The 122,819-nt window shown below is 42.2% G+C and overlaps 1 protein-coding gene across 1 annotated transcript; it reads left to right on the forward strand.

The window, feature by feature from the left end:
* Window positions 1-11,388: 11,388 nt before the first annotated feature.
* COL4A4 (collagen type IV alpha 4 chain) lies at window positions 11,389-119,677 on the forward strand. The gene is made up of 47 exons (XM_054722994.1): window positions 11,389-11,565; window positions 26,303-26,439; window positions 29,193-29,235; window positions 33,050-33,124; window positions 46,581-46,715; window positions 47,725-47,769; window positions 48,247-48,363; window positions 50,033-50,101; window positions 52,864-52,899; window positions 54,188-54,250; window positions 54,560-54,595; window positions 54,810-54,851; window positions 55,957-56,037; window positions 56,825-56,878; window positions 57,143-57,202; window positions 58,090-58,134; window positions 58,450-58,503; window positions 59,538-59,607; window positions 60,146-60,250; window positions 63,991-64,155; window positions 66,958-67,047; window positions 68,031-68,194; window positions 72,473-72,545; window positions 73,783-73,889; window positions 76,692-76,875; window positions 78,257-78,325; window positions 80,017-80,124; window positions 80,595-80,813; window positions 82,614-82,775; window positions 83,847-84,017; window positions 84,660-84,803; window positions 87,672-87,779; window positions 88,606-88,787; window positions 89,626-89,689; window positions 92,261-92,335; window positions 95,744-95,851; window positions 96,478-96,585; window positions 102,670-102,741; window positions 103,880-104,008; window positions 104,104-104,217; window positions 105,483-105,638; window positions 106,403-106,510; window positions 110,431-110,556; window positions 115,154-115,270; window positions 117,087-117,275; window positions 118,757-119,043; window positions 119,414-119,677. The coding sequence occupies exons 2-47, from the start codon at window positions 26,378-26,380 to the stop codon at window positions 119,675-119,677; spliced, it is 5,055 nt and encodes a 1,684-aa protein (XP_054578969.1). The 5' UTR covers window positions 11,389-11,565; window positions 26,303-26,377.
* Window positions 119,678-122,819: the final 3,142 nt, after the last annotated feature.

Below are 122,819 nucleotides of genomic sequence, written 5' to 3' on the forward strand. Positions count from 1 at the left end.
TTGTCTAGTGCTAGGCTGACTCCAGGTCTCTAACAAGGAAAATAACTGCTAAGCCCCTTGTATAAAAAATTTATACTGGTTTATCTAATTAATAAGACTCCTACTACTATAGGAGTCTTATAAAAAGATATGTGGGCAAGAATTCATCATAGCTTTGTTTATATAAAAAATTCAGGTGAAATAAACCTAAACATGGTATATCAACATGATAGAATAGGATGCATTTGATTCTAAAAGGTATTTAACTATGTGAGAAAGTAATAACCATATAATGTCAAAAAAGGAAGATACAAAATTCTATATGATCTCACTTTATACAAATATAACAAAATATTAACACTGCCTATTCTAGGTTTTTATATTAGTAGTACTATTTTTATCCTTATCTATAGATCTCAAATGTTCACAAATGGGCATATATTACTTTTATTGTTAGAAAAAAAAGTCAACATAGAAAAAATACCTTTGTTCTATTTGATAACTAGTTCTAGAGACTTCATCTTGAAACTTCCCAAGGAGCCAGCCTCTGTTTAAAGGATATTCCAAGGGTTTCCTTAGCCCAGTGCGTTGCACTTAAGGAGCTCAGTGAATGGGTATCAAGTGAATTTACACTTTCTACCCTATTGCCGCTGATTACATATTAATGGAATTTGAGGGAGGCTGTATGCCAAAGCTGGTTACATGGCTTCTCTTTTAAATACATGCCAAAGAGTCTATATTTTAAAGATAAAAAAAGAAATAATTTATTATCATTAAATGTTACCCAGGATTATCTCCATAATTAACAGGTATTTTCATTGAAGTGTTTGGAAAGTAACCATAAAAATGATGAAATCATTGGGTGAGTTGTAGCATCGTTATTCACATGGGATGGTGCAAAGTAAATAAGACCGTTCATTTTTTTAATGGGGACAGTGCTGAGGGAGGATGGCATTTCTGCTGATGTTTCTAAATAATGTTATTAGAAAATACCAGCAGCAAAGAATGCACTGAATAATATTTTTGAAAATAAAAAAACTCCTTAATACATTCCAGGAAGTTGATACTAGGTCACAAAAATAACAGGAGAATTAAATGCGTTTAAAAAACATATTTGGACTATTGCTTTTCTGACATTGAAACTCATTCCTGTCTCAATACAACTTGGCATTTGTAGAACACTTTCCTGTGTGCAAAATGTGTTCAAGTGCATTATTTCTGGAGATAGGAGGGGTAGGTTTTATCAACCACATCTTATGATAGAGGAAATGGAGAGTGTTGGAATTCAAGTGACCTGCCCCAAACTATCACACAGTGTCTTTCTCCCTGCACAGGATGAGGGGTCTTACTGCTGCCATGCGCTGCTTCTCTTGGATGGCAGGGTGCCTCAGATGCCCTTGCCTGCATGACTGCTCTCCTGGGGTGTGGTGTTACTGCTTGTTCAGGTCTTCTGAGGTCTGAATGCTCCGTCTATGAAAGGCCTGAGCAGGTCACAGTGAGTACAAAACTCTGACCAGTTTCGTGGACACAGCCCCAGACACATGCAGTGTTTGATTGATCAGTTCTTGGTCCTCTGCTCCAACTGCATCGATAGCAATTAGCACTGGTATCTATACAGGCATATAGTCTGGCTTCCAATTGGCAGGGACCTTATCTTATGAGATTTCAGATACAGCGCTGTTCTTAGTTTTATCACTTTTTGGAAGGGCTTGTGGAATCTGCAAAATAAGGAGAATCCAGCCCTGTTATTAAAAGCTGACCCGGGCTCCAGCTGGGGCAGAGGCTGGGAGAAGGTAAAAGTACCATCAGCAACTCTACATGCTGCTTTCTGCCCATTCCAACAAATTTAAGTACTTTAAAGATAAACTAGGTTTTAAAGTCACTGGAATCTTACTACTTTCTGACTCCATTACCCTTACACATTTGCTTCATCTAAACCCTGCATGTTTGCTGTTTTTACTGATCTTTGTTCTTCCTTCTCAGCTCCACTTAAGTTTTGCTTTCCCACACTTGCCTGGTCCCAGCATGTGTAATTTCATTGTTATTGTCTGTGCACTTATCTAAACCTCTCACTTGGTGGCATTCTCTGTGACAGCAGGAAGGAACATTGGTTTAATCTACCTTTGTCCCAGCATCTAGCTGAATGAATAAATAAAGCCTTCAATATTTCATCTGAAAAATAGTTTTCTTTTTAGGCTTATGCCAAAGGGTTCAAGAATCTATTAATTCTTTATTGAATTTTAGTTTTGGTATTTAATAAAATGTTGGCCCCATCCCATGAACATTCATTGAGGACCAGTAGTATTAGTGTGATGCCAAGAGCTGGACCCAGAAGGATGGGTAAGGCATGACACCCATCTTCAAGGAGATCAGTAGGAGAAACCCCTGGAAATAGGTTAAACTCTTTCTAGATTGCAGAAACAAAATAATACTTCAGTAAATAAAAGCATTTCATTGATGCTTTGATTATAAAAGGATAATAGTGTCAAGAATCATTCTTTCGCCCTAGCCAGCTTGGCTCAGTAGATAGAGCGTTGACCTGCAGACTGAAGGGTCGCAGGTTCGATTCCAGTCAAGGGCATATGCCAGGGTTGCAGGCTCAATCCCCAGTAGGGGGCGTGCAGGAGGCAGCCGATCAATGATTCTCTCTCATCATTGATATTTCTATCTCTCTCTCCCTCTCCTTTCCTCTCTGATATCAATAAAAATATATTAAAAAAAGAATCATTCTTTCTCGATAACCAAAGCATTTTAAAAATCAATCTTATCTCAAATATTGCTAAGTTAGTTTAATGATGAGTAAAGTGGCATCTGACACTCCCTTTAGATTATCTGGGAAGTTTTTGGTAGGAAAGAGCCCTACCAAAGAGCCCTAATAACCAGAACTCCCAATTCTAAACCCACTTCCTGTGCTAACTTGATAAATGCCCTTGGATCAGACTGTCATCTATAAATCAGAAATGTTATTACCTTGACATTGTACTCAGGAATGCATAAAATCAGACAGTTGATAAATCATCTACATATAAAATTATTTAAAATATGATTTTGTAAATGTTTTTCTTCAAGGTGCTCCATTGTAGCATTATTTCTCAATAATTACAAATAACCAAAACATTCAATAGAAGGGCATTAATAAGTTATGGTACCAACCTACAATGAAATGTACTCTGCAGACATTTAGAAATGATATCTGAAATAGTTAATGACTCAAAATATTACCAATTATTAGAAGAAAAAAAAAGTAGAATTTAAAAAGAAAAGTCTAGTCTGGCTGGTGTGGTTCAGTGGTTGAGCATGAACCCATGAATCAGTAGGTCACAGTTCCATTTCTGGTCAGGGCACATGCCCAGGTTGCAGGCACAATCCCCAGTGAGGGGCGTGCAGGAGGCAGCTGACAGATGATTCTCTCTCATAATTGATGTTTCTATCTTTCCCTCTCCTTTCCTCTCTCTGAAATCAATAAAAATATATAAATATATTTTTTAAAAAGTCTAGAAGGGGATACACTAAAATGTTACCAGTAAACATCTATAAGTATCATGATTATATACAGTTTTTATTTTTATATATCTTTTTGTACTTTTAAACATTTTCTAAACTTTGGACAGCACATAAAACTTGTTTAAAAGCCAGCATGTGAACTCTTCAGCTTTCCCAATATCACATATAAATAAACAACATAAAACTATCCTGTGACGTGGTGAAACTCAAAAATGAAAATTAGCCTTGTTGTCTTGGGTCTTTCCAGACATACTTTGTCCTTTGATTCTCAGGGAAAACACTAAAGCTTTCTCAACTTTCTATTTGCAGAACTTTTTCCTTGAGAAGTTCATGTAACAACAAAATATCCCGGTGGGGAAAAAAATCCAGTGACCTGACTGTTTTGTCTACATAATGACGAATCTCCCACGGTTTCTAAATACACTTGAACTCATTTTTAAACAGTGGAATCACTGCTCCAAGACCAATTTAGAGAGACAATCTAATGAACAAACATTGATCTTAAAGTTTAAAGATGGAAAATTCCTAACTTATCCCAAACTACTGTCAGAAAAGTAGAAGATTTTATATGGTTATGTTTTTTGGTTTTGGTCTTGTTTTTTAATCCTCACCTGAGGATATTTTTCCATTGATTTTTAGAGAGAGTGGAAGAGAGAGGGAAAGACAGAGAGAAACACATTGATTGGTTGCTTCCTGCATGATCCCTGACCAGGGCCCTGGCTGGGGAGGAGCCTGCAACCCAGGCATGTGTCCTTGACTGGAATTGAACCTAGGACCTTTCGGTCTGCAGGCCGATGCTCTATCCACTGAGCCAAACCGGCTAGGGCATATGGTTATGTTTTAAATAGTTCTGAGGATTCCACTTTTTAAAATCCATTAATTCATGCAATAATTAATACTAAAATGCTGAGAATATCAAATACTCTGTAAATATATGTGTGTGCATTTATAGGACACATAGCTTAGGTGTGTACACATAAATTGGACCATGAACTGGATTTTTTACCTTCCTTTGTGTGTACATGAATGATTATCAAATTAAGAGCACTGAATCAATGAACAGGGACAGACTGAGCAACTGCCATGTTGATCTAGACTGGTTCCTCTTCTTTCCTCTCTTTCTGACTTGCAAGACGTAGCCAAAGAGAAACCAACATGACTTGTCTCCTGTTTTGTCACTTGTCCTTTACGTAAGTTGGATTCCCAAGGAGAGAACAAATCTTTAAAAGTGGAGTCATGTCACAGTCCTGCGTGCCATCCCACTGAAGGACCCTCCAGACTGCTAATGGAGGCTGGCACTGTTCTCAGACAACAGTGTGCCCACAAACGCCTGTGGAGCTGGTTAAAGCACAGATTCCCACTGGGGAGGTTTGAGGTGGGCCCACGTGACATTCTGCCTTCCTAACCAGCATGGGTTCGGTGGGGGTGGGGTGGGGCTGGTGTTGCTGGTTCTTTGAGTGAGGAGCTCTTCACTTCCTTCCAGCAGGTCCTTAACTGGTTTCACCCTTCCCTGGCTTAGAGCCCCCACAGGCCCTGGCCTACATTGGCTGCAACAAGGGCTCTTCAGGCGCAGCATCAGCTTCCTGCCCTGGGCCTCACAGCCACATTCAGCAAATTCAGACCCTTCTAGTCTAAATGCGGTTGAGGAGACAATGACAGAGACACATCAACAGGAATGAAAGAAGAATGTTTTCACCACATCACTTGAGAAGTGGGCCCATTACCAAGTCACAGTGTGAATTCATTACTCATCCAGTACTAATGTCCTGTGAATAGCTCTTTATATATTAATTTGTTCAGTGCAAACATTAAGATTATACAATGTTCAGCCACAAGCAGTCTTGTGGACTGATATCACCTTATACAGTGAGCAATTTTCCATCCTCCATGAGCATAACCACCCAGACCCCACCCCCTCGGGCTACCCTGGTTTCCTGCTTTCCTTTCCTCACTCCACCTCTAGCAAAATACTCAGTATATGCATTCCCCTTGTGGTGAGGAATTTAACTCAACTTTTTCTCTTTCTTTTTACAAAAAAAAAACTTCTGTTAGTCTGGTTTTATTCTTTGACAACCCAGGAGCCATAAAATTGGAAGTGTCTGGCCTCTCTCCGCCATGGAGAGACCGTGGCCTGGCCACACTCTTCAATGCTTCCCAAGGCTGTCTCCATGTAAGGGCTAGGCCTGTGAACTGGTTCCTTAGAGAGCTGGTCCCAACCACCTCTAGCTATGGTAGAGTCTCTTCTGCGTCACCACATCCCATTCTGTCCTGGCAGGCACCACGATCTAGTTACACACTTGTTTGCTGGGCTGTTGTCTCCCTGCCCTACTCTGCTAGACTCCTAACCATGGCCAGGGATGCAAACTGTCTCGTTTTTCAGTGAATCCCCAACACCTGGCCACATGTCTAAGTCTCTGTTCCATGCTCTCCTTCCTTTTCATAGTAATAATCAAATAATTATAGCTAGAATATAAAAAACTGGCTACTTACTTTGTACCAGGCATTGTATTGAATACTTTATCTACAATACATAGAGTACCACCACTTTCAGATAGCAAAAACATGGCTCTTTCAGGAGGTAATTGGTTCAAGGTAACACTGAACCTGCTACCTGGTTGAACTCTAGCAATATATAGTTTATAGTTGAAGAAGAAAGGTGAGGTGTGCCATATTAGTTTTTAATATATCTCTCCTTATCTCCATTCATTTCTCCAAGTGTTTGCTGTTTTGGTAATGTTTCTTTACCGTATTTTCCGGCGTATAAGACGACTTTTTAACCCAGGAAAATCTTATATGCCCAGTTGTCTTATATGCCGGAAAATGCGGTATTAGTTTTATCTGGCAATACCTGTCCTTAAGTGGTATATACCGTATTTTCCGGCGTACAAGACAACTGGGCGTATAAGATTTTCCTGGGTTAGAAAAAGTTGTACAGATATTTAGGCACAACCCATATCGAATGGTTCTAGAGTTTTCTTTTATTATTAAAAATTAAAGTAGATTTACAAAATCTGAAAATTACAAACAACAGAAGAGAGAATTAAAAATTGAAAGATGGGTATGAATACGTTTCATAGAATGCAGCCTGAAGGGAAGCAGCACCAGAACAAAAGCTCAAAATGCAACAACTTGGTCTCAAGTACAACTGGTAATTGGTCTCATAGGGAGTCTGCATAACCCTCATACTTCATGACAGTTGTTCTGTGGAGAGAAGAATTTTATCCAACGGCTCCTGTCTCCCACTGGTCAAAGATTTGCCCCATAGGTGTCAATTCCCTACATTTCTAGAGCACAATAAGAAGCCATGAGATAGAATCTACAGAAGCCATCAGGCTGTGCCTGTGTCAAGTCTGTGGCCAAGGTGACAGCTGGGGAAGTAAGTCCCCACAGCCCAGGAGCAAAGTGAGGCCAAGAGGAGCTGAGCAGCATCTGAAAGGGTTCTGACATAAGAAGTTAGGAGAACTGGAGGAAAAGGTGAGAAGGTCCTGCATGCATCTTAACAACTCTAGGAGTAGAGTGGGAAAGGAGAATTATAAAAAAGAAATGTCTGACAATTTTCAAGATTTGATGAAAAGTATAGAATCTCAGATTAAATATCCACTGAGAAGGATATATTAAGAAACACATGTGCACATACATTATAATTTTAATAGCATGATCAAAAATCTTGATCTAATTGACTTACATAGAAATCTTCGAAGTCAGAATACTACCACAATTCAATAAGAAAAGATAACTAGAAAATCCCCATCTTTTGGGGTATTAAAAATAAATAAACATCTAAATAACACATAGGACAAAGAAATCAATTAGAAAAGATTTTAAAATTTAATGATATTAAAATAGTGCTTATTAAAATGTGTGTGGTGCAGTTAAAGCAGTATTTTCGAGGAAATTTTTTAGCCTTAAATGCATTTCAACTATTCAAAGTTGCTTTATTAAAGTCAAAATACAAAATTCAACTGTGTTTTGCTCTATCTTTAATAGTTAGACTATTAAGTTTTTCAAAATATGCCATTTACAGTAGCGATAAAATATTAAATACTTTGAAATTAAAGAAATAGAAAACCCTAAACCATTGTGAGAAAGTAAAGCCCTAAATGAACATACCCATATATGAAAACAGACTCTAATATGAATGAGTGCTTGCTACACATGTTCGCAGATGTAGTACTACAAAACAGCGAGGAAAAGAATGGACTGTTCAATAAGTAGTGTTGGGACAATTTGCTACCTCTATGGAAGAAGATGAAATTATGTTCTATAAGTAGAAAACAATTGCAGGATTAAAAGTTCTAAATGTAAAAGAGTTAAATTGTAAAACTATTTTAAAAAAATAAGAACATTTTTATAATCCCAGGGAAGGAAAGGATTTCTTCAAAAGATGCAAACCACAAAATACTAAGGAAAAAAATGGATAAGTTTGAGATTATAGTAGACAAAAATGTTATACATTAAGGTACCAATAATTAAATGAGAAGATAAATCAAAGACTGGAATAAAATATTTTCTGCACATTTAAATGGCAAAATTATATATATATCTTTTGACTCTAGAGTGGGTCCTGTGCATTGGTGGATTCAACCAACCTCTGCTGGAAAATAGTATTTTCCATGTGCAGTTGGGAATATATATATGGAAACTAACACACACACATAGATATAAATACAAAACCATGCACTGGGAATGATACACAATTGACTCTTTTAAGGGGGCATCCCCCCTCCCCCAGCACAATAAAGTATCTTGGTGTCTTGGTGTAACTTCTGACTCTACAGTTGGCCCTGTGCATTGGTGGATTCAACCAACCTCTGAAAACAGTATTTTCCATGTGCGGTTGGGAATGAGGAAATACTGTTGTTTTTTGATCCACGGTTGGTTGAATCTGCTGATAGGAAATCCAAGGATGTGAAACCCTGGAATAGGAAGGGCTGTTGCATTTATTAAAAAAAAGATTAGTGGACTCACAGTTCAAACCCATGGTCAGCTGTGTGCACACCTCATGGGGGTGGGAGATGGAGTAAAAACTGTGTGTGTGACCTTCTCTATTTATACATTGTTTTTCCTGAGAAAAACAGGTGAGAGCAAACAGGTAAAAGCTTATTCATGCTTGCTTACTCTTGAGGACAGATACAATAGTGTCTGTCACATCACTTCTTGTTAGTTTGAAATGTTTCCTAACTCAACTTATGTTTTTAAATTTAAAAATGAATTCTGTTGAGAGAGTATCCTCCCTAAATCCAGCTATTATTCACCTCCTGGTATTTGCTTTCCATGTTTCTGCCCAGTCTGGAATTTTAGGGCCAAAAGAGGAAAGATAAACTGTTATGTCAAATTTGACATGTAAAAAATAATATGGGCTCAATGGTTGAGCATTGACCCAGGAACCAAGAGGTCGCTGGTTTGATTCCTGGTCAGGGCACATGCCTGGGTTGCTGGCTCGATCCCCAGTGAGGGTGTGTACCGCAGGCAGCTGATTGATGACCTCTCTCACCAATGTTTCTATCTCTCTATCCTTCTCCCTTCCTCTCTTTCTAAAAAAAATCAATAAAAAAATAATAATCTGGGAATATGACAATATAATTGAAAATTAGTCTACTTAGAAGTTGTATAATCACAGAGCACACTTTTTCTGGCTGATCTTTATACACATGTAATTCCCCCTCTTTTTCTCCACCCCTCTCTAATATATATCTCCTCTTTTTTTTTTTTTTTTTTGGAGTTTAGAAGGATGTGCAAACCCTGCTCTGGACCTTTTCCCCAAGCCTTCCCATAGCATACATCTCCTCTAGGTTTTTTGCTTGTTGGATTTATTTATTCCTGGATTAAAGCTGGTAGACAATCTTCACTGACTTGGATGAGTTTCATCCATCATCCCCAGAAATACTGAGCTACCTGGGTTGCACATTCCTAGTCTATGCAAAATGCATTGGTTAGAACCAGCTCCATGAAGAGATTACATGGATTAGAAAACTTACAAAAAGGTGAAACACTAAATAGCCTACGTTTTGTAAATCAGTAGGAGAAAGGCCCAATAGTTTTGGCATATTCATATTGTGGAAAACTACGCAAGGGGGCAAAAAAGAAAAAAAGAGATAGATCTATCTTAAATACTGACATGGACAGATTTATAGGTTGCAAAAGGATATTAACATATATAACAAACATATAACGTATAATATATATATAAAATCAATCATATCATTTATGTTAAAAAACAAAAACACATTGTGGGTCCACATATGTACATGTAAATGCATAGGAAACACTGCAAAAGAAATATGAAGTGGTGAGTGGATACCTTGTTTAGACAGAGGAGGGGGAGATGTATGGAGGTTATCAAGGGCATGTTAGCTTCATCTGTAATGTCTTAATTTACATTTAATTTGCATGGAAAGTACTTGGATTACATGTGGCCAAAAAAAATCTTTTTATGGAACATAAATGCATGCGACTATTAATTTCCAATCATAAACTCGGTCGTGAAATTTGTAAAACATCTGCTCATGCTTGGAAATGAAACAACTGCATTATTACCCCAAATTATTTTTCCAAATTAAAATACTTAATGTAAAAATCACAGAAAGAATCTGCAAAGTTAAATTTCATTTTCACAACAAAATCAAGTAACTCAACTCTAGGAGTCATAAACAGACACTCAACTTATCTTTAATTGCAAAGAATAAGAAATATGGGTTGGATTTAAATGAATGGGGGATCTTTCCAATTCCTACTAGAAATGAAAGTGACAGATTGCTTCACTTATACTAACATGAGTTCTATCTCTAAGGTGCTGTTCACTCTTCAGTGATGGCATCGGCTTTTCCCCGATGATGCGGATTGAACACTGGAGCACAAGCTTTGACAAGGAGGAAACCGAGACCTAGAGAGGTCAGAGTTCAGCGTGAAGTGACATCTAAGGAGCGGCAGGGCCAGGACTCCGGCTCGGGTTTCCACTACCAGGCCTGTGTGCTCTCTGCCAGGACATGCTACCTGCTCTGATTCACCAACCTGTGAGGCATCCTGCGTCTCTGTATCCGGCGCTCTCGCGCATTCATCCCTGGCGATCATCTACCCACCTACCTCCCCACCTGCTCCCTGGGCATCTCCGCTTGCTCACGCCCCCACGCTGCCCGCCTAGGGACCTTCATGGAGCCCGCAGCCACCAGGAAGGGTCTCCAGGACAGCGCGCCGGCAGGTGGAGCGGGCGTGTCCCCAGGACGGAGGGTGGGAGTTGCAGTGCGCGGGATGGGGGTGGCGCCGCCCCGCACTCACCTTGCCCGCCGCGGGCGCGGCCGCCAGCAGCAGTAGCAGCACCTGCACCCGCACCAGCACTGGCGGCAGCAGGAGGGCGGGCGGCCCCCGCGCCGTCCAGGGGCTCATGGTGGGCACCCGCTCAGAGTCCCGGCGTGTCCGGGTCCCGCAGGCGATGCGGCCACCGCGTCCCTGGCGTGGCTCTCGGTAAGGGAGTCCGGCTGTGAAGCTGGTCTCGCCAGCCAGCCCGGGGCGTGTTTTGTAGGGCCCAGCAGCGCCGTCCGTCCCTCCCCACCCAGGCTTTTGACGGTGGCTCCAAGGGAGGGAAGCAGTGGCTCAGGTCCCGCCCTCGTCCCCCCTCCCCTCCAACTCACCGGGCTCTGTCCCTCCGACCTGGGCGTCGTGCCCAGGAGGCGAGGAAGGGCCGCGCGCCCGCGGGGCAGGTGGGCGAGGGTCCAAGGTAAGGGGCGAAGGGAGTGATGCTCCCAAAGTCTTGGAGCCGAGGCGGAGCGGGGCGGGGTGCGGGGCGGAGGTGGGGAATTTTTTTTGGGGGGGGGTGCGATGGGGAGGCGGCTGAGCAGAGTGAAGGGAGTGGCCAGCGGCCGTGCCCAGATTAAGTGGGAGGCGCGCAGGGTGTAGGCACCGGAGAGGGCCTGCCGGCTCCAGCTCCCGACGGCGCTCTCTCGCTGCTCGCTCTTCTCCAACCGCCTGCACCTGGAGAGGCCGCTGCGTCGAGTCGCGCGGGATTGGGGCGCGGCAGAGCCTGGAGGTGCGCGCCGCGCCGGCTGGAGATGAGGCGGCTCCCGGCGCTGTGGGCGGCCCCCTGAGGTAAGGCGCCCGGGACCCAGTCTGGGCAGTCACTGCCCTAAGGCACTGCCGGTGGGGGCCGTGGAGGAAATCTGGCATCTCTGGTGGGGCGTGCGGGGTGGGGGTTGGGGGGGGGGGGCAGCCGGGGCCTGGGGGTTACCAGAGGAGAACGTGTCTGGCTCCCTGGCTTGTCTGCCTGGGTTTGAACTGGGCGCTGTGTGTTTTGATTAATTTGGAGGCTCAAGTTACCACCAGCCTGGCAGTCTGGGCACTCCGAAATGCCAAGAGCAAAAGGCAGCTGAGGCGAAAGAGAATGCCCATCCTATTCTGTGCTGTGTTGAACTGGCTTTTCAGGCTAAACCTTATCTGCGGAAGTGCAGGGGAAACCTAGAGCCATCTCTTGTCCCCGGTGTCTCCCTCCCCGGGTGCCCTTGGTGAGGTGGCCTTGGATGCAAACGTGCAGTTATCTGGCTCGTCAGGGCACACTCTTCAAAGCAGGGCTGGTGCCCTTTCTTGTGCCACTGACTCTGGGGATGCATCCAGACCCTTCTCAGAATAATGCTTTTAAGTACAGAAAACACAATTAAATCAGAATCAGTTCTACTGGAACACAATGATCAGACTGTTAAAGCCATGATATAACAACAGACGAATATCATTAGTATTGCATTGAATGCCTAGACCTGATAACAGATTTATTAAAATGACTTTAATCTCAAAGTAGTGACGACTGCAAAACTGGAATGTGACATGAAAACACCAGTGGCTGCAAACTCTCCAGAGCTGTCAATACTATTGCAGTTTTGTTGCCCGTATTCATCGCCCAAGGAAATGCTGAGCTTCCAGGAAAGCCAGTGAAGCTGGAGGTGTCACTTTTACTTCCATCCAAGTTCACAGGCCACCTGAATTCTTCTCCAGGTTGGGAACCCCTGTGTGGGAGCAGTGTCGCTGACATCTGCAGCAGCTGGTCATCAAACACCATCTGTGAAATATATGGTTTGGTCCCTGAGAACCACTTGCTTCAATTAGAATTGGGTCTGATAGTGTATTAGACCTATGCAGGTGAACAAAACCCTGACAGTAGGTGGATGAAGGCACACCCCTTTTCCTTTTAGCTGTATAGTGAATATTGTAGTTTTCCCTCTGTTTTTTTAATTATTATTTTTATTTTTTTATGCCGGCAATTGTCAACTGTGGTTGTGCATTAGAATCTCCTAAGGAGCCTCTAAAACCCCTGGTTCCTAGTTCATCCCAAACCAATTACACCAGACTTTCCAGGGTAGGACTCGGGTATCAGTTTGTTTTGAAGCTTCCGGGAGATTCCCACCTACAACCAAGTTTGAGAGCCACTGTTTTACTTGCATGTTTCAGTTAAGTTAGCTGCATTGAATCAGGGTCTCTTCTTAGGAAAATAATAAATGGACTTTTATTATTACATCTTCATTAAGATTTATTGCATCATTAAAAATATAAGTAAAAGTTGTATTTATTAAGATTATATATTTCTGAAATATATATTAAACTCTTTATTAAGACTTCCGTGTGCCCAGGCCACATATATTGCAGGGTGGTATGTAGTAGCATCTTCCTATTGACAGGGAGGTTCTTATGGAACCTTCTCCTGCCATCCTGGGTAGACAGGACATCAGAGGCTCTGTTGAAATAACGGTGTCCAAGAATTCCAAGTGGCGTGTGATAATCTTGCATGGACTAACACTACTTTCTGGGGGGCAAAATAATCTCAAAGTTAGTGTTAAGTGCTCCTCCTTTTTGCTGAATTCCAGAAGATTTCTCAACTTGGACCTTAATTTCTTTTGCCTGAAACCAAGTCATTTTGATGAAAGACCAGACTTAGTTTTATCACCTTTGAAGTGGGAGGAGCAGTCAACTGCACCTCACTTCTGATGCCACAACAGAGCAGGAGAGAAACTTGTGATGTAAATATGGGAGAAGGGGGGAGACCAAATAGATTTACACTTGTTCGTATGGAAAATAATACAATAATAATACAAAATAAACTCTCTGGTTTATGTACTCACAACTGTAAACCTACTTTTCCCCCACCCTGTACGGTAAGGAGGAAGCATGGTTAAGAGCTTGGTCTCCTCAGTAGACTCTGAATTTTGAATCCTTTCCAAACTTAATAGTGTGACCTAACCTCTCTGGGCTGGGTCTTCTCTTCTGTACACTGGGCATAATCATGGCACCCACCTCAAGGAGTTACAGAAATCTAATGCAATGATCCAGTAGAAGCCCTTTGTCCAGGGTCTTCACAAAACAATCGATAGTAGAATTTGATCCTCCAGTTGCATAAAGGAAGATAAGGTGGATGAGAAATGGTGGCACAAGATAGAGATGTTCTCAGCTCAGTAGAAAAGGGTGAAGCACAACCCACTTGCTCCCTTGTGGTCAATGAACTATCCTTTGTATGTACAAAGGACACAGAAATCTCTACCTTTGACTTTGGTGCCAGATAAGGGTTTTGAACAAAGTGAAGTGGTCATTGTCTTTGACAAGCCCTATATTATTATTGTTGCCTCCTTGTCATAATCACAGTATCATGTCTCTTCTCTGCACAATGCTGAAATATGTAGTGTTGGCTTCCCTACACCTGAATGTAAGCCCCATTAGGGCAGGGACCTTTTGGGTGTTCAATTGCTGAATGAATGATTGAAGTTGGTTACTAGTACTATTTGCTGAATGAATGACATTGGATGACTTGACAGATTCACTGAGGATTCACACCCAGGTCTGTTTTCTTCCAAAGTTCATGATCTTTCTTTGGATAGGGATGTGCTTCTGCTTTTGACGAGTTGCACTTTGCCAGACTGCTTGTAGCTCCTTGTTTAACCTCTTTAAAAGGTTAAATTTAGTCTTAATTAATTTTAAAATTAATCTTGTTTTACTTAACCCTCCCCACTTAGTCATTCCTCTTCTTGTAAGAACTTTCTCTTTTCAACACCTCTAGAATAGTTGACCCCTAGGTTCTTTTAGAATCTCAGTCATTATCAACACATGTCAGTTCTTGCTATTACATCTCCAGATTCTTTTCTGAGCTCATGGCCCTGCCTTAGTGCCTGCACGTATCAACTGTGGATTGCAGTAGCCTCCCCTGCAAGTTCTCTCCTGTGAAATCCATCATCTATGTTATAGTCAGAGTTCCACTAAAACTGCACATTGTCTCAGGAAGGTTAGATTACTTTGGGGGCAGTTACGAACAATCACTAAGCATCAGTCTTATAGTAACAAGACATTTTTTTTCTCCATTTACGCAACATGCTCATCACAGGATCTAGAGGGATGGGAAAGGTGAGGAGCTCTGCTTACTATGGCCTCTCAGAAACCTCCTGGAAAGTCTCACTCAACGTGCTCTTCTCTGATCACCTCAGAAGGGGAAGAGAATGTGCCAAATCAAAAACTGCTCTAGAAGCTTTCATGTGGATGTGACACATACTATTTCCCTTCACATTTCATTGGCCAAAGTGGTTATGTGACCATGCTTCATTTTGCAAGTGGCAGGGAAATGAAATCTACCACATTCCTGGAAATATTTGGTGATCGTTAGTAATGCCCATCACATACATCATGTCACTTGCTTATTTTAAAGCTTTCAGAGCTCTTCTTTGCTTTTACAGCTATTTTTTACACTTTCTAGAATAGAGTGGTCCAAAATCAACTTCTAAAAGCTCTCCTGTTTCGCCCCATACTTCTTAGGTTCACTCTATACACTTTCTTACTTCATGCCTTTGTACTTGCTGTTCCCTCCACTTCAGGGACCTCCCCTGTAGTCTGTATGGTGTAATTAACCTGTGTTTTCAGATCTAAGTCAAAGATCAAAGGTCATGGTCCCTGGGAAGACCTTTGTTCAAACCTTTATTATATAGCACAGAAACTGTCACGTATTTTACTTTTCTGGGTTACAAGGCCTTTGAGGGAAGAAACAGATTATTTTTTAACATGACTGAGACATTTAAAATATAAATTTATTGAGTTATAATTTTGTGCAGAAACCAGCACCCATTTTAAAGTACTTAAATCAAGGAGTTTTGTAAGATGCATTGACTCTGTGAAGCCAATACCACAATCATGGTGCAGATCTTCCTATCACTCCCGAAAGTTGCTTCCTGCCCCTTTGCAGTCATCCCTCTGTCCATCCCATTCCCAGGCAACCACTGATTTGTTTTCATCTCTGTAGAGTAGTAGGAATTTTCTAGAATTTTATGTAAATGGAATCACATAGTATGTACTCTTTTGTGTCTAGCTTCTCTGACTCTGCAGAACAATATTTGTTCCTTTCTATTGCTGAGTAGTAGTCCATTGTATGGATATCACTTTTAAAAAAAATCCATTTACCTATTGTTGCACATTTGAATTGTTTCCAGTTTGGGGCTACTGCAAATCAAGCTGCTATGAATATTTTTGTTCAAGGCTTTGTGTGGACATGTGTTTTTATTTCTCTTGAATAAATACCTAGGAGTAAAATGGCTGATCATATGTGAGATGTATGTTTCATTATAAAAGAGACAGTTTTTCGAAGCAGTTGTATCATTTACATTCTCAATAGCAATGTATGAGAGTTCCGTTGCTCCATATATTTGTGGCGTGTTCTTTTGGTATTGTCAGTCTTTTAAATTTTAGCTATTCTAATACTGTACTTATGCAGTGCTATGTCAATGTGCTCTTCACTTCCCTGATAACTAATGATGTTGAGAATCTTTTCACATAATTATTAACCATTTATAGAACTTTTGTGAGGTGACTATTCAAATAAAAATGGTTGTTTCTATCCTACTGTTGAGTTAAAGTAACTATGTATTCTGGATACAAGACCCATGCCAGATTTATTTATTATGAATATTTTCTCCCATTCTGTGGTTTGTCATTTCCTTGTTGGTGTCTTTTGAAAAGCAAATGTGTTTATTTTGATGAAATCCATCTAATGTATAAACTTTTTATTTTATAAGGTTTGTGCTTTTCTTGTTTTCTGAGAAAATGTCATCTAAGCTAATGTGACAAATATTGCTCCTGTTTTCTTCTTTTATAATATTTTTTACATTCAGGTCAGTGATCCATTTTGAGTTAATTTGGTGTTGATGACAGGTTCCTTTTCTATATGGATATATAGTTTTTTGTGCATCATTTGTTGAAAAGATTTTCTGTCTCCATTACATTTCTTTGGCACCTTCATGCAAAATCACAAGTTTGGGTTTTTTTGTTCTATTCATACACACATTTCTTTCGTCAGTACCATTGTCTTGTTGGAAATGGTGCCTTTAAGATCCAGCTGTCCTAGAGGAGTTTCTAGGTACCAAATATATAGAACTTCACATGAGAACTCAAATTTTCTGAGATTCACAGGAAACAGAACGTCTTTGGATCATAGTGTATCATTGCATTTATAATGGACTAGAGGCCCGATGCACAAAATTCATGCAAGGGGCTCGGTCCCCGCTGTGGAGGCTGCCTCGGCCCCTGGCTGCAGCCGTAGCTTCGTCTGGAAGGACATCCTGAAGGTCGTCCAGTCTAATTAGCACAGTATGCTTTTATTATTATAGATTCTTAATGCTATTACTATATTGAAGGCTAACTCTATGCTTCCAGACATTACATCCTTGGAACTCACTCATGAATTTCCATGAATTTTGAAACTGTGTAGTGTAGTGGTTAAGAAAGAAACTTTGGAGACTGAATCCTGGAAATTTCACTTACTGACTATGTAACTTATTTGCAGGAAAAAAAAAGTAATTATATCACTCACCTCAGGGTTATTTGCAAGATTACAGATCTGTGTTAAGCCCTTAGCACAATGCTTAGCACATAAGTAGTCTTCTGAAAATGCTGCTCATCATAATTTCTTATGTTGGGATGATGATGATGATGACTAGGTTGATGGTGGGGAAGAAGAGGAGAGGGGGAGAAGCATCAGCAGTAGCAATGGCGATAGCAGAAAGAGCCAGCTTTCTGGTTCATTAAATCAAATACCAATCTTTTCCTAGTGTCCTCTCAGTCAGCTTAGGTTAATTCTGATTCTCATTAGAATTGTTCTTCTCATATCTTCTTCTGAACTAACTGATGATTCATACCTCTCACTAATTTCTCTCTCCTGGTGTGTTAAAACTGACTGTTATAGTTTAGTCTTCCTTTTTATTTCTCTTCCTATCTTTCCATACCAAGTCTGCCTAGGGTTTGCCCCAATTCCCAACTTTTTATTCCTTCTAAAACTTATTGGGAGGTCTTTTTTACTCTACAATGAATTAGGAAGGAGGAAATAAACATTTATTGAGCTGCCCCCACAGAGCAAGCACTATGCTAAGCAATAGAATTAGACTCATTCAATTCTCTCAGGTATTAGTTTTACATACTGCGAAATCAAGATCCCAGAGGAGTTACGAATTTGCTCCAGGTTGCACTGCTAAGTGATCAAGATCTTAACACAAATATTTTTAACTCTAGAGCTCTGCTTTCATCCCTAACCATGAGGGCACAAGGCACCAGGAGAGGAAGGCAGCCAGTCTCTCAGGAGGAGGGAAGAAGTCATCATCTAATTCTAAGGCAAACAAATGCTAACCTCACATTGTGTTTGTGGGATGGAGGATGGGCCTTGTCTGGTGGGATCCCAGGGTATTACTGCCAGAGCTCACCCCAAAGGCAGTTCCTGGAGGTCTGAAAGGTTCAGAGACTTCAGATAGAGTCATTCTAGCCCTGCCCAGGAAAATCACAGACCAAGAGAAACCTGAGGATTAGGTTTTTGGCAAGAGACCTGCAGCATTCTGAGTCAAAATGTCATTCTTGAGTTGGAAATGAAGGGCCCATCGGTTTTGAAAATTAGTTGTATGTTTTTAGAGCATTTATCATTTCGTGTCTTTCCCATGTGGTAACATTATTATGATGTCAAATTTTCTGTTGATATTGGGAGGAGACGGCAAAAGACAATATGATAAGAAAAGCCAATATTGGGAGAGTGGTGGATTAGTTAAGATATGGTCCAGTTGGCCCTACACTAGCAAACTCAACTCCAAGGTCAACTGAGAACTCTGCAGCACTCCTAAACAATTCAACTGAACCAAGGGGGTAGGAGAAGTGGGGGTGGGTTTGGCCACAATCCAGCAACATTCTAATCAAGTTGAAACTCAGAGTCATTCTCAAGAATTTACTTGAGTAGTTCTCAAGTTTATCCCTGTTGCTTCTTAGAGAATATGAAGCTCCAGTCACATTCCAGTGGTTCATGGACCACACAGATTCATGACCCACTTTAAAAACCTTGTGATGTTTGGTGAGATTGACTGTTTTTACTAAAAAGCTCAAACTAACCTGAAGTCTTTGAAAGACTGCAGATAGAGTCAACTGAAAGATATGGGATTTTAGAAAGAGCAAAACCAACAACCAGCTTGTATGTTGGGAGAAGGTTAGCTGATCTCTCTCTCTTTTTTTAAATCTTCACCTAGAATATGTTTTTATTGATTTTTAGAGAGAAAGTGATGGAGAGAGAGAGAGAAAGAGAGAGAGAGAGAGAGAGAGAGAGAGAGAGAGAGAGAGAGACATTGATCAGTTGCCTCCCATACATGCCCCGTCCAGGGATCAAACCCACAGCCTACGTACATGCCCTGACTAGGAATTGAACCCAGAACTGTTTTGGTGTATGGGACCACACTTCAGACAACTGAGCAACCCAGCCAGGGGCAGATGATTTCTTAACAAGGAATGTGTAAACCTTGAAAGATGTCGGCCTCTAAGGTAGATAGGGCATGCCATTCTTTATCAGGGAGCATTTTTTCTAGCCTTTGAGGCCCTTTGCTTATTTATTTATTTATTTATTTATTTATTTATTGCCAAATCTTAGCCTTTAGGAATTCTATTTTGGAAAGAAAAAGGTATATACAAGTAGGTGTTCAAACCATTAAAAAAATCTGGCCTTAGAGAGTCTTCAAATAGTTCAGTGTCAGAAGGTTAAAAGAAAAGAACATGTAGTCACTGAGTTAAGAGGAAGTTATTTCTCTGAAAGAACAAAAACATTATTATTAAAAAGAATGCAGACTTAATGTTACTTGGGAAAAGAGAAGACATTATACTTCTGGTACCTTTTTAGCAGAAGATTCTGCTGCTCAGTCTCCAGCTTATCTGGTCCTCCAATCTTGGCCATTGCCCACCCCAACTCCCCAGTCAATGAGAACCCCAGCAGAGTGTGATTTTTTTCAAGATTGGGTTGCAGAGAAAACACATTCCCCATGGTAGAGATTGTGATTTGGAATATCTCAGATCTTGTTCCCAGGCTTAGCATTTGGAAGATATTCTCAGTGGAGTTAGAATCCAAAAATTTTCATAAGAAAAGAAATGACCTGCTCTAGCTGGTTAGGCTCAGTGGATAGAGTGTCGCCCTGCGGACTGAAGGATCCCAGGTTCGATTCAGGTCAAGGGCACATGCCCTGGTTCCGGGTTCGATCCCCAGTGGGGTGGGGTTCGGGGCGGGCAGGAGGCAGCTGGTCAATGACTCTCTCTTATCATTGATGTTTCTATATCTCTCTCCCTCTCCCTTCCTCTCTGAAATCAATAAAAATATATTTTTTTAAAAAAGAAGAGAAATGACCTCAGGGAGCTGGAAGAAGAGAACAGTACTATTTACTGAATATACATGCTGGAAACCACTGATGTAAATACATACTGGGAAAGCGCCTGTGGACGTCACTTGGGCTGGTGAGCAAGGGGGATGTCAAAGACCCAGGGCACCTAAGTTCACTTTCCCTCTGTTGGGGGTTTCCAGATGAGCTCCCTGATGGGTCACGGCCTTTGGACCAGTTGCCCAGGTCAGTTTGCTCAAGTAACAGGCACTGACTCTAAGGCTGCACCAGGAATAGCTCTTGGGAATGAGCTAGTCTTCAGTCCTCTCATGAAACACTCTATCTTTTTGCATTTTCTTCTCTTGAAAAGAGCTGCTTATGATTACTCTGCATATCTGTGTGTGTGTTTTTTTTTTCCTTCTAAATTAAGGCTTGTACTTTGCCTTGACCTGGCCCCATTTTCTAATGTCCTACTCGACCTTAGGGCATTTCTGGATGCATCCTTCCTCCCTCATCCTCCTTTCTACTCTCAGTTTCCTAATTACAGCTTTCCAAGTGGACTGATCCAGATTATCTTTCGGCACCATCCTCCAGCCCAGAGCCAGAGTTCAGTGTCACTAAGCCAAACCTTAGGTTGGTCAGGTGGTTATCCCCAACATGTCAATGTGACTGGGGAAACAGCATCAGGTGATGAAAACCTGGTCACCCCCACCTAGCCGGGCTGACAGGGCTAGGATGAATCAGTCTATGGAGAACACCTCTGCCTTGGGAATAAAAGTGGGCAAAATAAATGATGTTCTTTGAAAGGCACACAACTTTTGCACAAGTTTCCTAGCTAGGCAGTTCTCCAAAGCTATCGTTTGCATATGTGTTCATGGCATAGCACTTTGGATTGTTTAGAGATTTTGGTGTGTGTGTGTGTTTGTAGTAGTGACAGACTCCACTGGAAACACAGTGTCAAGCGATAACAGCCACTTATTTGTGAGATGATAGGTTAGAGGGATGCTGTTCTGCGTGATGGGGTATTTTTTGTTTGATGGAATTGTTAACGTAAAAACATTCAAACCTGTAAAGAATTTTTGTGAGTTTATTTGAGCCAAACTGTCGACAATTGCTGGGAAGCAGAATCTCAACGTATTGGAATAATGCTCCAGAGAATGGTGGTTTTTCATCTTGTTTTATACATTTCAATCAAAGGAGGAGATGTAAATGGGTTACATGAAATCCATTGGTATTAGATTAGAGAGGCAGGAGAAAGCAAAGCAAGGAAACATCTGGGATTGGATAAAAAGTAAAATGATAGACAAATACTTCTTTTTACTTAGGTGGGTACAGGATAGTTAACAGTAACAATGAAGGAATTTATGGTCTCAGTCCTGGTTCGAGGCACTTGTGGTTGTGCCCTGAGGGGTTCGGAAAAAGGGAAGTTACAAGTTAACCCTGATATTTACTGATAGGCTTGTTATGGTAGATGCAAAAAGACAATAGGCTCAGTTAAGGTAAAGATTGACCTTTGACAGGGAAGATACGTGACTATCTACTATAAACTGCTTTTAGTTCAAGTTTTCATTTCAGACCATCCTTTGTGGGTACTTTAGGTCTTTGAGTTTGCAAAACTGTCATGCAGGCCTTCCCTTTTTTTCGTCTTCAGAATAAAAAAAAGCTTGGTTGAGACAAAAGTGTTTATGCTCTTAACACAGGCAGTTGCAACAAATAAAATCCTCATAGATTGCTGTGGATTAAGTGTGACAGCCTTTTGTGGACTGTAGAGTGTAGTGCACAATGCTGTTCACAGTGTCCAGCTGAGAGAGGATGGGGCTGTGCTTAGCTATTGCTGCAGCTTAGGACAGTCCTAAAGTCTGGCTTGATTTAGGCTAGACAGGCTGTGGGATAGTTATCTGAGGCTCACTCTAGGTGAACCAGGGAACAAGGAGATTTTGGCAGCTCATTCAGGGCAGAGATCTTCAAACTGAGCTACATGGACTTTTGGGGGACAAAAAGATTCTTAAGATTCATGCAGGCAGCTTGGACAATTAAATATAGGAATCAATTTCTAGATTCTCAACTGCTATATATATTCTTTCTTAGAATTGTTCTATCTGGCCCTAACCTTTTGGCTCAGTGGATAAAGTGTCAGCCTGCAGACTGAAGGGTCCCAGGTTCGATTCCAGTCAAGGGCATGTACCTTGGTTGTGGGCACATCCCCATTAGGGAGTGTGCGGAATGCAGCTGACCAATGTTTCTCTCTCATCGATGTTTCTAACTCTCTATCCCTCTCCCTTCCTCTCTGTGAAAATCAATAAAATATATTAAAAAAAAAAAAAAAAGAATTGTTCTGTCTGAAAATGGTCCAGGTTCTAAGTTCCTCTTTCACACTGGTCCTTCCTCTACTTTTTAAAAGAAAGACATATCCTTACCCCATTCCCCTGGCCCCATCCATCCCCAACGTTACCATCCTGCTTTGCCCCAGAGTATAAGGACTGTTTATGGGGCTAAGTGATGTGCAGTGTAAATGCCAGTGTTGAGAATGGAAAGCGTTCTACCTCCTGGGTTCCACGTCCTCCGGACCAGGTGGTTCCCAACTTTTGCAGTCATCACAATGGAAGGAAGGCTGAAACATCACTCAAAATAATTCTGGATGATAAAGTCTATATTGCTTTTGGTATACAATTTAATGACATTTGTATAACAAATGCTTTTTATTCACAACTTCTTACTTTTTGTGAATACATTTTATTAGAATTTACAGCTTTAAAAATTAAAACAGAAGTAGGATTGTTGTTGAACCTCTCTTATTCCAGTAAGAAGTATTATTAATTTAGGGCTAAGTGGAGATACAAAAAAGCCCCATTCATTCATTACCAACTACAATTCCAATAAAATTTCACTTTTAATTTAATAATTGTCTATCAAAATTTAAATTTATTTGATGAATGACATATTACTAATCATCATAATGATAAGCCAATCCAGGAGAAATACATTTTTTAAGACGTAGAGATTTGTGATCATAGGATATAAAAATATTCCACTTATATAATTTTTTGTTGCAGAGAAGTATGATAGGGTGATCAATATGATTTTCATGTATAAAATTATATTGCACTAGGGTGTATGTGGGGAAAGAGAATATAAATATGAATTCAAGAAGAAAATTAATATAGAATTTCTGTTGTTAAAGAACTTGTACACATATATTTTAAACTGATGGTGGTGAAAATTGATTGCCATGGCCTTATGATTCCTTGGCCACACCTGAAATAGTTCTGCAACAGTTTTATTTTATAGGTCATCATTTACAGTGTTCCAAATTATACTCTTTGGAACTATTTAAAAGAAGATGAAAGTTTTTAGATATGAACTTGAAAAACAAGAAGAGTTAGTGTGCATAGGTTTTTCAACATTCTTATGGGGAGTATGAGAACAGAAAAGTCTGAAGGCTGCCATGCCGGGGGACATGTGGGAGAAGGGCTATGTATTACAGTCAGTTCTGCTATTTATTAGCTCTGTTGCTTTGCACAGATTACTTGCATTTATCCAGTTTGTTTTTTCTGTACAATGGAAATAATACTTTTCTTACTAAACTTGATGAAAAGAAAGTGACTTGATGTGAACAACACTTGGCAAAGAATCCTACACATGGTCAGTAAATGCTTGTTTCTCTTCACTTCCCCCAAAGCTGTTATGGTTCTTCTCCATCTCCCTCTCCCTTCCTCCACTCCCTCACCTGTATTCAGAGTTAGCCTCATCTTACATTTCCTGTTTAATATATTGGTTTCACATTCTGAAGGTCCCAAAGTGTCTTCCGCAAGTTTATTCATCCAACAAATACATCCTGGAGCACTTACTGTATTCCGGGCATTATTATGGCACTGGGGATAAATTCGTGAATAAAAACAGATGAAATCCCTTTACCACACTGTTGAGAGTATCTATGGGTTATGCATATATGCATATAATTTCTTGGGTTAATCTCTTCCCATCCACCCTACCCCTCTCACCTCTGAGATCTGTAAGTCTGTGCCATGCATCCATGCCTCTGGACCTATTAGTGTGGTGAAGGCCTGGGATGGGGTGGGGCCTAGGTGGAGGGGGGAGAGGGGGAAATAGGGGACATCTGTAATAAAAAATGAACTTAAAAACAAAGATGAAATCCCTGTGGTCATAGACCATCTATGATAACTAAGTGCATGGTGATGAGAATGCATTGGGTACTCCCCATATAGCTATTCATGTCTGTTTGTTGTTATCAGTGTCCTTTCACATTGGGCAGTCCCACTAATGGGGAGACCAGTTAGGTTTTCTGCAGATTGTTTCATCTGTCCATCCATCCATCTGTCCAGCCATCCAGCAACTCAATTAAAATGTACAAAGAAACTCCTAGGTTTCTTTGACCATGATCCATGATAAGCCATTCTTACTCTGAAAGATGACTATAGCAATACTCTATTTTAATAAAATCCCTTTTTGTACCCCCTTTATCACAATTATACATAGAGAATAATTGCATCATGTATCTCTTTTGGGGTAAAAATGCAAATATCTCTGATTTTCTTTAATTTCTGCCTATACTTTCTACTTATTTAAAACTACAGGCCCAATGCACGAAATTTGTGCAAGGGGCTCAGCCCTCATAGCCCCAGTTTCATCTGGAAGATCATCTAGAAGGATGTCCAGTCTAATTAGCATATTATGCTTTTATTATTACAGATATCAAGTACATTTTAAATGATTCAAATCAATTCATGTATTCCTTCCAAAACAATAATTTGTTTTCTTGAGACTGGCTTCTAGAATGCAACTAAAAAAGCCTTTATTTAAAATGATGGATTTAGGGATGGGAAAAGATCTGGGCACTCAAAGAGATTCTGTTTCTATTGATTTTGAAACTGTATCATGGAATGTTGTTCTACCACTTACTTAGAAAACTTACTTAGAAAACTAGTCTCATAAATACAGCATTGAGTTAGCTTATCCAGATTTTACCCAGAAATTTAAAAATAGCTTGTAATATTCAACACTCCTAATTTTCTTCTCTCTACCCAATTCTGGTGTTCAGAGAAGCCAGTTTTTAAGATGAGACATTTCAATTCTTTGAGCCAAAATTATCTTATCAAAGTCTTAAGTTCTTTGAGTCAAAACAGTCTTTCTTATTTTATTGAGATAAAGTTTACAAAATAAAATTCATCTTTTTGACTTATTTAGAGTTTATAATTCAGTGTTTTTTAGTATATTCAGAATGTTGTGCAACCATCACCACTATCTAATTCCAGAACATTTCCATCGCCCCAAAGAAACTCTGTACCTCCCAGTTCTCCTCTTTGGCAACCTCTCGTAATTATTAATCGATTTTCTGTCTCTATGGATTTGCCTGTTTTGGATATTTCACCTACACGAAATCATAAAGTATGTGACTCCTTTCACTTAGCATAGTGTTTTCAAGGTTCATCCATGCTGTAGCATGTATCAGTCTTTCATTTTATTTTATGGCCAAAAGCAATGTATGGATATGGCACATTTTGCTTATCCAGTCATCAGTTGATGGACATTTGGCTTGCTTCTGCTTTTGGGCTATTATGAATAATTCTACTATTGAATAATTCTACTATGAATATTCATGTGCAAGTTTTTGTGTGAACATATATTGCCAATTCTCTTGGTTATATAGCTAGAAATGGAATAGCTGGGTCAGATGGTAACTCTTATGTTTAACTTTTTGAGGCACTATCAAAATGTTTCCAATTAGTTGTATCATTTTACATAAAAATATTTTACATATATTTGCTGTATATGTGCAAAATATGTATTTCTACACTAGAGGGTTCCTTTCCTACTTTCAAGCACTCAAGTGAATTTAAATTGGATTTTCAAGAAAAACAATTAAATAGAAGAAAATCCCACTTAGAGAAATGAAGCAATACTTTCTATGCAAGCATTTTATGTATATATGTGTATATAGATACATCTTTTTACTTCTCAAAAATATATTTGACATATAAGGAATTTGAGAATATTTTTATTTTTAAGAATAAAAATTGCTATTTATTCAGTTTAACTACCACTAAGAAAAGATTATATAAATTTTTTTGAAGTTTTGTTTCAAAAAATATTTTTATCACTAACTATGGACAAGGAAAGTAATTATTTCAACCTTATAATCCATACTGTGTTTTAAGGGATATGTTTATATTCACCATGTACAGACTTTAAACCTCACTTATGAACGGGAATCATCCGGAAGAGAAGACTAAGGACTCAGACTGGCTGTGCAGTAAGCCATGCACATGGAGTTAGGAAGGTGCTCTTTCAGGTGGTTCAAGCTCTTAGCCACAAAGCCCTGGTGAGTATCCTCGGTGTTTTTATTCAATAATAATGCTCACTCAATGTTGGTTTTTTTTTTTTTTTAATACTTTTATTTATTTCAGAGAGGAAGGGAGAGAGATAGAAACATCATGATGAGAGAGAATCATTGATCGGCTGCCTCCTGCACACCACCTACTGGGGATCGAGCCCGCAACCTGGGCATGTGCCCTTGACCAGAATTGAACCTGGGACCCTTCAGTCCACAGGCCAACACTCTATCCACTGAGCCAAACTGGCTAGGGCTCAATGTTGGTCTTATAGGTATGAATTATATGAATGCTTCATGTGTCAAAAAGGCAGTCATTCCAGAAATCTGTGGGTTATGCCTGCCATTTTGCATCTCATTTTTATTATTAAACACAAATCCTTTCTATTCTCCCTGAATTGCACCCACATACTCTTACTGAATGGGAAGGTGCACATTTAAAGGCTGCAGGTTCTGGCTCTTACACGCTGGGTTTGAAGAGCAAAAAGTTTCCTGTATGTCCAGAGCAGCAGAGTCCCTATAACTAACAGAGTTAGTTCAACGCATTTCACGAGTGTGGTAAGCAGGATACATAGCCCCAAAGAAGTGGACATCCTAATCCCATGACTATGTTTTGTTTCGTGGCGAGGGAGACTTACAGTTGCGCGTGGAATTAAGATTGCTAATCAGCTAACCTTTCCAGGGGGAGATTATCTTGGATTATCAGAGTGGCTCCAGTATAATCAAAAGGGCCCTTCGAACGAAGTAGGAGAAAGAGGCAGGAGAGTGAGAGTCCAAGAAGGGATGTGGTAGAAGAGGAGGCGGTCAGAGGGATACAGCAAGAGAGAGACTGGACCTGCCCCTGCTGGTATTGAAGATGGAAGTGAGCACAAGCCAAGGAATGCAGGCAGAATCCAGACAAGGCAGGGAAACCGAGCCTCCCCTGGCACCTCCAGAAGGAACACAGCCCTGCCAACGCCTTGATTTTTGCCAGTGAGACCCAGTGAGACCCATTTCGGATTCTGACCCCCAGACCATAAGATAATGAATGTGTGTTATGTAGTTAAGCCTCTGAGTTTGGGTAATGTGTTACAGCAGCAATAGGAAGCTAATATGATATTGTTACAAGTGACTAAAAAAGACATTGGGAGTTAAGGCAGAGGAACATTAAATAATGAAAAATATGAAAAGTTTTCAAGTAAAATGTGAAAAAACATATCCTGGCTACAGTTTTAAGGAGACTTTATATATATATGGAGGCCTGAACTGCTATAAGATGGAACCTGTCCTTATTTACAAATGTCCAACGTGGTACAGAGCCACTTAACAAACAATGATTGTAAATACTTTAACTTGATTGAAAACAGTTTATTACTTTGTTTAATGCCTCTTTCATTTTTTTATTCTCTTAATTCACTTAGTTGCTTCACTGAAATGCCCACCTGGTCTTTTTGGGGATTTTCATGAATTCAAATAGAAGGGTCGGGAGAAGGGGGACTTCAGTGTGGAATCAGTAAGTGTGGCTAGACCCACCCCTGTCTCCTGTGGTCCAGCCAGGGCCTCCTCCAGGGGCATGACTCTGTGGGTGTCTGTGGTATTTACCAGCATCTCAGCACAGGACAAAAGAGTAGAGGGTGGAGAAGGAAGGCTCACTTAGGACGCGAGGGTTCAGTGAGGAGATGACTACACAGAACAAAGGATAGGGTGGCAGAGAACTCATGGCCCAGGCTGGGGCCCTTCTCCCAGCCTTGGGGATGATGTGACTGGAAGCCCCAACTCCATCATAGCTGTTTTAAGGGTAAATATAGAAGCTCTTGAACACACTCAAGGTGACCAATAATTGTAAATGTTTAGTGGTCACCTTGGTCATTCCCAGCTGCTCTGACAAACACCATAGACTGCATGGCAACAGGAATTTATTTTTCACAGGTCTGCAGGCTGTAAGTCCAAGATCAGGGTGTCAGCAAGGTGGATTCTGGGGAGGGCTCTCTTCCATGTTGTGGACTGCTGCCTTCTTCTTGTATCTTCACTTGGTGGAAAGAGGGTGGGAGAGCTCTCTGCGTCAAGAGATTCCATCCTTTTGACCGAATTCCATCCCAAAGGCCACATCTCATAATACTATCATATTGGGGTTAGGATTTCAACATATGTATTTGAGGGACACAAATATTCAGTCCATACAGTGGTCCCTTTTGGTTCATCTCTCCTCTGTTAAAATTTGTTTATAATAATAAAGTTACTCCAGTTAGATTTCTGCCTCAATAATAAGACCCTGAACTACCTAACTCTTCCCTAACTAGTCCATATTATTTCCACTGCCTTCCAAACTATCTCCCTGTCCAGCTGGGTTTCCTTCCCTCCTACCTCCTTCTAGCTGGCTTTCCTTAATGCCATTCAGCATACACTGTCTTTGCACCATTCCTGAGCAAAGCCTCTCCTCTCTAGTTTTCATTCTGAGAGTCATTTTCCTTCACTCATCTAACCATCCAGGCTTCACCTTCAGTGTCTCCATGGTACCCAGCACAATGAGGACCTCACTAAGGGATGTGAGTACTTCTGGACTGATTATAAGGGAAAAGGTAATGAAGACCACTAGAGAGAGGATAATGTTTATCTTGTCACCTATGACAATCAGCTGGTGTCAACAGCTTATTAAATATAAGGAGAAGTTTTCTAGAATTAATTCATTTATTTATTTACTTATTTATTGTGGTTTGCATGAAAAGGGACAGTTTAAATTCATCTGCATTTTTGCTTTTTTTTAGGTCACTTATACTTATTATCTTTTCTATGCAACTTGTATATGGGGTAAGTACATGAATTAGCTCTGATGGCATGCTGAAAATTCACTTTATTGAATGCATTATTTTTGTTATATTTTTAATCAAGTAGCTCCCTGGGATTCAGTTTTCTCATCTGTAAAATGAAGTGTTGGACTAGATGAACTCTAAGGTTTCCTTTATCTTTTACAGTCAAGACTGCTTAGCAAACTGCCTCCAAATGATATTGGAGATATTTTTATTTTATAATATAATCCTTTCTTAAAAACATTTTTAGAGAGGGCCAGAAAGCAGCTGGGCCACTTCACAATTAAATTACTAAGAAGTATAAGATTAAATTTGAAATTTTAACTTTGGAGTAAGATAAGCCTAGAACATTCTGTAATAAGATCTAACAATCTCAGTTATTAAAAACCAACTTCAGATGTTTCTGGGAAATTCAATGGGCTGCCTGTAACTCAGGTCGATCTTAAAAGACAACTGGGCTGGATTAAATCACTCTAGTGAACACATTTCTATCTGTCCATCTCTCCAGCTTGGATCCACCCAATCCAATTTCTGTGATGCAAGTTATCAAAGCAAATCAAATAGAAAGCTTCTTTCTGTTCTCCTCTTCTTATCAGTCAGGAGTAGAAGGCATTTGTGTTCAGAAATGAGAAGTCTTGGTTCTTGGCTGTGACAATGATTGATCTCTTAACCTATCCAAGACTCAGTTTATCCTGATTGAAGTAAAGATGATAAGATTTATCCAGCTTAGTTCACATGCACTTGAGAGCATCACCTGAAATAATAACTGAAAACACACTGAAATATATGTGTGTGGATTTTTTCTATTTATCTTACTTGATATTCCTAAGTTTATTTTTGTATTATATTCTTTTTATTATTATTATGAAGGTTTAGAGAGTCCTAAATTTCACTTCCTTTGTTCCTTATGTTCCATATGAGTGAATTTGGTTCCTGAACCAAAGATCGTCCTGCCCTGGATTCTCCCACCAGCCTGTGTATGCAGAGATTCTAGAGTTCACACAGGGAGTGGCTATGCTATAGTTGGCTTGTAAAGGTGGAGATATAAATTGCTGCAGTATCAATGGGAGGCAATTTGACCTTCAGGATTTTAAGTGCATGTACCTGTTGAAACCGGAATTTATCTTTTTGGAATTTATCATACATACTTATATTGGCTTGTGAATAAAGATAAATGCACAACAATACTAGTTGCAGGATATTGTTCAGTAGCAAAAGAAGGGAGATAGTTAAATTTCCATCAGTAAAGACTGATTACACAAGTTAGAATACTTTGTCTGTAGCCAAATGTATTATTTTGGCATGATTTTGAAGACATCTGATTAAGTGAAAACAGCAAGGCCCAAGAAAATATACTACACCAAAATGTTTTGTGTGTATGCATGTGATAATCATGTGAATGTGCTTATAAATACCCAGACACCAATTTGAGGAGATCAATTACCTCTAGGTGAGAGAATGGGAGGCCACAATGGAAGAGAAAATGTCTTTTCCCACTATACTCTTTTGCACTATTTGTGTGTTTTTTTAAATCATGTGCATATGTTATTTATTTTTCAAATAAGAAAATAGAGGTACAAATATAGGGCAGATGACTAATCTATAAATTAATAACATTATTTTCTTAAACTTTCTATGCAACAAATATTTATTTAAAAATATCTGTCATAAAATGGATCATGACTTTTCCTTTTTTCTCTTTGAATAAGTTACATTGGTTTTAGAGAATGTCAGTATATTGCCAGTGAGTGCGGTATATATTTTGAATGTTGACTTGTCTAAGCTAGAGTCTTTATCTTCTTTTAATGGGTTCCTACGATCTGTTTTTTAAGATTTGTCCTCTATAAATGCCTCTTCCTTTTCAAATGTTGTTTATTTGGCTGTCTAATGTAGAAGAACTTTGTAGAGACTAAAATCACCTCTTGCTTTTTTCTTTTATTGGTCCAAGTCAAAGCTTTACATACAACTATTTCTGTTTCTTTATTAGAATCTGCTGAACTATTTTAAACTGATTCTTCTCTGAATATAATTTTGCTCCAAACATCTCAGTGATGCTTGGCCCAATGAAGTTAAAATAAAACAACAAACTTGCTTTTATTATCAAGCCATCGAATCAACTGCCCCTCCTTTTTCCCTGCTTGTTTTGATATTTCACTGAACACATAGTAATGAACCCAACCTCAAATGAACCTAAGTGTTCAGACTAGTTGTTTTAATGCTTTCATGCTGTCCTGACCTGGCCCTGGGCATTTATTAATTTAATTTTCTTTTTTACCTTACCAGGGTTTTAAACTCTATGTTTCTACATCATAAATAACAATGTTACTCAAAACTCAAGAGGCATCTATTTCTAAAACTTCAAATACATTTTTTAAACTTTAATTATCTAATTGCTTGGCTCTTGTCAAGGTTTAAATTCTTATATACTTTTAATGACCCATTAAGAGTTTTGTTTATAAGGATGTCTTTTCATTAATGCTTAATGTAAAAATATTTTCTTTTGGATTATTTCTGAGCACAATTTTCCTGAAAAAAAAAAAAAAAAAGAAATCTAAATTAAGTGATTGAAAAGGAAAAAAAAAACAAACATGCTAGCTAGACTCCTTTCCCTCCTATATACATATATTTATATATGTGCATATTCATATATATAAATATATATTCACATACATATCTATGTACTTACATCAGTACATCAGAACTATAAATATTGGTTTAACTGTTTTGTTTCCCCATTATACATTAATCTAAAGACTTAAGTTTACAGCCTTGAGTTTAAAACAATCTACCAGTTACAGAAATGTGTGGTTAATACACGCACGCTGCAGTGAGCACTGGGCCTGGCTGGATCATGCCTTCCTGGCATTTGTATTAATGCCCTCAGCTCCTGGCCCTGGAGCTGCTTTGGGCACCACTCTCCCAATCGCAGCCCAAGCCAGTGACAAAGCTCAGAGCTCATCTCCACTGCACCATCATTGAGGAATCTACCTATGGAAACAGCTCCTCTGGAAATACACTTTTTTTGTATTGAAGTGATGGATGACTCTGGATACAGATAATGAGGATTTGTGAGAGCAGGGGACTAATTTCCCCCAAATTAGTGCATATGTGTGTTTGGGGGGAGCATTAAAGTTAAGAAAATACATGAGTCTTTAAAGAGAGTGTTGAAGAAAAATCAGGTAAAGTGGGGGAAGGGCCCAAATTATTTAAGTTCAGGAGCTTTCTGGTTGAGAGACATCTTGGAGGAACCGTCTTGAAGCATCAGCAAATTGTAGGAAGAACAATTTGTTACCAGAGTGTTGACATAAGAGGGACTCCGTGAAGGAGACACGCCCTAGCTGATCTTGGAGGTAAAACAAGAGGGTCCAGAAAAAGAAAAGCAGTCAAACTTATACTTTGAATTAAACATCATTGTGCACTTACATTTTTCCTAACTACACAGTTTACACTCTAAGATCATTCACAACTTAGTAAATGAATCTTAAACTGGAGAGAGAAATGCCGAAGGTTCTGGTGAAAGCCAATTAGCTTCAAAAGAGCCTTTTAGAAGCCCTAGCTGACATACTGTATCCTGGCCCACATAGATTTTTACTCTTGCTCACAAAGTCATCAATCTTCTTTTTTATCAAGCCACAAGGTAAAGTCTCTGCCTTTTTATCTATCGCTATTAGTCTCTTATTTTCACAGACTCAAAGGTAAAGGTATACTCTGGACTCATGAGTTAGGCAAATCAAGCGTACTTGTTGTAATGTGTGTATCACGTACGTGGCTAAGGGATGGGTTGCATGTACTGAATCAGATGTTTCACCTTCCAGAGCGGAAAGAAGTTCACTCCTTGTGGAGGGAGAGATTGCTCTGTCTGCCAGTGCTTTCCTGAAAAGGGGTCTCGGGTAAGTGACGTAAACACCACAGGGACACTGGGGGAGGGGAAATAGGCAGGTACTAATTAAAGGGCATAAAGTTTCAGTTAAGCAAGTTGAGTAAGCTCTGGAGATCTGCTGTATAGCTTTCTGTCTATGGTCAACAGTAATGAATTGCTTCCTTAAGCATTTGTTGAGAGGGTTAACCTAGTGGTAAGTGTTCTTACCACAATAAATGTTTTTTAAAAATCAACGTGGACAGCATTCTGAATTTTGAACCATTGGGGATATTTAACATTAAGTAGTCCTGGATTCTTAGCACATTCTGGTATTCGGCAATGTTTGCATCTTTTATAATCAAAGTTCTGTACGTTCTGAGAAGCAATCCCAATGACATTAGACCATGCATCCAGCTTAGCAGACAGTCTGGGCAGCAGTGTTTCTCCCAGTGATTTGCCAGCTGCAGAAGGGGTCCCATTGTTAAAGGAGACATCCTGGGTGGCTCTCTTGATATTCATGTTGCATATCAGCATTTGAAAGGCTCTGAGAAGGGCTGCAGTTAGTTTTCTTTGTTTTTTTAAAGCTTGTTTAACTTTGTTTAAGGTAGTGTTTCCAGACATTGGACTGTAAGACTCTTTTTTGGATAACACCTGTTGAAATCCTGTGGACTAGTGATCTATAATAAAAGGAATAGCTGCATTTCTCACATATTGCTCCTGTGCCAAGCACTGACTTCTCACATCAACTTTCTTATAGTCTTGTACTGACCTTTCGGTGCAGAAGACCGAGGCACAGAGCCCTGCAGTGTCTTGCTCAAGTCCACCCAGAGTGTTGCTTTTGAATACTACACTAGACTCTCTGCTCTTGAATGCACAAGAACCCTCTTGGGTATAGTGGATCTATTGGACATTTATAAGACTCTCCCTTATATTGTGGCAGCAGCAGCTGGCAGCCCACTAACTCATTTGTGCTAGAGAATTAAATAAAAAATTATTTTGATTAAAAATGCTTCCACAATCTTACAGGGAAGAAGTGTGTTTCAGAAGCTTTGGACAGTGTTTGAGGCAGAGCAGTGATTCTGTTGAAACATGTCCGAGTCGATCCTATGGGGCTGTGCCTGAAGCTCTGAAAGCATGATTCGGTAAACATCAGTCAATAGGGACTGAAATATTACTGTCCTGAGAGAAGGGGCCGTATGTTTCTCCCACAGCATCTGTTTATCTTCACATGGTAGGTGTGCAATGTGTATGGGGTTCCTTTGTCCATCAGCTGCCTTATTGAGCTTGGGGCAAATCCCTTCTTTTAAGCTACTTAGTTTCCTCCTCAGTACTTCAAAGATTTCAGTGATCAGAATTTATCATGAGCTTTTTCAAGCCACTTTATGATACAATTTTTAATTTTTCATTACAATTGACATATAATCTGATAGCAGTTTCAGGTATACAGCATAGTGGTTAGACATTTATGAAGTGATCTCCCCAATAAGTCTAGGATGCACCTGGCACCATACATAGTTTTTACAATATTATTGGCTGTATTCCCTATGCTGTACCTTACATCTGCCTGACTATTTTTATAACTAGAGGCCCGGTGCATGAAATTCATGCACGGGGTGGTGTGTGTGTGTGTGTGTGTGTCTCAGCCCAGCCTGCACCCTCTCCAACCTGGGACATCCCTCTCACAATCCAGGACCGCTGGCTCCCAACCACTCGCTTGCCTGCCTGCCTGATTGCCCCTAACCGCTTCTGCCTGCCAGCCTGATCACCCCCTAACCACTCCCCTGCCAGGCTGATCGATGCCTAACTACTCTCCTGCCAGCCCGATTGCCCCTAACTGCCCTCTCCTGTCGGTCTGGTCACCCCTAAGTGCTCTCCCCTGCTAGCCTGGTTGCCCCTAACTGTCCTCCCCTGCTGGCCTGGTCACCCATAACTGCCCTCCCTTGCCAGCCTGGTTGCCCCTAACTGCCCTCCCCTGCTAGCCTGGTCACCCCAATTGTCCTCCCCTGCAGGCCTGGTCACCCCCAACTGCCCTCCCCTGCAGGCCTGGTCACCCCTAACTGTCCTCCTCTGCAGGCCTGGTCACCCCCAACTGGCCTGGTCACCCCCAACTGTCCTCCCCCGCTGGCCTGGTAACCCCTAACTGCCCTCCCTTGCCAGCCAGGTCGCCCCCAACTGCCCTCCCCTGCAGGCCTGGTCACCCCTAATTGCCCTCCCCTGCTGGCCTGGTCCCCCCAACTGCCCTCCCTGGCCTGGTTGCCCCCAACTGCCCTCCCCTGCAGGCCTGGTCCTCCCCAACTACCTTCCCCTGCCAGCCCGGTCACCCCTAACTGCCTTCCCTTGCCTGCCTGGTCGCCCCTAACTGCTCTCCCCTGCAGGCCTGGTCCCCCCTGCAACTGCCCTCCCCTGCAGGCCTGGGTCCCCTGCAACTGTCCTCCCCTGCAGGCCTGGTCTCCCCCAACTGCCCTCCTCTGCTGGTCCGGTCACCCCTAACTGCCCTCCCCTGAGGCCTGATCGCCCCCAACTGCCCTCCCTTGCAAGCCTGGTCCCTTCCAACTGCCCTTCCCTGCTGGCCTGGTCCCCCCCCCAACTGCCTTCCTCTGCCAGCCCGGTCACCCCTAACTGCCCTCCCCTGCTGGCCTGATCGCCCCTGTAATGTGCAGTATAGTGACTGTAGTTATTAACACTGTTCTCTGCATTTGAAAGTTGCTAAGGAAGTAGATCTTAAAGATTCTCATCACAAGAAAAAAATTGGTAGCTACATGTGGTGATAGCTATTAACTAGACTTATTGTGGTGATCATTTTGCAATATTTACAAATATCAAATCATTGTGTTGTATACCTGAAACCAATATCATATTATATGTCAATTATATCTCAAATTTTTAAAAGTAGGGGCACTAAAAACTAGCAATCTAAGAAATGCTTTAGCCTTTTCCATGTAAATATGCACATTATTCAGGATAAAAAGCCTGGCTTTTGTGAGGTTGTTAATAGAAACATATTAAGGTTGTATAAATGAAAAAGAAAAGAAATCAGTGCATCAAATTTGAAGATTTTTTGAGCTTGAGACCCTAGAAATATGGATTGATCAGCTCTGTCGCAGGAAGGGGATGGGGCACCACCCAACAGAGAGGACCAGTTGCTTGGATAAAGCCTGCTTGGTGTGGTCCTCCGATTTAAATGAGGCTGAGAGTTGTTTTATCAGGGACATTTGGCAACATTTAGAGACATTTTTTGGTTGACACAACTGGGTGGAAGAGGGTGCTACTGGTTCTAGTGGGTGGAAGCCAGGGATTCTGCTCAGCATCCTACCACACACAGGACAGTCCCCACACCAAAGACTTTCTGTCCCCAAATGCCAATAGTGCCAAGGCTGAGGGACCCTGCCCCAATCCTACAACAGCTTGTAAGGCCACTATAATATTATTTCTATCTGTCAATACAAGGAACAGAGTTTCCAAGAGTTTTAAATACTTGCTTGTATGGGGAAGAAGCAGGACACACACCTGGTGTCTGGTTCCACCCTAGCATTTGCCCCAGGATCAAGGAGATGATTATACAACGGTTCAAACATCAGTTCTAGTCATAACTTTGTGAGCTCAGGTGGACACTTCAAGCTGCCCAAGCCTTGGTTTTTTTTCATATTTACACGGTGGCTCCTTTCTTCTCAGTTTCTTTGGGCTCTTCAATAGTCACAAGTAATTGCATATGTCGAGGGTGTACTGTGGGTCCTATAACACAGTCATCAGCCCATGGTTAGGAGGGCTCCCGGCGCAGGCTGCGGTCGGCGTCCCTGATTCTGGGTGGTCAGGGATTCCTGTGTGCAGAACACTGGTCAACCTCTGACCTTCCTGAGACAGATGGTCCCATGAGAAGGCTGCAAGTTGCTGGGGAGTCTACCAGCTGGGAATCTGGGAGCGTGACTTGTGCATAACTGGAGGTGGTTTGGGAGGCGGACCTCCCAAGTCCTCAGCAGCCAGCCAACTAGCATACCATCTCTTGTGCCGCACCTACAGCTCAAGGTGGGCTATAAAAATAGAAATGTACCGAATTCTGGAGGTTTGAGCATCTGTTCGAGGCAGCACAGCCATTAGTAGCTTAGCCAGGCATTCCTAAGAAAGACTATGTACTCTTTATGGCTTACTGCCTGAGAGAGGAGTTTGTTCAAGCCCCAGATCAAAACTGCTGTCTGTGTCTAAAGCCATTGTGGGAAGCCAGGCTGCCCCTGCCCTGCAATGACTGAGGTTAGGGTTTTAACTGGGCACTGAAGCTTGAGTTTGACATGGAGCTAAGACATGTCCAAAGGCAGCTCCCCAGTGCCACCAGAATGAAGTTCAGTGTCACCAATGTATGGCTGGAGGCTGAGTCTGGCCTCAATAAGTGTTTCATCAGTAATCATTACTGCTTCCCCCTGATCCTCTCCAGTGTGTCAGTCAGTCAGGCCCCGTACCCTCCCTTGAACATTATCTGAACATTCCCACTTGTCTGCCCTTTCCACTTCCAGTTTGCGTCTATCTCTCCTGCCCTCCCCAAAGGAACTCAGTGGAGATGCCACCCCCACAAGCCTCCTGCCTGGTCCAGCCAGTGTGGATGCTCCTTGGGGGGGTTTGGGGGGACCTGTTTTCCTTCACTTCTCATACCCTGATTGTGGCTCTGTTTGAGTTTACGTGTGGATGTGTCTGACCCTCTTGATAAGCTTGAAAGCACATACCTCATAAAGGTGATTATGTGGACACATTGCATGTTTATGCTGCCTCCTGGCCATAGTGGACACTATACAAATCTAAGTTGCCTACTTTTGTTTTTCCCCTTTGAGAACAGGATGGGGGAGTAATTTTTTTGGTACTTCTTTGATATGATCATATTAGGTGGCACCTAGAAGGTAGTTAATATACATAAATCAGTAAATTAAAATTCAGACTCTAGCTTGGATAGGGTTCAGGGTCCCGAGCTGGTGGCCTGGCTGCAGCGTGGGTGTGAGGACACCTGCCATATCCAAGGGAAGGGGAACGGAATTAGCGGGGAGTATCTCCCCCAGTCTTCCCCGCCCCACAGCACCTACATCTGTTATTAAGTGAGTCATCACACATATTTCAAATACCCTTGTGAATTTCAGTAGGGCCAGTAATGAGCACTTGGTGCAGCAGCAACAAATATGACCACAAACGTGCTGCACTGGGACCTTTTAAGGGTTTGATAGCATCCCAGAAAGAACTGGAGTCTGAGGTGGTCTCTTCCAGGCTCGAGCCCTCACCTGGGAAATAAGGGTTTGTATCAGAGGGCTGGTCCTGTTCCCCGCAGCTCTAGCAGCCCATGGTGCTATGATAGGGGGCATGGCTTCTCATATGTAACAGCCGCTTAATTGACTTCCCCAAATATTTTGTGACGGTCATAGCATCTCCCCACACTCCATGGTAATCCCTCTTGAAGGATGTGATGAGGTGGCGTTGGGCAGAATTTTAAATTATTCATGATCAGTTTCAAGGGAGAAAATGTCCATGTTTTTTTTATGGTTATCTCCTTGCAGGGAAAATCACATGTTTTTATAGGCTAGGATGAAACCTTTTAGAAGTTCTGCTTTATGGCTAGCATGATAATAAAGACACCTTCTGTATTTTTTTTCCTAAAATAAAACATATCCACATTGTTTTCCACTCAAAAAGTACAGCAACCAATACAACTTTATAATTTAGTGGTTTTACGTACAAGGAGGTCAAATGGCTTAAAAGTCAAGACCTGTCTTAGTTATTTTTGGTATGAAAATGAAAATCACATATTAACAATTCAGCCTTTCCCTGGGGGATTTCATATCACTGAAAAACGTCCTCCAAGTATTTTTTCTGAATCCCACTCACTTATTCCTCACACTTCTAAGAGCCTGCATTTCATGATAAAAATGGAATTTACTTGGGAAGTTTTAATAATTGTTAACTTTTTAAAATTAAGTTATTTGCACACAAAGTTCTAGAACTGAGTCTATCACTCACACAGCTGGACTCTAGTTCAGCCTGTTAAACAGTTCAGAGCAGTTCTTTTTATGTCCTAAAGCTCATGTAGTCAATGATGTTACATTTTGATGCAAGCAAGTTCCAGTTACAACTGAGAAGTTGGCAGATTTGGGCTGCCACTTGGATATGAGAAAAATATATTTCTCCTTTCAAATACAGATTTGGTCTGTGACAGACCCAGTGCCATCGGGGGAAAGCAAGTGGGAGGGGACCATAGGGAGCTGGACAGTACATTTGTCATATAAAGGCATCAGAATTCAAAACAAAACAAAACAAAAAACAGTGCCTGCCCGACTAGAGTGGCTCAGTGGTTGAATGTCGACCCATGAACCAAGAGGTCACCACCAGTTCGATTCCTGGTCAGGGCACATGCCTGGGCTGTGGGCTCAATCTCCAGTAGGGAGCATGTAGGAGGCAGCCCATCAATGTTTCTCCCTCACTGATGTTTCTATCTCTCTATCCTTCTCCCTTTCCCTCTCTAAAATGAATAAAAACATATTTTTAAAAGAACAGTGCCTAACAATTAACAAGTGTCCCAGTAGAACTCAGCCTGTCAGCTGCCAGTTTATAACTTTGACTTAGCTTGTGAATATGTTTTCCCTGACAGGAGTTGTTTACATTGATTTTTGGAGAATGAAAAACTTGAAAAAGTGAAAAGAATAAATCTTTAGTTGTGGGATTTTTTTATTTTTATTTTTTGCAGGTGCCTGAGGAAGTATTTTTGAACTGGGCGTGAGGATCCGGGAGGCAGAGGGAGGTGGCATACCTATCATTTTATACTGTTTGGCTTCCTAATCACAGTGGAGCAGGAGCAGTAGTAGCTGGTACCTACCTGGAAGAATAACTGCAACTAACATGGCTCTCAGGGCACTGACGAATCCCTCTTTAACTCCAACATTTGTGTTAGAGAAACAGCTTATATTTGCCTTCCATGCTGTGGAATGCATCGTTTTCCAAACCTCCCTCAAGAATCCTAGTTGCAGTTTGGGTCTGAAGGTCGGTTTTGGACTGTCTGCCCCGTCGGTCACCTCATTAAGTGTGATTTGCAGTGAGCCTTTGGTCTCCTCACGTGGGGTTCAACTCCATAGCAACGACTGCGGAGCTCTGTGACCCAGCGTGAACCCGGGCCAGGCCAGTGCAGAGCTCAGCAAATGTGGGACTATGCTGAACTCGAGAGGATCAAGGTCATTACCAGAGTGGAGGCAGCCTTGTTGGTCAGAAATAGGGGCTACATACAGGTGTCTCCCAAAGCAGGGCATGTCCCATGTAGCAAAATGGGAAGCAGTGTTTGTAACTCCCTCTAGCGCAAGGGAAAATTCTGTGTAAATGGGTTAAAAAGCTGAATTCCAAAGTTTGTAGGAAAGAAAAATATATTTCTGCTTCCAAATACTATTTTCAATAAATTGGGACGAGATCCACAGGGAAAACAGCTATGTCTCCAAGGTGCTAATAGTTTCACTCCTCTGTCCTACAATCTTATCGGTAATTCATTCAGCAAACAGCCCCTGAGCCTTCTGCATGTACCAGGCATCTATGTGCTGGGAGGCCTTGATGATAATGAAGAAAGTGCCTGTGGCCTGGAGCTTGGAGCCCATCAGGAATAACCCTCCAGCTGTTATTTCTGGTGCCTGCTGAGTGCCAGGCACCATTCTAGGCAGACAAAGATCCTTGCTCTTTCCCTGCATGCACAGTTTGGTGCCCTAACTTGGTCTTGCATAGGAGCATGTGTGGGGTGGGATGGGGCAAGGGAACTATGGGTTAACACCTCTGCTTGGGTTGGGTGGAATCAGACGTCACTTAGCAACAGCCTGGAAGAAGCATGTCCTGTTAGTTTTTGTTCTTCTTAACAAATTGCCACATGTTTGATGGCTTAAAACAGTGGTCGGCAAACTGTGGCTCACGAGCCGCGGTTTGCCGCTCTGTTGACTAATGAGTTTGCCAACCACTGGCTTAAAACAATAGAAATTTATTTATTCACGAGATGTAGAGGGCAGAAGTCCAAAAGCAAGGGCACTGCCATACACCCTCCACAGGCAATAGAGGAGAATCATTTCCTTGCCTCTTCTAGTTTCTGGTGGCCGCCAGCGCTCCTTAGCTTGTGGCTGCATCACTCCAGTCTCTGCCTTCATCTTTCCACCACCTTCTCCTCTGTGTGTCTGTATCAAAATCCATCTGTATCCCTCTTATCAGGATTCATATGATGGCACTTAGGGCCCACCTGGATAACCCGAGGTAAACTCTTTATCTCAAGATCCTTAACTTTATCACATCTTTTGCATCTAAGGTAATAGCTACAGGTTCTGAGGATCAGCATGAGCACATATGTTTTTGTGGCCACCATTCAATCCACTACCAACTGTTGGAGCAGAGAGAATAGTCTCTATTCAGATCCTGGCATGGCAAAAAGACCGGCTGGCATGTTTGAGGGACCCAAGGTGGCCACCAAGGTTTGATCAGAGTAGGTGAGGTAGCAAGTGGCATGAGATACAGTTGGAAAAGTGGATCTAGGTTATCCTGGATGATGAGGGAGGCTGTGGAAGATTTTAGAAAGAGTAGAGGCAGGTTGAATTTATGTGGTAAGAAGATCATTCTGGCTACTGTTTGAAGAGTAAGTGGGTGCAGGGGCAACAGTGTTAAGAAAAACTTGTTAGGAGTCTGCTACAGGTGGGAGGTCATGGGGGCTTAAGGGGTGAGCATGGAGGTGGGGGGAAGTGGGTGGGCATCGGGAATATTTGGGGGGTAGAACTGATGGGAAGGAGTAAGTGACTCCGTGTGGGACAGTTAGAGGTGGGTGGCAGAGGCTCCTGGGAGGACTCTGATGAGGTGTGAGCAGCTGTGTGCACAGTCGTGTACGGCTGACTTGCACATTTCAGGGGATGTCATGAATCCTCAAGTCTAGATTTGGATTTATGGAGCTCCAGGTCAGTTGGGTAAGTGACCAGGACTCATAGAGAGGGTTTAAGTAATGTTATAGTGTCACCTAGTGGTTTAATGATTGAATTAACCATCAAGCATGAAAAAAGCAGGAGAGGTGTTGCTGAATGCTTTTTTGTTAATTTTAATTATAAAAGTCTGAATTGATTCAGCATTCCATGAGTGTATGTGTAGAATTTATACTGTGCAAGGCAGCAGCCAAGAGTCAGGTAATAACATACATGGGTCCCTGGCCTCAAGAAGCTTGCTATAAGACATTGATGAGTACTTAGTGTTTATTGTTTCAGGGTGGATAGGAGAGTTCATAGGAGAGTTCATAGGAGAGTGAGGTTATAATGACTGGAATGAAAAGGGAAGCAGGACCTTTGAAGTTGGAGAAAATGGGTTTGAATCTCTGTGCCCCCAGGTGATGGCCAGGTGGCCTCAAGTCACTTGATTCATCTCTCTGAGCCTCCGATTCCTCCTTTGGGAACAGCATTTGATTTCTAGGGATGAGCAGATTAGTGGCAGCCCAAACAACTAATTGAAGATTTTGGTTTTAAAAATGTACATATTCTCTTATCTGTTGGTCTCTTGTACCAAGTTGTGAAATAAAAATCATTTGATCATATCCCTGCTTGAGAGAAGCGCCTGACATAGCCCATTCATACGGGCCAGATCCTAAAGGAATGCTCTGGCCTAGGAGAGTTGGACAAAGGGATGGCCTTTGTCTGTTATTTGTACAGCTGGCCCCGAGCCTGATGCTGCTGCAGCCACAGCGGGGAGGCGCGGATGTGGTCTGAGATCCACGCCAGCTGGCCTTTGAGTAGAGAGAAGGATGGCCTGGTGACTTCACCTGGCATGCCAGTTTCCTCAGCTGTCAGCCAATTGTCATTTCTGGAAGCAGTGAATCTGCTCTCTGACTTCACTGTCTCTCACTGAAAAAAGTAGTAAACCACAGAGGCCATTCAGGGTCCACAGTAGCACCAATAAATAAATAAATAAATAAAATGAAAAATTTAAAAATAAAAAATTTTTAAAAAAGAAATAAAATAAAAAAAGTCAGGGCACCATGTGTGAGAGCCAGTCATTCCACTGGGCATGCTTTTTTTGGTGTTGGGTTGAATGCTATGTAGTAATTCATTGTAGATCCCATTATGGTTCATGGGTAGAGGATGCATGTTAGGAGCAGAATATTTATTTAAAATCTTTTTTTTACAAAGATAAAAAATTTCTGTGGTTATTTAATGATTCTTTTGTTGTGGAAATGCCTGTTTATCTTGAAGTTAATCCTATTATCTATAATAATAAAAGTGTAATATGCTAATTAGACAGGACAGCCAAACGACCTTCCAGATGACCAACCTTCTGGATGAAGCCGGGGCTGCAAGGGCCGAGCTCCTTGCACAAATTTCATGCATTGGGCCTCTAGTAGTTCAATAAATAAGTAAGCTCAAGTAACTGCTCATAGCCATCGTTGTTGTTTTTTAGTGTTTGCTACTTCATTTTTTAATCTTTAGTGTTGAAAGTATTACATACTTCTCCTTTTTTCCCCATTGACCCCTGGTAGCTCATCTGCTATTCCCCGCTGCAGGCCTTCACCACCCTATTGTCCATGGGATTTGCATATATGCATACAAGTTCTTTGGTTGATCTCTTCCTCCCACCCACCCTTCCCTGCCTTTTATATGACAGAATGAAATGGAATTACTCTCTCCATTGTGGGGGTAAATTATTTACTCAACTTGGGTGAATGAGCAGTGACTATTTCGAAGATTGGTATTGGGGAAATTTTCATGAGCAGCTTTCTGACAGATTTAATGCTGTTGTAGAAGGTTTAATGTATTTCTTTACCTTTTTATCCTATAGAAAAATGCCTGTTAATAGAAAACACAGTATTAAATATAAAACAACGAAGTCTTCCAAAGTCCGTTGAAATGTAGGCATGTAGTGTTTTACGGTAGTATTTCCATTTGCAAAGGAGGGGTTGTATTTGCTGTTTAATACGAGTGTAATATGATTGACACTAAGGCACAAGTAGGCCCCTGTTCTACTCAACAACAAAGGACATCAACTTCACTGCATTCAGGGTCCTTTGCTCAAGTGGGGCGGTGCTCTGCTCCTGGGGCGAAGCCATGCTCGCAGGTTCCCAGAGCTGCTCTCAGCCAAGCCCTGGGGATGGCAGATCAGCAACAGGAGGGAGCTGCTCCTTCCCAGTTACAGGGACTTCCCTTGGGGTGGGTGGGTAGGGTCTGACCGAATTATTTTATTTTTTAAATTTATCTTTATTGTTGAAAGTATTACAGATGTCTCTGTTGTTTTTTTCCCCATTGACCCCTCCTACCCCGCACCCACCCCTCCCAGGCCTTCACCACACTATTGTCTGTGTCTGTATTATTTTATTAAGCATGTATTGCTCTCTACCTTTCTCACCATCATGAGGATAAAGAGATGATCACAGGAACAGGTGAGAAGTGTTATTAAAGAGGCGTCTTGGACAGGCATCTGATTCTGAAGGAGATGGCGAGTTTTTCCCTGGGGCATTGAGAGATGACTTGGGGGGGAGGGTGAGAAGGAACACTTCTGGACAGGATACCACAGACTGTGAAGGAACAGAGCTTGTTCAGAAATGCAAGGAAGTTGGTGTAGCAAGCCAGGGGCAGGGAGGAGGAGGAGGTGGGGAGGAAGAACTTAATGCAGACAGCCATTCCTGATTTATTTCTCTGAGGACAGCTCTTTCTCAGGTCAGGACACATTGCTGTACTGAATGGAGGTCCATTATTCTTACACTGCATTAAACATTCCTCTCCTTTATTTTCTTTCCCCTCTGAAGTTCTGGTAGCTCACTGGATTTGGCCTTGTGTGTCTAAAATGAAACACACTGGAGAGATTTATAGTCAGTTAATTGTAAAAGATTAAATAGAGGGCCGGAGACCGTGGGATACCAGGATACAGGCTTTATTGGAGATCACCCTGCCAGGCCGTCTTCCAGAAGGGAAAAGGGACAGGCTGGGGGTGAGAGTGCCTTTTGAGGGGAGGAAGGAGGGGACGGGGCTTAGGGTACTCAGTCCACGCTGATTGGTGGTTTCATGTGAGGTACATGGTTAGGGGCCTAGGGATTTAGGAATTGGGGGCTTAGGGTACATGGCAGGTGCTGATTGGTGGTTCAATGTACAGTCCATATAAGGTGTTCAGGAATGTCCGGCTGCAGGTGGAGTTTACGTCATGCTCCGTCCATCAGTTGGAGGAAGGGAGGATCTATCAAATTGGCTGTCTCTTTCTCAGTTACTCTTGACTGTTCAAATGTGCATTTTGTTGTTCCTAAATAATACAGCATTCACAAAAGATAATGTAGGCATTTTTGTATAAATTACATGTAAGACGAAAAGATAATTTCTAAACTTAATGAAAAAGCAGTTTTTTTCCTGAGCCTTACATTTAGGAAAAATAGGAACTTTTAACTTATGTTAATTAAGTAACCAAGTAAGATTAATGAACACCGGTAGGATAAGGTCAGCTGAAGTCATTATTTATTCTTACTTTCAGGCTGTAGCTTAGAATTTTTGCACTATCTAGAGTAAATTGATTTGCCCTCAAAATGCCCCTGAATGGTTTGTGCCCATGTAATTGTATTTTATACTTTATTGTTATTTTTTAGCACATATTTATGCATTTAAACTTCCTTGAGAATTCTAAGCTTTTAGTAGTTTTATGGATAACTCAATAAATAGCAGCTGTTATATAATGATGAAGGGAGCCTGGGAGAGGGCAGGGAGCGGGTCCCGGGGCCAGGGGCGGGTGCTCCTGAGAGGCAGGCTTGCTTGCTCCAGGACAGAGAGCTGTGAGGCGTGCAGCGTCTGTAACGGGCAGTAACGGAGCATTCATTCGGTGGATCAGTCCACCTCACACAGTGCCGAGGGCAGCAGGGAGCAGGAGCTGCTCACCTCTGTGCCAGCAATGTTCCCACTGTGGGATCCGGGGAGAACTGAGCTCAGGAAACTTCTTCCCCTGGACTAAGAGGTGACCCCTTGGTTCATGGAAAGTCAGATTGGGGAAATACAACCTCACACGGAGAGCCTACTTCACACTTACAAGAAATTAAGTGAAAGCAGCTAAAAATAAATGTTTCCCCCTCAAAGGGCAGATGGATCATTAGCCATTTGAAGTAAAGAAAAGATCTGGCAGTTTTCTCCCTGCTCCTAACTTTTATCACTAACATAATGGTAATAAGACTTTTATTATTTTTAAGTTCCTGGCTTCACCAAACAGCTCAAGACTTATAAATGTCATCCACAAAATGAAAGTAATAAAAGAACTATTATCAATTTACAGATAAGTATATGTATCTAAGGTAATTCAGATTTATTGTACTGCTTAAATCCAGATTGAAAAAGACAATGTAACTGTTTCTTATTTTTGTGATGAGTTAATCATTTGTGTTTCTATATCAGAGTTTGTTCAACCTCTAATTCTTCAATCTTCTGTAAGCCCCAGTGGTCATATATTTGTATTAGAAGACACTACTTAAGAATCAGCCCACCTCCCTTTTTAATCTTCCTTCTTAGGGTCACCCGGGACCACCAGGGCCACAGGGTCCTATTGGACCACTGGGACCGCCAGGACCCATTGGGATTCCAGGAGAGAAAGGGATGAGAGGGGAGAGCGGCCCTCCTGGAGCAGCAGGGGATAAAGGAGATAAGGTAAGCCTCTTCCGAAGGGCCACCCACCACCAGCACTGCTATGCCAGACTTGTTATAATCACAAGTAGGACCTGCTTGCGCCTTATAATAAATTAAGTCTAGACTCCTCTTCCATAGCAGCCCTCCTTCCCCAACCCCTCCAGAGAAGCTTGCTTATCTGGATCTTTTCTCTGCACTTAAATGCATGACTGCACCCAGCAGGGAGTTGTACCGGTTCATGGCTTTAAAAAAACACCTAAGTGCTGTTATGTGTACCATGCTGGGCATTTTTTTTTTTAACTCAACCACTCAACCATGTGGCTTAAAGATCATTCCATATCAATTTATGTCGATTGAACTTATTCCTTTAGAAATACTGTTTAATATGCTGTAGAATGGATAAAGAAAACAATAGTTCTTCCTTGTTGAGAATGTAAGATCATGTCCTAATTTGTGTAGAGCAGGTGTGAGAAAGCAATCCTGTGAATTACCTGTGCTCACATTTAAGAGTTTGCTTCTCCAGGGACTGATAGATTCTGAGACGTTGAATTCCCAGCTTACAGGGCACTGAATGTTTTCTTTCAATCCATGTTGGCTTCCTTACAACATGTTGGTTTCCTTACAACAAAAAGTATGACCTGGCTGGTTTGGCTCAGTGGATAGAGTGTTGGTCTATGGGCTGAGGGGTCCCGGGTTTGATTCTGGTCGAGGGCACATGCCTGGGTTGCTGGCTCAGTCCCCAGTGGGGGATGTGCAGGAGGCAGCCAACCAATGATTATCTTTCATCATTGATGTTTCTATCTCTCTCTCCCTCTCCTTTCCTCTCTGAAATAAATAAAAATATATTTTAAAAAAGTATGAAAGGTTAATTCTTAAATGTTGGCATTTAAGTGTGTGTGAAAATAAGTAACCATGACTGCTAAGGGTTAAAAATAATGAGCATTAATTATTTATGTTTTTGAGGAAATTAACTTGTTAGTCTGATCACTTAGTAATTTTTATAACTTTGTTTTATCGCCTGGAATTTTAGGGTCCCACTGGTGTTCCTGGATTTCCAGGTTTGGATGGTATACCTGTAAGTATCCCTACATTTTCTCCACTTTTTCAAACACTCCTCGAAACCCTTACAATCACATGTTCAAAAAATATATATACACATGCCTACTCATAATGACAGTTTTTATTTACTGACGAGTCCTAACTTTTGGAAGTGTGTTTAAGACTCTCGTTTCTAATATGAAAGCCACATGAAAGAAGGAAGAGGTATTTTGGGGAGCTTTACTAGTCATTAAAGTCTTTCTAAGGATTTAAAGGTAGGTTCCTCCCAAATCTCCAGAATACTCCAAACTGAATGAATTTGAATTGGGGCATATTAAAATGTACTTATTGATTTTTAATATACCACAAAGCACTGTGGATGGGGACAGAAGTTTCACAAAATTAAGTGGCATGTGAGTCATCATTGCCATAATTTGGGTACTCATACTGCATAATCCTTGTCTTATAGTATTCTTGCAAAACAGTGCTTCACTTATCATTTTGTTTCCTGTAGGGGCACCCAGGGCCTCCTGGATTCAGAGGCAAACCTGGCATGAATGGCTGCAATGGCTCAAGAGGTGATCCAGGGTTTCCAGGAGAAAGAGGAGCTCCTGGCCCAGAAGGCCCCCCAGTAAGACCACTCACAGCTTATCCTAATGGGAGTCTTAAGTGAAAGGCCCCACAGTGGGAACAGGCTTGGTGTGCTCAAGAAACAGAGTTAATACAAGTGTGGGGGAGCATGGTGAACAGGTGGGGTGGCTGGAGGATGAGGACAGAGGCGGGCAGGACCTAGGACACCTGAGGTCTTGTAGACTATGGAAGGAGGCTGGGTTTTCTTTCCCATGCCATAAGAAAGCTCTGGGTGGTTTTAAGGGAGGAAGCCATATGACCCGATGGATGTGCCATTGAGATGCTCCTGGCTGCTGTCATAGGACAAAGCTTACGTTGTTTATCATTCAGGGTTCACTGCAGACCTGTGTGTGTGAACTAGCAGATGTGCAGGAACCCGTCACAACAGACTTTGAATGGAGTGATGTGATCAGTCAGTGATCATGATTCCCATGTCACTTAGGGGTGATCTGTGGACCCATGAGCTAGCAGTGAAGTTTGTGCTCCATGCAGTTACTCAGTTAATGCAGTGGTAACTGGATTTCGAACCATTTAGTTGGAGGACTGGTGCTCTTTTACTCAAACGTGGGACTGAAATCCATGCCTTTTGGAACTATGGGGGAAAAGGACTGCCTGTGCAGGCAATCTGATTGCTCAAGGGAACTGGTGAGGAGCTTACCATTAAACCAGGAGTCTCTCCCATCAGAAGCAAAGCCAGGCACTCTTCCAAGAGGGGTTAACTTTGACATCTGCATGTCTTTTGTAGGAGCTTGATATATGAAAAGGGTTAAAATTTTTATGTGGTAACCCAGTTGAGGTATATTAATATATGGGATATTAAGATATCAAGTGTGGAAACTTTTGGGGGAAAAAGAATACACTGAGGTATTTCATTCACTTTTTTTAAAATACCCTAAGTAAATGTGCAGCTACATACAAAAAACTTACAAAAGGAACATGCTGACTTTTAAAAGTTAATCTTATAAAGGGTGCATAGGCTCTATTTTAAATACAAATAGTGAAATAAATAAACTAAATTTTTAAACAACTGTTTCTATGGCATATTATTGACAACTGCAATGTTTTTTGTTTTTTTAAAAAATATATTTTATTGATTTTTTACAGAGAGGAAGAGAGAGCGATAGAGAGTTAGAAACATCGATGAGAGAGAAACATCGATCAGCTGCCTCTTGCACACCCCCTACTGGGGATGTGCCCGCAACCAAGGTATATGCCCTTGACCGGAATCGAACCTGGGACCCTTGAGTCCGCAGGCCAACGCTCTATCTACTGAGCCAAACCGGTTTCGGCGACAACTGCAATGTTTACTTATAAGAATAATACATGTGCATCATGTTGTACAATTTCCCTGCTGTATAATTAATAAATATATATTAATACATTAGTATATACTAGATATAAACTACACATATATACCATATATTTATAATATAAATATACTAGTAGATCCTCTATCTTTGGAGGTTTCTTAATAGATTTTAACTGAATATTGAATAACTATATATGAGAACCTTAAGGTGATAATGACAACGAAGAGAATAAAGAAATCTTCACTAGTGAAATATGCCTATAATGGTAATTTTATTGGTGAGTAATATTTCACATGGGAAATAAAATGCTAAAATAGTAATGTGCTTTTCTCCACTCTTAAGTGAATGTTTTATTTTCAGGGCTTTCCTGGGGAAAAAGGAGAAAAAGGAAATTCAGTGTTCATTTTAGGTGGCATTAAAGGTAGTCAGGTAAGCATTCTGATCATGGTGGCTTTAAAATAATTTTTCCCCAACATAGGTAAACCCATACAGGAAACATATGAACTGAGATTCCCTTTGAAATTTTCCTGAGCATGCTGGGTTTTTAAAAAAGTATGTTTATTAATTTTTAGAGAGAGAAGAAGGAAAAGAGATAGAGAGATAGAAATATTGATCAGAGAGAAACATCATTGATCGGCTGCCTCCTGCACGCCCCCTACTGGGGATCGAGCCCACAACCTGAGCATGTGCCCTGACCAGGAATCAAACCAGTGACCTTTTGGTTCATGGGCTGACGCTCAACAACTGAGCCACACTGGCCAGGTGGCACGCTGGTTTTTATCCTCACCCTGGCCCTCTGGATGGCACCATTCTTCTTGTGTGAAGCACTTGGCTTTAGCTGCTCCAGCTGTAACATTCCAACACACACCTCTCCACTATTTTTTGCAGAGTGGCAATGGAGACACCATTTCAGGGTTTCTCAACCTTGGCACTATTGACATTTGGGGCCAGATAGTCACTTGTGTGAGGGCTGGCCTATGGACTGTAGAATATGAAACAGTATCTCTGGCCTCTACCTGTTAGATGCCAGTAGCAACCTCCACCCACGCAATATCTCCAGACATTACCAAGGGTCCCCTTGGGAAGAAAAATTACTCCCAGTTGGGAAGCACTGTTTTATTTGTAGTTAAAATGCGATATGAATACTTGCACCCCAGTATACTAGAAGTTATCACTATTGAACTGGAAAATTATGGAAACCTTATAGTACTCTCCTTGGTAAATTAAATGCTTTTGTGTTTCTAGCAATGAATGGTATACAAATATTCAGAAATAAGCTCTTGAATGACCACTTCATCACGCTAAAACAAGTAGCTGTGGACAAGAAGAAGGAGATCACTAGAAAGAATAAGTCAGGAGGAGAGATACAGTACATTTTCATGACACGATCACTTGTCATAAGGTAGAATATTTTACAACAATTAGATAAGACTAGCTCTAGGTTGCTCCTACTAAACCCTGAGTTCCATGCCACTGGAGTGGGGATCCCTTTAATGAGCTCGCAGTATTTGTGTGTGGCCTCTATGCCTATCTATACTTGTTAGATAATAAAAATTATGCTTTTTTATGGCTTAAACACTCTATTAATAAACTTAGTATTAAAAGCAGGGTCATCTAGGAACCAGCATGTGTATTAGAAGAAGTAAACTGACACTTATCTACTACTGTGATTTTAAGTAACCCATTAACCTCTCCGAGCCTCATTTTCCTTATTTGTGGAAGGAAATTAAAATAATATCTACCCTATCTTACCAGTGCTGATGATCTGTTATAATAATTTATATTGTAAACTATACATTTGCTGTACAATAGGAGTTGTGGTGGGTATTTTTCTTTATAATTGTGCAAGAGAGAACAGGTAAGAAAGAAGGGAATGTGGATATAGAGAATTCATCATCTTAAGGAGAAACAGGGTTAACAACCTTGGAGAAACAATGGTCTTGAGAGCCTATATCCACTTCACACACATTTGGATGGTTATTATTTTTAAAAAATGGAAAATATTAAGTGTTGGCAACTCTGTGGAGAAATTGGAGCCCTTGTGCATTGCTGGTGGGAATGTATATGGTGCAGCTGCTGTGCAAAATGGTATGGTGATTCCTCAAAAAAATAATTGCATAATTAACCTATAATTAAGCAATTCTATACCCAAAAGAAATGAAAGCAGGGACTCAAAGAGCAGATATTTGTATACCTAAGGTCATAGCTGCACTATTCACAATAGGCAAAAGATGCAAGCAACCCAAGTGTCCACTGAGGAATGAATGGATAAACAGAAAGTGATATATACATACAATGGAATATTGCTCAGTCTTTAAAGAGAAGAGTATCCTGACTCATGTTACAACATAGATGAACCTTGAGGTCATCATGCTGAGTGAAATGAGCGGGTCACAGAAGGACAAATAATGTGTGATTCCATTTATATGAGGTTCCTAGAGTACTCAGATTCATAGAGACAGGACATAGGAAGGTTTTTGCCAGAGGCTGGAGGAGGGGGATGGGGAGTTAGTATTTATTGTAAACTGGGAAGAGTTTACATTGGGGAAGATGGAGAAGCTTTGGAGATGGATGGTCATGATGGCTGCACAACAGTGTGAATGTACTTAATGTCACAGGACTGTCCACTTAAAAATAGTTAAAATGTAAACTTTTATCTAACATATATTTTACAATATGTTATATTTTACATTTGAAAAAGAGCCTGCAGCCCCTTTGATTCTTTAGAGTAAGTGGAGTCTCAGGGCAGAGTCACAAAGTGGTGGATTTGCACAGAGGCAGCGGGGAAAGAATTTCACGCCATTCCCTTTACCTTTACTCTAGGATGACCATTGGAGCAGGGTGTCTATAAAGGGAGGCAGGGTCTGGCACGTGGACCAGAGACAGACTGTGATGAAACGGGACCATTGGGTTTAGAACATTTTAAATTGAAAGCTGAAACCTCATCTTGATTCCACATGCTCAGGACGCCAGCACCTGCCTCTGGTTTCAGCTGAGTAGAAGCAGAATTCGGGCCTAAGAATGGAGGCCCATGATCATCTCCACAGAGCCCTCCACAGTTGTCTTCTCAACCGGGAAAAATTGAACAGACTGCACGTTAGGCCAAACCCTGTGTGTGTGTGTGTCTACTTTTACATCATGTGTTTTAGGAAATGGTGTTGCTCTTTTAAAGCAATGTGTCATTATTGCAGGGTGACAGAGGGAACCCAGGACCTCCCGGCTTACCAGTAAGTCTGAGCGGGCATGTGCTTTTGTGTGATCCCAGATAGCCTTCTGTCCCCATAGTTTGTATGTATCACAGCAGGACCAGCCGAAAAATGTGCGGGACCCCCCCCCCCCCCAGCGCAAAATGAACATGTAGGTCCCGTGTTCAAAAAGTATGAAGAATGTCAAGGTGGTGAGAGCAGAGCATGAAGTCAAGCACGAAACCCCATCTGACTGCACAGGTCACACCTGAGGCTGTCCTGGAACCTTGGCAAGCTTCCAATTACCTCCCTCTTCTATATTTCAATAATCATTTGCTGATGTACATACAGTCATTGATATTTAGAAGAGAAGTCTGCCCAGACACTAATATATGTCAGGTGGAAAGACTGCTGAATCAGTCATTGCGTATCGTATTTAAAATTTAGGACCATTTTCATCTCCCTGAAATTTGTAACTCAATGATTATATTAGTCTTTCCAATTCATCAATGTTTACAAGATCACAACTTAAATCAATTTCCACCTCCCAGTTGTTAACCCATAATTTTGCTTGGTGACTTCTGGCTATAGACAGGAGTACTTACCCAGGTTGATTTCCTTCCTACTTCCGAAGCTTGGTTCTACGTCATTAATGAGAGACCTTGATGTTGCTGTTAAAATAAAAACAAATTTATCCTCCTGAAGAGAACAATTTCATTGCACACTTGCAAATCATTTGACCTGGGCAGGGTCAGTAGGAGAGCAGAGTGCCTTTCTCCACAGCTGTCTGTGTGAATCTCTGTAATTATGCCACAACTTATAGGTTACAGAAAGTTGACTTCTGGCTTAACCATCGTGATCTCAAATTGGGGACAGCATTTCTATTCACACTGATCTGAAAGGGCATGCTTAAAAATATATTAAAGAATATAAATACATTCATATTTTCATATATTAATGCTAATTAATATTAAAAACTAAAAAGCATCCTGTTGTATATCAGAGTTATATATGGAATTTAGGGGTAGCCAGTAACAAATTTCTTTGTTCTCTACCTATGCTATTACAAAATTTATCTGTAAGTAAGTAGATTGATTTCTGGTGTTGAATTTGATCCTGACATAGGAATTTGTCACACCTGCCGGAGTGATTGGCCCATGGAGCTCTGTGCCCTACATCCGAGGCAGAGCTGCTGGGAAGATAGCTGGGGGATGTGTTGGGACTGTGATTCCTTTGGAAATTTATATCCACTTGGGATTACATGCAGCTCTTGCTGTGAATGATGATTATGGATTTGGGTAAAAAATGCACTGATTTTTCTCATATTTAGGGATCAAGGGGTGCTAGAGGACCAGCAGGCCCAATGGGATCCCCAGGAGAGCCGGGGTTACCGGTAAGTACAGCCCCATTCATCTGCCCCTCTAAAAACCAAGTTCCCATCTTGGGTCAGGCACAGGTGGGCTGTTTGAGAGGACATCACCTGATGAATCAGTGCACGCCCACTCCTTACCTGCGTGAGTCCATCGAGAAGCATGGGCCCCTCCCGGGGGGTGGGTATAACAAGCAGCCTCCCCCATGGGTGAAGCCCATGGGTGTTTTTAAGTAAATTAGGGGGTTCCTAAAGAGGAATTGGGACAACCAACAAAGACGCATTCTGGTTTCTGCAACTGATCTGTGATTTGTGTTTTTGCCATTGATTTAGGGGCCTCCGGGCCATCCTGGGAGTCCGGGTGTGAAGGTAGGCAGCCATGAGGAAAATATACAAATAGGACCCAGGTACAGTGAGACTAAACGACCACTGATGTCTGTTGGGATGATGTCTTTCCTCTCACTAGACCTCACAGTGCATTTAATAAGTGAACTTCAAAAAATTGCTTGGCCAGAAGTCTTGGTTGTAATTATTCCTGTAATATTCAAAATCAATTCAGTTAATTTATTTTTTTCTTTCTCAGGGCAATCCTGGCATGGGAGTCAAGGGGCAGATGGGAGACCCGGTAAGAACCCCTTTTGCCTGGAGAGCAGATGTTGACATGTATGTGCTGCCCGGTAGTGGAGGCTGCTCTGATGATCACATAACTGCGTTCATTGTCTCATCGCTGCCCAATTTAATGGCTGCGAACTTTTCTTTGCTGAATTATTATGGTACCATTACCCTTGACTATAAAATGACAGTTCTGACAAAATTAAACTCTAAACTCAAGTTCATTTATATGATACACTTCACCCCAGCAGGAAGAGAGTGAACATTTTTGATACTATTATATTCGGAGTAGCAGTTTTGTTTAATTACTGATTTGCTTGCCTTAATGTTATAATTTTATCAAAATCCCAAGTTTTACACATAAATAAAAACGTAAATAACCGGAACCAGAGCCCTTAGCAATACACGATCCCCGCTGCCTCCCTCTCTCACATTGACAGCCCTTTCCACTGAAACATGGATGTTGGCAAGACAAGCTACCATGTTTCAAAATGGCAGCTCCTCTGGCAAAAGCCTGAATGTGTAGCAGTTGGGGAATGGCTCTTTCAACAACTGTGGGCAAATAGTTCAGAAACTGGCATCTGCTCTGTGCCAGACCAGCACGGTGCTGGGTGTGGGGCTTTAGCAGGACAGACGGGATCCCCTCTCTCAGGGAGTCCCAGTCTGGTTGGGTGCATGGTGTACAGCCATTTAACAAAATGTCACATTGCCAAAGACATATTGGAACACGTCCTGATGTGGGGAGGCGCCTATGATATAATATTGAACAGAAAGTTCAGGTGACAAAAGTGTACGCTCAATTTTATAAAAACTACAACAATAACAAGAGGACTCTAAAATATAGACTTATTTTAATGGAGATTATCTCTAGGATGGTAAGATTATGGGGCACTTTTATTTTTTTAATTTATTTTTAACAACAAGTGTGTATTAGTTATGAAAAACAATAAATATTTAAAATTACATCATTTATATGTCATGGTTTTAGTTTTAAATCCATGACACACAGGATTTTAAGCATTACATCCCAATCCATGGGTGAAAGTCTTCCTTGTACTAAATTTTACTTCAAAATAAAGTTTATATGAAATTTCTATTATCTTGATTTTTTTTTCAAGGGTGAGGTTGGCCAGCAAGGTTTTCCTGGACCGACCCTACTGGTACAGCCACCTGATTCTTGTCTCTATAAAGGAGAAAAGGTAATTTCCAGTCCCTATGTTACTTTGGTAAAGTGGTAATAGCCACCATTGCTTGAACACGTACCTGAGCCAGCCAAGTCCTGAGCACCTACACCCATCACTGCATTAATCCCAACCCCACCTTAACAGGCTTGTACAATTAGCCCCATGTACAGAGTTGGAAAATGAGGCTTGAAAAGATTACCAGTGTTTTCAAGTTTACCCAGACCTAGGTTGGGCTGCTCACCAGTAACATGTCCTTCAGCAAATATGCCGCATTAATATTGTCTTTGGTATGTGGGCTGACAAAAACACTATAAGTCCAGTTGTCTTTAGATGTTACATCTGGGCTTGATGTTTTGATGATAGAAAAGGAAGCTGATGCATAGAACTGGGCACATAATGCACTCTTGGTAAGGATCAATTCCTCTGTTAGCCTCCAGTGCTGATGTTATGGATGCCACATGCAGGTTCTGTTGATGATGTTCAGTTACTGGATTAAATTTTACTAATTGGCTCAAAATGAGACATTTCTCTCAGTGGCTGCATTTCCAGTGTGCATCTGTGGCCGTGGCTCCATGGTCATTCCCCACCTGTGCCCCAGATGTCACACCTCTCACACAGAACTGGTCCGAACAATGTCAGGCTCATAGGTGCTCCTGGACCTTAGTTACTAATTAGCGACAGTTGAAGAGTAATTTCTTATTTTAAAAATTAATACAATGGATGCTTAAAGACAATTTCTGAGATGGAATGCAATGGATAAAATAATAATAATAAGCCAGATTACATTCATTATGACTTTTAGGGTGTAAAAGGAATACCTGGAATGATTGGACCTCCAGGACCTCCAGGACCCAAGGTAATTTATTGAAGTCACTTTAAAAAAAAAAGTGTATGATGTGCTATCTTAATTTTTTTAAAATTGTGTTCTTTATCATTGCTTTAAATGTCAATATATGTTACTAGAATTTGTCACTATTTTATCATAATCCTGTAGGGTTTCTATTATAAAGTGTTGATTTCTTTAACTTGATGGCAACAGTTTTTATTTCTCATTTTGTGTTTGCATTCCCTATTGCTGAAATATTATTGTTTGAACCCCTGTAAATGCCATCTTTCTAAGGGAGAACCTGGTATTGGGGAGAAAGGAGAAAAGGGCATCCCTGGCTTCCCAGGCCCTCGGGTAAGGATCGTTCATGCCACCCTTAACTTCAGTGAGTATGGAGGCATTTCTTTCTTACATTTTTATAAAGCTAGATCACTACTTCTGAGAGCTCAAAAATGGGATTGTTTCAAATAGGAACAATAGATTTTTGACAACAAGAATTGTGTAATAGCTCAAAGTCCCAAAACACCCCTTCTATTGACATCATTTAGATAAAACTGGCAAGCAGGAGATAGAAGAATTGGAGGAAAGTACCAGGATTGTGGCATTTCCTGTCTGGCTCAGTGTCAGTGTGATAGTAGCTTGGAATTGTTCATTTAATCCTATTTGATAAAAGAAAGTACTGATGTAGGGGCAGGAGCTAAAAAAGAAGCACAGAATCAGGCCTCAAACATCACCACACATGTCACTAATGTGGTCCCCATTCACAGAGTGACTATCGAGGCCAGACCCCGTGGGCATGGGTATTGGGTTTATTTGGCTCTAGATTTAGTGCTGAGTGGGACAAAATTGGCTTCCATGGTAATTTTTATTGCTGACAATGCTTAGAGCAACTGTTAATCTGTAGGCAAATTATATTGCAATGATTTCAAAGATTTTTAGACAAATGCAAGGATTAAGTTAAATAAACTAAAATGGAATAGTAACAACAACAAAATATGTTTTTAATTTAAAGTACTGGTGAGGACATACATTTTTAAAAATAAGACTAAAGACCAATTAAAATAGTAAATGTGATAAAGAAATGAAATCTACTTTATATTTATTTTCTTTTATTCAACAACCTTAGTGGATAAGATGAACTATGCCTGTTGCAATCCCATCACATGAAACAGGATTCCTTGAGCTGGTGCATGCATTTTAATTTAATTCAGTTTGTGTCATTTTTTGTGTGAATTTATTAGGGTATCCCTGGCTCCTATGGATCTCCAGGTTTTCCAGGATTAAAGGTAAGTGTACAGTATGGATAGGATAAATACACTTTCATTAGTAAATGAAATTGAGTGTCATTCAAAAGTTGGACCAGTGCATGCAAACACACATGCAGAATTGGAAAGGGAGACATATTCACTTTACGAATTACATGTTTTAGCTGTGGGTGCAAAGACTAAAGCACAAAACTGCTGCAACCCCAAAGTAGTGTTAAGATATTAAGATTTTGCACAGAATCTCTGTGAGAGTGTGTCGCTCAAATTAAATGACAATGAGATAATTTGTCACCTAATTACATTTTTTATAAAAGACATGTTTCTGGTTATTTATAGGGTGAACAAGGACTATTTGGAACTCCTGGGTCATTTGGATTTCCTGGTCCAAAGGTAAAAAAAAAGTGAACCTGTTAGAGTATCCACCTGACAAAATTCCACATCCCTTATGTTGTACAATATAGGTTTTAAAAAATATTTCAAAGAATGATTCAAAAATATAACTTTTGAAAGAGACAGAGTTAATTTTGTATGTATTATTTTATTGCATGTTGTAATGATTACATTTTACATTTAAACAATGATCCTTTTGAAAGTTAAAAAATTTCCATGGGGATCATACAGCATCTTGATTAAAACCAGAGGGAGCTGTGGAGAGCTCTTTGCTTTTACCACCACTGAATTGTTTCTTTGCAACCTCTGTGACCTTACATTCAGCTCTAGCCCAGGACAAGCCATGGTAGCACTAAGAGGACACAATGAAGGGGACCATATTTGCTGTTAAAATAAAATGTGGATTCAGCTCTTGTAGGTGAATAATTTGAATTTGTCTTGAATTTGTCCTAGAGTGTCAAATCAGACATTAATGCTCATGATATATTTAAGGAACTTTATGGCTTCAGAGGTATCTAATTTATGAGAATGGAATAACTTTATTGGAGTTAAAAACATTTTCTTTTTTTGTTAATCCTCACCTGAGGATATTTTTTTTCCATTGATCTTTAGAGAGAGTGGAAAGGAGGGGCAGAGACAGAGAGAAACATCGATGTGAGAAACATCGATTGGTTGCCTCCCATAAGCGGAGATCAAGCCTGCAACCTAGGTACATGCCCTTGACTGGATTGTAACACAAGACCGTTCAGTCCATTGGCCGATGCTCAACCAGTGAGCAGAATTGGTGAGAAATAACCAACTAGAAAAGTTCTCTTGAGAGAACTTTTCTAGTTGGTTATTTATTTCTGTGCTTAGGGAAGAGGTCGAATGCCTGTTTTTCCTAGAAGTCCACGAACTATCCGTTTCTCTAGTCAGCCTATAGTCTTTATTTCTTATATGAATGGACTCTTGGTCCTTATAATATTTATTTAGTGCTAGGCAACATGAGAAAATATTCCTATTTCTAAGAAAAGCCAATGAATTAATGATTCCAGGGGGATCCTGGAGACCGCGGATACCCGGGACCACCAGGGGTGTTGACGACTCCACCTCTTCCACTCAAAGGTTTGTGTTTCATCCAGGTCCTCCATTAATAATGTGGAAATGGGGTTTGAGTATCCCTGACAGAGGAATATGGCCCAGTATTGCCATAGTTTGCACACAAGGCAGGCTAAATAGGTGAACTTTAGCGCGAATTTATAATTATACATCTTGGTTCATCTCTAACAGCAGACAACATCAAATTTTATTTTAGTATGTACACTGTATGCTAGGATTTTTTTTTTTTTACTATGTCACCTTTCAGAGAGTAGGGTTTTTTAGCTATTAAAATATATGTAAAACCATTTGACTAAGACCTACCAAGATGGCACCTTCAAGACCAGAGCGGCCTAAATCAATGACAGACAGCGCCACTCCAAGGTCATGCATCTGCAGACCAGATGAAAGGCTCATATCTAAGATATAACATTTAAAATATGGAGGGAAACTGTAAAGCAGTCTCCTAGTTGTATTTCAGCAAGCATCACAGAAAGTACTTGTGTGTGGATTTTAAAATTTAGGTATACGATAATATATTCACAAGTGTCATTCTTTTTGGCAGGTCCTCCGGGGGATCCAGGACTCCCTGGCCGCTATGGAGAAATGGGGGCTGTTGGGTTCCCCGGTCCCCCCGGCCCCTCTGGTCGACCAGGGGAAACCTGTCCAGGTATGAATCTACTGGCTTTATAAACCAGGGCTGCTACATCCTCCTCTGCACCGGAGGTTTTCAACTCTAGCTGACACTGAATCACCTTAGGAGTGTTTCAAAACACCGAGGGCTGTCTCTACCCCAGACAAAGAATGTTGGACTCCCTGGGGCAGGGACCCAGGCATCTGCTGTAATTAAAGTGCCTCATATTTCTAATGGACAGCCAGGGTTCAGAACCACACACTCCAACCAGTTAATCACTTACTTGCTTGGAAGAAACCCAAGTTCCTGGGCCGCACCTCAGAAATATTCAGTCAAGGTCTCAGGGGTGTGGTGAGGAATGTGTCCAGGCTTCCCAGGACAGCATCACTTGCAGACGAGATCTGGGAACCGTGCGAGGGTTCCCGTGTTTCTTTGGGTCTTCTCCACGCTCTTGGAGGGCTCTCCTTTTGACACCTAATTGTCAAAATTGACTTCGTCCATCTGCTCCCAACTTAAAATTTCCCACGTGAAATGTGGAAATAACAAATCTCAAATTGAAAAGTAAAATTTTGATTCAGTCTAAGTTAAAAAAAAAAAAAAACACAGCAAAACAACAATCTTCCTCTTTCCCTCCTCCCCCCCAAAAAATAAAATAAAATTCCCTATATATGCTTTTCTCCTTTCTCTCTTTCCCCAAAGCGTGTTACCTTTACCTTTCTCTCTCCTAAGCTCCAAGGGCCCTTCTTCTGCCTCTTTCTAAATAAACTTTCTCCTATAGTTTGGAAAAAAAAATCCCCTCTGGCTCATGGTAATATTTGATGAAGAGCCTGCGAAATAATTCTATTGACCTGAGGACTTTGAACTCCTTCAAGTGCTGTGATGATTATTATTCCTAGTAAGATTAGGAACAGAAATGTAGAGGATATTTGCATTCTGACAGCCCAGGAGAACTGATTAAACATGTGAGGGGAACAGTCTTGAATAAATGTAATTCCATGTAGTCTGTGTTTCTTCTTATATTTTCCGGGAGGATTAAGAAGTTTCCTGAAATATTCAACTGCTAGCTCCAGCCTTCTTGTTTAATCCTACATGAATCTAGTTCCAATTTGGGGGATCTGATGGCCACAAGGGTGGCAGAGCTTTGCTTAGTTCACTCCATCTTTAGACACCGTAGCCTTGGCTTACTTGACCTGGGACTGTATAAACCATAAGAGCACTCTTTGGTCGGGAACCATTAGACTCTGGTCTTAGATTTCTCCTTTTGGGTTTGTTTATAATAAACTAGAGGCCCAGTGCACGGATTCGTGCACTGGTGGGGTCCCTCAGCCTGGCCTGCAGGGATCAGACTCCGACATCCCCCGAGGGGTCCCAGATTGAGAGAGGGCAGTTCTCAGATGATGCACCCCAGAATCGGGCTCCCTCCTCTCTGGTTTCAGATGCATCAGCCAAGAACCACCACTGCCAAGTGACTGCAGCTCGGCAGCTCCTACATTGAGCATATGCCCCCTGGTGGTCAGTGTATGACATAGCTACTGGCTGGTCAGCTGGTTGCTTAGGCTTTATATATATAGATTGCATTTACATTACATCACACACCTATGTGTGTCCACATATACATATAATTGAAACAGAAATTTCACAACATCATACCTTTAGGGTATATGATGCATTCCTTTGCTATTCCATTCTTTTCTCCTGAAACATTTTTTAATGCTGGCCACACTTAATTGATTTCAAGCTCTTAAAATGGGTGGTCAAGGCTGAGGTATGCCATACACTGTAGCCCACTCTCACTGTTGGAAGGTGGTTGAGCATTTCTCTGGCATTGGCACAAGGAGCGTCCAGGTCCATCCACTCATTGTAGAGACTCAGAGTCAGGTCTTAGGAATGGCATGAGGACAAGATAACAGCCAAGTCTGCAGGAACACATGTTCTTTTTGCCTTAAGTACACCAATGTGTAGAGCCTGTATTATACATATTTTATTTTTTTTAATGGTCTACAGTATTTAGCATGAGGTAAGCAGGGCTTTGGGGTCAGCCACCTGTCATTGAATCACAGCCCTGCCACTTAGTATAGTGAAACAGTTATGCATTCACACTAAGGACTAAGAGCATTCCAGGTTCCTCTACCTACAAGTTGTGTGATCTTGGGCATCTAGTAAACCTCTCTGTGCCTCAGTTTTCTCGTCTGCAAAATTGAGTTCTTGTTCAGGTTGAAAGAAGTAATCTATATCTATATCTTTATTTATATCAATCTATATCTCTACATATACAGTTCTTAGATTACAGCCTGGCATATAGTAAAGACTCACTGATGTTAGCTATTATTTTACTCATATTTGGCCTAAATTTTCCATGGCTTATCTCTAAGGTAAAAACTTCGAAGGATTGTTTGAAGAGTAAAGATAATGTGTGGAAATATGTAAAGCCCCAGCACATATACACACAATAATGAAAACCATTATTTAACTAGCATGCTACATTACTGATTACCGACAGGGTTTCAGTGGTCTATCAATGAACTTATTATCCAAACCTAGTGGCTTAACATAACAACAATCATTATAGTACCCTTCACTTTTTCTGTGGTTCAAACTAGAAGGGCTAAGCTGAGCCATTCTAGATCAAGAATTGATTGCAGGAAGGAACTGGAATGTGAGACTGGCCAAGCATCTCCCTCCTATATCTCTCATATAGCCTCAGGCCTCTTTGTGGGTTTACACTTCACTTAGGCTGGCTTCCTTACAATGTGGTGGCCTTGGAACAGTGGGTTTGCTTCTGTGGTGGGCCAGGACTTCAGGCCCAAGTGTTTCGGCTCACATGGCATAAATGGAATCACCTTTAATAATCCAGCCTTGGAAACCATTGTGCCACTCCCACCGTGCACCATGAGCCCAAGCAATCACAAACGCCTGCCACATTCAAAGGGAGGGAAACCCTCCGCCTTGCGATGGGGAAAGTCAAGGTTCCACAATAGCACCACGTGGCCATCTTTGAAAACTGCAGTCTTCCACAAAGAGATTCTAGAGCCAGGGGTGCTTAGGAAGGCATGGCTCGGACAAGTGGTCACCGTCACACAAAGGCTTCCAGCTGTCTTTAAGGCAAAGCCACCAGAGAGGGAGTAGAATGTCAAGGGAAAGCAGGCTTTAGCTTCTGCTGCATTACTCACTTTGACCTCCTCTGAACACACTGAAAACTAATCGTTTGATGAGCACGTGCTATTGCCAGATATTGCACTAAGCTTCTTAGGTTTTTTTTTTAAATCCTTGTAACGGGCCTCTGAGACAGACATATAGGATTAAAGATGTTAAGTACCTGTGGCCAGAGAGGGAGAGGCCAGGTTCAAATCCAGCACCTCTATGTTTCCCCACCAACCTAGGTTGCCATGGTGCTTCATGTCCTATATAGATGGTTTTGTGAGTCCATACTTTTATTCACTAAATGTGCTTATTGATATTATTTTTACCAAGTTATCAAGGTGGAAAGATTGAAATAAATAACTTTAATTAGATAATATATATTTCTTTCCCAATAATCCTAAAGAATGGGGAAAAGGAGAGAAAATCTGATTCCCCAAATCTGTTTGTTTCTGCTTATGTGCTTGTTTCATAGCGGGTGAGGCATTTTGATGACGGGGATATTCAGTTATTTTTTAATTACATTTTTCCCCCTTTAAAAACTCCCTTAGTCCAAGGCAGAATGTACTGCTTTGATTTCTAACAGACACCTTTAATCTGAGAGTCTGTGTGGTTTTCATTCTTGGTTTCTCTTGGAGGCATGATGGGACTCCCTGGGCCACCAGGGTTACCTGGGCATCCGGGAGTTCCAGGGGAAGCCGGCCCTCCTGCGAGACCTGATTCCGCTCCAGGAAAACCAGGGGACCCGGGACCACCCGGCCTGCCGGGAGCACCAGGACGTCAGGGACCTCCGGGATCAGATGGTAAAGTGCTCCTCACTCAGTCATTAGCATTTATGTTGAACTTGATATCTGTAGTGTCATTCAGAAAATGTGACTTTCTAAATATTTAAAAAATTTCTTCATATTTCCTGAGCCAAGTTTTGTGGTATTAATACCACAAAAAATATAAACTGATACTATTAGACTATCCCATCAATGAAAGCATATCATACTATTTGGTGGAGAATTTAAGTGTAATGATAGAATTTTGTAAGTTAATACAATTTGTGTTTTTTAATGTAGTTTGAATTTTTATCAGAGCTATAATGGACCTGGCTTAGGATTCAAACAGTTCTACAAAGCCAGTTATGGTGAACTGCCATCCTATGCAACCCCTTCTCCTGTTTCTTCTTGGATCTTTGGTTATTTGTCTCTATGTTGCCATTCAACATACTTGTATTGTTATTTCTTAATTTTTTGGTTTGAGCATTATCTTTTGCATTCCCTCTATATAAGATAAATTTATCTCTCTTTTCCTCCCTCCCAACCACACATGTGCACACTGGAAAATACTGTTAGTATCCTAATTTCAGTCAAGTAAATAAATACTCAGTGTTTACAATGAATAGTTATAAAATGCCATTCACCAATTCTGCCACATAATACTATCTATCATTACTTTTCTAGCATGATATTTTGCTAACAATTGTCTTGTTTCCTTTGTGTGTTTGCTAATTCAACCTGAACCCACCTCGAATTATAGAAATATCCCAACAGTACATTATAACTCATTAAATATTCTATCAGTGTTACCTCTTTAAATAAATCTCTCCTGGAGCTTTTGAGCTGTTCAAATTAGGTCAGGTTTCATTTTTAATTGACTGCTGAGATACTGTCTTGAGATCTACCTTCACCATTATTCTGGGCACTCTCTTTCTCTTTCTCTCTCTCTCTGTTTCCTACAACATATATTTCTTTCACTCATTTACTATCTCATTATACTTCTTGAGAAAAAGCATAAATTTGGGGGATCTTACATGTCTGAAAATGGCATTAATCTACTGTAGAATTTGATCAATAGTTTGGCTGAGTATAGAATTCTAGGTTGGAAATATTTTCCCTCAGGTTTTTAAAAGCATTCTTTATTGTCTTCTAGCTTCTGGTGTTGTAATCCAGTAACATTTAGATACTTGACATTTGTTTGAAATCTGTTTTCTGTAAAAACTTATGAGTTTTTCATGTCCTTAAATTTCACAGTGATTTGCCTTTTTGTGTGTGTGCATTTGCATGTATTTGCAGGCATGTAGTAGGTACTTTCAATCCAACACAAATCTTCATTTAAAAAAAATTTATTAAACTACTTATTTGAAGCTATTCTCTCCTCTCCCCACTCTTTGTTTTCTCTTTCTGGACTCTATAGATTTGTCAGTAAAATCTTTGATCTATTATTCTTTACTTTTTATTTTTCTGTAACACTTTCTAGGAGATTTTCTAATCTCTGTCTTCCAACTTTGCTCCTGAATTTTTAAATTTCTGCTGTCATATATATTTTTTAATTTTCAAGGATTTTGTTGTTGCTAGTGTTCCCTTCTAATGGTTCCTTCTGCAGCAGCCTGTTTATGTTTCAGGGATAAAATGTCTTCTTTCACCTGCTTTTATAATTACACTAGCGTTCCCGTTGCAGGAAGAATCCTGCAATAGGGTTTCCTGCTGCACTCTACCCCGCCCCGCCTGCTCTCCTCCCTTCTCCCCCGCCCCGCCTGGGCTCCTCCCTTCTCTCCCGCCCCGCTTTCTCTGCCAGCCCGCCTGCTTTTCTCCCTTCTCTGCCAGCCCGCCGGCTCTCCTTCCTTCTCCCTCACCCCGCCCTGCTCCTCCCTTCTCCTCTGCCCCGCTTGCTTGCTTCTCTGCAGCTTTGCTCCCTTCTGCAGCTCTTGGCTTCTTTCTACGCTGTCTTGATATGCAAATTAACCACCATCTTGGTTGGGGTAATTTGCATACTCGTCCTGATTGGTTGGTGGGCGTGGCTTAGCTGGTGGGCGTGGTTTGGGAGTAGCGAAGGTGCGGTCAATTTGCATATTTGTCTATTATTAGGTAGGATGGTTTCTTTTAAAGTTTTCTTCCCGCTGCACTGTTTTCTGCAGCTTTGCAGGGTTGTTGTTTTATCTTGCTGCAATTTTTGAGAAAGAGATCTTGTTTGGGGCCTCATTGTCTACTTCAGAGGTTGCATTTCCTGAATTTTGGGAGGGATTTCTGATATAAATTGTGTTCTTTCTTTGCTTTCCTTACTGCCTGCTTAGAATTCAGCTTTTTTAAGGGTCTGCTAAGTCTTTTTACCATTTTGCCATTGTTTCCTTTTCTTTAGTTTGAGGTTTATGCCTTTTTATAATATTCTTTCACTGTATACTATTTTATTGGAGTTTGGAGAGAACAAGGAACTTACGGTTTGCATTCTTCATGTCATCCTTAATCAGGCATCTCTTAAGTTTTGCTTTCACAAGATCTGCTTTATGCTTTCTTCATTAGGTAATTATTGATAATTGGAAGGGAAAACGATCCTTGTGATACACTTACTTTTAGTGTTTTGGTTGTTGTCCATTGCCTTGCTCTGCAACCCACTAATTAGTGCTGAGATTAGTATGACTTTACCAAAGGTTATGGTGGCAGAAGCATGCTGTGACAATTATATGGTCTATTCTTATGTCAGAGAGAAAGAATCAAGAGGAATGAAAGAAAGAATGGGCTGAGGGGAAGATGTGAGTGCAAGAGACACTCCTAACTTGTGCTGTAGGAGACATTCATAAAACGGTGTGATTCTCTCTGCCCATCCCCTTTCCCACTATAAAGTTATATATTGTAGTGTCGGACACCCTGGACCACAAGGACCAAAAGGCAAAATGGGTCCTCCAGGAAGAAGAGGCTCAAAAGGAGAAAAAGGCAAGTATGCTGCAAAGGTAGCATTCCTAGAAGGAACGGCATGTGCAGGATTGGGAGGCACTTACCACGCGTACAATGTGGCATTTCATTTAGATTTGTCACTGCCCTTAGTTATCCCTGGTAAATATTCCACTTCATTACATGCTCATCATGTGATTAGATCTTTCCAAAAAGTCAGCTCCTAATATCTTAGAGAATAAAGGAGAGACTTACCTGCCATGAAATTTTCCTCAAAGTAATAGTTTTTCCACGAAATCCTCTTGATTCCTTAAAGGAAGCAGAGAAAGAACAGTGTTGATCTTTTATTTTAGTTCCCCTCTGTGGGTCCCCTATTCCCCAGACTCATCAAGTGCGTATGGTTCTGTTTCTCTGACCTGACTTGTTTGGTGCCTTTTTGACCATCTGAGTCAGGTGGGTATGAGAGCTGAGGAGTTTGACTATCATAAAGACACTTATTTTGAGATTGAAAGTCCTGATAATTACATTGGAGTGAGTTATCAATTGTAATGTTCAATGCAGTCAATGTAATCCCTCTTCACATATTCTTTTGCTTCTTTAAATGTTCAGGGTTTATGCTGTAACCGAATTTCTGTTGTTGATTCTTTAACAGGAATCAACCAAAAGACATTTTTTCCCCCCAAAGGAACCAAATAAGAAACAAACTTTTTTAAAAAAGAAGCTTTCTTATTATTAAAGTTTCTTAGTTAGAATTGGACATCAGCTTTTCCCCTAGAATTTGTCAGGATGACTTTATTAAGATTCAAAATACCCCATTTGTATAGAAATGATATATCCACTCCATATAGCCCATGCTTAGGTACCTACCCCCCTTCATGACCATGTCCCACAGTACACTTTATCAGTTATGCTAAAAGAATTGTGCACATTAGACTCTTTATTTTCGCTATTTGTTTTGTATTATAAAGCCTTTATTGGGATTTCATTCAGGAATATGACAAAGCTGTCTTTTATCCTCTGTCTAGGAAATGCGGGGCTCTGTGCCTGCAAGCCTGGTCCCATAGGCTCACCAGGCCCTCCAGGACTTCCTGGGAGGCAGGGAAGTAAGGGAGACTTGGGACTCCCTGGGTGGCCTGGAGAAAGAGGTCACCCAGGCCTCCCTGGTGCTGAAGGATCTCCAGGGCCACCAGTGAGTAATTCTTACCAGTAACAATCTTTCTAGTTAAAGTAGACAGAGATAGAATTCAATAGGACCTGTTTCTATTATATTTTGTTTTGAACCTATAAATATATCAAACCCCCAAAATCATCTGTATTCATTTGTTCGTTCATTCATTCATTCATTCATCCATCCATCCACCCATCCATTTGATTCATATTTATTGAGCACCTACTATGTTCTAGATGCTATTTTAGGTGCTGGGGATGCAGAGGGGCCTCTACTCTGTTGGGAGGACATACACTATATACTAGTAACATCCTGATGCATAAATATACAGCATGGCAGGTGGCGATAAAGGCCACACCATCTGGTGTGGCTTGAGTGGACAGAATGTAGGGAAGAACAGAAGGAGAGGAAGTCAAAGAAGTGGCTGGAGGATAGGAGGGTTGCTGAGCGTGGGGCTTTGTGAGTGGGTTGGATTTGAGTTTTTACTCTGGATGACACAGAACAGCCAGTGTTGAATTTTAAGAAAAGAAAGACATAATGTGACATTCATTTCCAATGGATCATCCTTGTGGCTCTGTTAAAAACAGACTGCAGGGGACAAGGGGAGAAGTAGGTAGATTGTGGCAACAATCCTGGAGCAGTATGATAGAGCAGGGATTAACATGGTAGTACAGCACACGGCGGGGAAAGTGGTCAGGTTCTGCATATATTTTGAAGGTAGAGCTAACAGGTTGGCTGTTAGACTGGACATGGTACATGAGAAAAAGAGACATAAAGGATGAAGCCAAGATGGCGAAGACAATGTGAGGAGCAGGCGTGGGTTTATGAAAGGACACAGTATCATTGGAGACATTTTACATTTGAGATGTTTAGTGGGCAACCAAGTGGAGATGCCGAGGAGGCCAGGGGGGTGATATTCAAGTTGAGGATTCAGATCAGAGGTAGAGGCTGGAGATATAAATATTGGCATTGTCAGAGTTTATATGATACTTAGTGCCAGAGAGTGGATGAGATGTATCTCAAAATGGCTCTCATTTGCTGACCATTGCAATGAGTCAGGTGGAGGCATAGCCTTTCAGCTGTCCCTCAGAATAAAATCACTGCCCTGGGACTCTCCCCTGGAGGCTGGAGACAGCCCTCCTTTCCCTCCTTACTAAAGAGGCTTAATCCTTGGGTGACCTGGAGCCTAACCATCAGCACCTGTACCCTTTCCATTTCCCCCAGGAAATCTCATGAAAATAAGGTTCCGATCTGAGACCCTGAAGTGAGGGTGATGATTGAGCTGTCCCTGCACCACCCCGTCACACTGTAAAGCGCACTTGCAAAGTCTACTCATCAGGAAGCTAGGTCCTTCACACGTGTATGTGGAATGGACTTGGTTACAATTATTAAGTACTTTGCAATTTATAGTCTGCTTTTCTAATTCAGCATTTTATTATATTCATTTTTTCGTTGCTACTTAATCTTCTTAATGAAGACTTTATTGGTTCTGAAATATTTTTGCGACTTTCTATTGAGTTGCTTCTCAGGGCTAATACCTTGGAGTGTGGATTATTAGTTCATTCAGGGTTATCCTGGCTATGGTTTATGGAATTCAGTTGCTCTAAGAACTTGTCTTTAAACTGGCTGAATTTTAGATGTTTTTGTTGTGTATTGCTCTCTCGTATAACTTCTGTGTATTAAATTTATCACTTTGTGGCCACAGTTAGGGACCAAGTTTATACTATGGGGCACCATGAAAGGAAAAGAAGGAGAGAGGGACAGACAGAAGGAAGAAGCATGAAGGAACAACAGATAATCACTGTGGGTGCTCTCATTCTGTGTATCTCCTCTGTTGTTGTTGTTGTTGTTGTTGTTGTTGTGTTGTTGTTGTTTGTGTGTGTGTGTGTGTGTTAATAATATGAGATTTATGGCCATCTTGAGAAAATGGCAATTCATTAACACAGGGTCAGTGCATTCCCACCGTTGCTGGAAGCTGAGAGGTAGCTGTGCCCCTGGGAGGAGGTCTGTGTTCTCTGGTCCTCACCATGGCCACCTATCTACTTTCCTCAGAAGGACATGGCCCCCTAGCCACCGCAATTGAAGTCTCTGATCCAGACCATGTATGAAACAACTAGTACATGCCTGGCAGAGAGGACATTTTTGTTGCTGTTGGGATTTTGTTGTTGTGTTAACACATGTGTTTAGTGATCTCGGGTCTTAGAATTGTAAAAAGCAGCTCTTGATCCCAAAGTGGCTGGGAACCTCTCTGCCCCAGGTGTTTTTAGATTCAACATTTGTTTCACTAGAGTCTCAGTGCCATGACGGCAGGGCAGTCTTTAATTGCTGTGTCCTCAGAACTCAGAATAATGCCTGGCTCATTGTAGGTTCTCAGTAAATGAAGTCTCTAGTGAAATCTAAAGACAGCACTGGTAATTTTTTTCTTACTAGCTCAATTAGGACTATGATCTGATTCTAGTAATTAAAACTCTAATGCAAAACATTAGAGCAATTTACAATATATTCTGAGCTGCCAATGTGCTCACTGATTATCTGCCCAGATTTCCAGGGTATATCCATTCTTCCAGGGCATTTACTAAGCATGCCTGTATTCTCTTTCTGGAGAGAAACTGGTTCAAATGCTATGTGAATAGTTTTCTTTTGGTAGCCTATCCATCAAAGGACATTTTCATTATCCATCTCTTGGATTGGATACTATCCAAAAAGGTGGGAAACCTTTTTTTTTTTTCTGCCAAGGGCCATTTGGATATTAATAACATAATTCAAGAGCCATACAAAATTATCAACTTAAAAATTAGCCTTCCATATCTGGTCAAACATTTCATTAACTTACCCCTAATGCCTTGGCAGGGCCAGACTAAATGATTTCTTGGGCCTTAATAAAATCCCTGCAGTAACAAAAATGCCCTCCCTGTCAGGCATCTACTTATGACTTAGCATAGACAATAAAAATAAGAATTTAAGCAACACTCAACCCATGTGAGCACTTTATGATTTCTAAAGTTCCTTTCCTGTCCAATTTGGCTATTTGTAGTAAGAAATATGTTCCACTCACCTTTTTGATTCCTCATAGACATCATTACACAGAGGATCTAGAGTGATATTCTTGGGGGTGTTGAGTGGCTGGTGTGTGTGTGTGTGTGTGTGTGTGTGTGTGTGTGTGTGTGTAGGTATATTTTCTCTATATGAACTGGCTCCCAACCATGATGTCCATTTCAGTTTTTATGCCTGTTGGGTACATTTTTGGCTTCTTTACATTCTCACAGTTTGATGTTGCCACTGTGCTCATGTCTCTGGTATCTTCTCCCCTTTATACTTCACTGTGTATAAAGTACTAGGGGCCGATTAAAGGCATCAGCATGTTACAAGATTGTATGAAAATAAGACAGCATGGCCTGTGTGAGAGCAAAGCAATTGGTCTGATCAGTCATTTTGCCTCCTTTCAAATTCTTGTCTATGTTTTTTTAAAATTATTACCAGATAAGTAACCTTCAGCTATGTTTAGTGTTTCTATAACTATATTTACTAGAATGCAAAGCCACTCCAATATACCAACAGTAGGTTCTAGGTTTTTGACATGGCTTGCTATTTAATACTAGGTAACACTTAAAAAACATGACCAAATACTCCAGCCTTAGAGCAATTGATGTCAAAAGATGATAACCCCATCAGACAGAATTAGTTTTTTACTTGCTATACAGAGGAAATATATTGACTATAGCAAAGGTTCTTATTTTTCCTTCTCTTGCTCATTAACTTCCTTCAATATCAGTCTCTTTAATCACAAACTCACCTCTAAACCTGTGCCTTTAGCTCTATTGGCAGCTGCCCTGGTTAACCTACCCCTCTCCTTTCAATTCTACAGTACAAAGCCCAGGATAGTTAAAAAAAGGTGGTTTTTTTTTTAATTATATATTTTTATTTTGAAATAAAGTTTTACTTACAAGAAGTTACACAATCATACAGAGAACTCCCGTGTACCCTTCCCCCAACTTCCCCCAATGAGTTCTTACATAACCCTAGTGCATTGTCAAGACCAGGAAACTGACAAATTTCTATTGACTTAGGTACAGACCTTATTCAGATCTACCAGCTTTTACATGCAATTTGAGAACCTCAATTTTGTAAGGTAGGACCCACCTCATAAGTCAAGGAAGAGAATGAGATCAAATGTGCCAAACTAGAATCCAGAATAGGTGATTAGAAGGGAAGAAGAGGGAGATTAGATATACACAATGTGAATAATCTTTGACCCCCCCTCACAATTAAACTGATCTGTTGATATTATTTTTCACCAAGGGAAAACCTGGTGCCCCAGGACCACCTGGCAACAAAGGAGAAAAGGGAGACATGGTTGTATCAAGAGTTAAAGGTGAGCCTAGTTGATCACTTAACAGCCATCTTATGAATTAAATATGAACCACCCTCTTGCAGTAATTTCCCCCTTTGACCACAGATCGATTCTATAACCAGATTTAGGATTATTGAGATTTCTTAAAAAAATACTCTCTGTCCTTCACTAAGTCATGTGAATGTTGAACTTCAAATCCTCTGTCTCTTATTTGAAAACATAAGTGCTCCGTTAGTCACATTTTCAACTCTTTATTGTTGTGAACTTGGGTTTGAAACAAGCGCTCCTTTAATGTGCCCAGTGTTTAGTCACTGCATTGTATTATCCTCTATTAATCAAGAGTATTTTGGCTGTGACAGAAATCCAGCTTTAAGTACTTTAAGAAGAAAAAGTAATTTATTGTTATCCTACCTGGTTTGGCTCAGTGAATAATAGAGTGTTGGCCTGCGAACTGAAGGGTTCTGGGTTTGATTCTGGTCAAGAGCATATGCCCGGGTTGTGGGCTCAACTCCCAGTAGGGGGCGTGCAGGAGGCAGCTGATCAATAATTCTCTCACATCATTGATGTTTCTATTTCTCTCTTCCCTCTCCCTTCCTCTCTGAAATCAATAAAAATATATTTTTAAAAAGTAATTTATTGGCTAATTAAACAAAATTTGAAGGTTAGATGTGGGGTTTGCATAAGAAAACTGCATAGGAGACCCTTCTTCCTGCATCTTGCATATTTAATGAAATATGCCATTTGCACTCCCTTCCCACTACTCCCCCCCAAGATTAGCTTTCTCTAGGCTATGGGTAAAGTCCCAGGCAGCTCCAAGTTCTTACAACCAGATACAAAAGAGAGATCTACCTTCTCTACTCTAGTTAGAAAAAAATTTTCAGGAAGGATTGGATTGGCCTGGAGCAAGTGTCCATGGATCATCTCCCCGTTCATGATGGCCAGGAGATAGAGGACCATGTTTGACATCACACAAGCAGGGGAAGATGCTGTTGTGATTGGCATCTTCATACAGTACCTCCTTGTCTGAATGGGAAGAGGGACGTTTCCCAAATAGAAGATTCAATGGTTTGGCAATTGTCATTCTCCCCTCTGACTTTTGCACAGTTGATTTTGTGTGACTTAGTCAACTGGGACACTCAGAGGGATCTCTACCAGCTCACACAGAGCCAAGGTCAAGCCTTTATCTTTAGTCCCAAGTCTTCCTCAACTTCACCCACTTCTGATAGGGCTTGAATATCTTTGTGGCTTTTGTTCCCAGGACGCAAAGGAGAAAGAGGTCCTGATGGGCCCCCAGGATTTCCAGGGCAGCATGGACAAGATGGCTGGGATGGACATGCTGGAGCAAACGGGGATCCAGGACCTCCAGTATGTATAATTATTCTGCTATAGATTTTCACTTTCTTACATGGGCACAATAATCTGTTTTCCTCTTCTCAATTTAAAAAGCTATAACTCAGTAAAATGTTAATATGCTGGAAATCAGAGGCACCTTTGATTCATTCCCACAAAAAGATGATTGTTCCAAAAGGTATGGCATCATTGCAGATGGTCTAAAATCTTGAGTAACATTTCAGTCATAACAAGACTTTCTGTCTCTAGTCTTTGTGTCATTATTATGGTGGTTTTCCCCCTTGTATCTTCAAAGCCCCTACTGATTTGAGACCTGTTCAGCTGACTTTATCAGGTGAAGGATAAAGCACAGGTCTTGAAAATTGAGTTCTGTCCCCTGGTGACGTAGCAAGCAAAAAAGGATAAACTAGTGCAAATCTACTGAACTAATGTATTGGCTGATGGAAAATCCATCGATAAATGATATTTCTGCATTTTTCAATCATGTTTTAGGTGGAGGCCATGTGTAGGTAATGAAGTTCATAAGAAAAGGCTGTAAGATATGTTTCAATGCTTTGGAATTTAAAATATCTTGGGTATATGAGGTATTTTTAATGCTTACAGTGTCACAGAAAGTGTGCTAGATGTTTACTCATAACAGTAGTCTTCTGAAGAGCAATTATCTCTCCAGTTTTACAGTAAGGAAATGGAGGTTTAGGGTATGTTACTAAGGATGTCTATCTATCAAGTAGGCTAAATAAGAATGAAAAGTCCAGTCGCCTTATTCCAAAGCATGTGGTACTTCCACCAGTCTGTGTTGTAATAGAGAAGAACCATGTTCTGATTTTATAGGAGCTCATTCAGAGAGAACACATGTGAATAAGAGACAGAAGCTTAGAAATCAGGTTAGATAATGTTTATAGCTTTCTGGTCTTTCAGCTGCTATCAAGTATATGAATAAACTCTACTCTAGACTTGATAGTCCCTATTTAATTCATTCTTCCACTTGAAAAACTGTTTAGAATCTGTGTCACTGAGTGGCAATTTCCATCATGTACACTAACCTACTTGCGTAAAATCAAAGTATATTTACAGATCAAATGGGAGAGGAATTTCTGTAACAGCCACTGGTGGAGGTGGAGGGGGCATGGGGAGTGGGTGTGGTGGTCTTCCTAGCTTAATTGAAACAATTCAGACTCACAATATTATTATATATTACTAGAGGCCTGGTGCACAAAATTTGTGCAAGAGGGGGGATCCCCTCGGCCCAGCCTGCACCCTCTCCAATCCGGACCCCTCGGGGGATATCCCTATCCCATCGGACATCCCTCTGACAATCCTGGACCGCTGGCTCCTAACTTCTCACCTGCCTGCCTGCCTGATCGCCCCTAATGGCCTCTGCCAGCCTGCCTGCCTGATCGCCCCTAACTGCCCCCCCTGCCAGCCTGATCACCTCTAACCATCTCTGTCTGCCGACCTGATCACCCGTAACTGCCCCCCATGCTGGCCTGGTCGCCCCTAACTACCCCCCTGCTAGCCTGATCACCCCTAACTACCTCTGCCTGCTGGCCTGATTGCCCCTAACTGCCCCACCCCCCTGCCAGCCTGGTCGCCCCCAACTGACCCCCCTGCCGGCCTGGTCATTCCTCATTGCCCACCCTCCCGCCAGCCTGGTCACCCCCAACTGTCCCCCCCCCTGCTGGCCTGGTCACCCCATGCAGCCTGAATTTCGGTCGTTTGGTCGCCCTCACTGCCCCCCTGCTGGCCTGGTTGCCCCATGCAGCCTGCTGTTCCGTCATTTGGTTGCCCCTTACTGCCCCCCCTGCTGGCCTGGTCGCCCCCTGCAGCCTGCTGTTCGGTCATTTGGTCTCCCCTCACTCCCCCCACACTGCTGGCCTGGTCGCCCCATGCAGCCTGCTGTTCAGTCATTGTGTGAGGGCGTCCTGACCAATTTGCATATTACCCTTTTATTAGTATAGAAATTTGAGACCAGACTATCTGGCAGGATAGAAGACAGGACCATCAACTTGCCAGTAGGACAGGGTCAGGCATTCCTTGTGAGTGAGAATCCTTGCAGCTGGGCATTCGGTTGGGGTGAAGGAGATGAGAGCCACATGTGGCAGATGTGTGAGCAGCCCTGACTTAAAGGCTTTGTTCCCCATGAGGGCTGTTATCTCCACAGCACAGCTTGCGGGGACCCCACAAGGAACTTGGCAGTTACAGGAGCCACCACTCAAGATCTTTCCAGTTCTTCCAGACCAAATGAAAATGTTGCAACCTGGGTTTGATTTTACCATAAGTAAGGTTGCCTAGTAATGTAGCTGACATGCAATTTTTATGAAGTTTCCAGAGAAACAGAACTAGATGGTTAACCAAAGGTCAAATTCTTATGCAGGAGGGGAAAGGATTTGTCAGCCCTTTATCCACAGACCTGAAGGGTGATGGAAACTATCCCTGTGTCTTCTCATAAGAGTGCAGGAAAACTATTTCAAATGTATAAGAACTTATCCAATTCGCAAGCCAACTACTTCCATTAATTATTTCTGTATTTTATTATACTTAAAATAAAGAATGGTTCTATATAAAATTTCTTATTCTGTTTTCAAGATGTCACAACCACATAACTCTTTGTGTTTGAGGCTATAAGACACCTCCCAATCACATGTATATGTATATAAACTATTAAGAAGAATCTAAGTTGATCAATTTAAATTCCATTTGCTGTTGAGTCCCTTTCTCCTGGAATTATGAGTTTTCTGCATGTGTTTCATTAGCCTATGACAATGACTACTTTGAGTTCATGGATTGGTAATTGATTCATGATGCGAACATTCCCAGGGGGATCATGAAGACGCAGGCCCAGGTGATCAAGGAGTTCCTGGACTGCCAGGCCCCCCTGGCAGAGAAGGACCAAGGGGGCCTCCAGGACTGGGATTTCCTGGTCCACCAGGACAAAAGGGGCAACCAGGAGACCCAGGCTGCCCAGGCGAGAGGGGCCCTGATGGTGTGAAGGGTCCAAAAGGTAATTTTGAACACTTTGTGTGACAGTGTCAAGTAAAATCACAGGAGCGAAAGTGGGCCTCTCTTCTGGGCAAAGTTATTATAGCTCTGGCAGAACCGCTGAATAAAATTCCATCAAGCTACTGTTCAGATCTTGAATAGTGTCAAACAAATAAAAGCATTACAGCACAATCAATATTTAAAACAAATTCTTAAAATGCTAAGATGTCTTTGTTGCTTTGTTTGGCATATGAAAGTTGCCTTTCATTCATTTCTCAGTATCAGCTTATACAGTCTGACCATATTCAAATGACATGTATTCAAAATATCTACTTTTATAGTATTTTGAGATAAGGCAGTGTATTTTAATAAAAACAAAACAAAACACTAGTGTTTCATTAAAAAACACATCATATTGTCCCTGAAAACGCATTTATAAGCATTCCAGGAAGAAAAAAGAAAAGATTTTAAATATATCTGACTGTTTTGTAAATTTCAAACAATAAAATGATCTGCAGTATTATAGCTGGAAACTTTTTAAAAGGTCGGAAAATATTTAAGATTTTTTTCTTTTGTAATATGTACATATACATTGGGCTACATTGTTAAATGTGAAATTTCGGAAGAAACTAATATCTTTGGTTCTTGATTTGACAACATGGAAAGGCAAATACCTTGGAATTCAATAAGGTTTAAAATCATGGTCTGGGGCCCATCAAAATAGAACATTATTTTTATTCATCTCATATGTTTTTGAGTTGAGAGCATGTGAAATAGTATATCATGAGATATTATTTCTATGATAAAAGAGGAGCATCCCATTTAAAGGAAAAGGGAACTCAGAGGCTCAAGCTTGGAGTCTTATATTCCTCACTGATTAAAATGGGGGATGACAGTAACCACATTGCAAGGTCATTAGAAAAACAGGAGACAACCTATTTGAAGCACCTGACCCACAACAGCCCTCAGGACATGGTAGCTGTTATTAATATCCTGCCCAGTCGCTTTATTTGCACAATCCCCCCCACATCCAAACTAGGAGCCGAGTCTTTTGAACTTAGCATGGATGGTGCTGGCTGCGATTTCATGATTCACAAAGCTTCTGATTTCATGATATTCGACATCCATGGGCCTATAAATCCAATATTTATTCTATGTTTTTAAAATGGATCCTTCTTGGAATCAATATTTTCTTAGTCCCCCTATTTTTATTAACTGTTCAGATTTGAAGACAGGTTTGCTAGATATTTGAAATAAAAGTAGTTCAAGTGAACTATGATATTTTTGTGGCTTTTCCTTTGAATTCTACATATACTCTATGAGAAATATATTGATCAAATTGTCATTGAGATTTACCATGTCTTGACCTATCAATTATATGAATGCTATCTTTTTTCCCCCAGGTGATACAATTTCTTGTAATGTCAGCTACCCTGGGAGGCCAGGCCCTCCGGGTTTTGATGGACCTCCAGGTATGACCAATGAGATGTTATTGTCTTACACATTCTCCAGAATAAAAGACCTGGCAAGGTAGATAAACCAAAAGCAAATCCAAAGGCAAATAAGGTATTTCTAAAATTATTACAAGGATTTGAGGGTCTATGGGAAAACAGCATTTGTAGTCATTCACATTGGGTCTCTAGTCTGCTGGTTTGGGCACATGGCAGGTGGGTGTTTCATATCTCTGTGCAACAAAATTTACCTTGATTGGATCACATACCAGTTACTAGTAAAATGTTTGCCCTTTGAGAGTATTAAAATGTTGTCTTCTTTCTTATCCCGTGTCCCAAGAGTCAAAAATGATCATTCACTTACCGATTATAAGTGTTATTCTATTCTGCTTTATAAGAAACCCCAATTTGACCAGAAGCAGTGTGAATAATGCACATACCTACATCCATGATTGCACTTTCATGAAACCCATCATTTGAATCAATCACTGCTTTATAGCTAAAGCAGACCCCAAATCTATATAAATGCATAATCCTCTTATATTTATTCAGAATTCACTTAAATTGATCCATTGAGCATTAGCACAGCTACTAAAGGTAACCTTTCTTATCCTACATAACAAAAGGTATTTAAAGGTGAAATGATGAATGACTCTTTATTACTCTCTATAGCCAATAGCTTTTATCAGAACAGTGTTGTATAACAACTTCAAAATCTAGTGGGCTACAACAACAAATATTTATTTTCTCTGTTATGGGTGTGCAGGTGGGTGAGGCTCAGCTGATCTGAGATGCTGTCTATTGGCTTGGTCCCTGGCTCTAGTCCAGGTTCAGGTCTGTGACATCAGGTCACTGTGGGGCCAGCATGTGCTCGTCTTGTGTGATTGCAGAAATGCAAGAGGGCAGCCCAGCTTTACAGGCAGAGTTCCCTCCTCTCATTGCTTCATGGTTGTTAATATCCTATTGGCCAAAGAAAGTCATAGGACCAAGGCCCAGATCAAAGCGGGTAAATGACACTCCACCAGCACAAGGCAAGGGCCAGGGTGGGGAAGTATAACTCTGCATCAGTGGAGAGAAGCATTGCTGGTTGACTGATTGAACATTCATTTTCGCATTTATTGATGCCTTGTCATAGATGGATTAAAAAAGTTAATGATTACTTTCAGCAGCTTTCATCTCAAGGGAAGTGAACACTCAAACTTGTTCATGGTTTGTAAGTTATTTTAGCTGAGGTATCTCCTAGTAGGAAATCACAAGAAGTTAAAAAAAAACAACCCTCAATTCCTTTTGCAGGTGCTTTTGGCTTATACTTCACTCAAGGTCAAATGCAGTAAGATGCAGGGAATAGATTTGGCCTTTATTCTGGTGTCTTCTAATCAGGCCACACATGGGCCACTGCCTGTCCTTCCACAAGGACAGATGTGCTCGCATATTTGTACTTGAGACCCAGCAGGGTAAGGTACCAAAAGGTTCATCTGAAGGGTGGTGCTTGCCCCAAAGGCTTTCAGAAAAATCCTTCACGGTTCAGCCTCTGAGAACGTACCTTAGCACAATCACTGCCTACGAAATACTTGTTCAGAGCAGGTGACTTGTAAAATAGTTCTGTAACCCAGGCTAGTCCACATCTCCACTGCTATCAAGTAGAAATCACCTTATTTGGTTCTCACTTGATGTGTGTCTTATGGAGTCCATGTTTCTTTGTTATCATTTAGGTCCAAAAGGATTTCCAGGTCCTCAGGGTGCTCCTGGGCTGAGGTGTTTTGATGGGCAAAAAGGTCGGCCTGGCAAACCAGGAATATCGAAAATACCTGGTCCACCTGGTAAGGGAAGTGCTTTTCCTTAGGAATGTCATATACTTCTAAAACTAGACGATCTTAGTAAAGAAATGGCTGCGAGACCCCTAGATGAGGGGGAAATGGTTTTTGTTGATACATTGAGCCCTTAGATGTGTTTCGTGAACTTTTAGGTTATGATACTTTTGTGGGTTCTCGGGGCTTCTTTCACTTGAAGCAGGAGTGATAGGCCATTACTGGTTTATTATAGTGTGAAAACTGCTCAGTCCAGAAAGGCAATTTGCCAGAGAATGCAAGCAATTGGGGAGACATCATTGGCTTTTAGGAATTACAAAATTACAATAAATTTCCCTGCAAAAGGTGGTAAAAACAACAATACCTATTAAATAAGTACCTTTGTATGTTTTAGAAATGTGTTTTCATCAAAGCAGTAGGTGATATGTGCATAGGTTCTACGTTTTTACATGTAACAGTTGAAACCATTTTTTGTTCAATAGGTCTCCGTGGTGACACAGGCGATCCAGGTTTTGAAGGTGAGAGGGGTTCCTCTCCCGTCGGGCCCCCAGGCTCTCCTGGTTCACCTGGAGCGAGTGGTCAGAAAGGAATCCCCGGAGACCCTGCATATGGCCACCCAGGGCCCCCAGGAAAGAGGGGTCTCACAGGAATGCCAGGGTTGAAAGGCCTCAGAGGCGACCCAGGACATCCGGGGCCTGCAGGTATGAGGCTGCTCCGTCCCTGTGTCTATACCTCCAGCTCAGTTCTGGAACCAGTCACGGAAGAGCAGTTAGACGATCTTGCCTTAGAAATCGGGAATATAAAAATGTCACCCAAGGGTCTTCCCTCCTATCTGGGCATCGGTTACATTTCATTTGTTGCCTTTGCATTATCGGTTGTTTTCAAGTCCAGAGCAGCTCACTGTGGCTCAGTCAACCTAGTTAGATTCAGCAGCTACTGGACTCTGTCTGCCTGCTCTGGGCTCTGGACAGCACCAAGGAATAGGGGCTGTGTGGCCTGCCTGCTGCCGGTGCCGGGTTGAAGGAGAACAGGACAAACTGGATGAGGGAGGAGGGAGAGCAGCTCAGGGGAGGAGCAGTGTGGGCGGGAAGGCTCCTGGGAGAGCTGGGGCTCAGCGGAGCCCTGGCAGACCAGACTAACAAACATTGCTCTGGTCGAACCAGCATTTGTTAGGTGCCCATGATAGGGCAAGTGGGAGGACAGGGGAGTAAGCCACATCCTGTGTCCTGGGGGAGCTCACTACTTGGTAGTTTGTAAATCAAAATACTCATATACAAAAATCCAATCAATTGGAAAGTAACAACACATTATGTGAGTCAATGAAAATAATTTTTCCTTGATAATCCCACTATCTCACTTTCGAAAATGTATCTCAGACAGTGTTCAACAGAATATGAAGGTTAGTATGAAAATACTCTTGTATGGTTGATCCTTGAACAATGCTGGGGTTAGGGACACTAACACACACATACACATACTTGTGCAGTCAAAAATCAACATGTAACCTTGGACTCTCCCAAACTTAACTACTAATAACCTACTCTTGACTGGAAGCCTTATTGATAACATAAAGAATCAATTAACACAGATTTTATATCTTATATATATTTATGTATTATATACTATATTCTTACAATAAAGTAAGCTGGAGAAAAGAAAATGCTACTAAGAAAATCATAAGAAAGAGAAAATACACTTATAGTACTTATTGAGATAAAATATGTTTGTAAATTGACCTGTATAATTCAAACCTGAGTTGTTCAAGGGTCATCTGTAGTAGTATTCACAATAGAGAGTTAAGTAGCATAGATACACACACACACACACACACTCAAAAGAAGAAATATTATTACCTATTAGCATTAGCAATTAAAATTATATTTGTAAAGATTACAACAAAATGGAAAACATTTGCAGATTAATATGCAATGTGAAATAATCTAACAATTGACTGTGCACTGTGACTACTACTTTAAAAATGTAAACACCTGAACAGAAAATGTAAAGAAAACATGGAAAAACAAATTAAGTTTTTTGGTTGGGCTGTGGAATTATAGGGGGTTTGTTTTTCTCTCTGAAGATTATGGCACTGCCTTTTCAATAAATAGAAATTTGAGAGCTCAAGTGATGAAATATATTACGAAATGCAAATTGTTACAGTGCAAATTGGGTTTGTAAGCATTGTGGAGTTTTGGTGTGAAGCCTGCTGCAATGCTAGAGGTTAATTAAAATCAGGAAGAATCCCATGGTTTTTCAATTTGCATAAACAACTTCTTTGTCGTCTATATAACCTTATCCAGTAACTCTTTTAGCCATTCACAGTTTTCCATTCCTTTGGAGCTCATGTTCTATGAAAAGAAAATTCAGTCAGAGACTTAACTCATTTGAGCACAGAGCCAGGATCAAAACGCTGGCTTCCGGTAACTGATGGGCCCGAACTCTGGTAGGCCATCTATGTCATTTTATGCCATGAGTGTCACAGATGGATTGTACCATTCCAGGGCCAGCTGGCATGCCCGGATTCCCAGGTCTCAAAGGCCCGAAAGGCAGAGAGGGAAGTGCTGGGTTTCCAGGTGTCCCTGGTCCACCTGGCCATTCCTGTGAAAGAGGCGCTCCCGGATCACCAGGGCAACCAGGACTCCCCGGGGCTCCTGGCAGTCCAGGTAAGTGTCAGCAGGTGTCAAGGACTGTGTAGGGCCTGGGCCTTTAGCTGGCTTGCTGTTGCTCTTTCACAGAAGCTGGAAGAAGCAAGACCTCTGGGTAAGAGAGGAAGAGCTTCATTATTCACGGCACAGAAAGCAGCATGAGCTTCCTGTTGGTTTGTGTCATTTCCCACCTCACCCAAGTCTCTGAGCAGCGACATAAGAGGCTCTAGATAGATGCCACACACAGAGCTGGTCGCAGTACCTGAGAGGAGCTCTGAGCCTGGGGAACCACTGGTTTCCATGCCTGTAAAGCAACCCGCTTTCTGCACTGGGAGAGGTGGTATCTCATGCGTCAAGGTTGTTCGCTGCAAACATAACCTTGAGAAGTAGCCCAGATAAAGAGCAGTCAGGGCCTTGTGTCCTTGGCATACCCACCCAGCAAGACCTATAGGAACTGGAAGAGACTGGAGAAAGAGTTTTTCTCAACACAAGGTTCTAGGGGCTATCTCCAATAGGATCTTCATTTCACCATTCAGATTGCCACCTGTTATGTAAATCCTATTGTGTTTATCCAAATGCAGGAATGTGCCCTCTCTTAGGATCCACACAAGATTGAGGCAAAACCTGCCGCTATAGCTTTATTTCTAGCACCAATAATATCAGATGATGTTGCTCTGATTTCTACAATTCTCAGTTAACATCCTGGTCAAAACTCACTGGGTCATAGCTTCTGGAAGGACCTGGAAAGTTATCTACCCCCAAGACTAAATACAGATTACATTTTGTGTTTTAACCCCTATCCGTTTCCCATGCAAAACTTTTTATAATATTTACTCATGCTCCTTATTGGGAACTATTTCTTTAAGTAATAAATATTTGAAATATTTCTGCCCTTCTTTTTATAACAGCCAGAAAAAAACATAATTGTAGAATGATGGAGAGTGGCTAGTTTTATTTTAGCTGATAAACATTGTTTCACTTTCATTTCCTTGGCCATAGATATGCAATTTAAGCCACCATGACTGCCCTGCCTGTGTGTGAAGCCACTTTCCAGTCGTCCTACATTGTGGTCTCTGTGCTTTGTCTCAGGTGCCCCAGGTTGGAAAGGACAGCGAGGAGATATGGGACCTCCTGGACCAGCTGGGATGAAGGGCCTCCCAGGAGACCCCGGAAGGCCAGGGACAGATGGACCCCTAGGACCGCCAGGAATCCCAGGCCCCTTTGGGGATGATGGGCTACCTGGTCTTCCAGGCCCCAAGGGTGGGTAGCACTTTTTAATTATTTTCCTCATTTTATAAACGTGAAACCCACTGCCAAGTGAAGCCTGTTAGGTGTGACCACGCTATAGAATGTTCTGTTAAATGAGCCCCACTTTGTCCTGCCCTTGGGGACATCTCCCTTCTTCTTATCCTCTGTATTGATATTTCCAGTGGCAGGATGTTTGGGTAGATGGGGGTCACAGAATCCATAAACCCTTCTGCTCAATGAACTGGGTAGAACCGGTAAATTGTAGGGTCAAGGCTAATGTGCTTCTGTGTTGGATGGATCCCCCTCTCTCCAGCCCCGTCCCTCACACAGTTCTCTGAAACTATTCTGGGATCATGCGTCAAGGTTGTTCACTGCAAACATAACCTTGAGAAGTAGCCCAGGTAAAGAGCAGTCAGGACCTTGTGTCCTTGGCATACCCACCCAGCAAGACCTGTAGGAAGGCCTAGACTTGAGATCTGTGGTGTGGGAGAGCCCAGTTATTACACAGCGTGAGGCTGATCATGGCTGCTCACCTTCAATGCAAACTCAGAGTCAGGTGGCAGTGTGCATCGGGTGGACATTGGGAATGCAGATCTAGGAACCACACTAGCCTTTGAAACGTTTTCTGAAACATTCATGCTTTTATTTCATCAGGACCTCAGGGGCTGCCTGGCATGCCAGGTTTTCCAGGAGAGAGAGGGAAGCCTGGCCCCAAGGGACACCCTGGCAGAAAGGGAGAAGTCGGAGAGAAGGGCTGGCCTGGCGTCCTGGGAGACCAGGGAGCGAGTGGTGCCAAAGGTAAATGCAGTGAACAGCACAGGCATGCAACACAGGTTTGCTTTCGATGTCTGATCACAATCCATGAATATAACCTCTGAAAATCAAAACGTGACTCTCCTGCAGCTTGGATTCCCCCTCTTCCTCTTGATTCTGTGGTGCTGGTTTTAGAATTTCAAACAAAATTCATTTTCCTTTCCTCTCAATCTTATTACATAAAACTCCGGCAAATGAATTGCTCTGTTAATAGAAGAAAATGAACAAGTGCTTTGATTTATAGCTATTGGGTTTCAGAGAACCGTCTCATTTTTTTTTTAATTATTGTTAAAAGTGTTACATAAGTCTCCTTTCCTCCCCATTGACCTCTCCCCAGCATTCTGCCCCCACCTCGAACATGCCCTCACCGCCCACCCCCCCAGTTTGTGTCCATTGGTTATGCTTATATGCATGCATACAAGTCCTTTGGTTGATACTTACCCCTCCCCCCCCCTCCCCGCCACCTTCCCTCATAGGTTGGACAGTCTGTTTAATGCTTCTATGACTGGTTCTATTTTTGCTCATCAGTTTACGTTATTCATTATATTCCACAAATGAGTGAGATCATGTGATATTTATCTCTGACTGGCTTATTTCACTTAGCATAATGCTCTCCAGTTCCATCCATGCTGTCGCAAATGGTAAGAATTCCTTCTTTTTTACAGCAGCATAGTATTCATTGTGTAGGTGCACCAGTTTTCTAATCCACTCATCTGCTGATGAGCACTTAGGCTGTTTCCAAATCTTAGCTATTGTAAATTGTGCTGCTATGAACATAGGGGTGCATATATCTTTCTGATTGGTATTTCTGTTTTCTTGGGATATGTTCCTAGAAGTGGGATTACTGGGTCAAATGGGAGTTCCATTGTTAACTTTTTGAGGAAACTCCATACTGTTCTCCACAGTGGCTGCACCAGTCTGCATTCCCACCAGCAGTGCAGGAGGGTTCCTTTTTCTCTGCATCCTCTCCAGCACTTGTCTTTTGATGATTTGTTGATGATAGCCATTCTGATAGGTGTGAGATGGTACCGCATTGTCATTTTGATTTGCATCTCTCGGATGATTAGTGACTTTGAGCATGTTTTCATATGTCTCTTGGCCTTCTGTATGTCCTCTTTCGAAAAGTGTCTATTTAGGTCCTTTGCCCATTTTTTTTTAATTGGATTGTTTATCTTCCTTTTGTTTAGTTGTCTGAGTTCCCTAAAAATTTTGGAAATTAAACCTTATTGGAGCCTTTTCACCTTTTAAGAAGGGGGTGCAGGCAGGCTCTTGGCTCCCAGATTCTGTTTCAATTCTTTCACAAATAAAATAACCTTTTTTGTAAAGAGCCAGATATAAATATTTTAGGTTTTGCAGGCAGTATGGTCTCTTGCAACGCTTCAACTCAGCTTTTGAGGCATGAAAGAGCCAGAGACAACACCTAAAAAATGAACGATCTGTGTTCTAATAAAACTTTATTTATGGAAATGGAAAGTTGAACTTCACTTAATTTTCACATGGCAGAAACTGTTATTCTCGTTTTGGAGTTTTTCTTCCTATGATTTAAAAGTGTAAACACTGACCATGGCTCACGGATTGTACAAAAACTGGCAGCAGGCAGGATCTGGCCCTGGGGCTGGAGTTTGCAGCCTTGAAGTGGAAGGAGTTCACTTTCATCTGGTTCTGAGTTAGTCTCCCCTGGGTTTCATTTAAAGTAAGAGTTTTCAATACAAAAATATTGAATGCCAACTATAATTGAAAAATAAAAGAGTTTTTATTGGTATAAAAATAAAAACTTTGAGATCACTGGTTTAAATGCTCCCATCCATGCTAAATATTTACTTACACCTCTTAGCCTTGAGTCTGCAGTGAGGGAAGATACCATTTCATTTCCAGTGTTGAGAATGAATACTTATCAATTTTCAGCAATGAGGTAAACATCTTAGAGCACTTTGGGCAAACAGCCTCATAGTTCATTCAAAAATTACTTTTACTTCTCAGTTGATTGAATCTGCTATTATTTTGTTTTATTAGCCTGTAAATTATTTATGCAGAATCAGGGAATCAGAGTCAGTCTTTGCTAGCTGAGATTGAGTGGCGTTTGCTGTGCTGTCATGCTACACAATTATCCCACTAAAAAAGTAAACGATTATGTGAATGCTAGTGATGCGCTGATAAACTGGCTCTCCAGACTAAAATTGAAAACAAATGCCATGACTTGTGATTGCTGATCTCATGGCATAAATACTCCCACTGTGGCATAAATAGTCCCAGCATGGCTGATTTAAAGCTTCCAAAATTCTTGAATTGTTAATAATTGGTTCTCACCAAGCTGGTAGGAGCCCTCTCTGATGCACTTTACAATGGACAGTGTTTATGAACATCAGGCAGATATATCATTTGCCCTTCCTACTTTTTGGAATTCTCTCTGTGGAGAACCACATTAAGATAAGTGTCTGTTCTTTTAATGTGAAGAAAATGATATAGGGTGGCTAGGAAGGGGAAGATAGGGAACTGGAAAATATGAGATCGGCAATTCACATTTTACAGGATAAAAAGCCATATTTTAGACCTGGAACTATGCAAGCCTGTCTTTTTTCACTGAAAACAGACCAGCCTGGTTGAATTCGGCAAACCCTCACTGAGCACGCATTGTCCACCAGACCCTGTTACTGGACCAGTTGGGAGACGAATATAAAAGGCATGGCCAGTCCTTCAGGAAATCAACCAACAGTGTTGCTCCTGTGCAATCCGTAAACAGGAATACAGTTTAGTAGATTAAATGGGGAATTGCAAACTGGATGTGAAGTGACAACGGAGGCCTCACATGTGTGGTGCTTGTTTGTTTTGCTCTTGCATAATGAATACCCAAAGGAGAGAGAGGACCCCCAGGAGATGAAGGAGAAATGGCTATAATTACCAAGAAAGGGAAAACCGGGGATCCTGGACCTCCTGGAGATGATGGATTCCCAGGAGAAGAAGGTAAACACTCGTTTTTTTGAACCCTATCAAATAAGTTAACTTCACAGATCGTTCAAGCAAGCATGTCTATTAGTCAACTTTCCCAGTAACACTGAGACTAGGAAAGGTTGTTTTTTAGACATTCATATGCGCTAGTGAATTTAATGCTAGAGCTTAGCTGAAGTTCATATGTATTTATAGATTTGGATATTCCAAAGTAGAATCAATCCTGAGATACACATAACATATTGTTCCAGGGCTAAAGTACCGCTGTTTTTTGGTGGCTAGTATTAAAATGAAGAGCACAGAGATTGTCCCAGTCATTTTGACCAGCGCTTCTCAAATTTTAATGTTCATATGAATCCTCTGGGATGCTTTTGTAAAAAGCAGGGCTGGGCCGAACCCGCCTTCCTAACCAGCACTCCCTGCCCCGTGCTGCTGGCCTCAGAACCAGCACGCAGCAAGGACCTTGACCTCCACATTAGGTTCTCTTTCCCAAGTTCAGACTTAATCTGCATGAGACCTGAGTTCTTGCCTTGGCTCTCACCTTAACTAGTTGTTAGGGACAAATGTTTTAACTTCTCTGAGTAAATTTTTCGTTTGTAAAATGAGCTTGTTGGCGCAAATGGTCCTGAGCCCTGGCTCCTACCTGGGACATCCTTGGGGCTGTTCCTGGGCAGCTTTTTTCACAGGCAGGTCGCTAAAACCAGAAACCATCACGCTGTGATTTAGGGCAGGAATTGGGATTCTCAATCCCTTTGGCTTCATCTCCTAAAAGTAGGACCAAGACCCTCAGCCTGGTCCAAGAATTCCTCTGAATTGGTTCTAACACTTCTAACCCCACCAGGTGATAAAGGCCATCCTGGGATGCCAGGGAGAAGAGGGGAGCCAGGAAGACACGGGCCACCTGGGCTTCACAGAGGAGAGCCTGGTAGAGATGGGCAGCCGGGGCCTCCGGGACCCCCAGGCCCTCCGGGCCCACCTGGGCTCAGAGGGATCATTGGTTTTCCGGGATTTCCAGGTGATCAGGTAAGTGGCTGCTGTTTTGGGAGGGAAGAAATAATAAAACCTTCTACTCTCAGGATGCCGAGGAGTCATAATTTGCCAGTGGACATCATAGCCCTTTCACTGGCTTTCAGAATTAAGGGGTTGGCCAAGGGAAGAATGGCGACTTCCAGAAGGCCATAATGTAACTATGGTTTCTGACCAATCCCTGGTTCCCATGAAATAGGTGACAATGTCACTTACTACACCTACTATCTCTGCCATAGTTATAACAGGCCCATAGAGACTTACCTCATGACTGCTGGTGTACTAAAGAGTCATCTGAGAAATTATTTCATATACAAGTGCGGATATTATAGATTTTGCTGAAAATACATTGGCTTGGTCCTTATAATTATGAGTAAAATACCCCGTGAGAAGCCAGGAGGTACAATAAGTATAGTAGCCTATATCACAACTCTAAAATGTATAATTCGTTACCCATTTCTGGGAATAAAATAGACTTTTAAAGTTTGGGGCATGAAGTGATTTCTAATTATATTTTATTTAGTGTCAACTTGTTCATTTAAAACTTAAAACTCAAGTTATGTGTATGTGATGCAGTTACTGTTTTGCAATCAAGTATAGAGAATTGGATGCTACCTGTTGGTACCGATACCTCCAATTCTAGAGGAGTTTTATCAACTTTTGAAAACTAGATACATGTAGTAGTATGCTTATAATGCATTTCCAAATTTCTTTGCCACTGCAAATTATAAGCACCAAATTGGTTATGGATAATTATAGCTGGAACGTGTCGTGCCTGTGTCATTTGTGTGTGAAACCCAATTAAGGTTTTACTTCTGTTTCATTAATCTATCAGGGTGAGCCGGGTTATCCAGGGGCCCCTGGACTTTCAGGAATTGATGGAACGAGAGGACCTAAAGGTATGGTTTTGAAATACAGCAGTCAGCCATTAATATCATAGTCCTGGGTGTTTGTAACATTGGGAACAAGTACCTTTTGCATGAAAAGCAACACACAGTCAAACTGCAACACCCAGGGATTCTTTTTAGACTTTTCTAGGTAGTCAAACACTCAAAACCCAAGCCGTCCACATTTGTCATCCAGATCTGAGAGTATCAGATAGAAAGCAGCAAGCCTGCAGGGCACACCAGCCTTCCGCCCTCAGGGGAGTCCTTGCAGGGACCGCAGTTCTATGAGTGACAGCTCAAGTGCAAGGAGACCGGATCCACATGGGTGCATACTGTACCCTTGGCTGAGAAGCCCAGGGCCCCTCTAAAGCCTCCACAGGTACAACTCCTAGAGTCTCGGTTACAAGAGCCACAGTACACAAAGGCCAAAGCCATGACTTCCCACCAGGTGTTAATAGTTCACTTAAGAATTCCTGGGCCACAGGTAATGTACAATTGGGTTATGTTTTACCATAAGTCAAGGGTCAGCAAATACATATTTTTCAAAGGGCCGGATAATAACTATTTTCAGTTTGTGGTCTCTGTCACAACTGCTTGACTGTGAATAAAAGCAGCCATAGACAATACACAGGGTTGTGGCTAAATGCCAATAAAACTTTATTTACAATACAGGCTATAGGCCTTAGTTCACCATGTGTCTTGTAACACAATCTACATTCTACTTTTATCATGTTTCCAGGAAACAGAAATAGAAAGTTGACCCAATGTCAAAAATGTCCTTAGAGAGAGAGTTCATTAACCCTTTCTCCATAGAAACAAGCAAATAAACAGAAATCAGGCTATCTTACATTGCAATCCTATATAATAAAGAGCTAATATGCTAATTAGACCAAACAGCGGAACGACCATCCCGATGACCTTCTGGAAGAAGCCGGGGCTGCGAGGGCCGGCCCAGGCTGTGAGGGCCGGCCGAGGCTGCAAGGGACTGAGAAGGCCGAGCCCCTTGTACAAATTTCGTGTATCGGGCCTCTAGTGTTTGTATAAAACCTTTAATATTTTTTACTGTTTTTCTATACCACTGAGTTAGTATTTTTTCTAAACCATTGGGTTAATGTATTTTAACAATCTACTTTAAAATGATTCACCTTTTAAACCCCACTCTCTGTGAATTCAGAGGTTTGATATGCAGTTAGGTTTTGTTTTAATACAGTTAAAAAACACACCTTTAAAATGTAAAATACTAATTAATAAACAACCTAAAAATATTTTCCCTTATTCCAATGATACGTGCTTTACCCTTTGACAGACACTACATAAAGAATATGATCATTGCTGTAAAAACAGACCGTGCACACATTTATTCAGAAAGAATAATATAGCTCTCTTCTTCTTTGGAAATGGTTACAAAAAGGGAAATTTTCATATTTAACTTTTGACATTTTATAGCTTCAGGATTCAGAGCTCACTCCTCTTCTATTTCCCTGTCAATTTATTATAGTCCCTTTACGCCTCTCAAAGTACAAGCCTGCTGCTTATTTCCTTCATGCTTGTATGAGGCCACATTTGCAAGGAACTGAAATGCACTCAGGTACCTGGAGCGAAAGGTGTCTCATGGAGCCGAGAGAGGAGACCAGAAGCTAACAGAACCTGGGCCTTAGCAAGTCATGGTTCTCTCTTGAGACTTTTCTGCCATTCTCCATGGTCAGTTTTTCACTTACCTGCCTACCAGCTGGTTTTCATCACTCTCTATTTGGTATCTTTTCAAGGATCTTTCTGGAAATGTTTGATTGCCTTCCAACATGCTCTACATCAGGGTATTATAATCTACATCACGATAATCTTTTTGCTTTCTGCCTCAATAGCAGCTCCTCACTTTTTAATACAACTTCTCAAGGAAAGATTGGCTGACCAGGGATGGGCCAGATTCCTACTGTTCAAATAATTAGCCACAATTATGAGTAGTGTCAGCTAGGAGAGCGCCTCCTACAAGGTGTGGGTGGGACCTTCAGAAAGCAGTGTTGGTGTCCTGTGTCTGGAAGCTTTCGGCAGCAGTGTGGAATGGCTCTGTGGGACTGTGGGAGTCACTGCTCACAATGGCCTTTCAATGTGCCACCTCTTGTGAAATCATCAATCAAGTCTGACTTTGTGATTTTGTTTTTACAAGAACACTAACTTGAGCTTCCTTGCAGAGAGCTTGAAATGTGACTACAGCAGCTGAAACTGACAATTTCTTTTTGTTTCGAAAACACAATATCAGGATATAGTCACACCATGCCAAGGAATTTCTTAAATAGATGCCTACAGTTGAAACTATTTTAGGGAATTTAAAAATTTAAACTTATTAAGACTTATAGTTTCCCATGATTGTTATCAATGATAAAATTGTGTGTGTGTGTATTTAAATACATCTTGCATCTATGTTTCCATTTATTCTTATGTAGAAAAAGAAAGAATTTTTTCAAAAATCCTTTCCTGGAATATTTGAAGATACACTATAAAGACAAATGTCATAGAAGTTATTAAGTTACTTGTATAAGACAAAATTAAATTCTTTTAAATAATGTTATGTGTGTTTGATTATAGGAAACAAAGGGGATCCTGCAAGTCAGTTTGGCCCACCCGGTCCAAAGGGTGAGCCAGGCAGCCCTGGATGTCCAGGTATAGCTACATATTTTTCTTATTAAACCAGAAAGAATACATTTGGTTTGAAAGCTAGAACGATTACTTTATCCTCTGAGTCAGCGATGATTATGTTAGTATTTTCTTCCTCCTTTGCCACTAAGACACATGTCAGAAGGATTATGTACAAACACAGCATCGCATCCCTGGCTGAGAAGGACATTAGGATTGTACCCCAGGGACTCACAATCTTTTTTAACCATGGCTCCCAGGACCGATGGTGTTGACATGACAATACAGTCAAGTGTGCCCAGATTTTGACAATGATTATTGAAAGCAATGAAAACTTGGACTAGTTCGCAGTCTCTCTAATTAAAATGATACGTCAGCAATAACCACTCACACTGAGTACAGCTGCAGGTTCTCATTCAGCCCTTTCTTTCCTACTCAGAAAAGCATATGTGAATGCCAGTGAGGCTTGCCATTGCTAAGATATCACCGAAATCACTCATTTAGGAAATACCTAATTTACTAAAAACCAAACCAAAAAAATGTAAAACCTCATCACCAGTGACAAATCTAAGTTCCTCAAAATAGTACCTTCTTTGTCAGTAACAACTGATGTATAATCCCTCTGAACTGACAGACCAGTGAGTTCTTGCCCTCCAGTCCAGGAGGCTGTGGTTGACTACAGTCGATGACCTGCAGCTGACAAAAGATGCATGCTCTTCAACTTAGTCATTCTACCATAGGCATTTATCTTAAGTCATCAATCCGACAAGTGTACAAAGATGCACCCACAAGGATATCCATTGCATGGAAAGAACAAGGTCCATCATAGATGATTGATTACATAACCTGTCCACTGTCATTATGCTGACAGTGGACAGGTTGGAAGCCAGGTTTGTATGTACATGGGTACCTTGTAAATGAAAGTATCTCATTTTAATATTTTTGTGCACTATCTTGAAATTCTCTCTGGCAATAGCCATGTTTATTCCATAGAACAAGAAGAACATCTGAACAGAAGTTTATGGGAAATTTCATTTCTTGGTTGTTACGTGCATGATTGCTCAAATGGAAGTCTAACAGAAAAACTAGCAATTACAATGGTTTCATCTCCCACTCTCTTTCATATGGGTCTTTCACCTCTGACATGGTCAAATACATATTTTAACGGAAAGGTATAGCCTAAGTGTACATTTGGAGGAGAAAATAGTTTTGAGGTTAGCGCTATGAGGGTTCTTAATAAGTGCCAGAATGAGAGGTCTCAGAAAGGAAAATTAGTGGTTCAAAGTCACCCTTATTATTACTGTGCATGGGGTCTTGGCAAATTGTTTATCATCTCTGAGCTCAGTGTCCTCACCTGTAAATTGGCCCAATGCTCACTGTAGGATCATTCAGAGGATCAAATGAGATTTTTCGGAGAGCAATTTGTAAACTGAAAATTGCTACACAAATGTAAAATGTCATTGTCACCATCATCACCAGTCAGCAAAGCATTAAGAGATTTTTCTACACTTACTGGTATCTTTATGTGAACCCTGAAGATAGTAAAATTTTATAAACTGAAAGTAATAAAATATGGAGCCCTTTGATATTACCTAATTTAAAAATCATAAATCTGAGTTCTTTTACACTTAGGCTAACTTTTTCGAGAAAATTTGCCTTGGCGTAATGTCCCTGGTCTCCTGTGGTTAGCACCATTTAAATTGTTCCCTATCCTGTATACCATAGCTTTAGGTTAAAATTTTTAAAATGACAGCTTATGTTATTTACCAGCTCAGAGTTTACCTACATATGTGATTTCCATTGACTGGAAAGAGCTGCATTGAATTTGAATGAGCCTAGCAAGAAGCTATAGGGCTGCTGCTGTCCCAGGGATTATGTAGGATTGTACTGGGTCCAGTTCCACTGCCCCTTCAATTCAGAGAGAAAACACAGTGGCAATGAACTCAAAAGTTTTGTTCATACGTCAGCTGTGATGGGGAGGCAAGCCTTTCACTACAGTTTTTTCATGTGGAGATGAGAGTAATGCTGCCTTACCTTCACTCCAGGAATATTTTCAGGGTAAATAAAATAGCAGAGAGAGGCTCAAGGTCTTAAATTGGTCTGGGAACAGGTATCAACTAACATAGTCTTGTTTCGTGTGTGCTATAATAAATAATGACTATGCCCTCACCATGGGTTTGTCAGTACAGAGCCCTATATTTTATTTGTGGATACAACCGGTTATTTTTTAGCACAGACTGTTAGTTTATCCTATGAATATGGGTTGTATTAAAATCACACATTGGAAATAAACATACAGGGAAATGGTCATCTTCTCTAGTAATCAAAGAAGTGTAACTTAATGTAAGTCTGGAATATTATTTCATCCTTACTAAATTAACAAGAAAATAAACCAACAGCCTACAAAGGCCTTGGTGAGTGCCTGCCCAGCTCTTGGACGTGCAAGGACGAGTGTGGGTGGGTCTGTGGGGTGAAGTGAGTTGGTGCAGCACTTGTCCGAACCATTTGGCAACTTCTATCAAGAACCAAATGCTGAATGGTCTGTGCTAGAAGCCTAGAGAACAACTGAACTGTTCTTTTCAGCAAGTCACTGTCCTGAGAGAGGGACTGTAGTAGATTTTTTTTAACGTAAGAGATATATCCACCAGACGCCATGTGTGCTTCTGGAGTGGAACCCGGTGTGGACAAACCAGCTGTGAAGGACATTAAGGGGACAGTTGGGGGAATTCAAGTATGGAATGAGTATTAGATTATATTAAGGATTGCTATTAATTTCCTTGGCTGTGACAATGTTATTTTGCCCATGTAAGAAAATGTTATTTTTCAGACATACCTCCTAAAATATTTAGGGATGGAATTCCATGATGTCTGTGATTTACTTTAAAATATCTCAGCATTTTAAAATGAATAAAAGGACCCAAAATGTTATGTTACCTAGAAATTCTACTCCTAGGAACTTTTCTAGGAAATAATGTAATAGTAGAAAAATGTATTAAAGATGTATAAAAATCATTATGCATAATAGCAAAGAGAAAAAAAAAAACTTCAGTGGCCAAAAGTAGGAAACATTTGCATTAATTAATTAAATTTAGGTGAACTCAGTAAGCTATGATCCAGTCACTTAAAAACAATAATTAGGAAAATGATGACAAACTTGGAAAATTACTTAGGATTCAATGCCAATTTAAAAAAAAATCAGAATATAAAATTGTGGGTATTATTTGCACTTTGTATACATATAAACATTGTTTAAGGTGGTGGGATTATAGGTGTTTTGTTTTAATTTTCCTTAATGTTATCTTCTCAATAGAAAAACTGTTAATATAAAAAAGTAAGACTAGAAAAGAATAACAAGAGCTGAGTTGGAGGTTTTATAGATTCACCGTCTTGAAGAGCATCTACAACCACTCAGATTTTTTATCTTTCTTTGTTTAGGGCATTTAGGAGCTCCCGGAGAGAAGGGCTTGACCGGTGTTCAAGGGCCCAGAGGACCACCAGGAAGACCAGGACTGCCCGGCTCCTCCGGACCATCAGGGTGTCCAGGTACCTTGGGAAGAAGCCTGGAACCTTCCCAGATACGTATCTATCTCGTGGTGCATCAGAAAGGACCAGCCTTCACTCAGACCTGGGTTCAGCTCTGGTCTTGCCATTTCCCAGACCTATAACTTTGAACTAGTCACCCAAACTTTCCTATTCCTTCCTTCCTTGTCCATTGGAGCTAGTCCTCACTCCCTGGGTGGTCTAGGAGTAAAATTAGGTCAACACCTATAAAGGGCCTAACAGGGTGCCAGGCACAAAGGGATGACGCTCCTTTCGCACCCTTCCTAATTTACCTGCCATTCAGGATGCTGGCTTTTTTTTTCTCCTTTAGACTTAAGGTAAATTTCACACAAACAGGACAGCATTGTAATGGCTCCTCTTCCTGATGATTCAGAATAAAGTGAGAGTAGAAATCATAATTGGCAACTTTAATTGCTCAAAAGTGTATTTTTTTTCCTTCTGAGCTTAAGTGTATTTTTCTCCCTAGCGTCAGGAGGCCTAGGAAGAAAAAGTAATAAAATAGTGTTCCTGGTTCAAGTATCTCACATAATAAGAACATAGATGACCTTCCCAGTTAATGTAACTCATGTGCCATCTGGGTGTCTGCAAAACCTCCCTGTCATCCTCAGGTGATAAAGGGATGCCTGGGCCAATGGGACATCCAGGAGAAACAGGGGACCCTGGACCAAGAGGCCTCATGGGGTATCCAGGGATACCAGGTCTTCCGGGAATAAAAGGTAAGTCAAAGAGGAATCCTGGCCCATCAGAAAAATCCAGGCCAATGAGGGCAAATGCATAGTGGCTTTCCAGCACTGAGTGACATTGCTCCTGGTCATGGCCCTTCTCCACCAATGTCATCAGCCCCTGCCTATTCTTTCTCACTCAGGGCTCCAGGTAGTGCCCATCTAGCCTCCTGACCTGCCTCCTATCAAAACGATGGTGATACCATCTCATTTTTCAAGGGCATTTCCCCCAGTGTTTTCCATAATGTTCAGGCCCATTCATTTATTCTCTTCCCAGATAGTTAAGCTCCTACTATGTCCTAGATTCCAGATACTCAGTACACAGTTTTGAAGAAATTAGACATGGTTCCTCCTTTATGAAGCTCACAGTTTAGTAGGAGAGACACATATTAAATATATATGTGCAAATAAATATGTATTTACCAGTTGTGATAAGTGGAAGGGAGAGGGGAAAAAATAAGATGCTATGGCGGAACTAGAATTCATTACCTTTGTTGATGAAGAAACATTTTTTCCTGGTTGAATTTTTTGGTCTTTAAAGATGGGTTATAATATAGGCCTGGTTAATCCTATCTAATAAAAGAGTAATATGCAAATTGACCATCACTCCAACACACAAGACGGCTGCCCCCATGTGGACACAAGATGGCTGCCACAAGATGGCCAGCAGGGGAGGGCAGTGAGGGGTGACCAGGCCGACAGAGGAGGGAAGTTAGGCATCAATCAGGCTGGCAGGGGAGTGGTTAGGGGGTGATCAGGAAGGCAGGCAGGTGAGCAATTGGGAGCCAGCAGTCCTGGATTGGGCCTAAACAGGCAGTCGGACATCCCTCGAGGGGTCCCAGATTGGAGAGGGTGTAGACTGGGCTGAGGGACACACACACCCCGTGCACGAATTTCGTGCACCGGGCCTCTAGTATAACATAATGTCATAGAATTATACAATTGATTTTTAAAAAATATATATTTTATTGATTTTTTACAGAGAGGAAGGGAGAGGGATAGAGAGTTAGAAACATGGATGAAAGAGAAACATCGATCAGCTGCCTCCTACACACCCCCCACTGGGGATGTGCCCACAACCAAGGTACATGCCCTTGACCAGAATCGAACCTGGGACCCTTGAGTCTGCAGGCTGACACTCTATCCACTGAGCCAAACCGGTTAGGGCTATACAATTGATTTTTAACAAATCTCCATGCATTCTCCCATTCATCTATGGTACTTACTCCTCTTTAGTTCATTGCTTTCATTTTAGATAAAATATTTTTCATTGGTACTTTGTGTGTACCTCTAGCCTAATAATACTTATATTGTATAACATTTATTTGTTTAGAAGTTTTTCTCAGCAAGTGATTTTGTAAAAAGCAAGGACAATTTTTATATGGTTGGCACTCAGTAGATACCCAATAAGCCTGTTGGTTGGTTATTGTATTTTTAAATTTATGAATAAATTAATAAATGAAGGAATGGATAATAGAAGAAGGAACATCTGAGATAGTAGCTATGAAGATGAGGGTTTTCACTTCAATCAACAGTTGAAGGTTCAAGCCTTACTTGATAGATTTCTATAACCAATCTTTTTCTGCCTCCTCCTTCTTTTCCCTCCCACTTTTTCCATGATTAACCACTTCTACTGTATTTCCACTTCTTTCTATCCTCCAAGTTCAGTAAAATAGTAAGGATTTTCAAGTGTCTTGGTGCCATAACAATATCCACCCAATCTGACTAAAATGACAAGGCTCAATCTACTATTGTTGATTCTTCCTTCCCTTGAATTAGTTTACATTTATTACATAAGTTCAGTATATGTTATTTTAAAACCTAATAGCTAATGAATTTGATAGAATAAAAAATTACTTGAAGGTAATCTCTAATCACATCAAAATTCTGTGCTTTGAAAAAATAAGTTTGTTAAGAAGAGAAAGTGAAGAAATAAATATATCCACCCAAGTATTCAGTGTGCAGAAGGATGCTGCAGTGTGCCTCCCGACCACGTGGTGGCACTGTTTCACTGTGAACTGCCCATTGCACAGCCAGTCTTTAAAAGAAACAAAACAGTGAAACAGATTCCTAAAAATTAGAACGCCGACCATCTAAACCCATTGTTGCTTTTTATCATGCTGGTATAAAAATGAACCACACTCCAGCAGAAACACTTTGAACTGAGAAACTAAATATTTGAAGTGTGTGTTAGATAAGTCAAGGGGCCCGATTTTCTTGTTTGAATAAACCAGCTGCTGAACTCGAAGTTGTTTGCTCTGCTAGAATGGGCCATATGGATTCTGAGTCCTGCTTGTGTTCAGTCAGATTTAAACTTTAACTTAAACATATGCTGAAAATGGCTTGGTTCCTAGACTTAAATTTCCAAGTGCACATATCCTCTACAAGGAAGACACTCTGTTCCTAGTTGGGCATTCATAGAGGATTGGCATAATGGGGACTGAAAGACAACTTCGTAGCATGACAACGACTAATTTGATTGGGTTATTTTGGTTGGTGGCAAGTAAAATATTTCATAAGAAATAAAATACCTTGGAGTGTCTTTTATCAGCCAAGTAACATTCTCTCTCCTTTTTTACAACTAGAGTGTTCTCCTCCTGCCCACTCCCTCCCCTCCCCCCACCCTCCCACCCCCTACACACACATACAGCACTTACAGTTCTAGGGGTGGATGCCTATTCTGTCAAGTTGGGGATGTTTCTCTCTGACTCCTCATTGTCTCATCCAGTACTTGTCACTAAGCACATTTGGGGACTGATGCTCCATGGGTTAAGAGACCATGTCTTATGCCATTGGGCATTCCTTTAGTAGGGACTAATCTATTTTCTGAATTTTGGAAAAAAATGAAATCGTATTTCAGAATCTCTTTCGATAAGTTTTCAACTCTGCTCAACTGTTATTTATAGCCATGAAGGTCTCTCTTTCCCAACAGCTTTAACATTAGGGTGACCAGCCGTCCCGGTTTGCCTGGGATCGAGGGGGTGTGTCAGGCTGTGGAACTTCCTGTGTTAGAACTAGGAAAGTCCCCAACAAATAGGTTCCCTATTAAAAGTATAAACCCGTGTAAAGGCTCTTGGAGATAGAATAGTGTTTTTGGCTCTAGGACAGAAGAAAACCTAAGAGTGGAGGTTCAATGACAACCTTGTTTGACTTGGAGGCTAGGATGACGATTATGGCTGGAGGCTGGAGTCGAGGTTAGACCCTCTGACTGGAGGGAGAGCCCAGCCTGCGAGTGCAGGGAGATGCAGCCTTAAGTGATGGTTGTTAGCAAGAAGCTGTCCACAGAGGTGAATAAAAGTCCTCATTACCAAGGAATGTGCTTTGTTAGCCTAATTGCCTCTCATCTGTACTGTATATATTTTATGCATGAACAACTTTCTGATTTAGAGATGAGATTGATAAAAAGCTTTCAATAAAAAGAAAAAATTGCCCTTAAAACCCTACCCAGATGTAGCTGCATTCAATTTAGAAAGATAACATTGGGTCAGAAAAGGGTCGGACAGTTCAACAATGGCAAGGGCCTGGGATTGTGACAGGCCAGGATCTGGATGTGTTGATGTGACAATGGAGAGTTGGCAGAAGCTGGGGCATTCCACCCCAGCCAGCTTCCCCAAGCCATCAATCTTGGTGGCTTAACCCGGAGATCAAAACACATGGAAACAGCAAAGTAATTTTGAAATTTATTATCATTTCAGATAGATTGCAGGAAATATCTAGATTTGGCAGATGAGGAAGGTCTGTGTGTTCTTTTGGTGCAAACTTGGAACTTTGGCTCATAAATAGGAAAGATGATTGGAAAATAAACTAAACCAGAACTATTAAAAGTGTAAGGAAAGAAGATCTTTAAGGAAAGTAAGGGTGTATTCCCAAATTTTTTTTTTGGGGGGGTACAAGAGATTATGGCTTATTTGTACCAATCTAAAGTTTATTTTATTTTTTATTATATTTATTGGGATGACATTGGTTCATAAAATTTATATAGGTTTCATGCATACAATTCTATATCATCTGTATATTGTATTGTGTTTACCACCCCAAGTCAAGTCTCCTTTCATCACCATTTATCCTTCCTTTACCTTCCCCTACCCTAAAGTTTAGATTTAAAAAATAGAATAACTGTCTGTTTCAAGTACTGACAATAAATAAAATGGAACCAACTAACTTCTATCTTTTAATAAGTCCACAGAGGACTTGCTTTTATGAACAGATAATAGTTAGCATTTGAATTATTTATATACAAATGGATACTCTAACTTCCCCAAATTTTACTACACATCTATCACAGAAAGATGAGACATGAAATAGAAATGGTAGTCCACTTCTTTTTAAAGCTTTTTTTCTACCTGTTCAATCCTTCCCCCTCCACATTCCACATTGTCTCATTCACTCATTGGTTTACTCACTCATTCAATGAACATTCATTGAACATTTACTGTGTGTCAGGAGATATGCCAAGTATGTATATAGAAAGATTAATAAGATCTGATCTTACATTCAGTTAATTTACACCAAATAAACCAGTTAACCATACCTGATTGTTGTACAGCATGAGCCCGCCATAGAGGGGTTCTCTGTGGGTGTCATGACGTAGGGTTGGGCACTTTCTGTGTGTTAGTCCTGTAAGCTGAGGCTGTTATTATCACAAATCCAAGGGATGTGACCATAAGCTGAGTGAATGGCTGGCTGTGCACTGAGTGGCTTACAGCCTTGGATAAGAATGGGCAGCTACTGGTTGGAAGAACCATTAATGAAAGAGGAAGGGTACCAGGCATGGCCAGGGGCTGAGGAGAAGATTCTTTCCCCAAATTAATCATCGGAGCAAGATGTGTGTGAACCACGTGGCAGAGGGCTCAGTACCTGGAATGTTCTGTACATATTGGTTGCCCTCTTCTTCTCTCCCTCCTTATATTCCCTCTACTGCCTTCCTATAAATCTATATATTTACATACTGTAATATAATATACTATATAATATAAACATATTTTAAATATGTAGTTTATATATCTATATATTGATAAATATGTAGTGACAACTTAAGTAAAGCCAGGTCAGCAGATGTCTCCTTAGAGAACTACACTGATGTCCAATAGGAGAGTCTGAAAGAAAATGAAGGTGTCAATGAGATCCCATCTACTAGTAAATGCAGAGTATGAGGTTTCAGTGGTCATCCTGAAATACATTTTGTTTCCGAAAAGAGGCATCAGAATGATTCTCTTTGAAACAAGTGGTTGCAAAGAAAGAGCTGCAGCCAAACTTGACCTTCAAGCCTGATCTTTCTGAGCAGCACAGTTATTTAAAAAAATTAGAGAGGGCATATACTCCCCAGTATGCCACAGGCCCCACCTGTCCTTATTGTCTTAAAACATCTACCTAACCAGATCTTGAAGAAATTAGAATTTAAAGACCCTGGCTGACCTAGCCTGTTTGGCTTAGTGGACAGAGCGTTGGCCTGCGGACTGAAGGGTCCCAGATTCCATTCTGGTCAAGGGCACATGCCTGGGTTGCGGGGCTCCATTCCCAGTGGGAGGTGTGCAGAAGGCAGCCGATCAATGATTCTCTCTCATCATTGATGTTTCTATCTCTCTCTCCCTCTCCCTTCCTATCTGGAATCAATATATATATTGACTCTGGTGGGGTGGAAAGATCCTGAACCTGGGAGGAGGGAGGCCTGCGTTTGCTCCCACCCAATCTCTTTCCTCATCTAGGATGATTTTATTGTCTTGAAATTGAAAGTCACTGCCTACACCACGATCTAGTGATTGTAGACTGTATTTGGTCAGATAGAAAGATGATCCTGAAATGGTCATCAACTCACAGCAGTACTTTAAAACCAAAGAAATGGGTGTGTTAAGCAGTCTTGGCAGAAAATGTTCATCAAATGAATGTTAAAGAATAACTACTGGCATGGATTCAGCCCTGATAATGGCGTGTAGACTGTGAAATCTCATGGTTTCCACCTAGAGAATCTGTCCATCTCCATCAGCAGACCCCCCCTCTAAGAGGTGCCTGGGAACCATGGCCAGTGAAGTTCAAGGGCTGGTCTCTTCCCGGGGGTCACAGGCCTGTGATGTGTTGCAGGTCCCGCCGGGTTACCTGGCCTGAATGGCTTGCATGGTTTAAAGGGTCAGAAAGGAACCAAAGGAGCTTCAGGTAAGATGAAACCCTCTGTGAGAGACTTACCTGCAATCAGTGGACCTCTGGTAGGTATTTCCTCACTTCTCACAATGTGGGTTGTGAAACAAGGAAACTGGCTGAGCACAGAGACACAATAATGGGACTCCTTTTAGTGCTGAAGATGACTTATATAAAAAGGACACTTGAGAAAACCCAAAGTAAGAAGGGATGGTTGGTAACAGTGCCTTTTGTTGATGTTGCTTGGGATGATCTCTCTACTAAAATACACTGGGTAATTGCTTAGGTGGGGCAAGATTTCACAATGTTATGAAGAACAAATAAATAGTCCGGATTTCTTTTTGTCTTGTTTTGTTTTAGGTGTAGTATTGCCAAGTACAACCATGTGGGTCTAATTAGCACTTTGAGCATCTCTCAAACAGCCTGCTGCTAAAACAAATTACCTGAACAAATTACTGTTACTTTTGACATAACAAATAGATAATTATCGACAACTGCATTTTAGTTTGTTCCGGTATTTTAATATAATGCACATTTTTTGCATGACTTTCTCAGAAAAATACTACTAAGACAAAGTTGCTGGAGTCAGACACACAGATTTGAGGGACTGTGGGAAAAGGGTTGAATTGCTGTGCTGCTAGATTTAAGTCTGTTGAATCTTTATACAGTTTAGAAGGCCAAGAAGTAAAATTTGGGCCACGTAGGATTCATTTAGTGGCTGTTCTAAATAGTCTGATAAAATGTGTGTTCCCTCCAAACAACCAATGATGCTCTGTCTTTTCAATGTGAAAGTTTACAATAATTCTATTTACATGTCAGTTTCCACCTTCAATTTCAAATCAGTTTATTCATAATTGCTCATTGTTGGATCTCGTCTGTTTTCACTCTTTCCATTGTAGAGTTTGACAATTGGTATTGTCAAACTGGGTGTTTTTTTTTAAATATGGAAAATAATTATAAAGTAGATCAACCCTATGGTTGACCAGTGTGATGGGTTTTAAGAGAGTAAGTGGTCACCTGGGAAACGTATGCAGCCATTTGGGTCACCATGGAAGCTGAGGTTGGTCTCAGCAGAACCAGCTGCTTCCCGGTCACACCCTTACTACTGGGACAAACAGGGAGAAGATACAGTGCTAAAGCTGTCTTCTACATTAAGGTTTGAATGGAATGGGCCCACCCGGCCCAATGGGAATGCCTGGGCTGAAAGGGGAGACAGGTGACCCCGGGAACCCAGGAATTTCTCCTCCAGGCCTTTGTGGAGAAAAAGGCCCGCCAGGCCCTCCAGGTAAGAAGCAGAATGCTTCCTCTGCCCCAACCCCGATACTGAAATAAAAATCTCCAAATGTAATGAGGCTCACATCTGGACATGTCCATCCTCAGGGAGACCTGGACCACCTGGTCCTGCAGGTGCCACAGGAGGACCTCCTAAGGGTTGTTTTCCTGACCCCGGTCAGCCTGGAGATCAAGGACCTCCTGGCCCCAATGGTCCAAGAGGTACGGGAAAATCCTGGCCAAGGTTGGTGATGCCCCTTTCCTGAGATGCTGCCAGCTCTGTAGGGAGGGAGGACCAGGGAATGGCAGAGGAGAAGCCCCTTAGCAGCCCCATTATTTGGGCAGATGGAAAGGTGGGGGTGTGGGCAGCGGTGGGCTGGCAGGACCATACCCAGGAGAGCCCAGGCCCCTCACTCTTCTATGTCACCCTATCAGACCACCTCTCTGTGAGTACAAACTCTGAGTCAGAGCAAGCCCTTCCCATCACCAGCCCGATGTTGCATGCGAGGCTGTAGCAGGGGCAGGGATCCCATCCTGCCTGTGGGTGTCTGCACCTGCCCCCTAAACCTCTGCCACTGGCCCAGAGTGACAGGACCCAGGCCTGGCGTACACACAGAGACAGAGCTCTCCCTGTGCTGCCGACAGTCCATTTTGCTCCTCTCATCACTTCCTAGGGACACACTTCAGCAAGGCAATATTTACCCAAACAGGGTGGGACCGGAGCTGGGCAGGGACTGGGGGGAGAGCGTGGCTCAGTGCAGTGTTTTGCTGAATTCAGATCATCACATTCCTCCTTATCAAAGAGAGACACAAACCACCATCTTTAAGTGCTAAACATTTTAGTAAAGGTGGGATTACAGTATTATATAATTCTATTTTACTGCAAAAATAAAACTGCTTCAAACAGCGTAGTTTTAGTAGAATAAACGTTGGGCTCAATTCCTATGTGTAGATACTTGTTTTCAAATATGATTATAACTGAGTGAACATTTCTTTCACATCAGCCAAATTTTCTCATAAGTATATCATTTATTTATTCATCTATGTATCTATATATCTATGTATGTGTGTGTGTATGTATGTATGTGTGTATGTATGTATGTATCTATCTATCTATCTATCTATCTATCTATCTATCTATCTATCTATCTATCTATCTATCTATCATCCATCCATCCACCTATCCTCTACCATATTAAAGCAATGGGATAGCAATGCAAACAAAAGGAATGGCTCTGAAGGAAAGGAAGGCTTTGCTTGGGTTCATTTTGTCCAACGGCCACTGACAAACTACTTACACCATTTCTCAAGCTCCACGAGACCTACTCTCTGTTTCACTTCTGACACTATTGATTTTCTTACTTTTCTAATTCCCTCCATCCCTTGCTTGCAAACCATTAAATTACTCCCCTTAGGAAGCTCCCAGGCAGCCAGCACACAGGCTTGTCTTTGACTGAAAGAATCTTTTGCCTCCTCCCTGTGGCCAGGACCCCCCGGGCCTCCAGGGCCCCCTGGGAGCATTGACCTTCTGCAAGGGGATCCAGGAGACTGTGGTCTGCCAGGGCCTCCAGGTCCCCGGGGCCCGCCAGGCCCTCCAGGACCCAAAGGCCTCCCAGGATGTGATGGAAACAATGGCCAGAAAGGTATGAACACAAGTTGTTCCTTAAGTAGTACGTGACGGCTTCTGCTCTCTTGTCCTGAGGGTCTGGAGTACTGGACCACCATGACCTAATTCTTATTTCCTGTTGAATCAGTGGCTGTATTGCCCAAATGTCCTGCCTTTCCGAAGAGTCCTCTAGTTCTGGTAACTGTTGGACAAGTAAGATGAGAAATACAAGTTCATCTTTAGCCCCTAAAAGCATACTTGGTAATCTCTTAGACCAGAACTGAACAACAGAAATATAACGCCGGCTACACATGTAATTAAATGAAGTAGGAGGAGGTGAGCTTGATTTGCACCATGCAGGACGAGCAGGACTTCGTGGGCAGGAGGAGGAGCATGTGCCAGGCACCGAATGGCTGGCGGGGGAAACGGAGAGTGAGACGGAGAGTGGTGGGGACTCAGATCTGGGAGTCTGTTCCCCAGGTAGCGCAGCGTCTTCCCTAATTTTCCTTCACTTGCAGTCCTTTGTCTCCAGAGGAAGTTCAGGATTGCAGGCCTTCTCGCTCTCATTTAGTTTTGTCTTGATCATGGGACCATTTTCCTGAGTCCCTTTGATGGATTCTGGGGTTTCCTTCACACGTAGGCAGTTCTCAGCTTCACAGAAGAAAGTGAGAGACTGCTCTCCACCCTGAGCCAACTTTGCCTAGCATTTTGTTGGTGTGAACCTCTGAATCCAGTCCATCAAACTGTCACCGCCTGGCATTGCTCCGTTCCACTGCCCTTGTTTTTATATGTTCCTTTTAGGACCAATGGGGTTCCCGGGGCCACAGGGGCCACATGGACTTCCAGGGTCACCTGGAGAGAAGGGTGTACCTGGCCCTCCAGGTAGACAAGGCCCCCCTGGGCCTGCAGGTGAGCTCCTGATGCCTCCTCCTCTCCACCCAGCAGCCCACACAGGGCGCTTCGCCCGCACGCTTCCTCTGACAGTCCTCTTTCAGAAGCAATTCTTCTGAGGGCAGCACATTCTTCTGAGTTCAGTCCTTTTGAAATAAAGGTTGCATATACTTCAGGCTGCACTACAAAGTCTCCCATTTGATAAACTAATATTTATTATTAAAACGGGTAAGTTTGAACACTAGGGGTGGATTTTACACATACTCTTTCAACGATGAATCAATCTGTGTTCCCTCACCCAAGAGGCAAAGACTGAGTTGATTATTGTTCTGTGAGGATGGCATAATCCGTTCCTATCCCTGACTTCCCATTGGTTTTGCTAGATGTTTTATTTAATGTTTTCTGTAAAGTGCATTAACGCCTATGAAGTTGAAAGGCTATTTAATTTAAACCCCATAGACAACACGTTTTCATCAGAGTGTCAAAATAAGCCAAGGGGTTGTTGAAAGGGCAAACAGACGTGTGTATTTGAGATGGGCAGAAGTAATATCTCTCAAGATCTTAAATCAATATTATGGTAATGTGGCATCAGTTCAGAATATCTGGCAATCTCCTAAATTAGCACTCTAGTCCAAAGAATAAATAAACTGCACTGCTCTATAGTGGATCATAGTTCAGCATGACAGAGAGCTTATCCTCTGATTCATCTCATATTTCCTTTCTTTACATATACTATAAAACATGGCAAATTAATATGGAATTTTCAGAAGCCTTCAAATAGGCAGAATTTCTATATACATTAAATTGGGGCATATTTTCCATAAAAAATCAACTCAAATTTCATGTTGCGCAAAAGAGCTTCATTTCAGGTTTTTCTAGATATGAAAACTCCATGACTAAATCTAGCTGTTCTTGTCAGTAACACTATGGGCTATTTTTTTTTTTAATATTTGCTGATTTTAGAGAGAGAAGAAAGGAGAGGGAGAGAGGGAACCATCGATTGGTTGCCTCCCATACATGCCCTAACCAGAGGTTGAACCCACAACCTAGGTATGTGCCCTGACTGGGAATCGAGCCTGCAACCTTTTGGTATATGGGACCGATGCTCCAACCAACTGAGCCACTCGACCAGGACACATTATATGGACTTTTTAATGTCATGCTGCTTGCCTTCGATGCTGTCTTCAATTTATCATTTATGTTCTCAAACAATCTATTTCATGATTGTCCTAATTCATGATTTAAAATCTCTTTCTACCATATGAAAATCATTGTGCGGCCTCGGTTTTTGCCTTTGGATCTCTCCAGGTGACAGAGGTAAGCATTGCTATAAAATGAATAATTTCCTCTAAATCTTATTTCCAGCCATCTCTCTACTTCCATTTTTCACTGCATTTGGGAGTTAAACTTGTTACATTTTTATATGCGGGGTCCTGTAATTATATAGGTTTTAATGCCTTTGCTTGCTCGTTACAGATATAGTAACCCCGTATTAGACTGTCCTATGCTGAGCCTCATTGCAGGTTGTCAGGGACTGTGCAAACTCAGCTTCCATAGTTTCAACTCAGCCACAGAGTATGCGGCTTTTTCTGTCAGATGCCATGGTACCCACCAACAGAAGCTTCTTTTATAAACTCCACAGTGTAAATGCCTAGAACACCCCTAAAGTAAGCGGTATCAACAGCATGAAAAGACGGGTCCTTAACACCCAGTAAGGGGCTGCAACAAGCCTTTCCTGGGGCACCGGAAGTCCATTTTCAAGGAGCAAATTTCTTTGTGTGTTAAAATGAAAATGCTATTATTCATTTAAACTGAGTGTTCGTTTAACCCCCCACAATGCAAAAGCAACATATTATTTTATGTCTGGCATTTTCAAAGAGAATGGAGTTTCTCAAAAGAAGGAAAGCAAAGCTGTGAATGCTCGCATTTCTTCCTTCCTGGCACCTGGTATTAACCCCAGTGAAAGTTGCCCTGGATACAGATGCCCTATATTATCACCAGGGTGCTTAAAAGAGATGTCTTGGCCTCTTTCTTTCAGCTTGTGGTTTATTAAAAAAATAAAGAAAAGCAAAATCATAATTTAAAAAAATCCTGCTCTTTTAAATGTCGATATTTAAAAATGACAGTTGTATATTTAATGAGTTTTCACTTCAGCCCTTTTACTGTCTCTCTGTGACTGTATGTATCAACTCATTGGAAGAAACATCAAAATCCTAAATCTGAAGTCCCAGCCAAATGCATCCCCACACCCGCTTCCCTTCCCTGCTTCCTCCACTCCTTCAGCACTGGTGAGTGACAGGGAACACAGGACATAGTCACCGGCATGTCTCTCAAGTTGCTCCCAATGGAAGAGACAAGTTTTACGTCAAGCTTTCCGTACAGTAAAAATGCACCCAGCTCTGCGTTGCTGTGGTTTCATACCATATTCAAAAGAGGCTAAATTCCAAGGTCCTTATAGGGTTCAAATTCGATCTGCACAGGCACATTCACCACGGTGTAGACTCAAACGATGTGATTGTGGCATTTTCTTGATTTTTCTTGCTGCTTTATCATTGCTGTTCTTAAAACTATTTTGCACATTTGTATGAATTTTAAGAAAACCTGTAAACAGGTGTTAAAATATGGCTGCATTCCTTGGCATTTACCATACAGATGTTAAAAGCTCCTCAGGCAATATGGTGTGGCCGGGAAGAACACAGGTTTGGAGCCGGAACGTACTGGATTCTAATCTAGACCCTGCCACGTGTAACTCAGATCCGTCCCCCATTTAGCTGAACCTGAGCTTTCTTTCCAGTGACAGCCTAGTAACAGCAGCACATATACACAGGCTGGGAGCATGTAATTGTGAAGCACTGGGCACAGGGCCTTCGGTACATGTTAGCTATTACCATTATTGCTTAGGGTTATTATTTCTTCTTCCTTGTGGATTGTTTGCAGGGGGACTGAATGAAACTTTAGAAAAAAAAATGCCTTAAAGATGTGAATGTAACCAAGAAGAAAGACATTTCAAACCTTTAGAGCAGTGGTTCTCAAAATGAGAGCCCAGGTGGGCACCATCGGCCTCATGGGAACATGTTAGACATGAAGAGGTTGGGCCCGCTGGTCCTGCTGGCTCAATATTCTGGACTCTCACAGTCTTGCCAGATGATCCAGATGTGCTAAAGTCAGAACTGCAGCTTTGCACTGGTGCTTCTCAGTCCTGGCCCACACTGGAACCATCTGGAGAAAAATGACCGGTGCCTGGGCCCCACCCCCAGAAATTCCTGTTTAATAATTCTAGGTGGGTCCCAGCACCAATACTTTTTAAAAACTCCCCAGCTGGGTTTATCGAACAGCCAAGCTTGTGGGCACTGCCCAGGCCACATCCTATACCAATTCAACCAGAATTTCTGGGGCAGGATACAGGCATCAGTATTTTATAACTGCCCTGGATAATTCCAATGTGAACTCAAAGTTAAAAGTCATGCTTTAGTACCTATATTAATCCCAAAGCTTTCTCTCTCTCTGAGTAGCAGATACTATGGAACCCCTCCTGGCTGCAATGTAGAGTGATGAATTAGACAGATGTTAAGCTGAGCGTTAGGAATATACCAGTACCTCTCCCAACACCACCTGTGGCTGGGTCCCCAGTAAAAAGTGGCCCAAAGATTGGAAATCCTGTGAAGTTCCCCAAATTATTGCTGATTCAACCAACCTTCATTATTTCATACTTTTTTTTTCTTTTTCTTTTTTTTTTTTTTGCTTCCTAAAGGAGATCCCATTCACTTACTTAATTATTCAGTCAGTCAGTCATTTGACAAACTGCTTTCTGGAGCTTACAAGGGCTGTCAAACATTCTCGATAAGTGTAGTGTCAGGAGCCCGTCTAACTTGAGATGGCAGAAGGGGCTTGTTCATAAGCATTTGAATTCATCACACAAGTGGCGATTCCAATTTCAGGCGAACGGGGGCCACCTGCAGATTTGGATGCCTGCCCCCGAATCCCGGGGCTTCCTGGGTTACCAGGCCCAAGAGGACCAGAAGGAGCTATGGGGCCCCCTGGAATGAGAGGCCCTCCGGGAGCAGGTAGGAGCCTGACACTGATGGTTCATTATTGGTATATACATATTGCTGACGTGAAAACTGAGTGTTTTGCCATGTAGGGTTTTGTTTGTTTGTTTGTTTGTTTGTATTTTGAGCCTAAACAACTAGTGTGGATGAAGTAATGAAAATGTCCTTCCCCTTGTATATTTTTTTCTACATTTATCCAAAGGTTTAATCATATACTAATTGGGTCATCTTGCCCCTTCCATTTTTATGTTGAAATTCTACGTACGTCTTCTATATTTGGGCAGCTTGTGGACATGAAACTTCTTAGCACAACAGAGTGGATGCACTATTCAATGTCATTAATAGCTAGCTGTTGACTTGATTTTTCAATGAAGAACAACTGAATTTGGGCCCCCTGGAGCAGAAACAGCATACAAGCAGGGAGAAGGAGGTGTATCCTTGGAGGAGCAAGAGGGAGAGATGAGGGAGGTTCACTCTAATTATGGCAATGACTGCATTGTTTATTTAATTGATCTGAGCATTGCTCAGTCCTTGTCAGGGTAGCAGGACCCTTATTTAAGGACTTAAACTAAACCATTCCTTTGAAAAGTGTCCTCCAAATCATTTATTTTCTCTTATCATATCTCCACCACATTGGGTAACTTACAAAGCGATTAGGGAGTCGGGGCTGGTCTTCTGGTGGTCACTGATCTTTTCGGACCCATTGGCAGTGCCCCTTGATTCTAGAAACCTGTGTGCAAATGATCCTAAGAGACACAAGGCCATTACAATCTCATTTCCCCCACCACCCAGCTGTGGTTTTAGCTCTTTTTGGTTTAGGGCCAAAGGAATTGGGAGTAGGAATTTTGCACCACCTGCTTTTCTCCCAGGTAGTGGAGGGCCCCGAGATGGCCCCTCCACTGGAGTCTGAATAGTTCTTGGGTGGTGTCAGCTTTGGAGTCTTCCTGGAAGTTGAGGGGGGGGGGGCAGGGGCGCTGTTGTTCGTACTTGCTGCGCTGCATCTGTGTTTGTGCATTAAGTTAACTGGTGTCCACTGGAGCCACTTTCTCTGACAGCCCACAAGCCCTGGGAATTGGCAGTCACTTCTCCTCTTTGCTGTGGCCCTCAGCGCATGGATAAAGCTCTTAGTCAGGCAGGGTAACTCATCTCTCAAACTGCTTTTAAAACCAAGCTGCCTTGTTGTATATATATTTGCAGAAATGAGAGCTGCCCCCCAAACTTTACAAAATAACTTCCAAGCAGAAGGTATAGCCTATAACGGGGCTCTGCAAATTCAGTTCACAAAATGCTTCCAGACTCTTTCTACTCTTCAGAAAGTAGTAGCAACACAGATGTGGGTAAGATGTTCTTTCCTGCCCCCGCCCCAGGGTCTCACAGCCTCATGGCAGACATGGCCAGCAAGAGCATAAGTCATGCTCAATGATGGGAGATAATAATTTGTGTTTTAAAGGAGTTTCAAGGCAAAGGCATTATGAGAATGAGACCAGGAGTGGTGAATCCTGTGTGGAGATTGTAGGACTGCTAAGACCCCAGCAAGGGGTAGCATTTGAGCGGAGCCTTGGAGAAAGGATTGGGCTTAGAAGAACCAGAATTGTCCAACAGGGAGACGCAGGAGCACAGATGGGGGCAGGTTGGCCTAATAACCTGGTAACAAAGAGCCAGCTCCATCCTTTCCACCCAAAGTATGGTCACACCCCAGACCTACTGAATTAGAATCTGCATTTTAACAAGATCTCCAAAATATTGCAAGTTCGTTCAAGTTTGAGAAACCCTAACTATATTATATGAATGCTGTCCTTAAAATTCAGTTACGAGTGACACCTTCCCTGTGGCTCAGTCCTAGCTGTAGGTTAAAGTCACCTACGGGGCTTGCAAAAGGCTGATGTCTGGGCCTCATCCCAGAGCAATAAAATGCAGAGGGAAGCAGACCCGAGTGTCAGGGTTTTAAGAAAGCTCCCCAGATGGCCAGGGCAGGCAGCCAAGGTTGAGACCCGTTGCTTCATGGTGGCTTTGGAAAATAACCAAGGAAAGTAACCGAGAAGAAAAAAAATCATCTGGGCAAATTCTGTACACTTTTAACTTAGTAGCGATCTTGGGCACATACAAGATTCTCTCTTCATGGTGAGCTTCTGACAGAGGCCGACAGCCTCTGGGCCCAGGTGTGCTCACCTGTCATCTCCAATTCCTCCCGACGTGGGGTCAGGTGGGCTCATCCAGCTGCAGGTGACCACAGAGGTCCTTCTCTGGCTTCCTGTGCCCTCCCTTTATTGATGCCACCGACCCTGCCTGCTGGCCATGGGAATACCCCGAGGCCACAGTTGTGCCACAGAATGTGATTATGTTAAATCAGGACTGCCCCACTCCATAGCCCAGCTTCCTCCGGTGTACCCACTTACAAGCCATGCTTTCTTTTGGGCTCCCCTTCTTTGATGGGTGCCCCGGCCCCTATTATAAAGGACCCCTCTTTTCCTTGGTCCCCTCTTCCTCTTCTTCCTGCTGACCACCCTGGATCCATTGGCCATACTGTCCAGTTGCTGAAAAGTGAGGAGTCTATTCTGAGGGTCTGAAGTGGCCCAGCCCTGACTGACCTGGGTCATCTGCCAGTGGGAGGGACTGCAACACCACCACCCGCCAAACAAGATTAGCTGTGAAGGATCAGCTGCCACTAGGAAGTCCTACCTCTGCTTAAAATGACATTGTTAGTTTCCCTTCAAATCTTTCTCAATGCTGAGCTGATGAAATCAGGCACATAACCATGTGTTGCAGCTGAAATCTACATAGAAAAAAAACCTACCTGCTCTTTCCTGCCCCAGTGAGCGGAGGTCACAGCCACACTAAGCATCACTCAGGTGTGTTAAGGGGCCTCCACCATGGAAAGTCTAGTGCTTTTCTCTTCACACGTCTCTGATCTACAGCTTCTCCTTCCCGGGTGGCTTCAAAGGCTGAGGCTCCCGGTGACAAATATAAGGCGGTTTCCATTGTGGTTGGAGCTGTTACTGCCTAATGGACGTGCCCACATCCTGTTGAGGTGTGTTTCTCTTCAAGTCACATGTGACCCTCTCAGCGGAGGTAATCTGTCGAACACTGGAAGGCTCTTAGATGTCATTTTATTTTTTAAAGCAAGTTCCAGGTAGAGAATAAGTCCAGGTAGTGGAAAGTTCTGGGCACACAACTCGGGCTAGCAACAGTCTTCCTTCCTGTCTTCGGAAATGTCACCCACCTGACTATTACTCTGTCTTCCCTAATAGGAGCAAAGCCACATGATAACATCTGGTGAGAGAACTCTTCTCCCAGATCCACTGAGATCTCATTCACTCGACATCTCAGGGGGAACGCCCTTGATCTCTTCCATGAGCAGCCTGATCGCTGGCTTGTCTTATCAGCACATGGGCAGCCCCTTCCAGAGAGGACAGTGGCCACTTGTTGGAATTATCTCGTTGGGTGGAGAGAGAAAGGATGCTCTGAGGTCAATAGGGTTAAGGTTAGGGTTAGGATTAGGGCCCTGTGTCTCTCCCCGCCCCCTCCCCCCCCACCAGAACAGATATGTTCTTTGAAGATAGCTGATTTGTGGCAGAGAGAGAGGATAGAGAAGGAGAGAGGGAGAGAAAAGAAAAGAGAGGGGGAGAGAGAGGTAGGGAGGTAGAGAGGTTCAGAGGGAATGAGAGGGAGAGGAAAAGAGGAAGGGAGAATAATAACTAGAGACGGGAAGCCTTGAGAGGGCTAGTAAATTGGGGAACTAGGGCTATTGGCAATACACTGCTTCACAGCAAGGACCATGTCTGCTACTCTGAGCAAAGGGCTTTGTGGCAATGAATTGATGTCTTGGCCCAAAGTAAGCAAACACTTAAAGAACCCTTCGAGTACCAATGTGACTGTGCCAAGTCCCCCAGCCAGCGTCCGTCCGCCAAGGAGTGCACCTGAGCTCTGTGCCTTGTCATGAAGCAGGTGGCTGATGGTACAGCCTCTGGACTCGGCCAACCTGGGCCCCTTGCCCGTCCACGTGTGACCGGCTCTGCAGCAGGTCTGAGCCTCAGTCTCCCCACCGGTAGCCTGGCACATGAGAGTACCTGGGCACATGGCTGCTGTCAAGGCTGAATTAGATCATCCACCTATCAGGATTGTTGTGGTACTTAGCACTTTATAAACACTCAAAAAAAAAAAAAAAAACTATGCAAAAAAAATTGCTGTTCTTATCTGGCTCCAAATTTAACTTGACCTCTAACTGAATCTTATTAAATATCATTCATTCCTTCATCCAGGCTTTTAAAAAAATCAGTATTAAGATAATATTTAATGGTAAAACCCATACATGTTTAATGTAAAAAAAATAAAAGGTCAGATATATAAGAATATGCAGAACCTGTGAAAACCTCTCAACACCTCCCTGGTCTGGCTTCAGATCCTGCCTCTGCCCGTTATTGGCTCTTTGGCCTTGATTAGCAAGTTGATTGGCCTCTCAGAGCCTCAGTCACCCCAGTGCCACGTGGAGATAGCATTCACTGGCAGGGTGAAATGAGCAGGGCAGTTCAGGTGGAACAGGTGTACACACAGGGAGTGCTGCGGCCAGCAGGTGTCACATGGTTCTCACACTGCCATCGTGGACTTTGTGCAGGGTGCAAAGGAGAGCCCGGGCTGGATGGCAGGAGGGGCGATGATGGCATCCCAGGGCCGCCTGGGCCTCCGGGACACGGAGGTGACATGGGAGAAGCCGGCTGCCCTGGAGCACCAGGTAAAGAGTTTCAGTTTCTCGTCTTTCTTCTGACAAGCAGATCCGAGAACTGGGTACGGGATCCCCAGCTCTCAGGCAGCTTTTCAAGCTGATCTGTGAAAAGCATTGGCCTTAGATACCAACTCACCAGGTGTCAGGGAGATGGAAACAGCAAGAACAAACCCGGAGTCATCCCCATGTTCTGACTCTCACCCACCCTACAAAGGAGTCAAGGCCCTGTCTCCAGTCCAGTCTTTTCCCAAAGCGCTGTACCTTATCACAGAAGGCTCAGCCATCTCAGAGGCCCCATGTGCCACGGTAAGCCTGGCACCTGCCGTGTGACCACCTTTGAGAGGCTGTGCTGAGGATCCTGGGATGATGGAGGGTTCTCACCCTCGATTTACCTGGCCTCTGGTTTTCTGAGTTCACTTCATCTAAGATTCTAACTGTACAGCCATCGCTAAATGTATACAGCCTGCACGGCTCCTTCCTAAGGAAAACGTTTGGGAGTGGGCATTGTGTGAGGGGAGAGAGAACACTCTTCAGGACAGAAACGGGAAATACAATGCGCCAGGATAAACGTTAGGCTCCAGGGACCTAAAGACCACAGGGGTGAGGAGGGCTGGGCAGGCTCTGCCACCAGAAGGAGCCCCGCCTGAAGCCGCAGCTCAGCCTGGGCCCAGGTGTGCTCCTGTGGACATGCAGCCCCCTGTCCCCTACACTCTGCTTTTCAATCCCAAGACCTCACCTTAGAAACCCTGGTGGGTCAGACAAGACCCGGGAGCAGGCCTGATCCAGTCCACAGCTACCACTTTGCAAACTCTGGTGTGCAGTGCAAATGGCTCAGAGAGACAGAGGGTCTTCCAGAAACAAGTTAAAAAAAAAAAACAACCTTTTGGTTGTAATGTCAAACTTCACCTTTTGCTCTTGGCAATTAGAAATCGCCATAGGCTTCTTCGGTCGGTCAGTCCCTGAGGGGTGCCAGAGGGGACAGGCCCTGCTCGCATGCTGCAGGCCTCATTATTTCCCACCTGCCACTGAGAATTCTGGAACTAGGCCTTCCTCCCACCTCCCCCCTTATAAAAGATCAGAAGTCCAACATGCGGCTCCCAAGCCTTTGTCCTTCTTAGAATGGGACTGATGATATGCCAGAACCATGAGACCGGTTCTGGAAGTTGGGAAAGACCAAGTCCCCCCCACCCACATACAAGCAAAAGTATATTTAGAAGGTCACAGAATGTGAGCAGTGGAGGAAGTGAGCCAGCTGGGCTGCATGGGCGCAGGAAACAAGTTAAAGAGGCAAAAGAAGGGCCCTAGGGGCTTAGGAGAAAGCAAAGAGGCACATATGCCTAAAGGGAGAAGGTGCAGGCCCCTCTAGAGAGAGACTGTGAGAGCAGGCCAGGGAGGCCAACTTTGAGAACCACCTTTTTGGCCCGGCCCGGTCCAGGCTGGAACCGCTGGAAGATCACACTTAGGTGTGCCATTGTCTAGTTCTTTCTCTCAGCGTCCATCACTTCCTAAGTATTTCACACTTTACCTCTTTATTATGCATATTGTTTGTCATGTCTCCAGGTAGAGTGTAAGCGCAGGGGGTTTTGTCTGTTTTGTTTTTATGCTAACACAGCCCAATGCCTGGAGGTTGCTTGGAGTACACACTTGCTGAGTGAGCGGTGTGTACAGATCGCAGGGGTGTGAGGGAGCACTCCTGCAGTGGGCCCTGCCATGCTCCTCTCTCGGATCTGAGTGCTTATCGATGCACTGGACAGAGGTGCTCAGAAATGTTTGTGAAACTGAACCCCCTAAATGGCCTTCATTTTTTTTTCCTTTATTCCTCCAGGCCCTCCTGGGCCCATTGGGGATCCTGGGCCCAAAGGGGTCGGCCCTGGATACCTCAGTGGCTTCCTCCTGGTTCTCCACAGTCAGACGGATGGAGAGCCCACCTGCCCCATGGGCATGCCCAGGCTCTGGACGGGCTACAGTCTGCTCTACGTGGAAGGACAGGAGAGAGCACACAATCAGGACCTCGGTACGTACAGAGCACTGGTCGCCCATGTGCATTGCCTAAAAGTAAACCTGTTGGGTTAATTTTGTGAATTCAAGAATATCAAGTGATTACTCATCTTCTTTGGGACTTCTTTCTCTTTTTTATACTACCATGCTAATTCTCAATGAAGTCTATTAAATCTGTGATCCTGTGACGTGCCAAAGGGATCATTTCGGCTACCGTTATTATTATCTGGCTGGTTATTAGTTTTACAAAACTTATGGTTAGGAAATGAGATGTAACTCTGATATAAAATGGGATTTTTCACTTCCCCATGTGAATTATCTGAATGTAAAGGGTGTATTGGCAGCATCCTGATGCTTGCATGGTGTGGCGTTCAACAGCACCAACTCCCCGCCCCACTCCAACGGAGTTTGAGGGTCATCCTTGGTACTACTTGTCAGTTTTCAATAGCAGATTTGTGAGACTGACTTCAAGCCAAGAGTTTAGGCACCCAGGTGCTGGCAAACGCTGTCATTCCCAGGTAATGAAAATTGGGGTGGGGGGCACAGGAGGGAGATGCCTGCAGGGATGGGTGACGGTGTGGTGACTTTTGTCACTGCTCTCTCTGGGCCTGACCCCTCACTGGGCTGTTATGGTCAAAGGGTGCAGACCTGGAGGTGGCAGCTACTGACATGTCCCTCTCCATGTCTCCCTGGGGTTCAGCCATGGCCTTCCCCATCAGAGGGGCCAGGGGAGAGGAAGTACGTCCATATCTGACTGTGTTTGCTTCTCTCCTCTCCTTTCTGCCGTCAATCTCTTTCTTGTCTGGCCTCACCAGCAGTCTCACTTCTCTGTCCTGGTCGAGCCAGAGTGCACATCGCAAAGCTCTGCAGAGCTATTGGGAGAAAGTCCAAGCCCCTTAACCAGACAGACACAGCCCGCATGCTGTCCGGTTGACCTCTGGTTGAGAGAGACACACACACAGACCTCCTCTCCCTCCTCTCCGCCCTGAACATCTGAGATCCCCAAGCTCCATGCTCCCTCCGTATCTTGACCCACTTTACTCTGTATCTTCTTTGAATAGTCTTCACCACCTCCAAACCTTTGTCATTCAGGTCCTAGCTTCAATCTGGTTAGCCTTCCCTTAAGTCCTGGCCCACAGTTCTCATCCATAGGGCTTGTCACGCTGTATTTTCATGGCCTGTGTACTCCTCCAGCCTCCCACAGGCCAGGCCAGGAGCCTGGGGAAGAGAGGTGTGCCTGCGGCTCTACCTCCCGCACCTGGCTGAGTGCTCGGCTCAGGAGTGATGCATGGCTGTGGGGATGAGGGCTGGCCCCCGGGACCAGAGAGGTGGCAGGAATGGTCAGGCCCATACCCACTTTCGCCGGCACAGAAGTAGACTTTGTCCAGGGCCTCCATGTGCCCAGACCATATGTCTATACACGGCACATGCAGGAGGGTCGCTGGGCACGCCAGGGCAGGTGGCTCCGATGCCAAGCTGTCTCTTCTCTTTCCCAAGGTCTGGCGGGGTCTTGCCTCCCGGTGTTTAGCACACTGCCCTTTGCCTACTGCAACATCCACCAAGTGTGCCACTACGCCCGGAGGAACGACAAGTCCTACTGGCTGGCCAGCGCCGCGCCCCTGCCCATGATGCCGCTGTCGGAGGAGGACATCCGCCCCTACATCAGCCGCTGTGCTGTGTGCGAGGCCCCGGCTCAGGCGGTGGCGCTGCACAGCCAGGACCAGTCCGTGCCCCCGTGCCCGCGGGCCTGGCGGAGCCTCTGGATCGGGTACTCCTTCCTCATGGTGAGTCCCCGCACCCCGCGGTCTTGTCACAGCCTCTGCTGTCCCCTCTGCACAGTAGTGCTGTGAACTCCGGGCACATGGGCAGCAGCAGGACATGCGGTCATTTTTCCTCACTGTCAGTTAGGTGTTTTTTTATTCTACTTGGGTAGCGTTTAGAAGCTGGTGATGATTCAGGCATTGGTGAGAATGGTTGAATTTTGTGTGCACCCAACTCGTCTCTACTGCCCTTCCCCTCAGCAAAACTAGTCTGGTCTTTGTGGAATCATTTCAGGAAAAATGAGAAAGTCAGGCCCAGATCTCGGCATGTCCCCGACTGGGTCTGGGGTTGTCTGCGTGTGTCTGAGCCCTAATTCTCTTGTTGTCCTGGTAGCACACAGGTGCTGGGGACCAAGGAGGAGGGCAGGCCCTCATGTCACCCGGCAGCTGCCTGGAAGATTTCCGAGCAGCTCCCTTCCTCGAATGCCAAGGCCGGCAGGGAACTTGCCACTTCTTTGCAAACGAGTACAGCTTCTGGCTGACGGCGGTCAAACCACACTTGCAATTTTCCGCAGCACCATCGCCGGAAACCATAAAGGAAAGCCAGGCCCAGCGCCAGAAAATCAGCAGGTGTCAGGTCTGCATGAAGGTTAGCTAGAGAACCCAGGACTCGCCCACGTGCCACTGAGAGACACTCCCCAGGGGCTCAGTGGTCCCGGGCCGTGCTGAGATTTAATGGTGCTCATTTCCGATTCCCGTGATAGCGGTTCGTTCTGTTTGATTGTGTTTATTCCCACAGTACTGTACTTCTCTGTTCTGGACAGGTTAAGCAAATGCTACGTGTATGGATATGGTTGGACCCACCAATCTAGATGAAACCCAGATCCCCTTATTTTATTGAGGAGGATAGAAGAGCTAGCTTTATAATTAAAAAAAAACACACACACAGGAAGGCAAATAGATGATAACAAGCTACATTACTGAAAACTCCATTCATTGCTTAATAGCAACTCAAACAATTGAAGTCAGTTACTCTGCAATACAGGGGCCTTCTGGATGGATTTTACAGGAAAAAATAAATAGGCCAACAAATGAAACTGGAAAGTAGAGATTTCCAACGTTTCAAAATGACTTCCTCTGTAATCTATTTTTTCCACGTACTTTAAATAATGGTAGAACCATGACCCAACGAGATTTAAAAACAAAAATCCACACAGCCAGCGTGAACAGCTCATTTCAAAGCACATTGAATTGCTGTGCCAGAAAGGACCACGTGGCCGTATTCCGGAGATGTGACATTAGCATAAACACACTGCAGACGAACGTAAAACATTATGTTCTCTGCTGCATCTGTCAGAGGATGGCGATGCCTACTCTGGCAACCCGTTTGAAAAGCAGCAATTATGGGAAAAAATATATTCAATGAGGGATTAAGAGCCTAAAAGCTGTTAATGAATATTAAGACAGTGATTCACAAAAATTGACTTCCCCTGGCAGCGCACTTCCAAGCAGGCAGCTTTTCCCCAGTCGGGGTCCCGCTTGTCTTCAGTGCGTGCGTGCTAATGGGACGGAGGCCACCTGGGACTTCCTCAGGCGGCACGCGGCTCCTGCAAAGCATCTCGCTCAGGCCCCCAGCGGCCCCTGCAGAGCTGGCTCGCAGCCCACAGTGGACACTCTGCTTCCTACACATAATAGCATCTCGCACGGGGAAGTGACAGAGCTATCATTACGCCCTTCCAAGAAAACGCAGGGCCGACTTCATTAAACTTAGGTAAGAGGATTCCTTTAAGTCGCGGTCACCCCACCAGGAAGAGGAAAGAACAGTATTATCTTTACATGCAACAAAGACAACCTACAATTTGAATTTGATGTTCCTGTTATTCATTTTCATGGGAGCATCCTGTTTGCCCAATTTTAAAAACATTCTTATTTGTTCTATCGGTATTACACCCAGGCAGCGGTTTGACATTGGGTATTAACATTTTCTACAAAAAGTTTAGGAGTTATGTCCATTTGTAAGGAGTAGTTTTCTGAATAGCAAAGGCTATGTTTTCTGTTTTGGCAGGATTTCAGTGGTCTAATCACAAATACCAAAAGGCTTGTTGAAAAATATTTTTAGGAAACTTGCCTTTCTCATTTAAAAAAAAAAAGTCACTTTAGAGAAAATGAAAGACATTTGTCATGAGAGAGTGACACTCATTTTAGTGCTGTTTCAATGCACTTAAAAATAATTGAGAGAAGGAAAACTCAATTAAAAGTTTGTTTATAAGAAATAGTTTCCTGGCCAAACATCGATTAGGAATGTGCCCTCATACACAGAACACATTTCAAATGAGTCTTGTTATGAGGTGTCCCTGGATGATAATTTACTTTAAGAATACTTTCTGGTAAAAATAGAAAATATGTACATTTTAAGATGAAATGCTTTCTTGAGTTCATTTGACCCATTCGTTGATGTTTTTAAACTATGCTATGGCATATTACATATTTTTAAGCCCCTGAAATTTAAGCCAATTTCAACCTTATTTATACTTACAATTTTCTGTCTCCAAAAGCTTTATCATATATTACCAAAACAATTTGAGATTGTTCAAAATACTGGTTTCATACATAGGAGCCCTTTCTAAACGTAACAAATGTAACAAAATGCTGCCTTCTGATTTTTTAAAAACATATATTTATTGATTTCAGAGAGGAAGGGAGAGAGAGATAGAAACATCAATGATGAGAGAGAATCATTGAACAGCTGCCTCCTGCACGCCCCCAACCTGGGATCGAGCCCACAACCCAGGCATGTGCCCTTGACCGGAATCGAACCTGGGATCCTTTAGTCTGCAGGCCAACACTCTATCCACTGAGCAAAACTGGCTAGGGCTGCTAGGGCTGCCTTCTGATTTTTGATGGGGGAAAAAAAGCATTTTAAATTACCTAGATGGAAAAATAACTTCTTGGAAGAGAAGACCACTTTGTTTTAAGCCATTACTTTCTCCCCCTGGTCATATATCAATGTACTTTGAAATGTCCTTTGTCTGTGAAGGATGGACAAAGCTTTCAGGCTGTTCTAATCCATCACAGGCGGTTGTGGGTACCAAAACCTCCTTCCCAAGAACCCCTCTCCCACTTTGCTGGTTGGACCGAGTCTAGGTTGCCCAGTGGGAATTGCTCTGAGTCATGAGCTGGGGGCCGCAGGTTTCCTTTGGGGTTCATGTTCTCAGTGAGTGGAGCCCCGTACATCCAGGTACCCAGGTGTCCAGACTGCGAGTGGTGGCCCGTTCCTGCTCCTCTCATATTCCAAAGGCCTGAGCTTCGTCACCACCCAGCCTCCCTTCCTCTCCAGCCTCATTGTACCTGCCGCACAGCCTTGCGGTAGACACCCCGAACTGATGCCTCTGCGTGCCAATCCCAGTTGTCGTTTATCTACGATGCAAATTTGATTGTTATTCTTTGGCTTAAAATTCATTCCAAGACTCTCCTGCCTCTGGAGTGCAGTGACCTCCCATGGGGTGAAGGGGCCTGCAGGGCTGTCTGAGTTGCCTCTGTGCTCACCAGAGAGGTGGGCTCTGATCACTGTGACTTTGCTCCTGCTCTTTCCACCAGCCCCCAGAAGTTGACCTGCCAGACAATTCCTGACCTGTAAAGACAGGAAGAGTTGAGGGGGAGGAGAATATGTGAACTACTCCAGAGAGACTAGGACCTGTCCACTCTCCCCTGTTCCCCCATGGCTCCTGTATGGCCTCATCACACTTCCTGCCTTCTCTTGCTAACATGGAGGGCAGGACCAGGCTCCACTCATCTTTGCA

The sequence above is a fragment of the Eptesicus fuscus genome, chromosome 11, assembly GCF_027574615.1.
Source record: "Eptesicus fuscus isolate TK198812 chromosome 11, DD_ASM_mEF_20220401, whole genome shotgun sequence".
NCBI lineage: Eukaryota > Metazoa > Chordata > Mammalia > Chiroptera > Vespertilionidae > Eptesicus > Eptesicus fuscus.

Excerpts from the sequence above, each read along its gene's own strand:
- COL4A4 (XM_054722994.1), top strand. The coding sequence starts at position 26,378 with ATGCACATGGAGTTAGGAAGGTGCTCTTTCAGGTGGTTCAAGCTCTTA. Across the intron at positions 59,608-60,145 it reads TCCACCTCTTCCACTCAAAG|GTCCTCCGGGGGATCCAGGA; the intron begins GTTTGTGTTTCA and ends TCTTTTTGGCAG. Across the intron at positions 96,586-102,669 it reads AGGTCTTCCGGGAATAAAAG|GTCCCGCCGGGTTACCTGGC; the intron begins GTAAGTCAAAGA and ends GATGTGTTGCAG.